Genomic DNA, 121437 nt, shown 5'->3' with positions numbered 1-121437 from the left:
GAACCTACGTCTACATCCTACTCGTCACCCACATCGTCTGGCCAGCCAGCCATGGACTCTTGCCCCCTCAAATTTGAGACCGATTTTATTCTCTCCGACGAACCCGTACTGGTTTCGCTTGAGGACGAAGACCCTCCTGAAGACGAGCTGGACCCTGAACCGGACTCCGAACTAGAACTACCACTACACATATGCGGCCAAAGAAAAATAAAAAAATGAACTAGAAAATTACCTATGGGTAATCTGACCCCGAGCTCAAGCAAACCGCACCGAACTGATCAAAGAGAACAAACCGCGCTAGCAGAGCAAAGATGAAAATAAAAGTTACGGATGGTAAAAATGAGACCCCCCCCGGCCCTCTTAACTCAAACCTGTCAGACGGCCAGCCGTGTCCGCCACCCATTGAGAGCCACGCATCAGGGTATTCAATGCAGACTCGAAAAACGAAGAGCCAAGTGCTAGGAAAGAAACGGGAATGGAGGGAAAGCCGGAAGGGGAATGAGTAAAAATCAAGTGGGGGAGATTCAAAAATGAAATGAGTGAAAATCTACTCACCTAGTGTGGAAGATCGTACAGAAATCCAGATCGTCTTCAGCCGTGGTGGATATAACGCATTCCACTAAACGACAAAAATTGAGATCTCCTGGAGCTGTGGTGGATATAACGCATTCCACTAAACGACAAAAATTGAGATCGTCTGGAGCCGTGGTGGATATAACGCAATCCACTAAACGTCAAAACTGAGATCGTCTTGAGCCGTGGTGGATATAACGCAATCCACTAAATGACAAAATTGAGGTCGTCTCAAGCCGTGGTGGATATAACTTAATCTACTAAACGACAAAACTGAGATCGTCTTTAGCCGTGGTGGATATAACGAAATCCACTAAATGACAAAATTGAGGTCGTCTCAAGCCGTGGTGGATATAACTTAATCCACTAAATGACAAAACTGAGATCGTCTTGAGCCGTGGTGGATATAACGCAATCCACTAAACGACAAAATTGAGATCGTCTCAAGCCGTGGTGGATATAACCTAATCCACTAAACGACAAAACTGAGATCGTCTTGAGCCGTGGTGGATATAACGCAATCCACTAAACGACAAAATTGAGATCGTCTCAAGCCGTGGTGGATATAACTTAATCCACTAAACGACAAAACTGAGATCGTCTTGAGCCGTGGTGGATATAACGCAATCCACTAAATGACAAAATTGAGGTCGTCTCAAGCCGTGGTGGATATAACTTAATCCACTAAACGACAAAACTGAGATCGTCTGGATCCGATCTGAAATCAAGAAGGAAGAATATTCAGATCGTCTCAAGCCGTGGTAGATATAACGCAATCCACTAAACGACAAAACTGAGATCGTCTTGATACGATCTGAAATCAAGAAGGAAGAATATCCAGATCGTCTCAAGCCGTTCTGGGTAAATTCAACCGGCCTCAGTGTTGAATAAAGATTCAGATCGTCTCTGGCCGTTCTGGGTAAATTCAACCGGCCTCAGTGTTGAATACGGAAATCAACTTTCCAGATCATCCTTAGCTGTTCTGAGTAAATTCAACCGGCCTCAGTACTGAAGACGAAAATCAACTTTCCAGATCGTCCTGAGCCGTTCTGAATAAATTCAACCGGCCTCAGTGTTGAATACAGAAATCAACTTTCCAGATCATCCGTAGCCGTTCTGAGTAAATTCAACCTGCCTCAGTACTGAATACGGAAATCAACTTTCCAGATCGTCCTGAGCCATTTTGAATAAATTCAATCGGCCTCAGTGTTGAATACGGAAATCAACTTTCCAGATCGTCCTTAGCCGTTCTGAGTAAATTCAACCGGCCTCAGTACTGAATACAGAAATCGACTTTCCAGATCATCCTGAGCCGTTCTGAGTAAATTCAACCGGCCTCAGTGTTGAATACAGAAATCAACTTTCCAGAACGTCCTGAGCCGTTCTGAGTAAATTCAACTGTGCCTCAGTGTTGAATACGGAAATCAACTTTCCAGATCGTCTGAGCCGTTCTGAGTAAATTCAACCGCGCCCACTGTGGAATACGAAAATCAACTTTCCAGATCGTCCTAAGCCGTTCTGGGTAAATTCAACCGGCCTCAGTGTTGACTACGGAAATTAACTTTCCAGATCATCCTAAGCCGTTCTGAACAAATTTAACCGCGCTGAATGTTAACTATAGAATCCATTTTCCAGTTCATCGCCCAAAGCCGGCCTGAAACAAAGACATCTAGTTTGCCTGAGCAAACTGGGAGAACACAGTTCATCGAAGACCTGGCCACCTCCAGAATGACGCCCAAAAGAGCTTCTCCAAGTCATTACAACGACTTGAAGAACTGGGGGGCAACTGATGGGGGATGCAAAACGACCCCAATCATCATACGACATGTGGCACCAGGGCAAACCCCGAAAGCCCTTGTCCCCTAAAGGGTATCCTGGTCATTGCGCCAAACCAAAATGGAATCATCTGCTCACCTCACCCAACCATGGGCCAACACCTGTCCAAGGGTAAAGAAACAGGGGCGCAATTTGGTCCAATAACAAGACGACACCTGTCCTAAAAGGATAAGCAAACTTACACTCAAAGTCTCACTATAAATAGCCCTCATAAAGACAAGGTGACAGACTCGAATCCCAATAAATCACTATTCATTACTTTGGCAGTTCAGTTTCACTGACTTGAGTGTCGAAGTGCCCGTCCGGAGCAAGGACTCAGAGTTGGCCTTCTGACCTTGTGTGCCATTGTGCAGGTCATTGCTTTTTTACCAGTGCAGCAATCAGGATTCGCCAGATCAGCTCTTACGTCACTGCCTTATCTGTTACCAATTCCGGGCATAACATACGTCAAGGTGGCAAATGGGTTGTGCCGGCCTACGGCCTGAAAAGCTACAGTGAAACGGGCCGTGCCAAGCTTGGTTGGGCAGCCAGTCGGGCCGGCACGGCACAACCCGCGAGCCCGGTTCCACCCTTTAGAAAATGTAATTTTTTTTTAAAAACCCGAAAATGGCCCCCAAAAGTTGTTTCAAACTGCTAGTTTGGGGGGTATTTTCGTCCAAAACATATGTTTTTATAAAATCCAGAAAATACCCCCCACAACTCTTTTTTTGGATATTTAAGTCATTTCAAGTCTTTTACCAAATTACCCCCCCCCCCCCCCCAAACTAGTTTTGGGGGGTAGTTTTGGATTTTCATTGTTTAAATCTTTTACCTTCCCTAAATATCGTCTCCAACAACTCTTTTTTTTATTATATTTAAGTCATTTCATGCCTTTTACCAAATTACCCCCCAACAACTAGTTTTGGAGGGTATTTTGGATTTTCATTGTTTAAATCTTTTACCTTCCCTAAATACCCTCTCCAACAACTCTTTTTTTTTTTAATATTTAAGTCATTTCATGTATTTTACCAAATTACCCCCCAACAACTAGTTTTGGGGGGTATTTTGGGAAGTCAAAAAATAACCCACCCAATCCTATAAATACAACTTTCCTCCCCCTTCATTTCTCACCAAAGCTCACTCTCTCGCTATACTCTAAACTCTCCAATCAACTTCTCTCTCCCTATCAACTTCTCCCTCTCTCAATCAACTTCTCCCTCTCTCTCTCCAATCAACTTCTCTAGTTAGTAGCACTAACTACTCATCAAGAGGGCGGCGATTGGTGATTAACACGAGGATGGCGATCGGCGATCAAGAAGAGGGCGACATTTTGCTCAAATAGGTTGAGGTTGGTACCCATTTAAATATTTAATTCTAATTCTCCTTTCACTAATTCTTTTTAAACCTCTCTTAATGGCCGATTCGGAAGAAGTTTTCTACCCTAACATTGGCCATGACATTTGAAAGGTCCATGGGGAGGCCAAATTCTAAGTGTAGTTGAGAAGTTTTCTACCCCAACATTGGCCATGACATTTGACCTTTGTGCAAGTTGATCATCAAGCTTTGGCCTTCAATGATGTTCCTTTGAATGTTCACTTGCTTGGGATGCTTGAATTTGAGCTCCACTTTGATTGTACCTTCAAGGAATGATGATCCGAGTTTGTTCTAGCTCTTTTGACAGTTGAATTGTTCATCCTCAAGCTTTTGGCCATGATGGTGTGCTTGTATGGATTGACCTGTGAATGGCTTGTCTATAGCACAACATTCCAAGGCAACCCATTAGTCCATAAAAGCTAATCAATCTGGGTTTGTTAGCATCAAAACTACAAGGCGATTAGTTGAACCCATGGGAACCCTTGGGCTAACACCATATTTTTTTATTACTTTAAATCTACGACTTGCATGGTATTCCCAAATCCAGACATGTACTTATGTTTGATATCTTGCTGGGACCTCTCCCCTTGGCAGAAAGGTAAAATATTATGAAAGCTATCTCTGCTTGCTACGATAAGGTCCCTTTGGAAGGAAAGAAACGCTATAAAGGTGTGTCAAAAAGCCCCCATTCTGTTTCCCCTTCAGTCTTCGCCCTGACTATATCTTGTGAGAACTCCCTAGCTTTAGATTTATTTCCGCTTATGAACTGGTTTGGTTGGAGGGTGGTATGTTCGAGTGGAGAAAGTAAGTAGGTTTTCTTAAAATTAACTTTGACAGTTCAAGCTTGGGTACCCCGTCCTTCAGGGATTGCAGGTCTTCTTAGAGACGAGCACGACGCCATGATCAGGGCCTTTTCGAGTCCTATAGGCATGGCAACTTCTAACGAGGTGAAGATTAGGGTGGCTCTACAGGGTATCGGATACGCCGAATCTACCAATCTTGCTAAGGTAATAGTGGAGGGGGATCCGCTCAACATCATAGGGTGGATCAAGGGAAACAAGACCTTCACTTCGAGATTCAATGCTTGGATTGATGGATTTAGGGACCGGATTGGAGGAGTGGATATGGCTTTCCATCATGTCAAACGATCTGCAAATGCCAAGGCGGACAATTCGCTAGAGATGGAGTGGCAAGGCAGGAATTGGAGCTTTTTTATTTCCTTCCCCCTTAGGTTTTTCTCCATTCGTACCATATTGTTCTGTATTGCCCCTCTTGGGTAGACTTTCTTGGTCTGCTTTGTACTTTGCTTTGTTTCTATTTCATTAATGATATTTTTACCATTAAAAAAAATGTACTTATGTTATTCTCACCCATGGACTCTTGGGGGACTGGGGAAAAAGAGTTGAAAGAAATGTTCACAAAGAAAATCGTCTGCCATTGGAATCTTCACAGCAAAATCCTTCAATAGCAAGAACACAATTGGCTTCGAAGAAGATTCCATTGTCCTCCAAGGATCGGCTGTTCTAGCTTCCACATCCCAACAATAGATGCTGGAGAAGCGGTCTTGGACTTTACCAATGACATAAAAATCAGCTCTACTTTTTCTTAAAAGAAAAGAGTACAGAGGAATGAAGACCAATAAACCACTCGAATGCCTTTGCGTTTGGCATTGGTTCCGTGTCATTAATTAAAGTATGTCACTTAGGCCCTGTTTATTTTAGATTATGACAACCGATTGTAGAGTCCCCACCCGATTATTGAACTCAAATTCCGAGCAATTTTTGGCTCAATAATCGGTTGGGGACTCTACAATCGGTTGTCATAATCTAAAACAAACAGGCCCTTAGTGGTTGGATTGTCTCTTTGTTTGACAAAATATGCATATATAGTTCATCTGAGAATCCTGAGATATGAGTAGAATAGTTCAATCAAGCTAGAATAGTCCATCCCCTATATCGAACACCATTGTGAACAAGGTTCCAGAAGGCTGATCTTAACCATGGTTTTAAATTTTGACCGAAATCCGAAATTTCGGATTTCGGTCAACACCCACATTAAGGCATGTATAGCTACTACAAACATTACAAAACAACACAAACCATGTATTCTCAACAACATGAGATCTGTATATCTAGAAATAATCATGAATTCTCAACACACAGAGCTAAAAACACAACAAAAACCATGCATCCTCAACAATATGAGTCAAACCAACATGAAAACAAGATATCAAAACTGACATCATCCAGGAGAAAACAAAGAATTTTCAAAAGAATACTATAGAACTACACACATGTCCGACCGTAGTGTCATACACAAACAAGAAAACAAGGAACCAAAGAGACCACACATATCCATCGTGTTGTCTCGCTGTGCATTTTATCCTCCTCCTACAAGCAAACAAGGAACCAAAGAGAACCTAAATACAGCAATAAAAAAAAAAGGAACTTTCATACACAAACAAAAAGAGTTCCTTGTTTGAACAAGTGTGGATAACCACACTGGAAGCATATCCAAGTATGGATAGCCCCACTGAAACATCTCCTAGTGTGGTTAACCACTCTAGTAAATTAACCTTGGATGACCACCTTGGCTTAGAAGTTTGATCCAGTCCCTCCTGTAATGAATATTTAGAAAAAGGAGAAATAGACCTGCTTGGAGTTGATCCTGTAACTGTTGATGCGTAGCCTCCAAGTCAGATATTCCCCCTGCAAGTTGTTCTGTGCACTATCCACTGAACCTACGGAGAAAGGAAACAATTCAGAGGATAAATAAAACAAGAAAGAGGATAAAAATTCATAAATAAAAAGAAGAACAAAATAAAACCTGTCTGCAGACGACGATGAACGTATTTTAGTCTGTTGACGTGTCCAGTTAACTTTCCACATACATTCCGTACACGTTCTATAGAAAAAAAAGCAATAAATTATTTATAAAGAAACAAATGCAAAGAGAATAGAGAAATGGGTATCTGCTCGCCCAATCTCATGTGCTATTCGCTGTTGTTTGTGGCTATTATTATTCCTTCATTACTTCTAAAATTTCTAAGAAAGCTTATGATCAAAATTAAGGATGGGCAGGTGTTAAAAGTCTTCTGAAACTGAGGGTTTATCACAAGACTCATGCCCAGGCGTGAGCCAGCTAGCCACATTAACTATATAAACCAGTAAGGACTGCCTTTTCTTCGGATTGCTTGATGTTGAATTTGGTGTAAATTCTCTATTCATTGCAGCCTGACTTGATTTTAGAATAAGTATTCGACTTGGGGCGAATTTTGGCCCCCAAAGTGGGTTTATCACTCAAAATAGAAGCCTCACTTCCGTGAGAGTCACCTGCATCAAAGTGCTACCAGGGATCATTTTGAAAACTCAGTTTCAGCCAACTCCAACAATCCAAGCATGCGCTGAATTGTTAGGAGGTAAGCCTGCAGCATAAGGACATTCGAGCCACCAATCTTTTAGCTGAATGTCAAAACAGTGCTAGTTGATTGGGCACTTAGTGAGAAAGAAAAAATTGACCGATGGCTCCTTCATATGTTCTCCCACTTCGACGGCTACGACTACGATGGTGATTATGAGGCCAAGAGTTACTATGGGTCGATGCCCTCACGGCATATCACACAAATTATGGCCGAAATCACCGAAAGACTTTACGGTGTCAGCTAGACAATAACATATCATGCTAAGCATGTGTGGATGTGTTGGGACAGTGAGAACCTTGCATTTGGAGAACCTCTGATCCGCAAATGACAGGAGGTGCTGGACCATTTTATGAGAGAGTTTGCCCCAAAAGTCTAAAGGCAGAAGCATGAGTCAGAGGCCCGACACCAAGAGTTTGAGACCAGACAGAGGCGCGAGGAAGAAACCCATCGTGAACGGGAAGCCAGATTTGATGCGATAGGGAAAAGGCAAGGCTTTCTCATTGATCGGTTTCCTGACGAGGAGAGCTACAGAGTTACTTATTCCCCTCCACCACATGAGGATGCTAGTAACGAGGAAGAAGTAGGAGATGAGTTTTTTACTACCATTGATGACTCTCTCGTAGAGTTACCAGAGGATGCCACCATTCATACGGAGGGTTGTCTTGAGGCCCTTACATCTATTGAGGATCAAGTAGAGCAGATAGAAGTACCTTGCCATAAGATAGGCCAAACGGAGAGTCACAGTGAGGCATAGACTACTACCGAGGCAGTGGACAGTCATGATGAGCAGGATGACTTAGTAGAAGACGGCCTAGATATTGATTTGACAGAGACTACATTAAAACTCACCTTGACATGGGTGGACCCTTTTCTTGAGCATGAAAGTTTACCATGGAAGAGAAACTTTATTCATGAGGGATACATGGCAGAGGATTTCTATGACTTTCAGTGCAGGGACAAGAAAGAGCCACTGCCTAGAATGATCTGGTGGTGGGTACCACATTTTGGACGAGATCGAGGCGACATCACTGATGTGCCTCGAGTGAAGGGCCTTGACATGGAGAGCTACACGTTTGACCGCGGCGCCGGCATCACATTTTCTTTGGCTGTTAAAAGAGGGATGACATCCTTGCTTACCAATACCTTTCCAAGAAGGAACCGAGCTGGAGGACAAGATTGTGGGTAGTATTTAGCATAGGGTAGCTATTTTCTTTACACCATTTTCATGTAATAGGGCATATGCATGTGTATGTTACAGTCCATATGAGGGGTAATATAAATAGGGAGGATTTTGTCATGTTAAGGGACTTTTTTTCTTTTACAAATTTGAGATCAACTTTTGGTTTTGGCTGAGAATTTTCGGGATCTTGCCATTGGAAGGAGCCGATTTCTCCGGCTAAGAAAAGAGAAAAAGGTATCAAGTGTATCTTTGGTTTCCTTCTTCAACTATCACCTTATCTTGTTGCACTTTAATCGTTAGATTGAAGTAGCCCTGTTCTTGAATCATTTGTGTGGTGAATGAATAGACCCTGTGTACTTTCATATTGTTATAATAGAATTTCAGTGGCCTTGGGTAGAAAAGTAAAGCAGGAGCCGGGTAGCAGAAGCTTAAATATAGGGAAAAGGAAAATTAAAGGAATTACTGGATAGGTTTTCAAGAATAAGATTTGGTGGTGTTAAGAGAGCACAAGAAAGGTCTATCAGACTATCAGTACTTGGCTACAATATGGGTTCTTGGGTATTTATTGTTGGGAAGTAGGGAATAACTAATAGGGACTGTTATGTATAAGAGTCTGGGTTAAAATTTGTTTTGGGACTGGTTTTAATGTGGCTGTAAGATGGACTGTTTCCGTTACTTCCTCCGTTTGAGTTTCTTTTCAGCAAAACATACATCCTCTCTTCTGTTCTGCCTAACAAGGGTTTGTTTTTTTTTTTGAGAGAGACACGCTTGATAATGGGACCCCTACCTATCAAAACTCCAATAATTATTTGTCTAATTAGAGCAAGTTAGTTTGTGGCCCACTGATGATGAAATTTCGGTGCATCTAGTTGATTTGAAGGCAGATGGCACAACAGCAAAGCAATCAGACAATCCCACCCATCCAACTAGGGTCTTTTAAACTAGCCCCTATAAAATCAAGCGAAGGATGTATGTTTTGCAGAACAGAAGAGAGGATGTGTGTTTTGCTGAAAAGAAATTCAAACGGAGGAAGTAACGGAGGTTAAGGCAGAGGATGTATCTTTCTCTGAAAAACTCAACGGAGGTAACTGAGGTTAGAGATTTCGCTGTGCCGAGGATGGAGTGCATGAGTAAAAGATCGGTTGTAAATCGTGGAAGAAAGGCAACGCGGTTAGAGAGAAGGAGCTGGAGCGTGGGGATGGATAGCACGAGTAAAAGAGCCGTTGTAGATGATCGTGGAAGGATGAGGAGAACAAAGGTTTGGGATTTAAATTTCAAATACTTACAGCCACCCAACTATCTAAACCCTCAATTCTCTGTTTGAAATTTTTAAAACTAACAGGCCGATCAAATTCACAAACATATCTCTGTCCCATTGCTCTCTCTCTCTCTCTCTCTCTCTCTCTCTCTCTCTCTTTAAATTTCAAATACTTAGGCATACACCGACCCAACTATCTAAACCCACAAATCTCCGTTCTAAATTTCAAGAAACTAACGGTCACAAACCTCTCTCTTTCTCTAAATTTCACACAAACCTCCCCCTCTTTCTCGCTATACCATTGCTCCCCCCTCTATTTCTCTCTCCTTGTTTCTGAAAATTCTCTCTCTCTCTTCCTCTCCTCATTCTTCCCTCTGTCATCTTTTCAAATTACCATTGCCCTCTTTCTCATTCATTGAATTTGAACCGGAGATTATGGAGAATCACGTGAGGTGTGCTGCTTGTGTAGTAAATAAAAAAAAATGCGAGCCTGGTTGTGCTCTGGCTCAGTTCTTTCCCTTCCTTGAAAAGACTGCCTTTAGACAGTGTAATTATGTCTTTGGGGGAGGAAATAATTTCATCAGAATGATCCAAAATGTGCCGAAAGAAAACCAAATGGAGGCGGAGGCGGCGGCGGCGTTATCTCTGAAATATTTGGTTAGAAAACAGACAGCAAATCCAATCGGTGGTGATCATGCGGTAATCCTAAGGCTTCGTAGTAAAAAACACGTCTACGACAGAAGAGAAACCAGCTACGTGAAGAAAAAGGTCAATTACAGGAACAAAATGCAAACCTACAAGAGGAGAATGCACACCTACAAGATCAGAATGCACACCTACAAGGGGATAATGATGTACTGACAGTAGGTATGAATCTTTTTTATATTTATTTTCCTTTTCTTTTTGGTTCTTTGTTCTTATGAATTTTTTTTTTTTTGGATTTTCTCTACAGCTGGTACTATGCACCTTATGCAGTATCAAGGTATTTCTCTCTCTTTTTTCTTTTTGTTTTTCTTCTGAATTTTTGCATGAATTTGTTTATTATGTAGTTCGATTGTTCTTCTATTCAAGTTGTTTATTATGCAGTTAGATTGTTCTTCTATTCAAGTTGTTTATTATGTAGTTAGATTGTCATACACAAACAAGATTTTGGATGGTTGTTTCGAATTGGATAAAAGGGGGTTCAGAAATCTGATTATAGAAGATGGGGATGGGGTTTTGGAGCTTCTGTTGGGTGAGGAACTGGTGGAAGACACCAAGATCCGTCAAAATGGAATGAAAGTTTCCAGTACAAACGAGTAGTATTTATAGATGTTTAAGGCAGACATGTCCTACCCAAACACAATCTTCCGTAAAATACCAGTTGAGAGAAAATCTCTACATTCCTCTATCCTTCCTCTAACAGGTAAAAAAAAGAGAGAAGATAAATAACAAGTAAAAGAGATAACTAACTAACAAAGTACTTTATCTCTAATAAATTACTTGACCGACTCAACTCAATCTTCTTGTGGTCGGTTCATGATCCTATTGTATCCTTGAATAGACGAACAATCTAACTACATAATAATCAACTTGAATAGAAGAACAATCTAACTGCATAATAAACAACTTGAATAGAAGAACAATCTAACTACATAATAATCAACTTGAATAGAAGAACAATCTAACTGCATAATAAACAACTTGAATAGAAGAACAATCTAACTACATAATAAACAACTTGAATAGAAGAACAATCTAACTACATAATAAACAAATTCATGCAAAAATTCAGAAGAAAAACAAAAAGAAAAAAGAGAGAGAAATACCTTGATACTGCATAAGGTGCATAGTACCAGCTGTAGAGAAAATCCAAAAAAAAAAAAAAAATCATAAGAACAAAGAACCGAAAAGAAAAGGAAAAAAGAAGAAGAAAAGATTCATACCTGCTGTCAGTACATCATTATCCCCTTGTAGGTGTGCATTCTGATCTTGTAGGTGTGCATTCTCCTCTTGTAGGTTTGCATTTTGTTCCTGTAATTGAACTTTTTCTTCACGTAGCTGGTTTCTCTTCTGTCGTAGACGTGTATTTTTACTACGAAGCCTTAGGATTACCGCATGAGCACCATCGATTGGATTTGCTGTCTGCTTTCTAGCCAAATATTTCAGAGATAACGCTGCCGCCGCCTCCATTTGGTTTTCTTTCGGCACATTTTGGATCATTCTGATGAAATTATTTCCTCCCCAAAGACATAATTACACTGTCTAAAGGCAGTCTTTTCAAGGAAGGGAAAGAACTGAGCCAGAGCACAACCAGGCTTGCATTTTTTATTATTTACTACACAAGCAGCACACCTCACGTGATTCTCCATAATCTCCGGTTCAAATTCAATGAATGAGAAAGAGGGCAATGGTAATTTGAAAAGATGACAGAGGGAAGAATGAGGAGAGGAAGAGAGAGAGAGAGAATTTCAGAAATAGGGAGAGAGAAATAGAGGGGGGAGCAATGGTATAGAGAGAGAGGGGGAGGTTTGTGTGAAATTTAGAGAAAGAGAGAGGTTTGTGACTGTTAGTTTCTTGAAATTTAGAACGGAGATTTGTGGGTTTAGATAGTTGGGTCGGTGTACGCCTAAGTATTTGAAATTTAAAGAGAGAGAGAGAGAGAGAGAGAGAGAGAGAGAGAGAGAGAGAGATGTTTGTGAATTTAGTCGACCTGTTAGTTTTTAAAATTTCAAACAGAGAATTGAGGGTTTAGATAGTCGGGTGGCTGTAAGTATTTGAAATTTAAATCCCAAACCTTTGTTTTCCTCCTCCTTCCACGATCATCTACAACGGCTCTTTTACTCGTGCTATCTATCCCCACGCTCCAGCTCCTTCTCTCTAACCGCGTTGCCTTTCTTCCACGATTTACAACCGATCTTTTACTCGTGCACTCCATCCTCGGCGCAGCAGAATCTCTAACCTCAGTTACCTCCGTTGAGTTTTTCAGAGAAAGATACATCCTCTGCCCACCAGATCAATTTGTCATCTGATTGGGAGAGAGACGGCTCGGAATTGATCAATGCTTGGAGGATAGAAGGAGGGAGGTGGTCACATAGCATCAGCAGGTTCCAGTGCCCAGAAGGGAGGATCAAATCCTTAATGGAGACGTTGAGATCGATGGATTCTTTGTGAAGAGCAAAGGTATGTAAAGGGGCGTTGCCAATCCAGAGGTCCGTCCAGAAAGCGATGGAACCTTGTCCAACCACCCACCTGGCATTAGCAATCCAATTTTCTCTGACGGAAAGAATTTCCCTCCACATTTTAGAGCAACCCTGGGCAGGTTTTATAAGGTTTAGGTGATGGTTGCTGCAGTAGATGGATCGCATTAAAGAGCTCCAAAGGGAGGAATTGGCGTGGAGATGGTGAAGAGCCTTGAGTCTGACTGCTGAACATAGATCTGCCATGGACTTGGTGGCTAAGCCGCCCTCAGCTTTAGGCTTAGAAATGCGGTGCCAGGAGACCCAGTGAGTTTTAGGCCCATAGTCACCACTGCCCCACCAGAAGTCTGACATAATTCTGTCGATTTTATGCTGTATAGCTTTAGGAGGAGTGATGGCAGACATGAGGAAGATAGGAGAACTGGATAGAACATGGTTGATGAGAACAAGTCTGCCAGCTTGAGAGAGTAACTTACCCTTCCATCCTTCAATTTTGGATCTAATTTTTCTAATTAGATCGTCGAAGAAGCAAGTTTTCATCCGGCCGGCATAAAGTGGGACACCAAGGTAGGTGATGGGAGGGGTTTTGTTGGAAAAACCAGTAGAATTGGCTATGATCCTCTTCTTGCTGAGAGAGGTCTTCGCTGAAACTGCAAAGCAGCTCTTTGATTTATTGATTTTTTGCCCCGAAATCAGCTCATATGATGAAAGAAAGGACATGATACACTTTAGGCTAGATTTGCTCCCGTTCGAAAATTTTTGGGCAAGGTAATTACTAATAAGGAAGCTTTTAGAAAAATTTTGGAATTTTTCCGATTAAATAATGATACGGACAGACCGCACCCTGTCTCCTTCGTACACTTGGTGGGGCCCAATAACGCACACACTATCTCTAGACCCTTGGTAGGGCCGAACAATTGAATGGTGTAAATCTTTGAAGGTGCCCATTCTATTTAAAAAAAATACATATCTAATCTATCTTATCAATCTATCTATATATAATAAAGATGAAGGGGGGTTTACTGTTCACCGCCTACGTGGCATTCCTCTCCTTCCTCCCTCAAAATTATGTGTCATTTAGAAAATTTGCATTTTCTCCTTACGTTTCACACACCAACCGTCACGCACAATGGGATCCCTTAAAATACCCCGCATATCTTTCCCAATAAAATCTCTTTACTGCTGAAAACGTTACAGATATGGGTTTTTAACAGTCGGTAGAAATCTAAAAGGACGTTAGAAATCTAAAAGGATGTTTTTCTAATATAATGACTTTTAATAGTCCTTTAGTTATGTAAAACAGAATCCTGGAAATTGTGGGTTTCCAATTTAGTTCCAAAAAATATTAAAACCAGCAAATTCCTTTCCTATTCTTCGATTTATTTCCAAAAGCATAATGTATAAAACCTTTCGAATTCTAATTTCGTTTCTAATTTTGTTTCGTATAAAACCTTCAGATTACTAAGAAGGTGCTGGAATCCACCCTAAGGCTTATAAAAGGCACCAGAAATTTCCACATAGCTGTTAAAACTTTAGCAGAAGCAACAACCATACAGTGATCGTGGTGCCCAGAAAGTTGGGCCTCAAGGACCTGCCCAAAATATTCCCCAAGGCCACCACTGTGGAGGAAGACCATGCATGAAGAGGTATATCATGAAATCTGATCCAAGATCGTGCACCATTGTTAAACGCGGGGAATCAAGACTAGAGGGAGAGGAGATGACCACCCAGCACATCCCTTCCTCTCCACAGGATTGAGGATGCCTGTGGTTCCGAGTCAAAAATGAAAGCAATCATTTTAGGGCTCTCAGAATAAAGGGTTTTTTAATTGAGGAAGGCCCCAAAATCTTTTAGCCCAAGCCGAGTCCTCTTCCGGAAGCCATGAACTATTTTTCAAACTACGCAACAAACAACTTTTGAGGGCCAACCTGCGTTCCTCCACCAGTTCCAACGATACTTCAATCTTCGTAATACTTTTAGATTCAGGTTCCTAAATAGGATTAGCCTTGCCTGCTGTGGGAGGCCCACCCCTACTAGAAACTATTTCCTGCAGTGACTTCGCGTCCTAAAATTGTTATATCCACATTCCAAGCACTTCTAGTTGCTAAACTTGGTGGGGGAGAGATGCCTCCTGATTCCTTCCAATCTTCTTCCAATGCTTTCTACTAAATCCAAGCCCAGGTCTTCTAGAAAAAAACTCTCCCTACTCAAAACTCCCAGGGGTTCTAGGGAAAGATCTAGGGGAGTTCTTCGTCATCCTCTAGTCTTCGTATGATTTAGCACAGCATCACTCCAACTTTCGTGGCGTTCACGTTTGAGAAACTTTGAAGCCGAGCGGGGAGTGAATCAAGCAGAGGCTACTAGTTGAGTAGTCACTTCAGCATAACTCCTCCATCTCTTGAATTTTAATTTGATCACCATGGTTCATCTAGTAATCTAGGGATTCTGGGTTAAAGAATGAGGGAAAAGTTTGATTTTATACATTTTTACATCCTCTTATGTTGCGCCTGGATCCTCCATTCGACTAACAAGTGATATCAGAGCATCACTAGTGCCCTAGATTAGCTGATCAACCAACCAAGGGTAGATCATGCGGTAATCTGCTGTGAGCCCAGACGCCACATATGCTGCGTGGCGGGGGCATGATTGTCACTGATGATACATTGTACCAGGAGATGGCAGATTGGTTGGTGGGGTGGCACATGGCTTCTGGATATTGTGTGGGATGGTTATTTCAAACGTAACGATAAATGCAGGTTGCTTTATTCGTCATATTGTCACGCCTGTTGGTGGAGTGAATTTATCACTCCCCTTTTTTCATCTCGCGAATCTATTATGTCAAATGCAAAATAATGGCACTTTCTGAGAGGCGCTTCCCATAGCCTATCCTCTTGTTTTGTAGTTAGGTTACTTACTCGCCCAAGTCGCTAATTACTAGAGACACTTGATTACTTCGCCGAGATTGATTTGCACTGTATTAGTCTGATGCCTCTGCTGAGGAGGTGACGAACCAAACCAAATTCCTTGGGTGGAGCGCAGCTGGAAACGTGAAGTAGGGTTCCAACTAAGGGGGTAGGTCGGGTTTTCCATAACCCTACCCAACCCCCGAAATTATCTCAGGTTTGGGTCAGGTTGAGTCTTTATGGGAAAACCCGTGATTCATAAACCCGACCTACCTGAGATAGTTTCTCGGGTCGGGTTTTTAATGTTTAGTTTACAATAGTGATTATTTTCAAAGATGGTAAAAAGCAACAAATTTTCACCAAAAATCTTGAAATTTAAGTTGTAAAGTGCATAAATTTAAGAAGGAAACTACTTTTGCACATCACAAACAGGGTCACCTCAGTGAGAAAAATCATATCAATATACTCAGGGGCGGAGGTACATATAGCATGAGGGGGGCCATGACCCCCCAAAATACTTGAAAGATCCCTTTAGAGGTGCATGTATTTACATGCATGCTTAGGCAGTTTAGTGGCCATGGCCTCCCCATTGACCAATGTAGGCAAGTATAAATTAGTCGCCCCCCACCCCCGCCAAGGGTAAAGTCCTGGCTCCGCCCCTGAATATACTTGAAAATAATTTGGCATGTTATTTAAGAAAATCATAGCACAGCTATGAGAGTCTTACCGTGTTTTGGGTTTCGGGTTTTTTTTCCTTCAAACCCGACCCAACCCAAGATTGGGTTGGGTTTCTCAACATGAAACCCGACCCAACCAGGATCCACGATTTGTAAACCCAACCAATGTTATTTCCAGATCCCGACCCAAGTTGCAACCCTGCACGTCAGATTTGTTATTTGGCATCGCTAGATGTTAAGAAACTAGGAAAGGGCCCACATTTCAAAGAAAGAAAGTAGCACGGGTTCGTTGGGGGACAATATGGAGCGTCCATCAAGTCCGGGTCTCTTTATTAAACAGGCCCTACGAAAGGGCCCACATTTATCATCTGAGCCGTTGATCAATGAACCCATTCTAAATCGATATCAACCGTCGCTTGATTTTATAGGGGCTAGTTTAAAAGACCCTAGTTGGGTGGTTGGGATTGTCTGATTGCTTTGCTGTTGGGCCATCTGCCTTCAAATCAACTAGATGCACCGAAATTTCATCATCAGTGGGCCACAAACTAACTTGCTCTAATTAGACAAATAATTATTGGAGTATTGATAGGTAGGGGTCCCATTATCAAGTGTGTCTCTCTCTAAAAAAAAAACAAACTCTTGTTAGGCAGAACAGAAGAGAGGATGCATGTTTTGCTGAAAAGAAACTCAAACGGAGGAAGTAACGGAGGTTAAGGCAGAGGATGTATCTTTCTCTGAAAAACTCAACGGAGGTAACTGAGGTTAGAGATTCCGCTGCGCCGAGGATGGAGTGCACGAGTAAAAGATCGGTTGTAAATCGTGGAAGAAAGGCAACGCGGTTAGAGAGAAGGAGCTGGAGCGTGGGGATGGATAGCACGAGTAAAAGAGCCGTTGTAGATGATCGTAGAAGGAGGAGGAGAACAAAGGTTTGGCATTTAAATTTCAAATACTTACAGCCGCCCAACTATCTAAACCCTCAATTCTCTGTTTGAAATTTTAAAAACTAACAGGCCGATCAAATTCACAAACATATCTCTGTCCCATTGCTCTCTCTCTCTCTCTCTCTCTCTTTAAATTTCAAATACTTAGGCATACACCGACCCAACTATCTAAACCCACAAATCTCCATTCTAAATTTCAAGAAACTAACGGTCACAAACCTCTCTCTTTCTCTAAATTTCACACAAACCTCCCCCTCTCTCTCTCTTCCCCCCTCTATTTCTCTCTCCCTGTTTCTGAAAATTCTCTCTCTCTTCCTCTCCTCATTCTTCCCTCTGTCATCTTTTCAAATTACCGTTGCCCTCTTTCTCATTCATTGAATTTGAACCGGAGATTATGGAGAATCACGTGAGGTGTGCTGCTTGTGTAGTAAATAAAAAAAATGCAAGCCTGGTTGTGCTCTAGCTCAGTTCTTTCCCTTCCTTGAAAAGACTGCCTTTAGACAGTGTAATTATGTCTTTGGGGGAGGAAATAATTTCATCAGAATGATCCAAAATGTGCCGAAAGAAAACCAAATGGAGGCGGCGGCGGCGTTATCCCTGAAATATTTGGTTAGAAAGCAGACAGCAAATCCAATCGGTGGTGATCATGCGGTAATCTTAAGGCTTCGTAGTAAAAAAACACGTCTACGACAGAAGAGAAACCAGCTACGTGAAGAAAAAGGTCAATTACAGGAACAAAATGCAAACCTACATGAGGAGAATGCACACCTACAAGGGGATAATGATGTACTGACAGCAGGTAATGAATCTTTTTTATTTTTATTTTCCTTTTCTTTTCGGTTCTTTGTTCTTATGATTTTTTATTTTTTTTTTTGGATTTTCTCTACAGCTGGTACTATGCACCTTATGCAGTATCAAGGTATTTCTCTCTCTTTTTTCTTTTTGTTTTTCTTCTGAATTTTTGCATGAATTTGTTTATTATGTAGTTAGATTGTTTTTCTATTCAAGTTGTTTATTATGCAGTTAGATTGTTCTTCTATTCAAGGATACAGAAGAGAGGATGTATGTTTTGCTGAAAAGAAACTCAAACGGAGGAAGTAACGGAGGTTAAGGCAGAGGATGTATCTTTCTCTGAAAAACTCAACGGAGGTAACTGAGGTTAGAGATTCCGCTGCGCCGAGGATGGAGTGCAAGAGTAAAAGATCGGTTGTAAATCGTGGAAGAAAGACAACGCGGTTAGAGAGAAGGAGCTGGAGCGTGGGGATGGATAGCACGAGTAAAAGAGCCGTTGTAGATGATCGTGGAAGGAGGAGGAGAACAAAGATTTGGGATTTAAATTTCAAATACTTACAGCCACCCAACTATCTAAACCCTCAATTCTCTGTTTGAGATTTTAAAAACTAACAGGCCGATCAAATTCACAATCATATCTCTGTCCCATTGCTCTCTCTCTCTCTCTCTCTCTCTCTTTAAATTTCAAATACTTAGGCATACACCGACCCATCTATCTAAACCCACAAATCTCCGTTCTAAATTTCAAGAAACTAACGGTCACAAACCTCTCTCTTTCTCTAAATTTCACACAAACCTCCCCCCCCCCCTCTCTCTCTATAACATTGTTCCCCCCTCTATTTCTCTCTCCCTGTTTCTGAAAATTCTCTCTCTTCCTCTCCTCATTCTTCCCTCTGTCATCTTTTCAAATTACCATTGCCCTCTTTCTCATTCATTGAATTTGAACCGGAGATTATGGAGAATCACGTGAGGTGTGCTGCTTGTGTAGTAAATAAAAAAAATGCAAGCCTGGTTGTGCTCTAGCTCAGTTCTTTCCCTTCCTCGAAAAGACTGCCTTTAGACAGTGTAATTATGTCTTTGGGGGAGGAAATAATTTCATCAGAATGATCCAAAATGTGCCGAAAGAAAACCAAATGGAGGCGGCGGCGGCGTTATCCCTGAAATATTTGGTTAGAAAGCAGACAGCAAATCCAATCGGTGGTGATCATGCGGTAATCTTAAGGCTTCGTAGTAAAAAAACACGTCTACGACAGAAGAGAAACCAGCTACGTGAAGAAAAAGGTTAATTACAGGAACAAAATGCAAACCTACATGAGGAGAATGCACACCTACAAGGGGATAATGATGTAGTGACAGCAGGTAATGAATCTTTTTTAGTTTTATTTTCCTTTTCTTTTCGGTTCTTTGTTCTTATGATTTTTTTTTTTTTTTGGATTTTCTCTACAGCTGGTACTATGCACCTTATGCAGTATCAAGGTATTTCTCTCTCTTTTTTCTTTTTGTTTTTCTTCTGAATTTTTGCATGAATTTGTTTATTATGTAGTTAGATTGTTTTTCTATTCAAGTTGTTTATTATGCAGTTAGATTGTTCTTCTATTCAAGGATACAGAAGAGAGGATGTATGTTTTGCTGAAAAGAAACTCAAACGGAGGAAGTAACGGAGGTTAAGGCAGAGGATGTATCTTTCTCTGAAAAACTCAACGGAGGTAACTGAGGTTAGAGATTCCGCTGCGCCGAGGATGGAGTGCAAGAGTAAAAGATCGGTTGTAAATCGTGGAAGAAAGACAACGCGGTTAGAGAGAAGGAGCTGGAGCGTGGGGATGGATAGCACGAGTAAAAGAGCCGTTGTAGATGATCGTGGAAGGAGGAGGAGAACAAAGGTTTGGGATTTAAATTTCAAATACTTACAGCCACCCAACTATCTAAACCCTCAATTCTCTGTTTGAGATTTTAAAAACTAACAGGCCGATCAAATTCACAATCATATCTCTGTCCCATTGCTCTCTCTCTCTCTCTCTCTTTAAATTTCAAATACTTAGGCATACACTGACCCAACTATCTAAACCCACAAATCTCCGTTCTAAATTTCAAGAAACTAACGGTCACAAACCTTTCTCTTTCTCTAAATTTCACACAAACCTCCCCCTCTCTCTCTCTCTATACCATTGCTCCCCCCTCTATTTCTCTCTCCCTGTTTCTGAAAATTCTCTCTCTCTTCCTCTCCTCATTCTTCCCTCTGTCATCTTTTCAAATTACCATTGCCCTCTTTCTCATTCATTGAATTTGAACCGGAGATTATGGAGAATCACGTGAGGTGTGCTGCTTGTGTAGTAAATAAAAAAAAATGCAAGTCTGGTTGTGCTCTGGCTAAGTTCTTTCCCTTCCTTGAAAAGACTGCTTTTAGACAGTGTAATTCTGTCTTTGGGGGAGGAAATAATTTCATCAGAATGATCCAAAATGTGCCGAAAGAAAACCAAATGGAGGCGGCGGCGATGTTATCTCTGAAATATTTGGTTAGAAAGCAGACAGCAAATCCAATCGGTGGTGATCATGCGGTAATCCTAAGGCTTCGTAGTAAAAAAACACGTCTACGACAGAAGAGAAACCAGCTAAGTGAAGAAAAAGGTCAATTACAGGAACAAAATGCAAACCTACAAGAGGAGAATGCACACCTACAAGATCAGAATGCACACCTACAAGGGGATAATGATGTACTGACAGTAGGTATGAATCTTTTTTATATTTATTTTCCTTTTCTTTTCGGTTCTTTGTTCTTATGATTTTTTTTTTTTTTGGATTTTCTCTACAGCTGGTACTATGCACCTTATGCAGTATCAAGGTATTTCTCTCTCTTTTTTCTTTTTGTTTTTCTTCTGAATTTTTGCATGAATTTGTTTATTATGTAGTTAGATTGTTCTTCTATTCAAGTTGTTTATTATGCAGTTAGATTATTCTTCTATTCAAGTTGTTTATTATGCAGTTAGATTGTTCTTCTATTCAAGTTGTTCGGATTCTGTTTCCAAGATTCTGTTTTACATAACTAAAGGACTATTAAAAGTCATTATATTAGAAAAACATCCTTTTAGATTTCTAACGTCCTTTTAGATTTCTACCGACTGTTAAAAACCCATATCTGTAACGTTTTTAGCAATAAAGAGATTTTATTGGGAAAGATATGCGGGATATTTTAAGGGATCCCATTGTGCGTGACGGTTGGTGTGTGAAACGTAAGGAGAAAATGCAAATTTTCTAAATGCCACGTAATTTTGAGGGAGGAAGGAGAGGGCTGCCACGTAGGCGGTGAACAGCAAACCCCCCTTCATCTTTATTATATATAGATAGATTGATAAGATAGATTAGATATGTATTTTTTTTAAATAGAATGGGCACCTTCAAAGATTTACACCATTCAATTGTTCGGCCCTACCAAGGGTCTAGAGATAGTGTGTGCGTTATTGGGCCCCACCAAGTGTACGAAGGAGACAGGGTGCGGTCTGTCCGTATCATTATTTAATCGGAAAAAATCCAAAATTTTTCTAAAAGCTTCCTTATTAGTTATTACCTTGCCCAAAAAGGTAGCACTGCTAGGAAAACGGGAATCCGTTTTGTGAAAAAAAAAAACAAAAGGGCATCCTCTACTATTGAGGTAGAAACCATGCACAATTTTTAGGGTTATGTTTCCCAAAGTTTGGGGTTTTCCATCTCCGTAACTCCCTCTCCCTCCTCGTCTCAGTTTTTCAAATGGGAGTTTTCCGGTTTATTTTGGATTTTGAGAACAGTGACAAACCAAATCTCGGTTTCTTCTCTCTCTCTCTCAATCTCCTCCCCCCTCTCTCAATTTTTTCTATGAATCGTGTAAAATTTTTTTTTTTTTTGACAAAAAGGGAACGTTTGCCTCCATAAAGGAAATCCCGAAATTAGCATCTGAAGTTGCTAAAAACCCAGAAAAGGTTGTTCGGGTTTTGAGTATATTTTTTTCTTTCCAGATTTTTTAGTGTTCTAATTAAAGAAGGATTCTATAGTGACCACGCCCTTAATTTCCTTTTTAAAAAAACTCTACTCTCACTTTGCTTTTATAAATCAAAAGCCTTGTGAAACAAACAGACAAAGATGGGTGGAAGAAAAAGGAGGGTTTGTGCCAAAATCAATGATTTCCCAGTCGAGATTCTTCTCCACATAATCTCTTTCTTACCCAGGAGAGATGCTGTAAGAACCAGTATCTTGTCAAGAAGATGGAGATATATTTGTCCTTGGATTCACACATTGGAATTTGATGAGTCTAAGTTCCGTAACAAAAGGTTACCATTCTTTGTCAATTTAGTGGAAAGAGTGCTTTCGCACCGTCAAAAAGCAACCATACAGTGTTTCAAGCTTCATCTCTGCTATCCCTCCAAGGCTACTCAAGAGTGTGTCAATCGATGGATAGAATTCGCAATCAGGAGTAATGTGGAAGAACTCGATCTTTTCTACGAGGGTGTAGATTTGTGTTTGCCTCAGAGTCTCTATGACTATGGATCACTCAAAGTTTTAAAGTTAACGGCTTTTAAATTCAATCCCTCTGCTGGTATTAATCGTAGCTCTCTGAAAAGTCTATCTCTATCGTATGTGTATATCTGCTGGTATTAATCGTAGCTCTCTGAAAAGTCTATCTCTATCGTATGTGTATATCACAGAAGAAATATTTGATCTTCTAATTGCTAAGTGTCTTCTCCTTGAGGAATTGACTGTTGATGAATGTCATGGAGGCGACTATGTCGATTATCCTGACTCAGTCGAAAGTTTGATGGAGATTACCTCCGAGACCGAGCTTTTACCTTCCCTACGCTATCAAATCATTTTTAAACGGAAACGGAGCGATTGAGAAGGCCTCCAGGAGTACACGTTGCCAAAGTTGAGGTAATTTCATCCCCACAGGTTCACTCCTTCAATTTCTTCATACTCTCCCTTATTTGACATAGGGGTGCAACTTGGGCCAGGCACAACCCGAACCTGATCGGTTCATAGAATTATTGGGTATCAGAAATTTATGTTGTTTTTTAAGAATTTTATATTATTCAGAGGATTATTTTACTATGCTTGAGATGAATACCAAGAATATGATGTGATCACCATACCTTGTTTTTTTTCCCCTCCTACTATTATCTCAAACATTTAAACCTTATGATTACGCATTCACCCTCAGAGACCCTTCTAAATATAGCCATTGCCAATAATGTCTGTGATACATATGTACTTTTAGCTAGAAAATACACACTAGTGGGACAACTTGTGCGATGCACGGGTTAGAACTTATTTTAGATCGAAAAGGGATCATGTGTCTAGTAAAAACTTGTGTCAGCTTTAGAGTTTACTAGTATTTTGGTCCCATGCTATCCATGGGTGTAAAATACTAGGCCCCACACCTTATGATTTGGCAATCACCCTCAGAGACCCTTCTAAGTATAGCCATTGCTGATAATGACTAAGATAAGTACCTGCTTTTAGCTAGAAAATGTATACATAGACACACACACACACACTAGTGTGATGCACGGATTAGAAGTTACTTTAGATCGAAATGGGATCCTGTGCCAAGTGAAAACTTGTCACAGCATTAGAGTTTAGAGTTATGTGCTTAAATCTCCTTGACCAAAAGACATGAACTAAAACATCCAGTCAAGAAAGCAAGTCATGTGACTTTGTAGAAAAGCACATGCACAAAGCTGATATGATTTTCTAGATGCAACGCCAACATTCAAACCTATCGCTGATATGTTAAACACTAGAAAAATGAAATAGGGGATTAGATAAATACTACTTGAAGAACCCAAACAGGTAATTACTGGCTGCAGTAAGTGATAGTCAGCTATAGGAAAGTTACGACAATATGCGACGGCACGGAGCGGCTGTGATTTTGGGCATACACGATCATCTATGTAAAAAAAATCAAAGAAATATTCTGAGTAACATAAATGATGTAACCATCACTTGTAAATAATCATAGCTCCCTTACTGTCTACAACATCCAAGCAGGCCACATGTATTATGACCACATCATAGAGCCATATAAACTCTATAAATAGAACTTAGAAGAGAATGGTAGGAAGAAAAATGCTTATTGCAAGGGGAATTTCATTAAAAAATGCAATAACAATCCAAAATCCCCAGTGGTTAGCACAGGAGATGAACCAAATCCAAGGTCCAAAGCATAAAACCCTAGATCGTGGATGACCAAGAAAAGAAGGATTGTAAAGAAATGGATCGCGAAAATGAAAAGAGAGAGAAAAATTGCCATGCTCAAAGATTCTACAAATATTTGCAAACTCTTTTCTGCTATAATTTGTAGAAATGAAAAGAAAAGGATATTAAAAAATGAAAAGGGAAAGAGAAACTGCAACTATGTTATCAATTTTGCTCAGCAAAATATAATTCTAGTGCCTTCACTAAAATTAGGAATACTTTTACATGGAATACCTATTGAAGCAAGACATAAAAGTTATCAAATAACAACGCCACTTGGTATATTGTGGAGTTACAATCTTTGCTTTTGAACCGTTAATCATACAACAAAACCACCATGATGTAGAATTTAGCATTTATATGTAGATTTTCTAGTAGGTTGGATTACTTTTGCATATCATTCAGCTATTCAACTACAGAAGCATTATCAAATTCTTTCTTTTCATTAAATTCCTTGAAGTATCTTTATAGTGGGGTCATTTGAAAGGTATAAGATGGTTTAATCATTTTTGTACGTGACTGTTACGTTCGTCACTAGGTTCCTGAAGAATGATGGGCCTTCTCTTTTGTGGGAGAACTCCAAAATTTAAACTCTGGTTGACTTTTTGGCGTAACATCAGCGCTGGGAACCATCTGTGTATACGCTAGAGGATACTTCCAATGTTGTCTACTATAAGATGGTGGCAATGCCGGTGAGATCTGAAACTCAAGATTAACATAAATACATGCATCCATTAATAAATAAGCAACTGATAGTTAAAATTTAAAAATTCAGATAGAAACCAACATTAGAGATCTGAAACCCAAGATTAACATAAATACATGCATCCATTAATAAATAAGCAACTGATAGTTAAAATTTAAAAATTCAGATAGAAACCAACTAATGTTTGAAATTTAAAAACTCTAATTTGATTTAGAAACAAATAATTGATTAAATTCATCGATAAGAAACAAAATAATAGCTGAAATCGCATAAGGCCATAGGTTTGTATGCTCCTATAAAAGAGAGTTTTGGATGAAGCGGTCCCAATCCCCATTACAAAGGATATCCCATTCTTAAGGTAAAGGACTACAAAAAATCAATAATTTAGCTCATCTCCTGGAACACTAATGAGACTTGATGAATAAACATTGGAGAGAATCAAAGTGCTGTTAACTATCCCTCCTTGGCTGATTGCCCATACAAGGGCTTGGATATTTCACTCTTCCATTCCCTATGGCTGATTGTTCTTACTATTCATGTTGATTATGAAGGAAAATCAGAACTCAGAATGTAATTTGTTATTTCTTTTTTCTTTACTTTGGTTGGGGTCTGCTTAACCCCAACTTGCCTACCAAAAAAAAAGAGTGATAGGCCAAGGGGCTTTAGGTGCATTTGTGTTAAACTCTCTTGCTTTAGATGCATTCATTTTAAACTCTCTTGCTTTAGATGTATTCATGTTAAACTCTACTTAGTTTGACCTTTGGGTTGATTTATTCCCCTTTTGTCCGGAGTATAATGAGATCTTTGGGAAAGGCGATTTATATGTCGTGTATTCATGTTGAGTTCTTTTGTTATGTTTTTTTTTTCTTTTGTTAGAAGCTTTAAAGTTTTGCTTTCTTTTTCCCCTTTGTTATAGTTGGTGCTGCTTTTGTTTGCTTAGTTGGATAAATTATTCAGCTTTTGGAGCTATGTCCAATCCAATATGGAGCCCACTATATCTAATTTAATCTGTGGAACATAGAGGATACTTCTCATGCAAAGAGTTGTTGCCTATCAGAATTAAAACCGAGAGAAGATGTAGGAAGCATAAACTGTCCTTTTTAATGATGATGACAATCCTAATAATACTTAACAAATAAAGAAACAAAGAGACTAAGCAGCTACAGATAACATATGTAGGCTAAATATTGTAGATTGAGAGAAGGCCAGACTAAAAGCAACTAATGAATGAAGCCATACTTCCATGGAGGCAACTTCTTATGCGACTTGCTATCAAAAGCCAACTAATTCTACAGAGAGACAAAAATGGAAAAGGCATCAAAATTCTCGTAGCTCAATACGAGTTTTTTTTTTTAATGAAGGAGACCATCAATGTAATGAAGCTCTGAAAATTCACTTTAAATCTCTAAATGATTCATTGTGAAGCTTTTAATTTTTACCTTATTGGTAAACTTGGTCAAGTGCATTGTAATGAACAGTTTGGATTGCCCTTAGAAATATTTCCAATAAAGTGAAATTATATTCTCCTATTTGTGGGATGCGTGCGGTTCTTGTGAGAAGCGTATGAGGACAACTGAATAGGATAACTGAATAACATTTGTTGCGTGAATACAATGTATGTTCTTATTGAGACACAACAAGAAAAAAAAATTGCAAAATAGGATATAAAATTCCCTTTTGGTGGGAACGAACCAGAGGTAGAAGGACAAAAATAAAAGAAGAGAAGGAATGTAACCCAACAAAGATGTGAAGAGAAACAATCCTTATAGAAAAGGAAAAAGAATGTACCCACCTTTCATATAACATGGTGAGGTGACATCAATTAGCAAATATAGCCTTTTTGAGATTAGGCTTGTGTTTTTATTTAAGGTGGGAAGTTGCCTGTTATTTATGAACTGTTTAATATATTGTTTTTGGTGTGTGGCTTTTTATTTGCAAGTTAGAATAACATTAGGAATCGAAATGTTCCTTTATGGGAATGAAATAGAGCACCTTGCACTTTACCATGTGAGTATCTCATTGATTTCATGGCACAAATATTGTACACTTTAATCCTGTATATATCGATAGGTAAATAGTGCACTATAGCTATCAAATCACAAATTTATTTGTATCTAACTATGACTACTGCTTCTAATTACCATCAGAATGTAAGGTTGGGATAAAGGAAATTCCGGAGTTTCCAATACAAATTCAAAAGAAACTCAAAACCAAATGGATTTTGATATAAATTAATTGCAAAACATAAAGGTGGCCTTATAAATAGAAAACAGTCAAAGAAATGAAATTTGTGAGGCAGGATAATCATGTTAGACTGATCACCTTTACCTGTTGATTGGGGTTGTGGCACTGACCATGGTTTAGTTTAATGGGTACAATTGATTGTTGTGCGATTTTGGTGTAAAAGTACATCGTGGTTCGATTTTACTGTTAAATAGTAGTTTCCCTTTCCTTGATAAAGATTCAGACATGTTTGTGATGATTTTACTAAGTTTTATGACCATACTTGATCTGCTTGTTATATTGTTTTTTGGTAACTGTTGAGCATTAGCTCACACCGTGTATATCTATATTTTACAGATTCCGAGGATTAGGTACGGATGTTCGCCACAGAATCTGGGCGAGGTGATAGTCTAGCGGAACATCACGAGATTCATTTCCTTACGATTGTGGACACAGACATTTATGTCGCTTATTTTAACTATTGGTTTGAACACTCATGAGTAGTGACTTATTTCAGAGAGTAATTGTAAGACCTATTGATGTTAATTTAAGCTGTGCATTAGTTGCTCTGCATACTTGTTATACAGGTAATTGTTGTGGATGGATAGCCTTGTGCGCCTGTGCGGGTGAGCCACGAGCATGCGATGCTGTCTTGGAACCCGGGTTGGGGGCATGATATGTTTTCAGGGATTAGTGAATAAACATTGACACAATCTAGAAGCTGGATTATTGGATTACATAATAGGTGTATTACACTGTAGGCGTCATCATTTCATTTTTCGTGAGTTTAGCACTTTCTTACGCAATTCCTATTTTGGCTATAATTTGCTTTACTTACACACTAAAGAAAGCAGGGAATCCTGCAAATGATATTATGAATCTAGCGGTCTAGCTTTGATTGTCCATCACTATTCAGCATAAGATCACAGCGCTTGAGGCTAAGGTCATGGGTTCAAACTCAGCACACCCACCAAAATACAATAGAAACATACTGATGTCATGCTTCATAAATCAAAAAAATATAGAAAATAATAAAGGGAAATGTGTGCGTACTCGGTCGAGTAGATAAGCTTATCTACTCGGTCGGGTTAAAAACAGTGGGGGCCCACATTTTTGGGGTGATCCAAACCATTCATTTGAGAGGCCCTTACCTAGATAAGGTGTCCACCAAAAATCAGCCCCATAGGATCATCCTAACCCATGCAACAGTGGAGGGGAAAATGGGAAAAAATGGACAAACACAGCTTGTCCACAAATCTGCCCATTTTTCCCTCCACTGTTGGATGGGTTAGGATGATCCTATGGGGCTGATTTTTGGTGAACACCCTATCTAGGTAAGGGCCTTTCAAATGAATGGTTTGGATCACCCCAAAAATGTGGGCCCCCACTGTTTTTAACCCGACCGAGTAGATAAGCTTATCTACTCGACCGAGTACGCACACCTTTCCCAATAATAAATGTCGAGATGCAATACCAACTTGGAGAAGGGGTTCAGATCTTCCCATTTGCTTACAGGGTGGCACTGTCCTTTTTGCCTCCATCAGCTTCAACCATTATCATATAGATAACAAGCGACTGTAAAGAGCAAGATGAGTAAATTGATGCCAAGATGAGTAAATTGATGCCTTGACAAGCCCAAGCATATTTGTATGATCCCTCTTATGAATCCCTTTATGAATTTATGCACATGAATTCATGTGTGAATGAATAGTTAGAATGCAAATGTGGCATAGTTTTCATACCCAAGAACGACATGGCCGAAGGTCACTATGGTTTCAAAAACGCAGATGCTGATCAAAACAAGGCCAAAGCAAATCCTATTCAATTCAGTGCAGCGCAATCGAGTACTTGGTTGATGTGACTGAGTACTCGGTTGATGCTGACATAAGTTAGGAGAGTCAAAGGAGTTTTAATTGACTTTGTAGGGCAAAATGTAGGACTGATGTAGCGATTCCAGTGAAGGTAATGGGAGTCGAGTCAGGTGAGGAGACTACGATGTGGGAGAGTTTCGAAACTATGTTCTACAAGACCACTGATCTTGTAGAACATCATGTGAGTGATCCACATGGTCTTGATCCCATCCTAATGGGCATCCCATGCGTAAGATAAATGACTACAAAAATTATGGTAAGGCTTTTCTTGGTATAACCATAAACGACGCCGATGGATCAAGCGCTTAAGATCATCCGATCGAAGTGTTGGTCGCCAGTAAAAATTTTATCCTATGGAGTTTTTAATCCAAACAGTGAAGTCAACGGGATTTGCTAGGTTTTTTTTTTTCTTCCTACAATTTCTAAAATTCCTGCCAAAATTTAGGGGTGTCATTACCAAATATGGGAAAGGAGGAGAGAGAGGAAAGAGAGAGAAAGAGAGATGACATCATTCCCTATGAAAGAAAAAGATGGGACAATGAGTCCATGTCACCATAGAAGCAATCATTACAAGAGATTAAAAAAAATCTAGTGCTAAAAGGCAACCAAACATAGGATGGGACGAAAAATTTACTAAAAATTTCGTTATCATTCTAGACCAATGGATCCGATCATGCAAATGAGGAAGAACTGGGTATATGTGAATGATCAATCGTGTATAGGTTTTTCACTAAAAGTAGTTAGGTTTTATCTTGCACAAGTACACCCAATTACAGTAAAACGACGGAGCCTCAGAACTTGACAACCAACATGTGACCATCATAATTTGCTAAGATCCTAGGGAGAAAAGGGGAGTTCCTGTTCGTAGTTTTTGAGCCTTTTGGTGCAGTCTTTCACTTGATAAAAACATCTCTGCACCTGCAAAATGAACAAAAAATACTCCGATCTATAGAGGTTTCCATAATATGCAGTTCCAGAGAGTTGGGAAATGATTTTTTTTGGGCCCATCAAATGGACGGTTTGGATCATCCTACAGTGTTGTCGGTACAGTACGTCTTGTAGGACCCAAAAAGTTGCCTTTTATAGTTGATCATAAAAGTGACTTTCTATCTAACCATTTTCATTTTTTAAAGGGTAAGCGATGCTATATACCTCCCAGATATCGACCTCGACATACTGTATTACGACCTTCTCAGCATACCAAATTCTGACACGTAGCAAATCTGACGGTCTACCCGCTGCCAAAAATAGCAATAATTTCTTTAAATAATAACTAGTTAAATATCTAGATTTCTGGTGGGACCACAATCAAACCGAGTTTGGATGTGTGCAATTTTATTTTTTTTGAATAAGAACTCCATTTTAGACTCTAAACACAGACTTTTACTTTCCATCTACTTTTTTTATATAACTTTTTTATGTAAAGTCACTGTATCAACTATCAAGTACTTTCATTTAAGAAGTCATATATCTTGTCGCTTTTTATTATTATTATTATTATTTTTCTCCCCCCTGTTTATGTCTGATACACGCGTTACTTACGATGAAAAATCTTATTTCGTCCCAACTTTGATCACGATGGATTTTGGATGCGAGGTTCAAATGATCGCGACCATTAAGATTTGGGACCCTGGTGAAATAAGTTTTTCTCCAATAATTCGACATTGAGGACAAGGTCGTTTGTAGGGGGGAGGAATGTTATGTGTATTTTCTTATATTGTTGTTATGAATCCGAATCGGTTCGTAACGTGATTTGATTTTCTTAGAGGAAAGATCAACCTCTTGATCCACTTCGAGAGAATGATCAATCCTCCTCTGTGCAAAAAGACACAATTTCTAATATAGATTTATTCATTGCTTTCCATTAATAGTAATATGTTCTTATATAAAGCACTTAAAGATAAATATAGAAAGATCTTATGATAAGAACAGAAATAACCAAATAAAGATTATCATATCTTAATCTAACATAAATACTAAATATATCATATCTGCTCTTATTCACTAAAATATCTAATTAATCAACTAAGTGGGACCCATCTAGGCACCTAACATTCCACCCGCCTTGAAATCAACCTTGTCCTCAAGGTTGAAGATTAAGCGCTGGTTGGTGAAAAATGAGATCTTACGTCACTTTCTTCCTCCCTTCGTCTTGTAATTAGTCATCATTACACATGTTGTTATTAAGAGTTTACACGGCTCCACTTTTAAACTATTCTCATCAGACCGTTCATCAAAGTTCCTTCGTTTCATTTTTTTTTTTGGAATGATTGGATGTTGATGCACGGATGGTTGTGGGGATCGCGCTGGTGTTGGATGGGTCGAGAGGAATGACGAATTTTCCGACGACGAACTCAACGACGCTGAAAATCAACGAAGACTTTCTTTTTTGGTTTCTTCAATTTTTCTTCTATCTTCTTTCTTTCTCCGTTCTTTTCTCCTCTTTTTCTTTTTCATCATGCAAGACTTCTCGATCACCATGTCGATTTTGTTTAAGCCTTCCACAAATTGTCGTTGCCATTCCTTCAATTCCAAAACAAGTGTTTTGATCTTCTGAAAATCTTCACGCATCGAATCCAAAATCTTTGAAGACGTAGCCATGGCGCATGATCGACCGCTCTGATACCAATTGTTATGTACCCGAATCGGTTCGTAACGTGATTTGATCTTCTTAGAGGGAAGATCTGTTAGATTTTGATTTTCAAAATCTTATGTTTTGGTCAAAAATAGTGTCTAAAAAAATATTTCTAAGCGTGTTTTGGAAAAGAAAACATTTTCTTTTGGCAAAAGTTCTTTTTTGAAGAGAGTGTAGAAGTGATGGGAAAAAGGTAGTCCCGTATCGAATGAGAAAAAAGAAAGAGTTGGGCTTATAAAGCTTTACTCTTTTCTCTTTTTTTGTTATGGTGCACAATGGGTCTTAGCCATGGGCGGAACCGCGGGACGGTGCAACGCACCGTTCGTACAAGCGCATGCACGGCATGGGCTATAGGGCGCATAGTGGTGCTTTTTTAGGCACACTTTGCACGTCGCATCGTAGCAATTGGAGCCTTTCATTTTTCCAGATTTTATCTGAGCCATTGGATCCAGATCTAGTTGGATCGGTCTTGTGGATTGACCGAAAAGGTTAGGTCGGGTTGGGCCTTGAATTCGGGCCCAGGGGCTCCAACGGATAGTGCATGAGCGGGCGCGATCCGAACCGTCGGATCGTAGCTGAGCCTCTTCATCCACTTCGAGGGAAGGATCAATCCTCCTTTGTGCAAAATGACACAATTTCTAATATAGATTTCTTCATTGTTTTCCATTTAACAGTAATATCTGCTTATATAAAGCACTTAAAGATAAACATAGAAAAATCTAGAAAGATCTTATGATAAAAACGGAAATAACCAAATAAAGATTATCATATCCTAATCTAACATAAATACTAAATATATCAGATCTGCTCTTATTCACTAAAATATCTAATTAATCTACTAAGTGGGACCCATCTAGGCACCTAACAGTTGTATGTGGGGTTAGCTAGTGCATAGTAGTGGGTATGTGTTTTAGTGTAATGGTCATTAGTTTTGGCTAATGTGTTTAGCTTGGTGGGAGCTAGTTACTTATGATGTGTCTTGTTAGTGGGTAAGTGTGCTTGTGATGTGGCATTCCATCTTACTTGTATTTATGTAGTAGCAATTCTGTGAAATTATAAGAAAATAAGAATTTTACAGCAGCAAATGAAACTTTGTTTTGGAGAGTCATGGCTCCTCTATAATCGAGCCGTTAGGAGGTCCGGTTGCCTCGAATCAACCTCTCTCCCCTCTTTTTCTATTTTCTTTTTGTTTATTTGTGTTACGGCGGATTAGGCACGTAACAGAACCATGAAAATATTTCTATGGTCCCTTGTTAGGGATGGGTGGGGGACGAGAAACTTGAGAAGTTGTGTGAGGGGGAGAATGAAAATCCCCAAAAAACAGAGACTAAAACCCAATTTTCACCTTTTTTAGAGACTTTTTCGCGCTCTCTCATTTACTGTCCAACTTCCATGCTCAATTCTCACAATCGGGCTCACAAATATTCCATGGAATAATTTTCCACCTCGGCCAAACATGTCCCAGTTCCTTATTTTTTTCAAAAAGTACTGCATAGACCACATCATAGGATGATCCAAACTGTCCATGTGATGGCACACAACGTAAATAAGTTGCTCCTAAAAAAAATATGATCCTAGCCCTCCGATCTATAGAGGTTACCATAATATGCAGTTCCTTTATAGATCGAAGGGTTCGGATAGTCCCATGGAAATGATTTTTTTTTTTGGGCAACCTAATTACGTTGTGGCCCATCACATGGACGGTTTGGATGTTACATCAATTCACCGTATGCCCCTTGTAGGACCCAAAAAGTTGACTTCTATAGTTGATCATTTTCATTTTTTAAAGGGTAAGTGACTCTTCAGTGTATTTAATTTTAAAGAGTAAGCCATGCCACGCGCGGCGACGTGCAATACTGCAATGTAACCTCCCAGGTTTCGATGTCGACATCCTGTGTACACTGTATGTTACGACCTTCTCAACATACCAGATTTTGACACGTGGCAAATTTAACGTTCTACCTAGTTTGCCAAAAATAACAACAATTTCTAGATAATGACTAGTTAAGTATCTAGATTTCTAGTGGGACCACAGGCAAAGAGAGTTCGGATGTGCTAAGATTGCCGCCATTTCTGCAATTTTTTTTTGAATGAGAACTCCATTTTGGACTCTAAAAATATGTATTTTTTATCCCCTCTTGCGCAGGAAAAAAAGGAATAAAACACCGACTTTTACTTTCCATCTACATTTTTATATGTTTTTTTTTTTTTTTTTTTTGTGTAAAGTCATTGTATGCGAGTACTTTCAATTAAGAAGGAGAAAAGAACGGAATGTGGGCTAATGTTTGGAGAAATTACGGATTGCGGCAAATCGGGTGGTCAAAAGACCCTGATACCCTTCTGACATCAACATAGTCCTCCTTTTTCATTATTACTATTAAATTGGCACGCTTCACGAGGCTTCTTTTGGTTTGTTGAATGTGTATTTGAACCGACAGAACCTTGGGTTTGTTTCTATCTTAGCCGTCGGAAATAACTAGAGACGGATCGATGCTTGACACGTGTTGGAAAACTTTTTGGAACGCTGGCGTTATCTTTTCTCACTTCTCTTTTGGCTTATAACGGTAACGTTATTGAACACGTCTCTTTTAGTCCTCATTATTTACCTCGGCTCACCCCATTATTTATGCCGGGTACCCATTTTTTCCGCCAGCGTACACCCTAGGGCTGCAACTTGGGTTGATTTTTACCCGATCTGCATCGACCCGACCCGACCCGAAAATGTTTCTTGGGTTTCAGGTCGAGCCGGGTCTACGTTCCAAAAGCCCACATGAATCTCGGGTCGAGCCGGGTTTGAAGGGGCCCGACCTGACCCGAGTTACTTAAGTTATAGTATGTATTTTTTTTTCTCTAAAACTTTGTTGCTTTAAAAGTGAAAACTTAAAACTAAAACTAAAACTCACGCACGTACACAATCACAGGGACTCTTTCCATCTTCTGTCCGTTCCCCCTATAGCTCAGGGTTTCAAGTTTTAACTAAACAGTTAATGCACTAAATAGTTTGTTGTTTATCCCATATGAGTATAATCATTTTCATTTGGTATGATGCATCAATTTATTCTTTTTGGACTAGTTATTAGTTAATGCACTAAAGAGTTTGCCATGCTTGAGTTTTTCTACTTCTATGAGTTGAGTTGCCTTGCAAACGAGAGTTTTCCTTAAAAAATTGCGTCAACGTAAAAAAACTCGACACGACCCGAGATTTATCATGGGTAGGGCCGGGTTTGGGAATCGTGGGTTTTCCGAAAAAAAAACCCGACCCGAGATATTTCTCGGCTAGGGTTGGGTTCTTCAAAACCCAACCCGTCCGACCTGAGTTGCAGCCCTAGTACATCCTACTTCCGCTGGCGTACACCCTATTTCTACTGCGTACCCCATTATTTACGCCGGCGTACACCTTATTTCCACTTACACCATGTTTCTGCAGGCGTACCCTTTAATATTCCGACGGTGTACTCTAGAATGCGGCGGCATTCTCAGCCAAAAGAGACATGAGAAATAATGAAATATTCAATAACGTCGCCGTTCTAAACCAAAAGAGAGTATTCAATAACGTTTCTAAGCCAAAAGAGAAGTGAGAAAAGATAATTATTAACTTTGGATTGTCAACGTTACAAAAAAGTTTTCCACCACGTGTCAAGCATCCATCCGCCTTTAGTTATTTCCGACAGCAAAGATTGAAACGAACCCAAAGAAGCCTCGTGAAGAGTGCCAATTTAAGAGGCAGTAATGAAAAAGGAAGACTCTGTCCGTGTCAGAAGGGAATCATGATTTTTTGACCACCCGATTATGGAGATTAGGCCGTGTTTCATTCTTGTTTTAAAAGGTGCCCACAATCCGTAATTTCTCCAAATATGAGCTCCCATTTCCTTACTTTTCTCTTTAGGAAGTCATTTATTATTATTATTATTATTATTTTCTCCCACTGTTTCTGTCTGAAACACGCGCGCACACCCGTTACTTACGTGTAAAATAAGGACAGAGCGTAAAAAATGAATTAAAAAAAAGCAATTGAAATGTCGACATTCTTTTCCATTAAAACGCTGGAAGTTACCCGTTGCTTCTAAAACCCAGCGTTTGGCACAAAAAGAAAGAATTCTCTTTCTACAACACTCCTTCCCTCCTTCTGTCTTGAATTCCTGAAAATTGCAGAACCTGAAACTAAGACATGCAACTTTACAAGGTATTTTGAGAGGCTACTCTGAACAAGAACAAAACATAGCCCTTTTATTTTTTTCTAATCAGAACTCAATTTTTACTGCAGGATCTCGACCCATTCGTCTATATCATTGCCCATGTGAGAAACAGAACCCAGATTCTCTCTGGTAAGATTTCAAATCCCCCCCCCCCCCAAAATTATTTTTTTTTATCAATTTTTCATCTCAGAATTCTGAATTTTGCACAAAACTTATCAGAAATGATTTCGGGATCAATTACCACAACAAGTTGTACCCGCGCGGCCGAAACCCTAGCCTGCCGGGACGATTCAACGGCTCTGCCGCTAAAAATGGTGGCAATCGCCGTAATTCTGATCGCCGGAGTCGCCGGAGTCTCGCTCCCGCTCGTCGGAAAAAAACACCGGTTTTTTAATACAGAAGGAAATCTCTTCTTCGTAACGAAGGCGTTCGCGGCCGGAGTTATTCTAGCCACCGGATTCGTACACATGCTACCGGATGCCACGTCAGCGCTGACCGACATCTGTCTGCCGCGGAGGCCGTGGTCTAATTTCCCCTTCGCTGAGTTCGTAGCCATGGTGGCCTCGCTAGGAACTCTGGTTATGGATTTTGTGGGGACTCAGTATTATGAGAGAAAGCATGAGATTGAAGAGGAGAGAAAGAGAAAAGAGATTGAGGGATTAATTGGGGGAGATGGAGAGCGAGTCGAATCGGTGGAATCGGTGTTTGGAATCGTTGAGGTTGAGAAGGATCGGAATGGGAAAGTATTGGGGGAAGAGGAAGGAGGAATGCACATTGTGGGGATTCATGCCCATGTGGCTTCGCACGGGCATAGCCACCCGCATGGGAACAACACGTGCGAGGGTGCTGCACGTAAGAAGGGCCAAGTGGGACATGCGCATGGTGACGTGGATGATTGTGGGGCATCATCGCACGGTCGCCACGTGGTCGTGTCTCAGGTAAGCTTTGGCTTGTTTCTAACTTACGCCTGTTTGTGTAGTGCGCACTATAGTTTTTTAAATGTTTTATTTTTTGTAGATTTTGGAGCTTGGGATTGTGTCGCATTCTGTGATAATTGGGCTTTCGCTAGGGGTGTCTCATAGCCCTTGCACGATTCGTCCTCTAATCGTTGCTTTGTCGTTTCATCAGTTCTTTGAAGGATTTGCTTTAGGGGGATGCATCTCACAGGTATGTGTATAGTTTAGGGCCCACCCAAAAGAATTCAAATCCTTTTGCAGTTTTGCTAGATTATAGTGGGTCCCACTACCTGCTCTATTTTTCTTTTTAATTATCCTTGTTTTAGTCTACTACTATAATTATAGATAATCAAAAGCTGAAATTGGATGTTTCCATCATCACCTAAAACATAGTATAGTTGTTTTTTGCGCCGATTTAATGATCCTGACTGTTCTATTCAGGGCCTGAAAATGGATGGTTGAGATAGAATAAAAAGCAGCTGTTTGACAATGCTAATCGTGCGATTGGTGGGAAGTAAATGTAGGATGTGTTTAAATCTTCTGTTTTAGTGTGTGCAATGTACAACACAAATTGGCTTGGTAGGATCATCTTGGGGCTTAATGGGTTTATCGTTTGAAGTTGTTAGGCTTTACATGTTTTGAATTAGATGTTATCAAGTTGTTAGTTATTACTAAGGTAGTTGAGACTTGAGAGTTATCAGGGGAGTCTTTAGCCACTTAGGAAAAGTCGAATAAAAGGAGGAGAGGTTTGCACATGGAGGAGTTCATCAAGAGCCTTTATGAAAGCTCGAATAAGCAATGACAGAGCTACGATAGTTGGTAACGACCATGAATCTTAAATAGGAACTGGTTACCATGGTTAGCAGGCAAACAATGACCGAATCATCCCGTTTAGGGACATGCTTCAACGTGTAACGATAAACCAAGATTGATTTTCCTCAGTTCAATGGGGATGACCCGAAGGGACAGGTGTAGGTCTACCATTAGGAGCAATTTTTTGAGTTTAACCGGATTGAAGAAAGGTACAGGAGCAATTGACCTCTCTTCACCTAGATGATAGGCCATCCAATGGTTTCAATGGTGCACGAAAACCACTGGGGAAATTAGGTGGGGTGATTTTGTTCAGGAAATTCTCACTCGTTTTGGGCAATCTGTGTATGAGGACACAGTTGGCGAATTGACCAAACTCAGACAAATAGGGCTCGTCAAGGCATACCAATAGAAGTTTGAAGAGCTAAGAAATAGAATTTAAGGCTCACATGAGTCGGTTGTTAAAATAAGCAGCCTCAAGAACCAATTTCGGTTGGGAGTTCGTATGTTCAAGCTCTCAGCTATAACTCAGGCCATTGTGTTGGCACAACTACAGGAGACTATTGAATCTGTGACACAACGACTAAAGAGCATTCTACAACCTTACGTGCAGGGTAACTCCATGTCCAACAACAATATATCTCCTACTTTGAGCAACTTGCCACCTACTAAGAGCCTGACCCAAGAAGAAGTGAGTGAGACGGAAGCAAGGCATTTTTTTTGAAATGGACTGAGCTACAGGCGCTTTTTTATAAGCTAATAATGATGTTTGAGACGGAAGCAAGGCATGTGCTATAATTTTGATGAACGCTTTACTCCAGGCCATAGTTGCAAGAAGCAAAAACTATTTTTGCTGCATGGAGATTGTGAGGAGGACCAGACGGACACACCCAAAGACAATGAAGATGGAGCAGTGGCTGATGAACCCGCGGAGGAGATGCAAATCTCAGTGCATGCTCTGGCTGGATCCATCTCATACCGAACAATTCAGGTAAAAGGGTACGTACCGATAACTTCTTTGACCCTGAAGTAGCCAAGCGAACTGGATGCAAGGTTGAACCTACCAGCCCTCTTACAGTGTGTGTAACCAATGACACAAAGATAGCTAGCGCAGCAAGATGCCAAAACTTTCAATGGGTGGTTCAAGGGACCACTTTTTAGATCGAGATGCGCCTTCTCCCATTGGGCGATTGTCATATGGTGCTTGTAGTACAATCATTGGTGACATTAGGGACAATAATGTTACGCAGCTCAAGATGGAGTTCTCCGCCAACGGAAAAAAACATGTTTTGAGAGGGGGTTGGGGGCAAGGGTTGCTCAATCAGATTAATCGATAGAACCCAAATGCATACATAACTGAAGAAACCACTCTCTTGGGACATGGCGCGGCTGTTCATGCTGCAAACCGAGCCAAGTGAGGAAGATCTTTCACCTGATATTACTGAGTTGCTGTTGGGGTTCTCTCATGTCTTTGCTGAACTACACAGACTACACCCTCGAAAAGTACATCAACACTGAGTACCACTTAAATTAGGGCACCAACAAGCTAACATTAGAGCCTATCGTTAGCCAACATCCGAACGACAAATTTGTGAGACTCGGACCACAGGCATTATACAACCAACTATGAGTCCTTTCTCTTCTATGTTGCTAGTGAAGAAAAGGATGATTCATGGTAGATATGCATAGATTATTGAGATTTAAACTTGGATACCAGGTACCATCTAAGATAAATTTCTGAGTCTAGTCATCAACGATTTGCTCGAAGATCTTCATGGTGTGAAGTTCTTCTCCAAGCTAGCCGCGTTTGGGCTATCACCAAATTCATGTGCACCCTTCAGACGTTCACGAAATGGCTTTCAGAATTCACGAGGGTCATTATGATTTCTTTGCCATGAATTATGGTTTGCCAATGCTTGATGAGTCAAGTATTCCAGCCCATAGAAGCAGGAAACGCCTAGGGTAGGTGGGAAACGCGTTTCCGAAACGGGTAGAAACGCTTTTTGGAAAATGGTGAAACGCCTGGGAAACGTATGTGAAACGCTTGTGAAATGCGTTTCTTGGAATTTTAATACTTTTAAAGGGTATATTTAAACCCCCTTTAGCTTTCTGTGAACAACCGTATCTAGTTTAAAGATAAATACACTAAAGAGGGTTGTCCTTCTCAATATATGTGTTACCATCACATTTATGTGTTTCACTGGTGTTTCCTTTAGGTTTCACGTACGTTTCACTAGCGTTTCCTTTAGGTTTCCCAAATGTTTCCCTTGCGTTTCCCAAACGTTTCCCCTGCGTTTCCCAAATGTTTCCCTTGCATTTCCCAAGACGTTTCCCAATGCGTTTCACATGCGTTTTTCTATCGTTTCCTGTTTCTCGTTTCCCCTTTGCTTTTTTCACGCGTTTCACGTTTCCGTTTCACGTACCGTTTCCCGTTTCCGTTTCCCTAATTGGCAACTATGTTCCAGCCTCATCTAAGGAAATTTATTCTCATATTTTTGACATATTTTGATGTATAGGAGGAATTGAGAAAAGCATTTGCAAGACCTGAATCTTACTTGTGACTTTTGAGCCACACACCAACTGGACATTAAGAAGGCTTAGTGCATTTTGGACGACGAGGACTAGATTCACTAGAATACCTCGGCCACATCATATTGGCCGGTGGGGTTGCTCTGCTGGCCACGACCCGGAACCTTAAGGGTCTTGCATGAATTTTGCTGTTAATCAGTTATTGGAGACAGTTCGTTCGGGATTACAACAAAATCAGCCAACCACTGACAGCCATACTCAAGAAAGATTCGTTCCACAGGTCAACAGAGTCAAAACAAGCCTTCGAGTTGGGAAAAAAGCTATGGCAACAACACCATCCTGCCATTGCCCGATTTTTCAAAGGATTTTGTGGTGGAGTGTCATGCATCTGGTATGGGAATCGGCGGTGTATTAATGCATGATGGAAGGCCTATTGACTTTAACTGACCACTTCAGCCTAAAGTACCTTCTTGATCAAAGAATCACCACCTTAGGCCAACAAAAATGGTTAACCAAGCTGTTGGGCTATGAGTTGGGACTCCACATATGAAAAAGAATGTTGGTACTGGTGTATGCGGTGAACCAAATGGTGGCAATATTTGTTAATACATCCTTTCAAGATCAAGAATGCCTACTGCAGCCTAAAGTACCTTCTTGATCAAAGAATCACTGACTTATCCTGAAGATGAGTTTCTCCTATCACCCGCAAACCGATGTGAAACTTGAGGTTGTGAATATCTGCCTTGAGAATTACCTACAATGCATGACCGCTGACAAACTCAAACAATTGGTCAACTGGTAACCTCTGGCTGAATGGTAGTATAATACCACCGAACATTCTCCTGTCAAACCTACTCCTTGTAAGGCCTTGTTATCACCAGTCTCCGCCATCAATATGTTCTGGGTGAGTCGGCAATAACATCGGTTAAGCATGAGATGTGGGGTTGGGAAGCCATGGTTTGGTTATTATGTGAACATTTGCAGCAAGCCCAACACCATATGAGACAACTAACAGATACTTATCGATCCGATAGAGTTTAAAGAGGGCGATTGGGTATATCTTCGGCTTCAACAGTGTAAACAACCTTCTTCGGCCCTAAGAAGAAATGAAATTAGCACCTCGATACTTCGGCACATTTCATGTGCTCCGACAAATTGATAAGGCGGCCTAGAACCAGCCTTCTCTCCTTGAATATATCCGGTCTTTCACGTCTTTCTCCTTAAACAAAGTAGGGTTACACACCTGTAATCTTGGACTGTAGACTAATCAAACGGAATAATTGTTCTGTTTCTCAAGTTTTTATCCAATGGTCCAACTCATTTTCGGAAGACTCCTCATGTGAGGATCGGCAACATGTTGGTGGAACATTTCCACATTCCTGACCTTGAGAGCAATGTTGTTTGAAGGGTGACTTGTTAGTGTGAGGTTGTTTGAATTATTTTGAGTTAGTTGGTATGAAGTTGCTAGTTGTTACTAAGGTTGTTGAGAGTGATAAGGATTGTCTTTAGCCACGTAGGAAGAGTCCATCGGTTGTGACGGGTGATGGCGGGCTCCACTATGGCGTCAAATCCGAAGCTCGCAAGAGAGGAGAAGAGAGAAGGTTGCGAAAGAGGGGATTTCATTATCTTTAGAAGTCGCGGATAATGGAAACTCAACTTTGACCTAAGATTTCATTATCTATGATTTTGAAGGCAATCTTGTGCATAATGGAAACTCAACTTAGACCTCGGATTTCATTATCTATGATTTTTTATTTTTTTGAAATAGAATTACATTATCCATGATTTTCAAAGGCAACATTGTTGAATTGTTACTTTTTTTCTTCTAATTCTTAGTTTTGGGTCATACAAATCTCGATAGCTCTGTTATCTGAGGATAAATTGTCCATGGCAACAGGAAATGTGAGATGAATGGGAAATTTAACAGTGTTTGATGCCAGCCTGGAATAAACTCACTCTAGTTTTCAAGGGTGGGGGACTTACTGTTAAAATATACGAATGAATTCTTTATCTGTAATACTAAATAGCCCTGGGGTTGTCACCGCGGGGATGGAAATCCTTGGATAAGCTGTTCCTGAGATTGGCTATCATGCTTGGATAAGTTTATCTTGACTACATTCACCAATTCTGTTCTGGTTATATTTTTATCCAAGAACACGACGTGAACAGTCGATGACCAGTATATCCAAGGATACAATAAACCCTGGCTTGCTACCCCATGGTGAACATCCCCAAGGGTGTGATTGCGTAGTTCCCCTGCGGTATTCCCAGGGAATTCTGATCAAGGTTTTAAATTTCGGTTTCGGGGGTAATTTTGGTCCTCACTGAAACCGAAATTTTAGCCGAAATCCCGAAATTTTGGCCCAAATTCGGTAAAGGCGCTCGAAATGTCGTTTTTTGGGCCGAAATTTCGGTAATTTCGGTTTCGGCCCTCACCGAAATCTGAATTTCAGCCGAAATTTAAAACCTTGATTCTGATCTCCATTTGCATGCTTAATGATACTGTCAAAAATCTTTTATTACGTGCAGGCTCAATTCAAGACATCCTCTGCTACATTGATGGCCTGTTTCTTCGCCATCACGACACCAGCAGGGATCGGCATTGGCACCGTAGCCTCGTCCTTTTATAACCCTGACAGCCCAAGGGCTCTAGTTATAGAGGGCATGCTCGACTCAGTCTCGGCTGGCATCCTTATCTACATGGCTTTGGTCGATTTGATTGCCACCGATTTCCTCAGCAAGAGGTTGAGTTGCAATTTCCAGCTGCAAATACTCTCCTATCTCTCACTCTTTCTCGGTGCGGGCCTGATGTCTTCACTAGCTATCTGGGTATGAATTAAATTATCATGTCATCTGTTCCCTTCATGTAATCTTTATTTTGTTAGAAAGGTTTTAAGAGTGTACTCAAATGTATCTGTTAATTCTTTTTTATAAGCTTGATGGGGAGAGAAGGTGTTGTTTCTGTTGTTCATGATCATTGTGTAAATTTAAGAGTGGGTCTAAACTCTAAAGTCCGATGGCGGACGAAGATCTCATTTGAAATGCTGAGGCACACAAAAATTAACTGCTTAAAAACATCTTAATGGATGCATTTTTCATCATGCTTGATCAAAGGTCTATAATCATCCGATGATGGTGGGACAAAGGACAATAGCCCTGACTTATGATGGCCAACGATATCCCTGGACCCTAATCTGTCACAAAACAGAGAAGTTTGCAGTTTTTGTTTTGGTAACAAATAGAGAGGTGTGTTCTTCAGCTGCGAAACAGGTCCTTTCTCTAGGTGGCTTTGCAATCGATGGTCTCTAGTGCTTAAAAACCACACACAGGAGGTGGCTTTTCATTTCCATAAAAAAAAAGTTTAGGCCATGTTTGTTTTGGATTTTGAGAACTCATTGTGAGTCTAATGCCTGATTATTGGATTCAAATGTATGTTTAGGCCATGTTTGTTTTGTTTTGGATTTTGAGAACCAAATTTATAGTTAATTTTGACGGATCTATTTTCATCAAATCGCTGGGGACAAATCCTCAGTCCACTGTTATGATGATGGGAAGGTAAAAACATTCTATTCTTCTTGTTTTTGCCTATGTTTCTTCATTAGTAGAATAAAAACACTACTTAAGGGATAACAATATGGAGCAAGTAAAAGGGCTGATTGGAGATGACCTAATAACATGTGGGAGGCAAAGCATTTCGGTTTGCATAATTCATGGAAATGCCGCAACAAATGGGTAGCAATACCAACTACTTATATAAAACCTGACTGAAGAATGTCACAGAAAAATAAATTATTTACTTCTCTTTTTTTGATATACACATGACCTATCCTCTCTGTTTTCAACTTCCATGCTGATGTTGCAGTTCTCAATGATGGACCCACTATATGAATTGTGTAGATCAATGATCAAATCAAAATCTATGCAAGTTGCACTATCAAAGGATGCAAATGAATTGCACCATATCATTCCAAGATTAGAGAAGTGGTATTATAATATATGTTTTATCCTTTTTTTTGGCAGATAGATGGAAGTGAAAATGGTGTGTGTGTGTGTTTGAGAGAGAGAGAGAGAGAGATTGTTTTTCGGCTGCCAAATGGCCCTAACAAATCACTTCTCATGCTTTCTATCTTAGTGCCTTGTCTTGACTATATAAGCCTACCAATGTTGCCCATGCCCCAGCCAAGGGTTTGGTTTGAAGAAAAGGCCTTTCCACATTGAAAAGTTTCTTTCCCCAAAAACCATACCTTTTTCATAATTTTTAAGAAAATTATTTTTACTATTTGATTTATCGGATATGAAAGGGAGAACTCTTTTTAAGGAGAATCATTTCTCTTATTTGGATGGTTGTTATGTTAACAAAGGATAAAAGATAAATAACGCCTTTCTCCAACAGCTTAAGCTTTTGGAGAAGTTGGTAAGTTAACATGGTATCAAAGCCAAAGGTCTCGAGTTCAAATCCCTCTGATAGTAAAAATCCACATGCGATAGTCAGCCGAAAGTGGGACCACCTGTACCACGTGTTTGCCAAGTGGGACACATGTGCGGGGGAGTGTTAATAAAGGATAAAAGATAAATAACGTCTTTCCGCAACAGCTTAAGCTTTTAGAGAAGTTGGTAAGTTAACATGTTCTACATAAGGAAAATGGAAAATGATCATGTTTATACTAATACGGCTAGGATGGGGGCCAATGTACACCGATCAATGCCACCCACTTATAAAGTAATGAGTTGTATACTGATGGGGCTAAAATGGAGGGCCTAATGGCAAAAAAGATAATGAGCCTACACGCTTGCTAATCAGTACTTTACTAGCAGGTCTAGGATGCAGGCTGCATCGACCAAACATTAATCGGGCACGAATGTGTAGTCCTTAGTTACTAGTTGAGCCTACATAAAGGCAAAGATTTTCCTCTCTATCAAGTACTTTCATGCCAATCAAATAGACCATACAACATGTTGGATGCCAAAACAATCCTAACCTTTCGATCAAGAAGGAGTGTTATTATCACTTCTTCATAAAAAAAAAATTGGACTGCTGATACTAGGGCTTGATCTAGCCTTTATCCGCGTGGCCGTGTGGGATCCTTCATTTCGAGATCCCCCTTGTGGTGGCCCACACGGAGCACCAAGGTACCGTGTGGCATATCAAAAAAAGGAAAGTGATATGGGCACAATTTGTTTTACTAATTGCACAAACTCACCTTGTCTTTTCTTTTTTTATAGGTTTGTGAGAGCTTTTGGATCTTTAAATGATAAAGACAATACTAGTTCGTGCAATTATTAAAAATTGGTTGTGCTATATCATTTCCCAGAAAAAGAAGAAAAAACCCACAACGTTATAAAAAAGCTTAGAGCCCTCCGATTCTCACTCCTCTCATTGTGTTTCTCATTTGCACTTTCAGATTCTTTCGTTGATAATAAAGGATTTTCGAAGTTCTCTTTCTAATCAGTGGTAATCATCTAAAAAACCCTAATTTTTCCCATTAATTGGCTGCAATGTGCCTCTTTCTTGCCTTTTATCCTCGATTCGATTCACTCTCTGGTCTTGCCCTTTCTTTGTTTGATTATAACACAAAATAATTGTTCATGCTACATGGGTTTCATGTATTATTCAAAAAAAAAAAGGGTTTCATTTATAATAAAACAATTTCATCCTTTTCCCCTTTTTGCAACGCAATTCTGAGATCTTTTTGTCTTATTACTGTCCTCATAGAAGGAAACAAAGCCCAATTTCGTAGATAGATTTTTGATTTCTAGGTTTCATTGGTTACTATGAGAAGTACAGTGTATTTTGATTATGATTTATGCTAGGCAAGAACTGTGAAAAGATTTCTCTTCTGTTTAAAATTTTCATGCTTTTTCTTTATAAGATGGGTTTTTTTGGGTGAATTGTTGGTACACGTGTGTAGAACTGAGCTGGGTCTGTGAAGAAGTTGGAGATTTTCATTGACATGAGTTGTTACTTCCATGTTTATTATTATGGCCTTATGGAATCTCTATCTGAGTAGTGGAATATTATCATGATTTTTATATAGGAAAACAATAGGAAGGTTTTTTTTTGTTCTGTTTTGTTTTTTTTAACGCGATTCTAGTATTGAGTATATTTAATGCTGAGTCAATTACCAAAAGATTTGGGCTGAGTCGTTGCGGTTTCAACGACTGATTATGAAGTGTTTCTATTGTTATCTCTAGAATCTTTATCGTAGCCTTCAGATAAGTGACTTTATCTGGATGCTTAACCACCCTAGCATTCAAAATGAAGCAATTATTCATTGTGAAAGAGGCTGGGAAGAAGATAGAGCCTTAGAAGTTTGTAACTCTTCTGTCTCTGGGCTGAGTTTTTGCTTTAGATTTCCTTTTAGGAGACTTAGCTGTGGACTGCTGGAGGATTGATAGATTATGTACGGTTTTATAAGTGGATGGAAAAATGGCGGTCAGTCTAATTAGAAGAAATATAAAAGTTGTGTGAGAATTGAGATACGTGGAAGGACGATCACCGAGGTCTTCTTTCTTAAAGTAGCTAGAAGAGCCTTACCAGCTCCAAAAACATCTTACTAATAGGGGCGCACTAGCTGCAGAAAATGGTTAAGTAATCAGAGGGCTCAATGGTGCGAAAGATCAGTTAAGTAAGGATTCCTTACTATTTTTGATATTCTCTATGGGTTCTTTATTCTGGGCTAGGTAACCAGTGGGTCATATGACACAGAACCACATAATCTAGAAGAAAAAACAGACCATATGAAAATACACAGTAGTAGCCAATAATATCTCTATCAGAGCCTTCTTGAGCCCTCGTTCTATCCTCAATTCCTTTCCCCTTTTACTATAAAGCGGTGCGGTAAAAGCAGGCTCAAAATCGGTAGATAGTGTGGGACAGGAATCTGCAGCTTTGTTGTTGTTGTAGCAGTGGCAGTGTGTTATAACGGGCACTTCTTATCTCCTCTGTGACCCTAATACCAATGTCTGAGGGGTAGGGGATTTTCACATCTGCAGACCTGTTGCATTTAGAATGATCGCACTTGTGTGTCCAAAGGCAATCTACACTCATTATTAAGTATGTTATGTACTCAAAAGCATCCATATTTCAAAGGTGCACTAGTGCTTGGTGATTCTATTTCTTTCGTTGCTCATTTTCCATCAGTAGCTCTTCTCGAACTTTATTTCCAATCTATTCCTTATTGTTCCAATAGCTCGCTCTTCTCTCTTCTCTTCTTCTTGTAGTTGGAACTTGATGTAATATCCAAGTCTTAATATTTCATTAGCAGTAGTTATCTGCACCCTAAGAGAGCATCTCATTTTTTTTTAAAATTTAGAAAAGGCTGTATTGAACTGTTTCTCATGAAATTTTTTGATCTGTGTGAACATGTTGAAGTTTAGAACTACAATGAGGCTTAATTTATGGTGAATTATATGCTATGTTGCATGGCTATGGGTACACGTGTCAGAATTTGACACAGGTACCAAGAATTAGATTCGACAAACCTCATAAAAAGGATTCGTGGAGTCAACAATTTATTTTAATCAATTCTAAAATATAATTCTTTTACATTATATTATGCGTTCAACATGTAATATATTGTGAATTTTGATAGATTAAATAAATATAATATTTTATTTCTATATGAAAAACTTACTACTAGCATGGATAAAACTCAAAAGTCAAAGCATGTGGTAGTTGTAGATTTGTGCTAGTAGTATTTAACAGAATAGATAAAGGAGACTAAATGTTTCACACTGAATCTTGAAGTACTTGGAATCTGACACATGCGACATGGGTACTTCTCCCATTTAGAAAATCCATTTAACACAGATTATACAGCTTTAGTAATAGCTACATCCTTGTAATGCAGAAGTAAAAACATGCCCTTGAAAACTAGTTGTCTCATATGTTTTGATAACTACTTATGCAGTCAAATTTCTTTTATGTTCCTCTCTCCTTGTGTTCTAATCTTATTCTTTGCACTCTTGAAAGTTTTTACTCTAGTATGTAGTGCTATTTGCCTTTTCTCTGATTTTTAACAGTCCATGTTGAGATTGGCTCCAATATAGACCACTTATTTAAGCTGTTCGAGTGGTACTGTTGTGAAATTTTTTTGTTTGTAATTCGCTATGAACCTCTCAACGTTGCAAGCACACTTTTAGCTTATTTATTTATTTTTTGTTTCTTCTGGCAGATATATCAAACAAGGATGGGCATTGTAGAGAGGATAAAAGAAATTGAAGCCGAAATGGCACGCACACAAAAAAACAAAGCCACAGGTACTTGGTTACATCCTCAGTTACTTATGAAGTTCTTAGTCTCAAGGGTCAATATTTCTCTTATATTTATAAAATATTGAAGGGCTTGGAGCTGATTAGTTGTCATTTCATGTTTAGAATAATTTGTGGATGATTTTTAGTAAGTGAATAAAATTTATTACAATAAAAAGTTCAATACAAAGAGGAAGAGCCACCAAACTAATACAAAAGTCTATACATCTAACATATGAACTGTAGTTATTACATTACTCTTACCCCATATTTAGCAAGCTATCAGCCCTCTAGTTTCTTTCTGTATGAATGTGTGATACTCTTCCAAGTTTTGGATGCAAAGCTATATTTTAAATGGGTGATTGAGGTAAGAAGGAATTTTGGGGAACAATTCTTGGAGAGGTTATTCGAAATTGAAGGTTGTTATCTAGGAGTTATCGTCATTCGGGAAGAGTTTGGGCTACGTGGAGTCTCCCATCGATGGTTTCCATCAAGCACAACTTTGATAGAAGCTCTGGTGCAACTTGAGGCTAGTCAGTACTCAGTACCACAAGAGCTTCACTAGGATCTCCTGCAATGAGCCTCTTTCTTTCATTTTACCTCCGATTTGATTTGGTCTTGGGTATTTTTTTCTTCTTTGTTTCATTATAACACAAAATAATTGTTGATGCTATAAGGGTTTCATTTATACACCTGGTTCTAAAAAAGGGAATATCCATCACAATTTCATCCTCATAAAATGAAACAAAGCCCAATTTCGCATATGGCTTTTTGGTTGCTAGGTTGTGTTGGTTAGGATGGGAATTATAGTGTATGTGGTTTATGATAGATGCCAGGCAACAGCCGTGAAAGAGGGGCTAGGAAATGTTATGCACACTACTGTATTTTGCTGAGGGCACTCCTCACTTTATTAAAAGTACGGTATGGCCCGCACCATAGGATGATCCAAACCATCCATTAGATGGGCGACAACCTAAATAGGTTGTGCCCCAAAAATCATTTCCATAGGTTGATCCTAACCCTCCGATCTATAGAAGGTTAGGATCAACCCTTTAACATTCAGATCGGACGGTTAGGATTAACGTATGGAAATGCTTTTTGGGGCACAACCTATTTAGGCTTTGGCCTATTTAATGGACTGTTTGGATCATCCTATGGTGCGGGCCATACCGTACTTTTAATAAAGTGAGGAGTGCCCTCATCAAAATATGGTAGTGCGGATAACATTTCCCTTTTTTTTTCATGATGTTGCTTTATAAGACGGAGTTTGGTGAATTGTTGGTACACGTGGGTAGAAGTGGGCTGGGTCGGTGATGATATTGGAGATTTTCATTGACAGGACTGGTTACTTCAATGATCATTATTATGGCCTTGTCGGTAATTGTTTGATAAAGGAGACCTCTATATAGGAATATAATCTGGAAGGCCTCTAAGGATCAATACCCCATGCCGATGGCCAATTTGTTGATTGATGGAATAACTAAGCATGGGATCCTCTCATTTATGTACTGTTACTCCGGCTACAACCAAATCTTCATAGTCGAAGAAGACGTTCACAAGACCGCTTGCATCGAAAAAGGAGCTCACATGCTGATTGGTGATCCATTAGTGGCTACTACACAATTGTTGGTGGTAATCAGTCACATAGAAAAGAAAGAAATATGTGGTAATTGAGGCTTAGTGTCGAGGCATAATACAAGGCAATAGCTTGTGTGATTTGTCAACTTATGTGGCTTCAAACACTCTGAGAGATGGGAGTAGAGAGTGCCATTCCTATGAAGCTCTGTTGTGACAACCAGACAACTATTTACATGACCTCTAACTTATGTTACATGAGAGAATACAAAAATACCGAGGTATACTGTTACTTTGTTAGGAAAAAGGTGGAGATCAAGATTATTACTGTTTCCTACATTAGATTAGAAGATTAGCTCATTGACATTCTCACCAAAGCTGTTCCTCGTGGTCCTTTTCAAGACATTCTTCGCATGCTGGACATATTCGACATTTGTGCAGTAGCTTTAGGGGAGGTGTTGAAAGATACATTAGGTTCATATTAGTTTTGTGCTTTATTTCTTACTTCTTAGTACATGTTTATGGCATTTAAATGTCACTTATGCTCTGTTTGGTTGGCGGGGTTTTTTTTTTCCTGGGATTTATGTGGGAGAAAAAAAATCCAAGGAGATTGGTGGGAAACAAAAGTCCTAGAAGTATCCCGGTAAAATAAAAAACCCATGTTTGGTTGACCGGACTATGGTGGGCAAAAAAAAATGCTTTGTTTGGTTGCTTGAACTGTTGGGAAGAACAAAATTCTTCTCAAGCTTATTTTTGGTTCCTAGGAGTATTTTTTCCCTTCCTCGGGTTTCGTGCGGGGTTATTTTGGTTCCTGGGATTATTTTGGGCCCACCAACCAAACGTGGGTTTCCTGAGGAAATCCCACAAAAGTCCCAAGAATAAAAAAAACCCGGCAACCAAACAGACCGATATCACTTAATAAATGAAAGAGGGATGCTCTATGATGGAAGCATGCCCAGGTCCACGACCCTTTCTGTTCCTCTTTTTCTCTTTCTTTCTTTCTTTCTTCATATTCTTGTTTTCCTCTATTTCTTTCTCTTATTCTCCATCTTCAATTTCTACAACAACCAGGTAACGACCCATATAGCAAAGCGATTCCATATTTAATGAGGCCTAAACTTATTGAAGTATATTGTCACTTTATTTGAGAAAAGGTCTCTTGTAAGCAGACATTTACTCCATATGTGAATTGTGAAGTCCAAAGATCAGTTAGTAGACATATTTACCAAATCTCTTGGTCATGTTCAGTTTGAGTGTTTGTGCCGAGTTGGGCATGGGAGACATTTTTGCTTCAACTTGAGGGTGTGTGTTGAAGTTTATTTACATTATGCTATTATGGTTATTAGTATGTCATAGGGTAGAACAACCTCTTTCTTTATTTTTCACTTACTAATGGAATTATTGTAATATTTGCAACTTATTGTTGAATAAATACAAGGAAAAAGTCGTGATGTGTAGTATGCTCCTTTCCAACCTCACGAGCTTTCTCTATTCACACTCCAACTTCTCTTTTCTTCTACTCTTTTGTTAATCTTATAGCTCTCTTGACAGGCATCAATATCGACATTTTTTGCCTAGCTCCATTGAGAAAATATAAGCAATTCTCCTCCTTTTGGTTTGCTAGATATGGGATCCTATTTAGTATGTTAATTTTTAAGAGATATTTCTTTCTTGTTTTTATGCTTGCTACAGACATGTCCTTAGAGATCATTATTTCAAATATCTTGAGGTCTCATTGTCAAGCATTTAGTTTGAGAAATGTATATGAAGTCAATGCATTTGGCAATTGAGGTGCATTTAGTTTGAGAAATGTATTTGAAGTCAATGCATTTGGCAATTGAGCTTTGCATTCTGTAATAAATTTCTCTATGATTTTTGAATTATTGATTGTTTTTTCTTTTTATCTTATTCCACCGAACCTATAGAGTACCATCTTGGACAACTCAAGGCAAAGATAGCAAAGTTAAGGACACAATTGTTGGAGCCTCCAAAGGTATGCAAATTTCTTTTTTAGCCTATGTTCATGACTTATGCTATGTACACTTCTGCATTGTGGTGTAACACTATAACGGCCATGATATTGACGGTTTCTTGCACCAGCGGTTGCATTTTTCCTTTGCAAGCCCGCCCTGTATATGTTGTTCATATATATATATTTGTTCATTCATACATTTTAGTTAGCATTAGTATGTTTCACTCTTACTTTTAAAAATCATGAATCAGGGTTCTAGTGGAGCTGGGGAGGGCTTTGAAGTTACAAAATTTGGCCATGGTCGTGTTGCACTTATAGGATTTCCAAGGTTTGTCGCCTTGTACAAATTAGCTCTATGATTCAATTAGGAAACGAGTATCTTCATGCTTATTAAATCATGAAATCTCCCAGCTTATAAAAAAATTCTAGTATTTGATTTGAAGACATAGTAAATTCTCACAAGAATTACATGGCTTGGCTCATTTCAAACAGATATCGTACATTAGCCATTGAATGGTTCCTTTGCTAGTGGCTATGCTGTCATACATGAAAAAAAAATTCTAAAAGAACTATTTCCTGTATCCCCAATGTTTTTTTTTCTAAAAATCATATGTATATGTCCCCTTTTTTCTTTTTCTAAAATTTACTGTCCTATGCTTTTTTATTACTATGGATCCGATATTTGCAAATGTTTTTTCATATAAAAATTTTGCCTTGGCTGCATCATTTTAAATATCTTTAGCCCAGAATCTTTAGTCTAGAATTTTATTTTGTCTTGCTATTGAAATATATTATGTCATTAATGCCTAGAATTTACAAGTATGTTTTTGAATATATGTTGCTGTTGATTTTTTTTTACATATATTTTCATTTAGAAGTTTCATTTTATTGATTGGAAAGCTTTTAAGAATATTTGAAAGTGCCTGCTAAGTGTTAGTCATTGGAAGTTGAAGGGTCTTGTACCATTGCTTTGGGATTAGTGGTTGAGGTGAACTCTTTTGTTATTGTTGAGGTATTGCATATTATGAGGGGTTTTATCCAGTGTGTTTCAAGATAAAGGCAATGTTTTATTAAAACATATTGACTAAGAAAGGGCAAAGGTGGGACGCACCTAAAATGTGTTATCTCCAACAGGGGCTACGCCTCATTGTGTCAATTCCTAGATGTTAGAGAACTCGGTCATAAAGTTCTTATTCTGGTCATTGCTTCATTTTGTAGTAACGTTGCTCTAAAGGATACTATTGAAATTGACCAGTCGACATAGGACCTTTGTGAGTGTTTTAATTGTTGAAGTTTGTTCAAATTGGGCATTCCGTGTCATTATGTTCATCGGTAGTAATGACTAGACAATGCGGCTACATGGACTTGATCCAATTAAAGATCTCATTCTAAACGCGCCACTCTTTTGCCCAACTCACCTCGTAGTCATTGACTCATTTCTCTCCCAAGCCATATTCAGCTTTTAATATTTCTTTTGTTAGTCTTACCCATAGTTATCTGAAGCTTCTTAGAAGGGCTGGAAGCTCATGTTGGAAGCTGAATTATTCTTGCTTCCACAATTCAGCAGAAGTGCTCTTCTGGCATGCTTCTTTTTTAATTTAGAAAATACTTCTTATTTATGGGATTATTATTTTTTAATTTCCATTTCAGAACACCAAAGGATTGTATATATTTTTTTTTGAGTGGTCGGAAATTTCATTGAAGGAAAAGAACTGAGATGGTCAGTTACAAGCAAAATAAAAGAAAACAAACAAGGAATAAATCCTGTATAACTCAATAGAAGCTAGCAGAGAGACGAAAAATCGAGACGGTAGGAAATCGAACTGTTCTACAGCCCCCAAACTAACCCTCCCCTAGTAAGCTTAGCCGCCTGCCCATTAACAGATCTTCTGATATGATGAAAGGAGATACTCGAATCGCCCACTATGTCTTTAATCTCATCAAATAGCTCGGCAAATCTCCAAGGGAATACATGGGAGCCACTCAACCAACGGATCACATGAAGGGAATTACCCTCCATCACTACTTTATCTAAATCTTCTCCCAGTAGAAGATTGATGCCTTGGTGGACCTCATGCACCTTCGTCTCACTTGAGTCAGCCACTCTAGTGGGGCCTGAGAAGGCCCACCTCACTGATCCCCCATCATCTGTTAGAACTCCTCCTATACTTGCAGGATCCGGATTTCCAAAACTAGAGCCAACGAAATTAAGCTTGAGGAAACCTTGAGTTGGAGGCTCCCACACTTGAACAATCAAAGGCCTCAATTCTGAACTTTAGCAAACCTCCCTCCACCCATTCCATAAGTCGAAAGCGGATACAAACTTAAACCTTGGAAGAGTCTTTACCCAAGCAATTGTTAGAGCCGTCACCCGGATAGATAAATAAGAAGAGCTCTTTGCATACCCTTTGAATATCCTAGCATTCCTTCTTTCCACAATACCCATATTATTGCAAGGAAGGATATGTTCCACAAAATCTTCCCTTTTTCCTCTAAGGAGTCGGTTTCCAACAATCCAATAAATCTATGAGATTTTCTTGGGAACACCCATGATATTCCAACTCTATCCAAACACAACTCCAAATCTCTCGAGCTAACTTACAGTGGATGAATAAATGATTCACTGATTCCCCATCTTCAAAGAATAGTGTGCAATGATCTATAATCAACATCTTCCGCTCCCGCAAAAAATCCACCATCTGAATCAGCTTGTGAAGAGCCGCCCATCCAAAAACACAAACCATGGGTGGATCTTGAATAGGCCAAACTCTAGCTGCTCTGGGAAATATTTGACGGAGAACTCCCCCAAAGTATTTCAAACCCATACCCTTATCTGACCCAACCCTCTTTTTGTAGCATCCCTCTAGTAACTCAAAAAAGCCTGGTTACCGATTGTAGCTCCTTGTCAAAGAAATTGCGCCTAAATGCAGGCAACCACACAATCGTATCCTCAAAGAATTCCTTAACTAAGGCCTCTTTTGAAGCAGATACCACAAACAAATTCAGGAATAGCTCCTTCAAAGGAAGGGAAGAATATTTATCATACCAAAATCTAACCCGGTCATGGACTCTGAATTTTGTTTGCATTACCTTTGGATCTCTAGTGGGGCATTGGGAGTTGGATGACTGCTTTAGACAGACCGGTACTACTGTTTGGAGAGACATTATGATGCATATGTATCACTAAAATTTGAATACATCTTTAAATCTCTCTAAAGGAGTGTATTTGAAACTTAAAACACTCATTTTAAGTTTGAAATGAAATATATAAAAGTTTCTTCAAAATCTATCCTAACTACTAAGGGCAGGTAAAACAAACGAAGTTCATGAACAAACCATAATTCGACAAAGATGATTTGACAGAAGAAGATCGTTAATTGGGATCCAAAAGTACGCTGGAGGGGAACGAAGACATCAAACTAACGGCAATACCAAGGTTTTAAATTTCGTCCAAAATCCGAAATTTCGGATTTCGGTCAAGGCCGAGGCCGAAACCCGAAATTGTCAAAACGTACCAAATCAAGAAAAATATTAATTTTTATTCATTTACCAAATTCAGCCGAAATTACCGTGGCCTAAATTTCGGCCCAAAAATTCGAAATATCGGGCTTCTGGACTGAATTTCGGCTGGGTCCGAAATTACCTCTGAAACCGAAATTTAAAACCTTGGTCAATACTAGGCCTTAGAAAGCTTCATTCATCACTAAAATTGAAAAACTCAGTTATAATAATTTATAGCAACATTTTTAGTTGGTTTTGGCAAGCCCTGTGCGATGAAAAAGTGAACCTTTTTTTACAAGACATGTAAAGCACTTTATATTTTTATTTTGGGCTACACTCATAGTTTTAAATTTCCACTGTAATTGACATTAAACAACCAAAATGTATTTGTTTCCATCCCCACCGAATCAGATACCGAAACCAAAATGCATAGTGAAACCTAAACTGTTAGTGTATTTGTAATATACTATATAGTATGTTTTACATAATTATATTTATACGAATTGCATGCAAAATGAGCTGTATGTATTATATTCGTTTCCATCCCCACCGAATCAGATACCGAAACCAAAATGCATAGTGAAACCTAAACTGTTAGTGTATTTGTAATATACTATATAGTATGTTTTACATAATTATATTTATACGGATTGCATGCAAAATGAGCTGTATGTATTATGCATAAATATTTATATGAATTCATGTGAAATATGGTATGTGATATGTACTGAATTATCACACATGCATGATAGCCCATATCACTAGGTATTCGATGTTAAACCACTATGAGTGTTTGTTTGCTTATGCGATGGTTTTTTATTGTGTGTTAGTGCTTATTCTAACACTTCCTGAAGTTCCATCTTAAATGTCCATCATTTGCATATGTTTCCATACATTTCCATAATTTTACAGGATTTTCACTGAAATTTCTATTGGAAACCGACATGTTTCCATTTTCATGATGATTGAAATGCACACCGAAATCGTAATCTTAAACCTTGGCTACATTAAGATTGAAATTAGGCTTTATTTAGGTTTCCAAGGACTGAAATTGATTCTATAAAATGGGTAGGATGAAACTAGGGGTTTGAGGTCTGTTTTTCCTTTATATATGAGTTTTTTATGTAATTTTTGCGTGGTTAATGAGTGGTGACTACTTTTCCCTTTGTGGGTTTTGGGTTTTACTCTTTGATAATGTTCAAGTAAAATCTATTGTCATTTTATCTCTCTCTACTATCAAGTTCTCCACTTTTTATTGATTCCTAGTAATTTACTTGCAAGTTTGATTCGGGAAATCATTCTAAGTTTCACAATGATACCGAAGAAAGCTATTTATCTGTATGAAAGGCTTGTTCAATTGGAGAAAATTCTCCAAAGGATGCCGCAAAGGCAAGTTTGATTCACATTGATTATGGTTTCCCTGCTTGGAGGGAAACCAAGGGAAGAAAATGATTTTGACGGGGAGTTGAATGATGGAGAGCACACCAGCATCAACTCCTCTCATTGACCTGGGGCTTTGGCTGGTGAAGTTTGAGGTTGAGACCATAATGATCGAGATAAAAAATGGAATTATGATGAGGGTCATTTTCTCGAGCACACGAATAGAATCGGCACCTAGAGAAAAGCTAAAAGTATATGAATTTTGTAATTAATTGCATGTAGAAGTTTCTCTACATGATGATCATAGATTACATGACTCTCTTCCCAAAGATCAAGGCAGATAGCATTTATTGATTAAAAAGACATTATTATCATCTCTAAAAGTCCTCAATGAAGAGGCATGACAATGGTCTAACGTTTCTCAAATAAGGTTTACCGCGGGAGAAAAACTATATAATCTTATCATTGATGGATGATCCAATGAAAACATCATGTCGATCGATACGGTAGGTAAATTACATATGAAAGTAGAAAAGCATCGTCAAATGCACACGATACATTGCTTCATGAAATGAAGTGAGGTAATTGTTAGTACTCACTGCTTAATTTCGTTTTCTATTGAATCCAAGTACAAAAAAGAAGTGAAATTTGAGATTTGATTTTTTGTTATTGACCGGCAAAGTAAAGCTTGAAGGAAAATTCAAAATTGATCACATTCTAGTTATGCTTGGTTGATGTAACCTTGAGAGATTTGCAATATCGAAGTCTGTTTTTTCAAGAGGACTTACAAAAGTTAGACTAACATATGATATTGGCATTCAAAGATGCAAACTCGAAAGCGTGTTTTCTCCAACCTAGTGGAAACCAATGCAAGCAAAGTTCATGAAAAACTACATTATTCAACAATGATAATTTGAGAGAAGAGGGTAGATCACGGTCCAAAAGTAGGCCTGAGGGAATGAATACGTCATGCTGAGGTTAGTAGCGGTCCTATAGAGCTTCATTTGTCATGAAAATTAGAAAACTTATAATTTATGATAATTTATATTGATTTTTTATTTATTAGACAAAGTTTGAGTAGGTTTGGTGGGGTCTTGTGGAAAGAAAATGTGAATAATATTTTTAGGACAACTTGTAAGACACTTTTTTTTTAATTTTTATTTTGGGCTGCTCTAGAATCAAGGGCTGAAATTGAGCATATGCCAATGGGTAGGATTCAACTATGGTTTTAAGGTGTTTTGGGCCTTTGTATATGATGCTTTGATGTACTTTTCAAGAGGTTAATTAACAACGCCGAATTTTCTCTTTTGGGGTTTTGGGTTTTACGTTCTTTTGGTCATGTTCTAATAAAATCTATTTCCATTTGGTCTCTCTCTAGTGTATTTTGTGAAGTTCTATTGGATTGTTTGTATGATTGTTCAATTCTCTACCAAGTTTTCTACTTTTGGTGGATTTCTAGTTGTTCAACTCAACTCAACTAAGCCTTTGTCCCAAACTAGTTGGTGTCGGCTAATAAATCCCCTTAGAAAATTTTCATGGAGAAGGTGAAAGAATCTACCCGGCTCAAACTGACTAAGTCTAATCCTGACACTAGTTGGGTTCGTCTACATGAATCATTTTCTTCCATTTTCTCTATCCAAGGTCATGTTCTCTGTTATGTACCTAGCCATCAAGTCTTTCCTAACTGTTTCTAACCAAGTTGTTTTCGGTCTGCCCCTCCTCTTTTTACTACATCAACTTGGCACGAGTCACTTCTTCTCACTGGAGTATCCAAAGGCTTACGTTGGATATGCCCAAACCATCTTAAGTGGTGCTCTCACTTTCTCCTCAATTGGTGCCACCCCACCTTTTTACAGATATCTACATTTTTAATTCTATCTAACCTTGTGTGACTCCACATCCATCTAAGCATTCACATCTCCGCTACACTCATCTTATGCACATGCTGCTTCTTGGTGGCCGAACATTATGAGTCGTACAATATGGCTGGCCTCAAAATTGTCTTATAAAGCTTTCCCTTCAACTTTGTAGGTATTTAACAGTCGCACAGAACTCCTGAAGCGTGCTTCCACTTGAACCAACCTGCTCTTATTCCGTGTCTATCATCCTCTTCAATCTCTCCTTATGTAGGATTGAACCAAGATAGCGAAAGATATCCCTCTTAGGTACCTCCTGTCCGATCATATTTACTACATCCTCGCCGCGCCTCCTTACATTACTAAAGTTGCACTCCATATACTCTGTCTTAGTCCTACTCAGTCTAAAACCTTTGGATTCAAAAGTAGTTCTCCATAACTCTAACTTAGCATTAAGTCCTGCTTTGGTTTCGTCAATTAATACTATGTCATCTGCAAATAATAACATACACCACGGCACCTCATTCTGGATACCCTCCGTAAGTTTGTCCATAACTAGCATAAAAAGATAAGGGCTTAGAGTTGATCCTTGGTGCAATCCTATTGTAATTGGAAACTCACTAAACGTGCCATCCGTAGTTCTGACACTAGTTACTGCTCCATTGTACATATCGTTAATCACATCAACATATTTAGTAGGCACTTTTTTCCTTTCAAGAACCCACCACATTACACTCCTTGGAACCCTATCATACGCTTTCTCAAAATCAATGAAAACCATATGAAGGTCATTTTTATTTTCTCTAAATCTCTCCATTAACTACCTAATCAAGAAGTTAGCTTAGTCTTTCATAGAAGAGTGGCAAAGTTTACGGCCGGTTGCCAACCTGACGCCAACTCTCCTCCTTTATCCTTGCTTGGGACTGGGCTGTAAAAAACACAGACGGAATTGGATTTCGAGTTGTTCACTTGCATCAAAATTTTGGGAATAGAGTTAATTCACAATGGCTAAAATATCAAAATAAAACAATAAATCCCTAAAACTTGTAATTGTAACCTACATTCACTCTCCATGCTTGAACTACTATAAGCATGTTGTTAAATTATAAAAGATAAATAACGCCTTTCTCCAACAGCTTAAGCTTTTGGAGAAGTTGGTAAGTTAACATGGTATCAGGGCCAAATGTCTCGAGTTCAAACCTCCTGGATAGCAAAAATCCACATGCTATGGTCAGCCCAAAGTGGGACCACATGTTGCACGTGTTTGCCGAGTAGGCCACACGTGCGGGGGAGTGTTAAAGTGTAAAAGATAAATAACGCCTTTCTCCAACAGCTTAAGCTTTTGGAGAAGTTGGTAAGTTAACACATGTCTTTTCCTAAATGCCTCTTGTTTGCTTCTAATGATGCCTCCACACCTCATGTTCACTTTATGTGGTGCTTTCCACATGCTTCCTCTTGGCTCTTCCTATCACTTCCTTAATGTTATCTTTTTCCCACTTTCTTTTTTTTGTCAAAGCCCTCACGCCTCGCGTTTGCTTCCCTCCTTGGCAAATTTGGTTTTACCCATAGTTATACAAAGTGTCCCTATTGGGTAAGAAGGTTGCTTTCAAGAAGTGGCGCTTCAGATGAAAATTTGTCTCACTTTTGAAATTACACAGAAGCACATTTTCCCATTATTGGACCGAGTCATGGGAATCACACTTTCTAACGGTAAAGCTCATTTCCTTTTATGCGGAACTCACTTCCCCCTACACAGAAGCTTGCTTCCCCCTACACAGAAGCTTGCTTCGTACAATCGTACCTCACTTCTTTATCTTTCCTATAGAAGGTAAAGCCTAACTATTACATTTCATTAAAATCCATCTGAAGTTAATTATCTTAAAACATATGGCTAAGAAGAATCTTGAAATTAAAAATAAAAATTTGAAAAAGCACATAAAAATACAAATTCATCTAGATAGTGGGCCGGTTACCTGCTCCTCTCTCTGTGTAAAATAAATAGTAACCGATGCATGCTTCTCTCTGGCTATCTTGAGTATCTCAACCATGACCATGGAAGGCACGATGAATGACTGGCAAAGAAGGAAAAAGAAAGGAGCTATGTTTTTCCGCACATATGACTCCATTCTACTTTTCTTTCCTCCTATTCTCTGCCCCCTCTCTCTTTAGAGTTATCCTTTTTCTTCTTTTCACCATGTTTCATCTTTTTTTCTAGAGAGAGAGAGAGAGGGAGAAATAACCAGCCTCATTTTTTGTATCCTGGAATTGAAATATTTTCTTTTCTTTGGAAATGACGTGGTATATAGTTTGGCACTATTGCTGCTAGTGATTGATTCAATTGGCCATTCTTTTCTCCGAGTTATTATTAGTGAGGAAAGGAAAAAAGAAGGGAGAAATATGACTGCTTTCTGACTTTTTATTTCTTCCGTCGTACATTTTGCTCCATTACTTCTTTTTTATTCTCTTCTAAAACCTCTAAGTAGTCAAATGTTTTTCTTTCTTCTTCCTCTTTAGTTTCTTTTTCAGTTTTTCGTCTCTCTATTCTTTTCATATTCTTAATTATATAACATAACGGTTCTAATAACATAACTTTATTTGATATAATTATGTTAGAAACCCCTATTGACAGACCAACATAGAAAGAGCAAAGATGCCAATACATGTGCATTTGGTGATGGCACCTTCTTCGTTCTTCCCCTTTTGCTTCCTACTCCCCTATTGCTTTCGCTTCCTCGCTCACACTACCTGACTTTTCTAACTCTCGAACCTGTGTTTCATTCAACTGCTTCTCGCATCGCTTTTCACGTTTGTTTTCAGTTCTGTTAACCACGTGTATTACCCTTTCCTCAACCTATGACCATTTCTCTTGCTCCCTTATTTTTCTCCTCCTTGCAATACTACAACTCAAAAGCTGGTATCAAGCACCTTTAGACCCCCCTCCAAATTCAAAGTTCCGCTGTTCATTACCATCAGTGGAAACTTCAGAAATTCCTCTATAAAACGAATAAGCTCCAATGATAGTTGTATAGATTTTTCAATCTTACAACAGGAAGTGTCAAATTTGAAATTGAGAGGGATGTCAATTTCTAGTTGCTTTGAGTTAAGAAATTTCTTAAACATTAGTTTCATGACTTGTTTTGATGGTTTCTTAAATCATTAGTTTTAGACCTCTCATGTAATAATGTGAGATTACTGTCGGATTAGCAAATTACGATATCTGTGAGATTCAAATTGATCTCTGTTGTCCACTCCTTAAAAGACTTAGACATCTCTACTATTACCTTGAACAACTCTTCTCATTTTCCAGTAATCACCGATCTTGAGTTCTTGACATTTCATTAAACAATTTCTCCAGACTGGTATGCTCTGAAAATGGGATTTTCAATGCTTCTAAGAAGAGAAGAGAAGTGGTCAATGAGGAAAACGAAATGAACATCTCAAAAACATGATCAATTACATGGAATAATAGAAAAATCAGGGTTATTCTCATTTGATTTTGATTATTGAACTGTCTTTGGCCTTGGTAATGATGTACGAGAAGCTGTTGATGATCCTTATGCTTTATATCTGATAAGTTAATATTAAAATGCTCACAATAGGCGGCTCAGATCTTCAACGGGAGTTCCAGTTGGAGCTGTGGAGAGAGCAAGATAAAGAATAAAAATGTGAAGAGAGAAAAAAGCCATATGAACAAAGAGGTAAGGGTGGGTTTGCAATGGACGTATTTCAGCCACACGTGTAAAGAGCAAACATCTATTTGAATAGAAGGGTGGGTTTGGAATAATGTCTGTAATGAGTGTGGTTTTAGAATTTGTCTAAAAAGGGTGTTTATTTAGTTTCCCTTTCTATGTTATGTGATTGTTACACATTGTTGAATAACATGTATTAGGGTAGTTTAGACATTACATGTAGTAGTTAGGGCTATTGCAGTCTTTGTACATTAGTTGCCCTTGGTGGTCCTTATATATGCATCATTTAACATGGGAGCTCCCTAGTGGAGACTCTCCATCCTTCACTCCCCTTCTTCTTCCTCTCTTTCTAACCCTAATCTCATTTCTAACATGGTATCAGAGCAAAGATCCTAGGGAAAGGAAAAGAAGAAGAGTTTTCACGCCATTTTCCATGTAATCTGTCTTTCATATCTCTCCATTATTTTTCTCCTCTTTTTTTTTTTTTTTTTGTTTCAATCTCTTGCACTCTGTTTTTCATTTTCAAAAATCTCTCCCCTAAAAAAAAAACTCTCCATATTTCTCTCCGTTCTCTCTGTGCGCATTTGTGACAAGACCATTTTGGTTTTTTCTTTTCTGTTTTTTGCCCAACCCATTTCTAAATCCCTAAAATCTCTCTCCCCTCCGCTAAAGATCCGGAAAATCTCTATCTAACTCTCGAAAATCCCTCTCTTTCCTTTTTTTTCCCGTAAAACCCATTTTTAGGGTTTCAATTTTCAGAAATCATTCTCTCTCAACTCCATATCTCTCCTGTTCTCTCTCTCCCTCTCTAATATCTCTCTTTGCCTTAAATCTCAACCACACACACACACAAAAAAAAGAAAATTAGAGAATCCCCATCAAGTTTTACCATAAAACCCTATTCTCAACACAAACCAAACCAAAAAAAAAAAAAAAAAAACAAATCCATCTCTCTCTACGCAAACCCTGCTTGGGTTTTCCGTTTTCTTTCCTCCCTTGCGCTAACTCACATCTCTCTCCCTCATCCTTCAGTTTTCTCTCTCGGCAAACCCCTCCTTCTCCGTAAACACCCAAAACACAAAAAAAAACTCTCGGTTTTATTTCCTCTTTGCTGTAAACCCATTTTTGGGTTCTCCTCCACTCACAACAAATCTCCATCCACGACACCCAAACCCCAAATCTTCTCTTTCTCTCCCTTTGAATTCATTTGGGAGAAATCTTCTCCCCAAATCCCTTTTTGGCTCTCCACTCAATACTCTCAATCTCAACTCACAATTCCAAATCCCCTTATGGACCATACTTTCTCACCACCATCCCATTTGGCTTCGCCAAATGGCTCTCAATACACCCAAACTCCCTCCAAATCTCTTTATGTTCTCTTCCTTTGAGTTGTTATTCAAGGCGCACACCAAGTGTTCAATGAAATGTCCGAGGAGGTGTAGTGCCTTGTTTGTCTTCTTTTTTGTTGACTTGAGGGGAAGTGTTGTCATTGTCTTTTCCTTCGTATTGTCTTGGGGCTGTCCTTTTCGTGGTGTGTGTTGTCTTCTCGAGGAAGTGTTGTTATTTCTCTTTATGTTGTCCTCCATGTTGTCTTCTCTTGAGGGGGAGCGTTAGTGTTGTCTTCTTGTTAATGTTGTCTTAGTATTGTCTTTTCGAGGGAGTGTTGTCTTGTTTTCATGTCTCTTCATGTTGTCCGGCTTTATGCCTTATTTCTTTGTGTTGTCTTGATTGTCCTCCTTGTCTTGTCATCTTCGGGCTCTATTAGATTCGCCCGAAGGGGGAGTGTTGTTCTGCTCCTTAGTCAGTCTTGATGTCTTCTCGGCTTTATGCCCTATCCTCTTTTTTATGGGCGATAGTGTCCCCATCGTTGGTCAGCTCATTTTCAGGCGACGATGTTCATGTCGTCGACCTTGTCTTCAGGCGATGGTTTTCCCATCGTTGGTTGGTTTTATCTTCTCCCTCATTTTCTGCGCGATGGCTTCCATATCCATTCGTTGGTCGGCTCTCTTACGTCGACGGTTTTTTCCCGTTGACCTCTCTTTTCCGGAAGAGCTCTTTTCAGGCAACGATGTTCATGCCGCTGAACTAGTTTCCAGACGATGGTTTCCCCATCGTTGGTTGGTTATCCTTTTTCTCTCTCTATCCCTTCTCACCAGGCGACGATGTCCCCGTTGACCTTGTCTCTGATAGTTTCCTCATCGGTTGTTATCCTCTTCACTTAGCATTATGCTGCTTCGCCGATGTTCACTGTGAGCACCTTTGGTGTGCCCCTTTTGCTTGTTGGATCGTAGCTGTTTCTGCCATGGTGTCTCCATTGCTCATGATATGCGGATTTGTTCGCTGTGCTCTCATTCAGAGGGCGGCCCTATTTGATCTCTCTCACTATTGTGCTACTTCATGGGAGCTGCTCTTTTTTATGGCAATTGATTTCGATGTTGTTTATTGTGGCTCCTGCTGTCCTTTTTAGTATTATGCTTTCATTATGTATTCACCACACTAGCTTGAGGAATGTTATACCAAGCTGGATTTGTGTATGGGCTTATTGTACGTTTTTGATGAATGGTCCTTTTTGTTGTATTTTTTAGCTGTTGTAGTTCTTTGTAGCAAGATGGAGTTCATAGTATATACACTCCAACTTGAGGGGGAGTGTTGAATAACATGTATTAGGGTAGTTTAGACATTATTTGTAGTAGTTAGGGGTATTGCCGTCTTTGTACATTGGTTGCCCTAGTTGGGCCTTATATATACATCATTTTACATGGGAGCTCCCTAGTAGAGACTCTCCATCCTTCACGCCTCTTCTTTCTTCCTCTCTTTCGAACCCTAATCTCATTTCCAACACATAAAGTTTAATAACATAGTGCCGACTGAAAATATCCTTTTGGGAATTGCGGTAATTGTCTTTAAAGTTTTACCATCATTCATCTTTTACATTCTCACACAGCAAGAAGAAGTCACCAGCCACAGCAAGTTACACAACTTCATTATTACCATGGGTGGTAGCTAGTTGATGAGTTGCTCCTTCTAAGATGTAAAGTTAAACTATGATACTAAATTAGTAACTATCATCTAATTTTTGATATTTTGGTTGATGCAGTTACATTAATTTGTATTTATACATGCGTATACTTTCCCTTATTGCCGTCAAGACAACTCTGGTCTAAAATGTAAAACCACAAATTCACTTGGATTTTGGAGGGCTGGCAATGAAAGTTTGGAGTACCCGTAAAATGGTTTTGTTCAGTTTTCCTTTCTTGTTACAATGATCACTACAGTCAGTTGCCTCTATCATAACTTGAATTTCATATTTTGATCTGTGGAAGACATTTCAGTGCTTTCAGCATAATGCTTTACCTTTCCAACTACTGAATGTATATGTTGTTGTTGTTAGTGTGGGGAAGTCAACACTTTTAACTCTATTAACGGGGACCCACTCAGAAGCTGCTTCCTATGAATTCACCACACTTACCTGCATTCCTGGAATTATTCATTACAATGACACTAAGATTCAACTTCTCGACCTTCCTGGAATCATTGAAGGCGCTTCTGAAGGCAAGGGACGTGGTAGGCAGGTAAACTTCCGAAGTTTCATCTCTTTCTCCTTGATGTGATGCTATTGCTACCCATTTATTGGTCATAGATGTGTGTACATATGTTTTTCTAGCTAAGGTCCTTAAGGATTACAATGTATGGGAGACACTTCTCAAAACTAATGGTTCTTTGTTATCTAGCAATTATTGTACAACTATCTATCTTGCATCTATTGTCACCAAATGCACAAGCAACTGCGGCTTGTTGCCTGTTTTCCTTTCACAGATGAAAGAAGTTAACGATCATTGAAGAGGCTCTTGGAGGTGGTGTAATTCCTCAAATTATCCAAAAATGAAATGGAACTGCCATTTTAAGCCAAAAGTTAAATAAATAATATCTGTTATGGCTATTCATATTACAAAATAAATCTTTACAGAGAACTTTTTTAGATCACATGAATTAAAGGTGGAGTTTGTAGAATCAATTAGAGTGGGAGTTTTAACATCCCTTCCCTTTCCCTCTAGAACTTACCCAAGTGAAGTTAAAATTATAAGTTCATTCCATTTCGTCCCCTTTTTTCTTGAGAATTTTATACAAAAAGAACCAAAATTGCTACAGATTTGTGTTGCATGGATTTGGATTCGTGTGTCGGGACCCGACACGGATTCGAGGTGTCGGATTTGGCAAACCCCAAAAAGTAGGATTCGTGGATTCGGTAATTTTTAAATAATATAAAATTTTAAAAATTAAAAATTAAAAATTAAAATTATATATATATATATATATATATATATATATATATATATATATATATATATATATAGAGAGAGAGAGAGAGAGAGAGAGAGAGAGAGAGAGAGAGAGAGAGAGAGAGAACGGTTCCTACACATATGTGTAGATAAGTTATCTACACACTAGCTTAAAATACAGTGGGGGCCACATTATTTGGGTGATCCAAACCATTCATTTTTAAGGCCCTCACATAGATAGGGTGTCCACAAAAAATCAGATCCATAGGATCATCCTAACCATTCGAACTGTGGAGGCAAAAAATGGACTAATTTGTGAAGGTTTAAAGACATCCATTTTACCTCCACAAATCGTAGGGTTGGGATGATCCTATGGATCTGATTTTTTGTAGACACCCTATCTATGTGAGGGCCTTTAAAATGGATGGCTTGGATCACCCAAACAATGTGGGCCCCCACTGTATTTTAAGCTAGTGTGTAGAGAACTCTCTACACATGTGTAGGAACCGTTTTCTCATATATATATATATATATATATAGGGGAAACGTTTTCTGCACGATACCTCAGATAAGTTATTTGAGCAAGAGCTCAAAAAACATATGGGCCCACATTGTTTGGATGATCCAAAGCATTCATTTGGATAGTGCAAAGATAGATAGAGTGTGCACAAAAAATCTGCTCCACAAGATTATCCTAACCCTTTGATTTGTGGAGGTTAAAGTGGATGGGTATAAACCTCCACAAATCTGTCCATTTTTAACCTCCAAAACTCGAAGGGTTAGGATGATCCTATGGAGCTGATTTTTTGGGCACACCCTATCTATGTAAGGGCCTATCAAAGGAATGCTTTGGATCATCCAAACAATGTGGGCCCATATGTTTTTTGAGCTCTTGCTCAGATAACTTATCTGAGCAAGAGCTTAAAAAATCATGGGTTGGGGAAACGTTTTCTGCGTGATACCTCAGATAAGTTATCTGAGCAAGAGCTTAAAAAATCATGTGGGCCCACATTGTTTGGATGATCGAAAGCATTCATTTGGATAGTGCAAAGATAGATAGAGTGTGCACAAAAAATCTGCTCCACAAGATTATCCTAACCCTTTGATTTGTGGAGGTTAAAGTGGATGGGTATAAACCTCCACAAATCTGTCCATTTTTAACCTCCAAAACTCGAAGGGTTAGGATGATCCTATGGAGCTGATTTTTTGGGCACACCCTATCTATGTAAGGGCCTATCAAATGAATGCTTTGGATCATCCAAACAATGTGGGCCCACATGATTTTTTAAGCTCTTGCTCAGATAACTTATCTAAGATATCGCGTAGAAAACGTTTCCCCATATATATATATATATATATATATATATGAAAAATTTGAGGATGAAGGGTTGAGGCCATAGAGTTATAATTAAGAGAGTCGAAGAAGAGGTAGGGGGGTCGATGTTCTAAAAAGTTAAGAAGGAAACATTTTAAAGGGAAAATATACATGATTCGCATTTTAAAAGAGACAATGATGAGTCGGATTCGCCCGAAAAAATAGGATTCATGTTGGAAACGGCTAAGGCAAGAATCCAGATGTCTCCCACGTGAATCCATGTCCGATTCACATGTGGAGACGTGTCAACACAGATTCGGCATAGAGGGGCAAAGAATCCAGGCAACACAGCTAGAGATATACAAGAAAATATCAAATAAATGATACCACATCATTGTGCTTAGGCAGCTTAACTAACCTATTTGATTAGGTTAGCATACGTCAGTGCTGCTGAGAGGAATTATGTGGAATAAAATATCCACCTCTTTCCACAAAGAATTTAACTATTTGAACTCATTGTATTGTGAAAGCCACAATACAATGTAATGTAAGGAGTATATGAAGTGCAACTTTAGTAATGTAAGGAGACGGAGCGAGGATGTAGTAAATATGACTGGACAGGAGGTACCTAAGAAGGTTATCTTTCGCTATCTTGGTTCAATCCTACGTAAGGAAGGAGAGATTGAAGAGGATGTTGACCACAGAATAAGAGCAGGTTGGTTGAAGTGGAGGTAGGCTTCAGGGTTCTGTGCGACCGTAAAATACCTACCATGTTGAAGGGAAAGTTTTATTAGACAACTGTGAGGCCAACCATGTTCTACGACTTAGAATGTGGGGCCACCAAGAAGCAGCATGTGCATAATATAAGTGTAGCGGAGATGCGGATGCTTAGATGGATGTGCGGCCACATAAAGTTAGATAGAATTAAAAATGAAGACATCTGTAAAAGGTTGGGGGTGGCACCAATTGAGGAGAAGATGAAAGTGCACCGCGCATATCCAACATAGGCCTTTGGATGCTTGAGTGAGAAGAAGTGACTCGTGCCAAGTTGATGGAGTAAAAGAGGTAGGGGCAGACTGAAACCAACTTCGGTAGAAACAGTGAGGAAAGACTTGATGGCTAAGAACATAACAATGGACATGACCTTGGATAAGAGAGAATGGAAGAAAATGATCCATGTAGACGAACCCAACTAGTGTCAGGATTAGACTTAGTCAATTTGAGCCGGGTAGATTCTTTCACATATTCATGAAAATTTTCTAGCCTACCCCAACAAGTTTGGGACAAAGGCTTAGTTGAGTTGAGTTGAGTTGTATTGTGAAAGCCTCCTCAATCAGTTGCTGGCAATGACATAGGGAATGTATATGCCATAAGTAGAGTCCTTTCCTTCAATGAATCAGCTCTTTTTGCACCACCAACCCTAAACAAGGTCTTGCACCTATTTAAAACACTTGAATAAAAAAATACTCACAGCCATTGGACATGATCTCTTTGCTACCACCATTTAGCTTTTGAGGGCAATTAGGATGTGACATTTGCATTTTGCGCATTAAGAAACCTATTCATCCGAAGGAAGTCTAGACAGAAATGGTTCAAGTCATTCAAACAAAAACTAACATTTCATGAAAACAATAAGATAGTCATGTTAAAGACCCCTTCCATTGGCCTACTAATAAGTACTCTAATGTTAAACTTATTTTTCTCAAGGTTTAAAATTTGATGAATTGATTAGTGACTCAATCAAGTTGACCCTTTTCAGACCAATCGGACCCAAATATGGGCATTGATGATATCTGTGCTCCAGCTTGAGGGGGGAGTGTTATGAGTTTAGTATAGGTTTATTTACATTTTATGTTGGAGTGTAATTCCTTTAGCTATTGTTATCTTTTACGTTTGTAGGACGTGGAGCATATCTATAAAAGCTAGAAATCGTGGGGTTGATTCTCAAAGTTCGTTAAATTCCCTCTTTTATTCTTCGTTTGTTTCTTCTTCTTCTTCTATGACAAAAGCCATGCAAAGAATGATCACAAGTTACAAATCATCAATTTTCATTTTTTTCCTCTGCACTTTATACTGAAACAAGGTTTTCTTAGTACTTTCAGTTTCAGAGACTTCTTTAAAATTGGTATTTGATGTTAGGCTTATTCTCTCAGGTCATTGCTGTTTCAAAGTCATCAGACATTGTGTTGATGATTCTCGATGCCTCGAAAGTAAGTTCTATGCATCTTAGGTACAAATTTTTTTTCTACTACATGATCCAAACTTTGATGATCTGCAATGTCCCATAAGCATAATCCTTTTTGCTTTAATTTTTACCTAACACTGACTATGATGACCATGATGATTTCTGTCAAGAGTGAGCTTTTTCACATAGAGGTTCAAATTCATGTAAAAAAGGTATTCTTAAATCATTAGTTGATATGCTTGCAATGTATTTTCTTTTGTTGTTTTTCTTAGGCCGTCGTAACCCATGCATTGATATGTTGCACTTTATCTTTATTCATTTTTTTCTTCCTCTGTCTTACTCAGTGTGAGAAAAAGCACAATCAATGTATTGGGCTCTTCTTAAAAGACATATTTAGTTCATTTCTGTCTTTCTGGAATCTATACTTACGCTATGCTTATTATTTCGAAGCTCCTTGTTAGAAAATAAGATACTGTACAAGATAGTTCATCTTAAAAGACAAGTATATGTTCTATATGATGTTGAATATGCTTGTTGGTCCTTCTACCCATTTGCTAATATTTGCACCGAATATTACTGTATCATACTTTTGAGTATAATTTATATTTCAAACTAAGTTCCTACCTGTCCCGGAAATGACAACAAACTACGGATTTCATGAAAAACAGTAAAATGCTTCTACTTTTTTAAATGATGAACATCTTTCATGAATTTTGAAAACCAAAGCTGTTTCTTTTCTTTTGCAAAATAAATGGTAGAAAGTATTTTAGGTGTATTGGTTCTGTAACATAGAAGCCAGGTCATCTACCTTGGGTTGTTCTCTGATTCTCGTACCGTAACAGATTGGAACTTCCATTTTGGAATGTAGGGACCCTAAACTTTGACCGATGGAGTCAGTTTTGCATTGAAAACATTTTCTAGGAACGTCCATTGTGGGATGTAGGGAGTTTCGGGCAATGAGAAGGATGGACATCCATGTAGTGCCCTGTTAGATGTGACTTGATGCAAAATCAGACTGCTTACGGAAAAAAGTTATTATGCATCAATGCTTAATTATTGAGTGTCATAGTCCTAAATCTACTTTGGTGATTCTGAATTAGATAAATGGAGAAAGAATTTTTTAAAAAATGGGGAAAGAATTGTGGCAAAGGACCGACTAAATGAGAAAACTTGTTTGCAGATTTTTGAGTCTAATTTTTGATTCATTTGTGATTTGGCCTTCTCAGAAAAATCTTTACTTGAAGATTTTATTTTATTTTTTTGTTTTTGAATTGTTGAAGATTTTATTCTATTTCATAATTTAAAGTGTAGAAAACCGAGAGATGTCTGATCTTTCAAATTAGGATCAAACATGATGTGCAGCAAGCAACAAGAAGAGATGCAAGAAACACAATCTTACAAAGCAAGAACACAAGATTTACGTGGTTCGGCATTGTGCCTATGTCCGCGGGAGAAGAGTTTCACTAGTTCGAGTTAGGGTTACAAAATCTCATTCTTTCCTTTCGGTTAAGGAAACTCACAGAACCTCACAACTCATAACCCTAAAACGTGGCTCATATGTTAATGCCACAAATGAAGAAATTGCCGAAATACTCTTCAGCACGAAACCATAAATTAAAATTTTCACAGCTCAACCAGTTTTTCAGAGTCCTGTCTTGTGGGCGAAAGCGATTTCCTCTAATACTATCTTGTGGGTGAAAACTGAAAAGTATTAGTGACGGTCCGTGGAGACTCGCTAATCTTATGGATGAAATAAATGATATGCGTGTGTTTGGTATTTTCTTTTTTTCTGTCATTCCAAGAAATTCCAATGATTTGGCTAATCGTCTAGCTAAATTAGGAGTTTCTAGAGGCATATTATATATGGGGCAATCATTACCCCTCGAAGTGCACTGCTTCTTATTTAATAAAATGTTATCTTCATCAAAAAGTTAGTCAGGGTGTTGTATCATTGCCAGGATACGAGACATGTGCACAACATAGAGCTTACACCAAAGACTGGAATTCCATATATTTAGAATCATGTAACTGAAATTATATTAGGACACTATAAATGCAAGTGGCATATCTCTCTCATATGGTCGTTCAGAGGTCAAATTTCATACATAGGTACTAAAGCTGTAATATTGGTTGCTGGTCTTTCGTCATCGATTGGACTCATGTTTTGACAATTTTCGTTTATTGATGGTTATTAGTTCTGAAAGTTTTCTTGTATATAATTTTGATGGAATCTTGTAGTAGTCTTGTAGAGCAAGAATGAGTCGTATACTGTCTCCATCCTTTCCTTTTTTTCCCCACAAAATATCCAACAGGTATCATTGATGAAAAGTGTTGGTATTCCACGTCTCTGATACTTATAAGTGACAATTTGGTCATAATTATCTTCTGTGTCATCTTCATTTGCTGGTATAATATGTTATAATGGTTTGTTTTGTATGACGTCAGTTTGAGGGGGTTCAACTTTACCGTAAAATTTGTTAGACTAAGTTCTTTATATTTGGTGTTGTAGTCTATATGACTATACACCTACTCGTTTCACATTTATATCACTGTCAAAACTTATCTTAATATATGCATCTTGCTTGATCTTTATGAGTTCCCCTCTTTTTGCAACACCTTTAGGGCACGTTTGGCTGCCTGGAATTGTTTTCTCATGATAAATCGGGCATCTCCATGTGGAGATGAGGGTGAAATCGCTAAAAATCAGGAAACACAAACCTGGAAACTAGTGTCTCCGGTGATGAGAATTTGCTAAAAATCAGGAAACATAAAACTCTACTCAATACCGGATCAACCTTTTCCTGATGTTTAGCAACTTCTCATCACCGGAGACACTATTTTCCGTGATTGTGTTTCCTGATTTTTAGCGATTTCACCCTCATCTCCACTTGGAGATGCTCGATTTATCATGAAAAAACAATTTTGGCAGCCAAACGCGCCCTTAACTTACAGCTCACCTGGAGTTTGCTTCATTTCAGTTTGTACATTTATAAGTGTTACTATCTTATTCTGCACTTTATATTTCCACCTGATCACTGTGTTCTTACAGAGTGAGGGTCATCGCCAAATATTAACGAAAGAGCTGGAAGCCGTGGGCTTGCGTTTAAACAAGAGGCCACCTCAAGTGAGATTATCTATCTTATGACATTTCTTAAATGCCAATACCCTAAACTTTTGCTGTGTTCCTTTGCTTTCATGCATGCGAATTCTGTGGTCTCAAATATCTGATGATTAAATGGAATATCTCATATCTAGTTCATCATTTCGTTCACACACCATGGGCTAAAATGGGCTTCTTATTTTATGGCAAATGCATGGAGAAGAATAGTGAAATGATTATTGTACTCCCTTGTTTTGATAATGACACCCCTCACTTTCCACCTGCACCTGCTCCACCTTCTTAAACACTATTCTAATTGGCTGTTACTAGATCTTTGGAATCTGTAACAGCCTTCAACAGCTAACTAGAAAAGCGTAAAACAAAGAGAGTAGTTCCATTATTGAAACAGGGGACTGTAGGTATCATTTCCCGAAGAATATGCATTGTTAACTAAATTGGCTTTGCTGCTCAGTGTCAGAATCATAATTCATGGCAGCTTTCAGGTACCGACTATTTTGTAAAAAAGGGTTTAATTTAGAAGTAATTTGGATATAATTCTAATTCATCAGTGATTTTCTCAATTTTAGCCAATATGTTTTTAGTAATCCACTATCAGTCAAAATGATTTATGTGTATGCTTCATCTCATTTCATCCGGTTATTAGTTTACCGAAGTCTCTCTCTCACCTTCATTGCTCATGAAAGTCTTGACTTTTGATTGTTTAAAAACAAACTAAAATGGATTGGCAAATGGGAGAATAAAACTGGAATTGTCTTTGTAATATCTACTAATTTCTGCTTATACTTCTTTGACTGGTTTGCGTCTAATATCTTTGGGACAGTTGAAGTTTGGATATTTTACCCTTGAAACTGTAAATTCTTATTCATCTATCAGTTTTTTCACTTTTTGTTTAAAATAACCTTTGGAAACCAAGAAATAGAGTGAGAAACAGGTAAAAGTAGATCCAATACATTGCAAAACTTCCACCAAAAGGAGGCTTCTCTGCGCAAGCCATAAACTGTTCATTGATTCTTCAATTGCTAGAAGGTATCAGTTCTAGAGTCTTACTTTTACACGATTACAACTTATGTCTTAACATTAACCCAAAAACATGACAACAACTACATATCTTTTGATCATGGTAATCTGCACACTAGGAGCCTTTGAAAGATCATTACACTGCAATCTTGCCTTTTAGAAAATCAAAATCTGGAATTGTATGGCCCCTCAGCATTGTCAACCTTCAATCTCTAAAATTTTGTTGGTGTGCTCAAGTGTCAGTCTATCAGGAGCATAGTTTTAAAACTCCCCTACGTCATCCTGGACTTCCCTGAGTCGACTCCCTTTTACCTTGGCCGTGTTCCATGTTTTGCCCTACAGAGTTAATAAAAATTTGACTCTTCCGAATTATGACCCCGTCAACTGAGTACCCAACCATCCCGAGTCGACTAGGATTTTCTTTGGCTGCGTTCCACGCCGCATCCACGTTTTTAAACACTGGTCAGGAGTGCTGGAATCTGCAAGCTTAGATCTTTGACCTTTTGTATACTCAAGGAACTGGTAACTTTTAAGCACTTATATTTACTTTGTTATTTATTTTTGTGTCTCTTGTAGTTCTATCACACGGTCATGGGTTCTGCGGAAGCTGATTGTGTAACTGAGACGGGTAACTGACCATCTCTGTGTCAGTAAAAAACCTGCAACCTGCAACCTGGTTGCATTATAAACTGGTGAAATGACTAAGTCACTGACCAGTGACCATGTCACTGACGCTCTCCACTACCACCACTTACCATTGCTCTTGTGCCACTCTCTCTCTCTCTCTCTCTCTCTCTCTCTCTCTCTCTCTCTCTCTCTCTCTCTCTCTCTCTCTCCTTGTTCTTCCAAACACTCACTGTCCCGCACCACCACCATTTGACCTTGCTTCTCACCACCCACCATTGCATCTTGCAATTCAGGTTTCTGATTTCTCAGAAAACCTGTGCATCTTGCCAGTGTAGACAATCAATGTATTGGGTTCGCCAATTTGGAGTGAGAAGACCGGTAGGGCAAAGTTGTGATGGTGATGAACAGTGCCCCTATTTCGGGAAACAGTGGATGCTTGTTTGTGAAACAGAGGATGCTTGCATAGAAGAAAGGCAGGGGATATTATTGTAGTTTATAATAAGAGGTTTGTCTTCTGATTTTACACTAGGTATGGAACCCAAGAAGTGGCTCTCTATTTCCCAATCTTTCTGCGTACCTTATTATAGGTTGTATTTTTTCTTGTTAGAGTTAGACCAGTTACCCTATCATTTTTCTGGAGTTATTGTTTGTTGTTTACTTCATTCTCTCCGTGTAACAATTAGCAATGCCTGGTTGACACTTCAAAAACTGTGTTTGTTTTCTTGGTTAGGCATGAACGTTCATCATCGTTTTGTAAATCACTTGTTTTTCATGGGATCAGAGCTAACGAGACAATACTTCTAAAACTTTGTCTAAAACTTTATGTTTGCCGTGCATAGGTTTCAATTTAGATTATTATGGTCTCCATGGACACCCAACTGTCATCCTTGCTAACACTGACAAGTGTGGTTGTTATGAGTTCACTCATGTCTAAAACCTGCATCAGAGATTGCCAATCCATTTGGTCTATCTGCGTGCAAGTCAAGCTTCTGTTTCCATATACATCTGGCTATATTTTTTTTTCTTTTTCTGTGGTTTCTCAATTGCAAGGATGATTTTCATTTTTGATATTTTCTTTCCTTCCTGTCATTGCTCCTATTAATTTCTTTGTCAATCATATTCTTTTACAACATCGAAGAATTTCATCATTACTTTGGAGTATGATAATAAGTCTTAGAGTTTCTCAACCTTAAGGTGTCCATATCAGCTTTCATGTTCTTTTTTAAGGGAAAATGTTCCAGCTAGAGATGATATCATCATTACTTTGGAGTATGATGTGTCTTGGAGGTTGTCAACCTAAAGGTATATGAGCTTTTATGTTCATTCTTTAAGGGAAAATATTCCAGCAATAAATATGTTACTTTCTCATCTTCGTAATTGGGGATTGGCTGGTATGGATTGGCTACTTTATATTGGCTTCTTAATAATAGAGAAGTTGGTCATAGTGGATTAGGGATTTATTAGTAAGGGATAAAGCCATGTTTCTTTGTGTCAACATTAGGTTGATGGTCTTTTTCGAGATTCACATGGACAATTATCCCCCGATCCCCTGCTCTTTTAACCGAATCAAGGACTTCATTGGCGATTAAAATTCCGTCGAGAATTTGGCGGTTGGTGACAAATGCTCCCTGATATTTGGATATGATTTCCCCCATGACCATAGAAATACGCCTTGCAAGAACCTTGGCTAAGAGTTTGTACATCCCGTTTACCAGACTAATAGGCGATAGTCCTTCAATTCTACAGCCCCCATCTTTTTTGGTATAAGGGTTATAAAAGTAGAGTTGCACCCTTCACTGAGGACACCCTGCTCATGGAATTCCGATATGAAGGCCATCACATCATTTTTTATCACATCCCAGTATTTGTGGTAGAAACCCATAGGGAATCCAGGTGATTTTTCTTTCCCCATGGATCCCAGAGCTGCTTCAATTTCTTCTAGGGAGAATTGTCTTTCAAGCGATGCCCTTCTCTCCATTGAGATTGATTTAAAGGGTAGACCTTCAATACCCGGCCTCCATCTATACTTTTGAGAGTGTAATTTCTTATAAAACTCAACAGATATATCTCTGATTTGATCCGGATCTTCAATTAGGACGCCCTCGACCATTAAGCTATTAATGTTGTTAATCCTCCGTCTTTCGTTCGCCATTCTGTGAAAAAAATTTGTGTTACCATCCCATTCTTTAAGCCATATGGCTCGGGACTTTTGGCGCCAACTAATCTCCTCTCTTCGAATATACTCTTCATATTCCATTCTGAGGTCCACCCGTTGTTGCTTTAGTTCAGAGCCCAAGCGATTTTCTTCTTCCATTCTATCCAGATTCTGCAGAGTAAGCAAAATTTCCTCCTTTCGCTGATTGTGGGCAATGCTTTCCAGTTTAACCCACTCACGAATCTTACCCTTGAGTCCTTTGATCTTCTGCTTTAAGATAAATCCCTTCCATCCCGACACATCCATTTCCCCCCACCAGCGTGCAACATTTTCATCAAACCCCTTCATTTCGCTCCACGACATATCCATTTTGAATGGTTTGGGACCACCAGAGAAATCTGATAGTTCAAGTAGCAAAGGATGGTGATCAAAGATTGGGCGGGGCAATGCTCGCTGACAGATTCGAGGATATTTTTCCTCCCATTCTCTGGAGATTAATATCCTATCCAGTCTGCGTAATATGAGATTGTCTTGGTTGTTTGTCCAAGTAAATCTACATCCCTCCAAAGGAAGATCCACAAGTTCTTCCCGAGTTATGAAGTCAGACAATCTCCTCATGCTGGTAGTGATTCTTCCTTCCACGTTCTTCTCCCCAGGAAATCTAATTGTATTGAAGTCTCCCCCAACAATCCACTGTTCCGAAAATCGATGCCGGATGTTCATCAATTCCGGCCACAGAGACCGTCTTTACCTAGCTCGCGAAGGTCCGTATACCGCCGTAAGGAGAAAAGAACAATTGGATGTAGTCAATCTGAAACAAATTGTTATAGAGTGCCTGCCAATTTCGTTTTCCTCCATAGTAAATAGATTTTCTCTCCATATTACTATGATCCCACCTGCCGATCCACTAGCCATCTTCGCCACCTACTGTCTATTGTCTCTCCCCCATAAGTTATTGATCAAAACTTCGATAATCTCATGCATCTTAGATTCATTGATGACAATGAAATCCGGTCTAAGAAGCACGGGTACTCTCCGGAGGCCCACGTACCCGTGTCGGGTGCGTATCGGGTGCGGGTGCTCTTGGGTACTCTTTGGGTGCGTACCGGGCACACACCCAGGTTTGTGTACATATCAGGTGCGCACCTGGTTCAAATTAAATCGAAAATTACAGATTTACAATAGAGGGGCTGTCCCAATTAACAAAAGGGGGGTTGAATATATCAAAATATCTATAATATATATATCCCGTAATTAAAAAACTAACAACTTAGAAGTAATATTAGATTTTGGTGAAGTAATATTAGATTTTGATGATTGTATTGTTATTTGATTGCTCTCCAATTAAATTGTTTGAATTCTCTAACAAAATATTTTATTTTTTATTTTTATAAATATATAATAAAATATAAAAATATAAAATATATTATATTCAGCGTACCCCCAACGTACCCGTATCCTGTTTTTTTTTTAAATCACGTATCCACGTACCCGTATTGTGTCGTACCCGTACCCCGTACCCGTTTCCGTGCTTCATTGTATCCGGTCTTCTACTATTACATATGTCCCTTACCGCCATGACTTTCCGTTCCGAGCCCAATCCCCTAATGTTCCAGAAAATAATCTTCATGAGTAACTGATTGTATGCCCCAGTATCTGCGGTGCTAATAGCAGCTGCTTCAACTCCCTCGATCCCCTACCTCGGCTTTTTTGCGGTGCAGACTTGGGATCATCCCTTTCCAAAATATCAGAGATCATTTGGTGGGAGAGAGGAACATTCTGTCTAATTGAATGCCCAAATCATCACCCATCTGTTCCATGGCCACAATTTCAGTGCCAATGTTGTCACCTCCAGACTCAACCTCAGAATCTGTGCATCGCAAGCACGCCTTAATGTTCTGATGGAGTTCCACTTCAAGGGTATCTTCGGATGATGTTTCGGTTCCACTACTTACACCGACCTCCGTCCCCTTCGACTCGCCTTCAGTCCCTTTTTCGATAGATTCTTCATGAAACGACAATTCGACATTTGAATCCAGACCCCCATTCCTGGCCGGAATCTCTTGCAGCAGCGGTATTTCTTTGAGGGGAGGTCAGATCCCCCATCAACCCAGTAATTTCCATGATACTTTCTCCCTCTTTAACCCCAACTTCCCCCTGTTTAATTAAAGGAGAAGACCACGAGGCCGGTTCTTGTTGCTTGACCAAAGTGGGTTCCTCACCGTTTACCTTTCGAATATGGGGTTTGGGGAAAAATGGAGAGGCCGGATCAAAACTTGTTTAACTTCCTCTGCCTTCTCAATAATGATAAACGGGACTCCGGCTGGATACTTCAAAAGTTCAAGAGGGCTCCGACAGGGAGATCGCCTGTCCCCCTATCTCTTTATCATTGTGGCTGAAGTGTTGAGCCTGATCATTCGCAAAGCTGAAGAAAAGAGATACTTATCGGGTCTACGCATCAGTCATCATCCGGAATCGATCTCTTATCTGCAATTCGCAGATGACACTCTATTATTGGTGGAGGAGGGTGTCAACAACATGCGAAGTATAAAGAGGATGTTCAGGCAAAGTCTGTGGTAGCTGGAATCAATATCAATTCGGACTAGGTATCAGAGCATGCAAAAGCTCTCAGTTGTACTCAATCAGAATTGCAGGTTAGATATTTGGGACTCCCCCTGGGATTCGGAATCCGAAGGCATCTCTATGGGACCTCGTTATTGAAAGAATTGAAAGAACATTGGCGTCTTGGAAGAAGAGGTATTTATCTTTCGGCGGAAGAATAACTCTCATCAAAGCCGCTTTATCCAATATGCCCGTGTACTTCATGTTGGTCTTTTGGATCCCGGGCTCGGTCACATCCAGAATTGAAAGAATCCGGAGGGATTTCCTATGGGAAGGCAAGGAGATATCCAAAAAATTAAAACATCTATTGAAATGGGAAGTGGTCTGCAAAGCTCGAAGAAGGGGGGTTTGGGGATTGGAAAAATACGACTATGGAATAGGGCTTTGCTTGGTAAATGGTTTTGGCGATTTGGGACGGAGAAAGAGACGCTCTGGCATAACATAATCAAATCCAAATATGAGTGTGATTGGGGGGAGTGGAACGCCTGTCGCAGGAAAGGATCCGGGGCATGGAGATCAATAGGCTCAGCTTGGAGTTCCTTTCTGCCTCACATCAGATTCAAAGCTGGGCATGGCGGATCTATTCGATTCTGGTCGGACCTCTGGATTGGGGATCAATGTCTACAAGTTAGGTTCTTGAATTTGTTTAGAGTGGCGACCAATAAAGAGGCCAGAATTGCGGATTACATATCACGAAATGTAGCTTCTGGGGGCGTAGTTTGGGACATTACACTCCGGCGAAATCTAAAGGACTCGGAGATTGCTAGTTTTAAGGCCCTTATGGAGCTCCTGGGGAACACTACATATCCCCGAGGTCTATGGATGAATGGATTTGGTGCCCTGACCCCGGCAGAATTTTTTTTGTCCTTTCTTTCTTCAAAACCTTGAATGAGGGGTCCGATCCTGATTCAGAACATGCCTGTATTTGGCGTAACGCTGCGCCTCTGCGAATCTCGGCATTCCTATGGAATGTTGCTCATGAATGTATTAATACATATGACAGGCTCAAGCGACGCGGCTTTCACCTTGCCAACAGATGCGTCTTGTGCTACAATAATGAAGAGACTATTGACCATCTATTTGTGCATTGTTCTTTCGCCCACAAAATAGGGTGCGGAATATTCAGGATCTTCGGCGTCAAATGGGTGATGGAAAATCGTTTATTTCCGGTAATCGTTCATTGGGGAGGCATTTTCAACGGTTGTCTCGGTAAAATCTTGTGGTCGGCGATGCCTTTTGCGATTTTGTGGCACATTTAGGCAGAACACAATTCTAGAATTTTCCGCGGTCAGGAAAAATCCTGGCGCTACATCCTCTTGGAAGTGAAACTTTCTATTATTGCATGGGCTTGTAGAAAGGGGGCGCTTCCTTACTCTGCCGGAATTATTCTTAGACATTGGGGAACGGTATCGCATGAGAAGAGGAGGCTAACTCAGATCACTCCGCGATGGGATCCACCGCCTGAGGGATGGTTGAAGTTGAATTTCGATGGCAGCTCTCTTGGAAACCCGGGTAGGGCGGGTATTGGTGGGATTCTTCGCAATTGTGAGGGGCATACCATGATGACTTATTCGGGTCCGGCTGGGAATTGCGATGCGAATGAGGCCGAGGCAAAATCTCTATTGGCGGGCCTACAATGGTACTCTAAAAATAGACTCGGACCGTTGATAATCGAAGGTGACTCTACCAATGTCGTTGGCTGGGCGAGGTGTGAAGGAGGTGGTCCTTGGCGAATGCATGCTATTATTGACGAAATTCGGGACCTAGTGAGAATCATCAACCCCTCCCTTCGGCATCGTAGGAGGACTGCCAACTCCGTTGCTGATGAGCTGGCAAAAGAGGGCGTCAATTTATCAGGCTTGAGAGTAGTTTTCACGCCTGAATCTGGCTGTTAGGGTGCATTCCCTTGGTTATTTTGTATTTTTGGGAACATTTTGTCCCCATTGTACTGCGTTTTTCCTTTATCAATAAAAGTTACCTTTCCAAAAAAAAACATTAGGTTGATGGTCTGACAATTCTTCTGCCATACCTGGGTGGAAAACCAAAGGGAATGAGGAAAGGCATAGAGGTAGAAGGTCAAGGTGTCAGGGTGTTACCTGGGGTGCATAATTTTCTGGTGTCTTGAAGCTTCTCAGTTCCTTCATCACACATTGAGGAGGCTCTTCTCACAGATGGAGGATTTAATCAGCCTCTATCAATTTGCATTCTTATATGCCTATCCAAATCAAGAGAGCCACTGGCACTGTCTCCCTGCAATGGATCCGCACAAAATATTCCCAAGGTCAAGTGGGAAGCATCTGGCAACACTGAATATAAATGCCTTTGGGAATGCCATAGCCCTGATAATCCATGTAAAAGATTTAATGCACATAAGAAATTGTTTTATCTGTGTACTTTCTATAGGGATCTCCTGGCAAGCCTTTCATGTGTGCTTCTGTGTTTTTTTTTTTCTTTTTTCCACAGATATATTTCAAAAAGAAAAAGACGGGTGGAATTTCCTTCAACAGCACTCTAGCTTTGACTCATGTTGATGAGAAGCTTTGCTATCAAATTCTTCATGAGTACAAAATACATAATGCAGAGGTACTATTTTTATTTTCTTTTCCTACCAAATTTGCACTTGTGATTTTCTGAGTCAACTTAGGAATGAGAATGATGAACTCAAATAAAAGAAATGCAGAATTAAAATGGTTAACAGAAAATGATCTTTTAGCACATATTTGCAAATGATCTTTTCCTGTTCACTTTGTCTGAATTCACATATTTTTCATTTTTATATGAATATTCATGGAACTCACCACTCCACTCAATGCATGAGTGGACAGCTGACCTTTTCCCCAGAGCTTTAACAGAATAATTTCTATTTCTTGTTTTGGGACAAAGGCTTAGTTGAGTTGAGTTGTTGTTTGCGTTGAATGATTTTTTTAATGGTATTTGGGTAGTGAGTAACGTACCAAAATTTGCATGGATTTTCCTATTGCATCAAGCAGATGCTGTTGCATGTGTGGCTCACTCAGAATTCCAGCACCTGCTTAGTGGAAATGATTGAGTTTTTATTGATAGCAAGAAAGACCGAGATGGTAAGTAAAAATAGCAGAAAACTACAATACAAGAAGACAATCTCTGAAAAGAAAAACCAAGAAACTCAAGGCGGAAGAGAGTAAAAAAGAGTCAAAGCTTCTTTGGACACTCTCTCGAAAGACCATCTGCCACCGTATTGGCCAAACGGCGGACATGCTCGAACACTACAGATGAAGATTTTACGCAATCAAATATCTCATCAAACAACCTATCAAATCTCCATGGCGGTTTTTGCACTCCATTAAGCCACCGAATGATGTTCATCAAGTCACCTTCTACCACCACATTATTTAGGCAATCTCTCGTCATCAACTTCAACCCCTGGTGAGCAACACACACCTCTGCTTCCGTAGCATCCGCCACCCCTATGGGACCTGCAAAGACCCATACTAACCTGTCTACCTCTACTTTCACATCTCAAGACACCCCCAATCCCGGCCGGACCCGGGGTCTCCCAAGCTGGAACCGTTGAAGTTGAGTTTTAGAAGGCCATGAGGAGGAAGGACCCATTCTTGCACCACTTTTTGCTCGATCTCCACACTACAGACTTCTCTCCACCTTTACCATAAGTCATAGGCGGATACAAATCTGAAGCTTGGAAGTGACTTAACCCAAGAGATTGTTAAGGTAATCAACTTAACAAAAAGGAAAGTAGCGCTTTTCGAAATTCCTTTAAACAGTGGCATTTTTTCCTTCCAAAGCTCCTATATGGTCCCTAGGAAAGAAACATTCCATAGAACTTTTCCTTTTTTCTTCCACGGTGCTGCCAACCATCCATGGAGGAGTTCAATGAATTTTGCAGGGAAAACCGAGCAGATACCAAATCTACTCATCAGTTTATGCCAGATCTCACTCGTAAATTTTACACCGAATGAGTAGATGGTCTACACTTTCCCCCGCCTCTAGGTAAAGAGCACAATGGTCGATAATAAGTACCTTTCTTATACTAAGAAAGCCCACTGTTTGAATTCTCTCACGAAGCGCCGCCCAACCAAAAGTGCACACCCTAGGAGGAGCCTGAAATAATTGAGTTTTTGTATGGTAAATTAGCAAGATTAGCTGTTAACTTTGCACATTCAAATATTTATCATAAAGGATTAACCTTGAAAGCCAAAGTTCCTGATAATTGGCCCTCTCATTTGTCTTGGCAGAGATAGATGTTTTCTTTCTTCGTTTCTCTTTACCATCAACTCACAACTGTTGCACCTCTCTCTCACTCTCTCAGTTTCTATATACAATGAAAGAAACAGGCTTTCCCAAATACACTATTTACCTTTCTACAGTGCTTTGTACATTTTTCATTACCTGCATTATATATATATATATATATATATATATATATATATATATATATATATATATAGAGAGAGAGAGAGAGAGAGAGAGAGAGAGAGAGAGAGAGAGAGAGAGAAGGGTTCCTGTGCTCTAGCGCAGATAAGCTTATCTGCGCTCGAGTGCAGGAACAGGTGTGGGCCACATTGGGGGGGGGGGGGGGGGGGTGTCCAAAGCATTCATTTCATGGGCCCTTTCATGGATAGAGTGTCCACCAAAAATCAGCGGGGTCCAAAGCATTCATTTCATGGGCCCTTTCATGGATAGGGTGTCCACCAAAAATCAGCTCCATTGGATAACCATAGGGTGCCCATTTGTGGCGTGAAAAATGGGCAGTTTTTTGGACAAACAGTATCTGTCCATTTTCTCCCCCACAAATGGACACCCTAAGATGGTCCAATGGAGCTGATTTTTGGTACACCCCCCATCCATGATGGGGCCTGTCAAATGAATGCTTAGGATCACCCCCCAATGTGGCCCCACCCCTGTTTCCAGCACTCGAGCGCAGATAAGCTATCTGCGCTCGAGCGCATGAACCCTTTTCTCATATATATATATATATATATATATATATATATATATATATATATATAATGCAAGGTCCCTCTTTATGCAAGGGCCGGAGAAGGGCCCTTGAATAGATCCACATCATTTTTAAAGTCGGTTAAGAAATTGAGTTCGGTTGCACTTATTGACGTGGATCTACTCGAGGGCCCTTCTTTAGCCCCTGCATAAAGAGGGCCCTTGCATCTATCATTCCTCTCTCTCTCTCTCTCTATATATATATATATATATATATATATATATATAGAGAGAGAGAGAGAGAGAGAGAGAGAGAGAGAGAGGAATGATAGATGCAAGGGCCCTCTTTATGCAGGGGCTAAAGAAGGGCCCTCGAGTAGATCCACGTCAATAAGTGCAACCGAACTCAATATATATATATATATATATATATATATATATATATATATATATATATATATATATATATATATATATATATATATATAGAGAGAGAGAGAGAGAGAGAGAGAGAGAGGAATGATAGATGCAAGGGCCCTCTTTATGCAGGGGCTAAAGAAGGGCCCTCGAATAGATCCACGTCAGTAAGTGCAACCGAACTCAATTTCTTAACCGACTTTATATATATATATATATATATATATATATATATATATATATAGAGGAAAGTGAAGCTACACCGCCGGTGTAGCTAACTTAGCTACACCGCCCGCTTAAAATACAATGGGCCTACATTGTTTTGGTGATCCAAAGAATTCATTTGATTGGCCCTCACATAGATAGGGTGTCCACCAAAAATCAGCTCCATAGGATCATCCCAACTCTTCAAACTGTGGAGGCAAAAATGGACAAATTTGTGAAGGTTTTTACACGTTCATTTTTGCCTCCACAAATCGTAGGGTTGGGATGATCCTATGGAGCTGATTTTTGGTGGACACCCTATCTATGTGAGGGCCAATCAAATGAATTCTTTGGATCACCAAAACAATGTGGGCCCATTGTATTTTAAGCGGGCGGTGTGGCTAAGTTAGCTACACCGGCGGTGTAGCTTCACTTTCCTCATATATATATATATATATATATATATATATATAGAGAGAGAGAGAGAGAGAGAAGGGTTCCTGCGCTCGAGCGCAGAAACAGGTGTGGGCCACATTGGGGGGGGGGGGGGGGGGGATGGATCCAAAGCATTCATTTGATGGACCCTTTCATGGATAGGGTGTCCACCAAAAATCAGCTCCATTGGATCACCATAGGGTGTACATTTGTGGGGTGAAAAATGGGCAGATTTGTTGACAAACAGTATTTGTCCATTTTCTCCCCCACAAATGGATACCCTAAGATGGTCCAACGGAGCTGATTTTTGGTACACCCCCCATCCATGATGGGGCCTATAAAATGAATTCTTAGGATCACCCCCCCCCCCATGGCCCCACCCCTGTTTCCAGCACTCGAGCGCAGGAACCCTTCTCTCTCTCCCTCCCTCTCTCTCTCTCTCTCTCTCTCTATATATATATATATATATATATATATATATATATAGAGAGAGAGAGAGAGAGAGAGAGAAAAGAGAAGGTACTCCCTAGAGTAGATAACTTATCTACTCCCTACCTTAAAATAACAGTTGGGGCCACATTGTTTAGGTGATCCAAAGCATTCATTTGATGCGCCCTCACATAGATAGGGTGTGCCCAAAAAATCAGCTCGATAGGATCATCCTAACCCTATGAACTATGGAGGCAAAAAATGGACAGATTTGTGCAGATTTATACACGTCCATTTTTGCCTCACACCCAAACAATGTGGCCCCAACTGTTATTTTAAGGTATATATATATATATACTCCCCGGAGTAGATAACTTATCTACTCCGTGGGCTTAAAATACAGTGGGGGCCACATTGTTTGGGTGATCCAAAGCATTCATTTGGTGGGCCCTCACATAGATAGGGTGTGCCCAAAAAATCGGCTTCATAGGATCATCTTAACCCTTTGGTTTGTGGAGGCAAAAATGGACGGATATAAACCTTCACAATTCTTCTTTTCTAAAGAAAATTCCATGTTCAACCCGTGCTGGATTGGCCACTGGGCACTGTAAGTTTTATAACATTGTTCTCGATACAAGCCATTGCCATGGATTTCATTTTTAAGATGTTTTTCTATAATTGTACTGGTAAGGGTTAATTTCAATGGATTACCTATATATTTCTAGAAATTATGACAACTGATAAACTTTCTTTGTGTTTTGGCTTTACTGTAGATTTTATTTCGTGAGGATGCCACTGTTGACGATCTTATAGATGTCATCGAGGGGAACCGCAAATACATGAAATGCATCTATGTCTATAACAAAATTGATGTAGTTGGTATTGATGATGTGGACAAACTATCCCGACAACCAAATTCTGTCGTCATCAGCTGCAATTTGAAGGTAAGTTTACTTTCTGTCATCAAAACATGGACACTATTTTTTATTTTTTTTATCGTTCTTGAATGCAATATGCATCTTGTAACTGAGATACAATTGCATGTCACATTCTAGTCAATTTGGAGATAGTTTGAACAGCCTCCTTATCTACGAGGCAAAAGCATTTAATAAAATTGTGGCTGGTATTGGAATTGTCATCATTATTAGTGAGATTTGAAGCACTGAATTAATTATTTACATGTTTTCAATATTACAGCTGAATTTAGACAGATTACTTGCAAAAATGTGGGAGGCAATGGGTCTCGTTAGAGTTTACACGAAGCCGCAGGGGCAGCAGCCTGATTTTTCAGACCCTGTTGTCCTTTCTACTGTAGGTTGCATTCTCTTCTGCCCTTAATGCATAGATGCAAAATTTATAAGTTTTCCTTCACCTCTTTTTTTCCTGGCATCTAATTTCAGGACAGAGGTGGCTGCTCAGTAGAAGACTTCTGTAATCACATACATAGAAATCTGTTGAAGGATGTGAAGTATGTGCTGGTATGGGGCACTAGTGCAAGGCACTATCCACAGCACTGTGGACTTTCTCACGTTCTTCATGATGAGGATGTGGTTCAAATAGTGAAGAAAAAGGTGCAACAATCTATTCTTCATGAACCCACTTTTTACCCTTGCTCTAATACTGGGTACTTGTATAGACCCATAGTATCTGTGTTCATATGATTTGATACAGATACATGTCCGGGATATGGCTATGTGAGAAATATGTTTTTATTTGAAAACTCACTTAATCAAATAAGACAAATGTGTGTTATTATCATTTATCTAAAATTTTAAGACCATTAAAAAATTATAACATGGTAAACATTGAAGCTTTGATATTTTGTAATGTATCTTTATATAAAAATAAACTCATTTTTATTAATATTATAAAAATATTAATATTAATAAACTTATTATCCTACCAGCATTCCCGTATCTATATATGTATCTGTATACATGTCTCTGTTTCATAGAACCCGTGACCCCAATCATGCAACGAGCAGCACTACAAAGCTTAATGCCTGATAATAGACAATCCAATTATAAACATTACATTTTTTTTTTGAATGATAATTATAAGCATTACATTACACATTAAATCTCACTTTGCGAGTAATATTTTGAGTGTGGTGCGGTGTTAAAATATAGAGGAGCTTTTTTCTTTCTAGAATCACTGATTTGTTATCTGATGATTGATTATAAAATGGTGCATGTCATTTTTTAGTTTTTAGTTTTTTTCTCTCTGCTTTTTTCAATCCAAATACTTGGAAGGAAATTTAAATCCTTGTAATGTACACCCTTCAGGAGAGGGATGATGGAGGAAGAGGTCGGTTCAAGTCACATTCAAATGCCCCAGCTCGCATATCTGACAGAGAGAAGAAGGCCCCCTTGAAACAATGATCATAGATACACAAGTCAGCGAATTGGTGATCTGATTGTTGCAGAGCTTATAAGGAGTCTAAGATCATTTATCTACAAAGCTGGGCTACTATTCCATGTGATACATGTAGGTAGAAGCAATCATCAAAGGTGAGTTGTCAATGTTTTCTCTTAAATCATATTTTTGTGAGAAAAAGAAAAGTAGACAACTCTGACAATATCCTAGCACATGACTTCTATTTAATGGTGAGAAGAAACCAAATTTGGGGGGATAAGATTTATTCACTCTTCACAGAATGTTAAAAAACTTAGCAATAATCATGCATTTTGGCTGTCAGAGGAGAGTATGTATCATGTTTTGCTAGCAATAATCATGCATTTTGGCAATCAGAGGAGAGTATGTATAATGTTATGCTTGAACTTGTTAATCATTTGCTTGCTTTTTTTAATCTCATAAATAGATCGATATTCTGATCTCTGTAGTTATTCATGTTAGATTATTGTCTGAGACACATTAGTGTAAGCCTTAGCTCTAGTAATGCACCTTCTTTCTTTATTTCTTACCTGCCTGCTTACCCAAAACCAGTTAGACCTATTGCTTAGTATAAAAAAAAACATTAGAGAGACAGCAACAAGAGATTGAAGGTTCAAACACAGGAGAAAATGGATTCAAAGACATCTTCTATCATCCATTTTGATATTTGCACCTGGCTCTCTTCATTTGTAAACATCTTTTGCTGGGTCTTCTAAGTCCCAACAAGCTGTCAACAACAGAGAAGTTTAAAATAAAGGTTTCAGGCCCCAATTTCCCTATATTCGTGGACTTCATCAGTCACGAGTCAGGACAGACATTTGTTGAAAGGGAAATGATATCAGCACAACCATGTTTTGATATTTGCACTAACTGATCTTATCTTTTATTTTCTAAAGAGATGTCAAAGGTTATTATAGTTCCCAAAAAACTCTCACATAATAATGAAAAGACAAGATGGGTTTCTGCAATTATTAAAACATAGTTGTGCTGATATCATTTCCCTTATTGAAATTTCTTGTTTTTTCTTCATTTTGTGGGAAAACGGTTTATTTAACAAGAAATTCATTGAAATTTCAGCTAAGACTTGTCATTCTTCATGAAATACCTGTCCTAAGATGACATACTTGAGGGAAATGGGTATCTTCACGTCCTTGTTTTTATATTAGCTCTCATTATTTTGAATTTCTCTGCTTGGCTGTTGACGGTTATTAATAATGGTACCAAACAGAAGATTGTAAAATCTTGTTGTTCGTACAAATGGCCCTGTATTATATTTTTAAGGGAAAAATACACATACACCCGATGAGGTTTTGTTAACGCAACGGAGTAGACGGCGAGGTGGAAATGACCAAAATGCCCTCATCTTTCCCAACTGAAAATTAGGGTTTTCAAACTTGAAAACTGAAAATTAGGGTTTGATTCAAAGCTTTGTTTATTTATCAGCATAAATCCTCGATTTAGGAGTTTTATTTGTTTTCATTCACACCATTATCATGATTTGCACATAAATCCTAATATTTTAGGCCTTTTTTTTGTTTTTATCAATGTTTTTTTTAAATGTGGGTTTGATGTAGCCATGGGGTGGGGTTTCATTGTCTGTGGTGGAGGTGACAGCAGGGGCCGGAGATGGTGACGACGGCGGTGGGAAATGGCGTAACCCTAATCCCTCTTCAAATGAGGGTATTTCTGTCCTCAAAATATCAACCATGGTTAGTTTCAGTCTTTCAGTCAGGTTAAACTGACGGACCGTTGATGGAGGGGGTGTACTTGTCACGTTTTGAAACCTCAGGGGGTGTACTTGTCATGTTTTGAAAGTCAGGGTTAGAGTTGAATGTGTCAGAAACTTGAGGGGGTGTAAATGTAAATGTAATTTTCCCTATTTTTAATTATAAATGCAGGGACATGTTATCAGCACAACCATGTTTTGATATTTCACTGAGGCATCTTGTCTTTTTGTATTTAATGCCCCCTTTTAACAGAAATCGTTTCGTTAGGATATCTTTAAGGGCTGGGGGAGCAAGCGTTAACTCTATAAGCATTAAAACTTAATGATTTCTGTTAAAAGGGGGTGTATTCTTCTTTCAAGTGGGTGAATTTATCACTACCCTTAAAGAGCTGTCAAAAGGTTATTACAGTTCCCAAAAGCTCTCACAAGACAATTAATACAGAAAAGACAAGCTGGGACTGTTCAATTAAATAAACATGGTTGTGCTGATATCATTTCCCTAAATGTATTCTTTAAGAAGCTCACAATGGGTGAAATCCCTTCCAGAATCCGGGTGATCGCTAATAATGTATTCTTTAAGAAGCTAATAATGTATTCATTTCCCTAAATGTATTCTTTAAGAAGCTAATAATGTATTCTTTTCCCTAAATGTATTTTTCTCCTCCATAACGTAGGGAAATGATATCAGCAAAACCACACCTTGATATTTCACTAAGGCATCTTGTCTTTTAGTATTTAAAGAGGTGCGGTGATAAATTCACCCATTTGAAAGAAGAATACACCCCTTTTAATAAGGGTGTCAATTTTGGCTCGGGCTCGGAAGCTCGAGCTTTTGATCTTAACGAGCCGAGCCGAGCTTTTGATCTTAACGAGCCGAGCTGAGCCTGGCCAAGCTTGGCTCGTTTACACCCCCGCATTTTAATAGAAATCGTTAAAGTTTTAATGCTTATGGAGTTAACGCATGCTCCTCCAGCCCTTAAAGATATCCTAAAGATTTTTGTTAAAAGGGGGTGTATTCTTCTTTCAAGGGTGTCAGTTTATCAGTGTCAAAAGGTTATTACAGTTCCCAAAAAGCTCTCACAAAACAGTTAATACAGAAAAGACAAGCTGACAAGCTGGGTTTGTTCAATTATTAAAACATGGTTGTGCTGATATCATTTCCCTATTATATTCTTTAAGAAGCTAATAATGAGTGATAGCTCTCGCCATATCGTTGGTGAAATCTCTTCCAAAATTTGCATTTGTATCAGCGTATTACTTATGGGAAGGATGGAAGGAAATATGTATATGACCATGGAAAGGAAGCAAAAAATTGAACAAAAATGGGAACCTCCGCCCATTGGCTAGTTTAAGCTAAATTTTGATGGTTCTAGCTTAGGTAACCCGGTTCTAGCCAGAATAGGGTGGGCGCTCATAGATGATCCGGGGAAATGTTGTTTGAACCTTCACAGGTCCTATTTGGGACAACGGATGCTTTAGAAGCGGAGGTTAGAGCTGCTCACCAGGCCATCAAGCTAATGACGTCAAAATGGGTTGATAAAGTGGCGGTAGAGAGAAGCTCCCTAAATGTTATCAAATGGCTCCGAGGATCTCCAAATTGTCGATGAGATATCAGATCGCTCTAGATCGATATCTATATCCTTTAAGCATGTCAGGCGGTCGGCAAACATAGTAGCCGATAACTTGATAAAATTGAAGGGATCGAAAGAAGCCCTAGCCCTTTTTGATGCTTTATATTGCTTTTGTCACTATTGTATCCCCTTTATCTTTGTATTTTGACCACCTCGGTCTTTTTTTAATAAAATTAGCTATCATCCAAAAAAAGAAGAAGCTAATAATGTAAAAAAAAAAAAAGGAAAATGCTAAAATAAGGTTGCTGTTAGGCTTGCTGCTAACAGAAACTCATTGGGCATAGCTTGTCTACTATTTTATTTGATCCTTTTGAGTTCCTCGTGATGTTTTACAAGATTTACGGTCTTGATTGCACATGCATGTCTTTGTGTGAGGCCTTAGAATCGGTAATCACGGTTGATCTTGACGGCAGTACTGTCTGCGCGGTCATTCTATAATATGAAATGTAGAAAATAAAGTCTTTTCTAGTCACAAATTGAAGAGAGAGAGAGAGAGAGAGAGAGAGAGAGAGCTTTGAGACCTTTGTTCGTCCTTTGATGCTCGACCTTTGTTCCTCCTTTGATCATCAGAGCATCAAAGATACTAACTCCAATCTCTACGATATTTTTCAAATAGAGTCATCAAAGTTCAACTTATTTTTTTCTCTAATTTAAGGAATGCTGGACTAAGTGGGCCGCTCTCACATGGGGTTTACAACATCAAAGTGCATTTATAATAGTACCAAAAAATGTAAAAAGTAGATCAATAATAAATGCAATTTTCCGACGTAGATTCAGTTGCCGATTTTGCAGCGGATTTTTCTGTATATTTTGTTTTGCAGGGCCACCATTCAGTTAAGCATTTCTCCTCTATCTATCTATTATATGGAGTAAAATTTGAAAGTGATGAAATATGACTATAACTACTCCTAGAAGAATGCAAACATCAAACACTCTTGATAAATCCTGCTACTTGTTTCTAACTAGACAAAATGCGAATTTTTTTCACATAGCATAATTTGGTGAAATGTGGTTGAACCTCTACCTCATGACATAAGTAAGCACCTTTCAACTTACATGTGCTTCCAAGGCCTTAAGAGATGGGTGTACTCTTCCAATTTCAAGTCAAGAAACCTAGTTTTCCAATAATTGTTTAAAGACTGAAGTCCGAGGCTGTTTCACCTCTTAGGCCCCTGTTCTCTTTGGATTTCAAGAATTGATTTTGAGTCTACAATGGCCAGCCTGTGCTTTTTAAAAGAATCCTGCACCCATGGGCATACGGCTTGCTAGACCTTCCTTTTCTGCTGAAGTTTCATGGGCATTGCCTCGTTCCCCAATAAGACATGTCTGAATGTGAGCTCTACTCCATCAGAAAACATGTTTTTTTAGTGAGATTTATCCCGGCCCTTCAAAAAAAAAAAAACAAAGCTAATTTGGCTATTAATTTTGATTCCAAAACCGATTATTGGACTCAAAATATGAAAGGCCGATTTCATGCATGCAATACATTTAGTCATGACTGAGGTCAAACAATCTCTTGAAAACGAGTATGGGGCTATGGGTGCAACACGGGCCGATTTTTTGGGAATTTGGGTTGGGTTGAGCTTTTAGCATAAAATCAGGTTGATTCAAATTCAATTTTCAGGAAAAGCTAAACCCAACTAGCCCAAATTACACCCTACTGGTGCCCACATGAAATATAGGAAAAATAGAGAAAAGGTAAAGAACCCCAACCATGTAATATCTCCCTTACATGGTTGGTTGCACAAAACCCGGCAGGATTTTGTTTGAATTTGGAATGTTATTCCTCGTTTGGTTGTCATTATACCATTGAACTCTCAGGAGACCCCTCTATGATGCCTCATGGGTAATTATTGCATGTCTGGTGAGATGAAATTTTTGTCCTCTCTTTGAGACTTTCAAGCCAAAGCCACCTGTTGGGGGTAAAAGCGGGACATTTGGTACTGACCCTCAACCACCCCCAAATCTAGGCCGCATCCAGAATGGCCCACGCCCGTTGGTCGTTGCAAGAATCTTGCCTCCACAAAAGAGGGAGAGAGATCATGGGCTCCCACCACGCCCTCTATTCCTCCATCCCAGCTTGGTCATTCCTAAGATTATGCTCCCACAATGGTAACCGCCGCCCAATCCACGACACACTAGTACCATCATTAGCATAATGGACGTAGTGGGCATCATGGGCCTCCCCTCCTATAAAAAGGAACCCCATGCTCAAAGGTAAGGATCATCTTTTTCCACCCCAAAATGCTCAATCTCTCTTTCTCTACGAATTAGTCTTGCTTAGATATTGTTGATGCCTATCTCTGACTTGAGCATCGGAGTCTCCACTCCGGAGCCCTTCTAACATTGTTTTCTGTGAGCGTAGGTATCCACAGATTGGAGCTCTACCAACCCAAACAGCCAAATTCTTCCACAACGCCCCGATTCTCAGGTACAAATTTTAGCATCATCACCACCAAAAGGTGAAATATTGCTTGAAAAATCTTAGGAATAGTGCTTTTCTTTTTCTTTTCCCTCTCTCTCCTCTCTACATATAATGACACCCCTACTTATTTCCGACTCTCCAATTCTTTCCCGTTGACTTCTTACTCCACAACTCTTCGAGTCTGTTTCCCCCCCCCTCCAAACATTTATTTCAGCTATCTCGATGTCCTGCATTATTGTTCTTCATCTTTGGTTACAGACTAATACAAATCTCACTGATCTAAATTAAAGACATGATCATAGCCCTCAAATTGCTGGCCCCATTTCATATCAAGCAGGCCCCACACATCCAATGAAAATAGTAGGTAGTCAACCTTGCCAATGTAAAAATTCAATCAATAGCAGGGGCATTTCAGTAATCCCCAAAAACAACGGACCCCACACGTAAACAGCATCAGACCCATTTCAACTCCCAACCTTCTTTTGCCTATTCTCTCACTGCCTCTCTCCCACGCAGAAAAAGGTCAAAAAACAGAGAACTAAGGAGAGAAGACAGGCAGAAAAAACTCAGAGAGAGAGAGAGAGATGGCTAAGCCATTTACAATCATCATCTACACACTCATAGCTTTCTTCTTACTCCTCCTCATCTCTCACTCCCCCAAAAAACCCTCAAATCATCACCGCCATTTAAAGCTCCGATCCTCCTTCAATCTCCCCTCATCCAACCACCAACAAATCCCATTCGACCCCATAGTTGCAGACATCGAGAGGCGCCGCGAAGACAAGGAGTGGGAGAGGCGATATTTCGAGCAAAATCACAAGGAATTCCTCTCCAGTCACTCTGCTCCGGGTCACGAATTGCAACCCGAATGGGAAGATACCATTGATGCTGAGGATTATTTGAATGATGATGAAAGGTTTAATATTACTAACAGGATTGTATTGCTATTTCCAAGGATTGATCTAGATCCTGTTGATGGGTTTGTGAGTTCTGATGAGTTGACTGAGTGGAATATGAGAACGGCGGAGAAGGAGGTTTTGCATCGGACGGTTAGGGATATGGAGGTGCACGACAAGAACCGTGATGGGTTTGTGTCTTTCCAAGAGTATGAGCCTCCTAGTTGGGTTCGGCTTTCTTCTTCTGGTGAGATTTAGGGTTTTAGGCGTTTTTGATTTTTTGATTTTTTTTCTGGGGTTTTTATGCAATTGAGTGTTTTTTTGTGTGCTTATTCTTCAAGATTACTTGTTGGTAATTAGAGTTGGAGTTCTCATAGTTAATGCCTCATAAATTTATAATCTCTTATGTCCTATATGTTGTGATACTGCCCAAATCTTGTCGTATGTACGAACGGTCCTCATTGCGTTAGGTGCCGCCTTCTGCATGGTTTTGACGGTAGGGAGAGAGATCGCCTCGACCCGAGATCTGCGCTCACAGACAAAAGCTTAAGGACCACCCGGAGCTGGAACTCTGGGAAACCCTTCGACACTCAAGTCAGATGGAGGCACTAGAATGAGAGCTGAACACTAATAGAGCCGCGGACGTGAAGTGGAGGGTTCCCTTTTATAGGTGGAGTTCTATATTCTTGGACGCAATGTGATAGTGCATGACACTGTGATGATTGCTGGAGTCGCATGCCACGCATGTACAGTTCTGAGGAGTAATGTGACAAGACATGCACTTTGTGCAGTCTCAGGTGGTGATAGTTTGACAGCTGGCAGATAAATGATCTTGTGCAATGGAGGCTGGATCTCATACAACTACTGGTAATAACAAGAGAAAAGTACGGAATGCGGGCAACTGTTGCAAACAACTACGCTATGCGGGTGCCTTTGGACTTTAGTTCAAAACACACACGAATCTTGGAAAAGTGGACGAACAAAGACCCTTTTGTCCTTCCTGACACCATCAGAGCCAAGCCTCATTCTCTCTGCAATGCCATTTTTGAATATTTTCTTATTGAGTAAAGTACGGAATTCAGGGGAAAAATACAGACAACTACACTATGCGGGTAGTTTTGGTTTTTAGTTTAAAACATGCACGAATCTTGGAAAAGTGGAGGAACAGAGACCCTTTTGCCCTTCCCGATGCCACCAGATCTATGTCAGCCTCCTCAGATTTGTTGCACGAGTACCCCTAAACGTATAGATTGTCACTGTACGAGACTGACGTTGCCGTTCATAGAGTCTGGTTAGACTACCTTAATAAACGATGATTCGATTAGTAGATATAAAGGTTCGAATGGGCAAAACGTTGGCGGCGTATTTAATAACGTTCCCGTTTCTGATTGGGGCAATAATGGTTATAACGGTTCGAGTGAGCAAAACGCTTGCGGTATATTTAATAACGTTGTCAATTCTGATTGGGTTGATTGACTACCTTAATCAATGATGGTTCGATTAGTGGATGTAACGGTTCGAGTGAGAAAAATGCTGGAGGTATATTTATTAACGTTGTTGTTTCTGTGCTATTAAAAAAACTTTGTCGTTTCTAATTGGGACGATCGACCACCTTAGTCAATGATGATTCGATTAGTGGCTATAACGGTTCGAGTGAGAAAAACGCTGGCGATATATTTAATAACGTTGTCGTTTCTGATTAGGGCAATCAATTAATCAACAATGGTTCAATCAGCGGATATAATGGTTGGTGTGGGAAAAAAAACACTGCCGGTATATTTAATTTCGTTGCCGTTTCTTATCTACCGATTGACTATCTATCTTAATAAACTCGGATCAAGTGGAAGAGACGATGCCTATATACTTAATAATGTTGCCGTTCTTAGTTCTAGGGTTTTCGTTGGTTGGCAATGACAGGTCGAGGAACGTTACCGGTATAACTAACAACGTAGCCGTTTTTAATGGTAGGGTTTCCATTGGAGGGCCAGGACTTGAAGGGAATCAATATGTATTAAATGCTAGCCGAAAGAGACAGTAAGAATTAATAAAATATTCAAAATGAGACGGCATAGAATAATTGAGGCTGGGCTCTGATGGTGTCAGGAAGGGCAAAAGGGTCTTTGTTCGTCCACTTTTTCAAGATTCATGTGTGTTTTGAGCTAAACTCCAAGACTACCCACATAGTGTAGTTGTTTGCAATCTTCCCCCGCCTTACGTACTTTTCTCTTTATTATTTCTTACTGTCACTTTCGGCTAGCATTTAATACATATCGATTCCCTTCAGGTCCTGACCCTCTAATGGAAACCCTACGATTAAGAACGGCTACGTTATTGGTCATACTGACAACGTTCGTAGACCCATCAGTGCCAACCAACGGAAACCATAGAACTAAGAACGGCAATGTTATTAAGCATACTGGTATCTTCTCTTCCACTTGGTTGATTAAGATGGATGGTCGGTCGGTAAATCAGAAACAACAACGTTATTAAATATACTGTCAGCGTTTTTCCCACTTAAACCGTTATATCCACTTGGTCGAACCATCATTGATTAAGGTGGTCGATCGTTCCAATTAGAAATGACAATGTTATTAGACATACCACCATCGTTTTTCCCACTCGAACCTTTATATCCACTAATCGAACCGACGTTTTTCCCAGCCTATGAACAACAACGTCGATCTCTTATAGAGGCGAGCTATTCGTGGAGGTGTACTCTTGTACAACAAATAAGAGGAGGCTATCTAGGCTCTGATGGTGTCAGGGAGGGCAAAAGGGTCTTTGTTCCTCCACTGTTCCAAGTTTCGGGCGTGTTTTGAACTAAAGTTCAATACTACCAGTATAGCGTAGTTGTTGGCAATCATTACCCGGAGTCCGTACTCTTCTTTAATAACAACACTGGAGTGACAAGATTGTGTTAGGCATTCGAGAGAGGGAGGTGACTTTTGGGGAATAGGGTAGAGTAGTGTGAAAAAATATAATAATATATTAAAAAGGGGGAAGAGGTGACTTTTGTTAGAAGAAGAGAAGGGTTAGCAGGAGGGTAAGGAAAAGGGGAGAGAGAATAGAGGGTGTTCATCATTTCTTTTTGTCCTTTTCTTTTATACATGGTGACTGAAATTCACACCACTCATTTTTGATAAATGACACCCGTAGCCGCATCCTATTTTATTCAAAAAATGATTTTTTGAAATCAGATAAGGAACATGATTCTGATTTTGGAACTGCTCCAAAAAAATTTCTGACTTCCAGAATGGGAAATTATGAGAATAGTTAAAGAACGCAACCTAAATTACTTCTTTGTGTAGAAAACTAGTTATCGTTAGCTTGATATCATATAGTTATGTTCCCACAAACCTATCAAGCCTACTAGTTGGAATTTCAATTAGATTAGATATTGGCCTTGGCTATATGGGATGCACTAAACATATATTGTACTCACTAGTTCTCACGTTTGAATTCTCTACTTGAATTATCGATGTAGGTGCTACATAGTTGGTTCTCATCCTTCAGAGACTACGAGTGTAATAGGAGCATCCGTCATATTTCTTTCCGTTATTTCTGAGAGAGAGAGAGAGAGAGAGAGAGAGAGAGAGAGAGAGAGAGAGAGAGAGAGAGAGAGAGAGAGAGAGAGAGAGAGAGAGAGAGAGAGAGAGGAACAAGTAGATTAAGAAGAAGATTCAGCCTTGAGGCTGGAATTCTATTTTTCATATCTGTTGATAGTTCTATATGGGTTTGATCCAAGTGATTCGATATTGGGGTGCTTACTTTGTTCATAGCTTTTCCATTTATATATTATACGTACCCTCTTGATCTGATTTATGCAAAATTTTGACTTGGTGATGAAATTCTATTTTTTGTGCCAGATAATAGTTCAAATGGTGATGGTATGGGTTGGTGGAGAAAAGATCATTTTAATTCTTCAGATGAGGATGGAGATGGCCTTCTAAATCGAATCGAGTTCAATAAGTAAGTTTTCTGCTTATATAGTTTCTTCCTAGCTGTTTTCAGCATCTACTTTATTTCATTGACTTTTTTTCTCATTTTTCTCTAGCTTCCTACACCCAGCTGATAGCAAGAACCCGAGGCTACTTCGGTGGTTGTGCAGAGAGGAAATAAGGTGCAACTTAATTTTTTTAATCATTTTTTCTGTGTGACCATTATTTTGTACAGTTGCTGATGATCCTTCTAGCCGCTGCATGTATCTTCATGTTTTTTCTTCCATTTTAGTCTAGGCAGTTAATATTTTCGCTTTACTCTTTCCTACTCTTTTCCTGAGTTTCCGATTGGAATTGGTCATTTTGGTTCTCTGCTGTATCTCAGAAATATAAGGTGTATGAATTTCCAGTGTTCAATATGTTGGGTTCTTTTATTCAGACCTACAAAATTCTATTATAAAGTTTTTGTAGTTTTATCTGGTCTTCACAAATTGTTAGAAGCATTATAGTTATAACTGAGGATGAATATCTGTAACTAGCCACTTGACTTTGGAATGAGGCTTTTTTATTTGACAATCCTGTCTATAATCTTTATAAGATGACTGCTGATACCTTATCTTTCCAAAACAAAATATGAGTACTGGTAGCAAGTCACAAATATTTGTCTCAGGAACTTCTTGAGAAGGGTGTATCTTAGGATAATTAAGTTTTTTGTTATTTTTTGGGTTTATATTGGGAAAAATTGGGAAATAAAAAAATATAAAATTTAAGAACAAAATTAGGGCAACAAATAATATTATGAATTTATCAGGATGTTTTCGCTATAAAAAATAAAATATGAAGATGTCATGGTGATTTTTTAGAATATAGGCAAAATTTCAGGATTTTGTCGTTTTATCAAAAAATTGCACAGTATCCCGATTTTTTCGAAAATATCGGACATATTTGTGACTTTTCTTGTAGCTTCCTGAAATGCAATTGAATTTGCTTTAGTATTACAAATTAGTATGGGAAAATGTTCTAATTTAAGAGATCTTGATACTCTGCTTGCTTCTATGGAATACTGATCTTCAGAGCTGTGCTTAACCAGATAACATAATAATCCGAATGTCAACATCTTCTATTTCTTTTAAAGACTCCCACCTTGAGTTGGAAGAAAATTGCATCAAGGCTTTTCTTGAGGCTTAATTTATGAGGGGCTTATACTTGGCATATTTTGAGGGGCTCATACTTGGCATATTTGAAGCTTAAGAGAGAGGGAGGGAGGCTTACGCTTCAGAATGGAGTCTAGATTGTACATTTGTATATAGGCAAACATGGCTTATACTTGGCATATTTAATGGGTGGTTTTAAATTTCCACCGAAACCAGCACGAACTGACCGAAATATTTTTGTTTACCTCATCAAAAGTAATACTGAAATCTAAAAACATACCGAAAACAAAATCGTAAGTGTATTAGTAGTATACTATTCCAGTATGTGTTACGTATTTTTATTGATATGAATTGCATATTAAATGTAATATATATATATATATATATATATATATATATATTATATTTACATGTTTATATGCATTACATGCGGAATGTGGTATGTAGGATTTATCAGACATTCATGAAAGTTCATGTCACTGGGTGTTTGATGCTGTTAAACCATTATGGATGGTTGTTTTGCTTATGTGATGGTTTCTAAGTGTGTTTTTGTGCTTATTCTATGATTTTTTTGAAGTTCCATCTTAAAATTCTATCATTTGTGCATGTTTCCCTACGTTTTCATGATTTTACATGATTTCCACCAAAATTTCTAGCAGAAAACAAAATGTTTCCCTTTCCATGGCAACCGAAACTGAAATTTAAAACCTTGATTTAATGTTATGCCTTGAGAGAGACGTTTATGCTTTAGATCACTAACTGAAGACCTTTACCTTTATCTTGGAGTTGTAAGTTATAGGCTAGGGAGTAATAAAATCTAGATTGTACATTTGTATATAGGCAAACATTTCTCAAGTACGTTTTTTCCTCGAGTGTTCTACTCATGTATTTCCCTGGTTTTTTATTCTTTAAAGTGTTTGTTATTTCTAGTAATATAAGAGAGAAAAGGAGGGTAGTTGGACTCATATATTGTAGGGCTAGTATCTTGTAACCGCATATTTCTCATCAGTAAGGCTGTCAACAGGCTGGTCTGTTCAAGCCGGCCCCCCGGAGTGGCCCAAGCGCACCCTGACTTGAGTCTATGGTAGTTTGAAATTCCACCAAGTGTTGGCAATCCTGAGGCTCCCTATTTATTTGGCTGTTTTCGTATTATTTATTTGGCCTTTTTGTGTTTTTCTATTTTCATTAGAACAAACTCATAAGGTTAGAGATAACGTTTTCTCTTTAATTTTGTAGTGGTAAAGATTTGAGGCACAAAAAAAATTCCAGCAAAATAAAATCTTAAAGTAGAAGGTCAAATGAAATAAATTCCAGCAGATTAGAACCAATTTATTAACAAAGAATCTTCCTTTTCTCAGTTTTCAGCGATTGTGTGAAATTTCCAGCACTACTACCCAATTTGTATTGATTAATTGATCAAATAGACAACAAATAATCAAGGAAACTTTCTTGATTAAGAACGGAATAGCATCACACCACTTGAAACCTTGAGAATCACGCTTCAAAGAGAAAACATCAAGTACTTCCAAATTGCAACAGCTGGGAAGAATTAAAGCCAAAAACTTTAATATCAACTCAAACCCTAAATTGATCTCCACTGTCCATCATGACTTTCAAAAGGTCCAACCCATCACAAAAGTAAGAGAACAAAAATCCCCATGTATGGAAACCCATAAAAACTCATATTTTGGTCTGTGTGGGCTTTTAATAACAAAGGGTTTTAACACTTTTAAAACCCAATTTTAATTTTTCCCTTTTTTGTATTGGTCAACATAAAGGCAGCCCTAGAAATTTTTATAAAATCCCTCAAAAAATAAATTCTAGAAGCTCATACTTCAAAAAGTTTGGTTGCATGATTGGTGATAGGGCCAATTTCTTTTCACTTATATAAATTATTCCAAGTTTACTGCTGAAGATACCATAGGTTCATGTTAGTGCGAACTTCCTTGCATTGATGAAGGTATTAAAGGTTCATGTTTTCGTCAATTGATCACACTTTTCTTTGTGATTTTTGGGCCTTGGTTGTGATGGATCTGTTCACAGATTCCTTTGTATAAGTTTTTTCGTAATGCAATTAGTTTTGCTGAATGCAATTAGTTTTTTTTTTTTTTGGTGTAATTTTGGGTGCGGTCCATCTCGGCCCCCTTCCCTTTCATAATATACTTCTGCCATTTCAAAAAAAATAAAAAAATAAAACCAATTGCTTGTCTTTTGATTTGAAGAGCCCATGGTTGGTACAAGTCAATAATAGGAAGTTATGATATATTACACATACACAAGTTCTCTCCATTTTCTTTGATGTGCACACATTTGCTTCTTGACACTTTTCATTACTACCTGCTGGTTTCACTACTTTAACAAGAATATTTTTTGTAAGACATTGTAAGAGCACCATTTTCGCATGTCATTGCTGACTAGACTCTTGGTGCATTGCTTTTTAGGGAAAGAGATACTGACAAAGATGGAAAATTGAACTTCCAAGAATTTTTTCGTGGACTTTTTGACTCAATACGGAACTATGATGAAGTCGGTAACAATTTTTCACACAGTGATAATCCAATGGAGGCATCAGCTAAAAATTTGTTTGCACAGCTTGACTCAGACAATGATGGGTATACATTGAGATAACTACTTCTATTGACCTGTGAAAGAAATGATTGAATCAATTATTGGCTGAGCTGGATTTTCCTTTTTCATGTTTCAGATATTTGTCGGAAGAGGAACTGCTACCCATAATTGATAGACTTCATCCTTCAGAGCGTTATTATGCAAAACAACAAGCAGATTATGTCATAACGCAGGTAACTTTTTTGCATAATGGAATGAAATATAGTTTTGAATAACCATCCCATTCCTCTTATGAATAAAATTACACATGGGGTTGTAAAGATACTAGCTATTGTTTTCTCTGTCGGAGATAAATTTAAGTGTGTTGTGGCATTTTTGCTTTTGTTCTTATTCTTCCTGGTGCGAGGAATTTTTTTTCAATACCATTCCAAGCATAAAATCCTCGCTCTGGGTTGTTGATGTTGTGTACCATGGCATCATCTTTTGTGTTAACTTCATCCTTTGTTGAAATTCAGAGGCGATTAGATGCCAAAATATGACCTTTAAATAAGACCTTATGGTAACCCAGGTTTTAAATTTCGACCGAAATCTGAAATTTCAGTCCGAAATTTCGGGTTTCGGTTGATAACGAAACCGAAATCAATTATACCCGAAACAGTAGTTTATTTCAGCCGAAATTTCGACATTTCGGTCGAAATTTTGTTTATCCCGAAAATAATTTCATCCGGAATTTAAGGGATTTCACCCAAAATTCTGGATTTTCGATAATTATTTAATAATATCACGAATTTTCAGCCAAAAATTTCGGTCGAAAAAAATTTGGAGAAAAAATAGCCGTTGAGTAAATTTTGTGGGATTTTGCCAAACGCATCACGAAACCGAAATTTGAAACCTTGATAGTAACTAACTTGTGTACTATAGCATGTTGTACTTTTGTAGGTAGTTGTCATGGTTTTGATATGCTTATGGTGTCCTGTGTACCAATTCTTCAATCTGAAACCTAACAAGATTGAAATCATCGCCTCCCAACTATTCAAGTATTTTATATAATGTCTAATCTTCTCCTTTGTTCAGTTCTTGTTATGTGCTTATTTTCTTTTGCTTTTTTGTTTTTCATTCTAAGCAAACTCTGTTCTACTTGCCAGCATATACTTTTTTGTCGACCAAGTGGAGTTAGAACTCTTGAAACATATGTCGGAAACCATGTCTGGGAAGAAAGTGAATAGTACAAAATAAAGCATGTGAAAAAATACTTGTTGGGATCTCTGTGAAACATTTAAAATGGAACCTAATGAAACTTTTCCTCATGTCATCTTGCAACTTATTAAGTACCATACTACTATGAGTATTTTTTTCATTGTTTTACTGTATTTTGTTGTTCATCAATAAAATATAGAAATGTTCTTTTTAAATAATCGCATCAGTTTCATAATAAGTTGCAATTACATGCAAAAAAAAGCTCTGATAATTTGCATGGACAACAAAAGCAACAGACTGTAATTTGGAAGCAGGACTATTATGGACTAAGCAGGTGCGAGGTTGAGGAGTGAATAGTGATAGTTCTTAAAAAAGTCTAGCACATTGTAGGAAGAACTTCCTATACAATGGTGGTTCCTTGGCACTTCTTCTTCTTCTTTTTTTTTGAAAGATAACGATTTTGTTTCATAAATCAGATCCTTGCAAAGCAAGGGGACAAGAAGTCCCCAAAAGATAAGACTACAGGTTTAAATACATCCAAAGTACTCAAACAGATAGAGTGTTTGAGGGAGGCCTCCCCATGGTGGATAAATCACAAAACAAGTATGTGTCTGCTCGGTGGACGCCGTCTTTCTCAAGCCTGTCCGCCGCATCGTTGGCGGATCGACGCATGTGAGATAAACGGGGATGAATGAGGCGAACCAGGTCACTGATCTTGTCGAGCATCATGGCCATCCGCCACAGGCCCACTGTCCGGTTGGAAGCCCAAGCAATAGCGTTCTATGAATCACCTTCAATAATGAGAGGGCCTATGTTGTTTTTCGAGTACCATCTCAGCCCAAAGAGTAGCGCCCTTGCCTCAGCCTCGTTTGCATCACAGATATCCATGGGCCCGAGTAATGCATGAAAGTGACACCGTCCGGCCCCCTTATAAGACCACCAATCCCCGCCGGCCCGGGATTACCAAGTGAGCTGCCATCGAAGTTCAACATGTACCATCCATCTGGCGGTGGCGTCCACTTCGGGGAAGGAGCATTGTGAGCTTTCTTCTCCGATATAACAGACAGCCAGTTGCATAAGGTATCAGAGACAGAATAAGGAATCCAACTTTAGCTCTAGACCACACGGTAATTGCGATCTTAACATCCAGCGCAATGTGATTCGAACTCCTCTCCTTCGCCATAAAGATACGGCTGTTCCTTTCCTTCCAAATATGCCAAATGATAGCATATGGGATCGAAGACCATATAGTATGTCAAAAACATCCATAATATGCACCATACCAGTGCAAGATAAGCTTGAAGATTCAGTTGATTAAGACCATGGACATACCGAAAAACCGTAACAAGCTCATCCACACAAAGTATCGAAAGAGCAAAGGAGAAATAGATGATCAAGTTTCTCCTCCCTGCGACATAGAATACACCAACTGGCGAGCATAACCTTTCGCCGCTTTAAACGGTTGCACGTGTTAATGCATCGGTGCGAGATGGTCCACGCAAAGGGCATAATGCGCGGTGGAATGAAAGGTCGCCATATAAGTGCTCGACGGGATGGTGCTCTATTTCCATCAGATAATGAATGGAAGAAAGATTTCACAAAGAACACACCCTGGGTATCCGGCATCTAGATTCATTGGTCCGGCACAAGTTGAGAGAGATAGGAAGATGGCAATAGTGAGAGGAGGGATGTAAAGGAAACCACTTCGTCATCCTTCAGGTCCCATCTTAACCTGATGTCCCAAAGGAAATTCCCAATTCCACCGCCACGTATTCTTGGTTTTCCGTCGCATCGCCTGCATTCCGCTTGTCGCTTAAAGTTGTGGTATTTGCATACATTGCAAATCCGATTACATGGTAGGAATCTTTCATTTTGTCCTTCGCCCTTTTGCCCCTCCTTGTCTGCACGACCTCACCCCGCCCGTTCCCTCACCCGCCATGGCGTCTTCTCTCTCACCACAGCGTCTTTTCTCACATCTATTAGTGTTCTGTGTCTTGGCACTTCTTTTGTTTTCATGTTAAAAAAAATAGGAAGGCATAGGAGTGTCTATATAAAATGATATATAATAATTTCAAAATGCACCTTTATTGGTTAAAATTATAGAAATCAACTCATTTGGCGATATTATTTATGGCAACTACTGAGGATGGAATAGCAGGAGAAGAGATCAACCATGGATGGAGGGGGAAGGGTGTGGAGGGGGGTGGTCCAGAACTGGGATCTATTGGGCGATATCCAGAAATTATCATACCTGGAAAAGAGGTTGAAGAATGTAGGAAGATTCTTAAAAAATGTTTAGTGGGAAGTATGAAAGGATCTTCATGGAAGCTTGAAGAGGCCTAGCATTGGGCGAGACAAGCATGGGATATCCTCCAACTTTCCAAACAATATGTTATCAACTCATCGGAGATCCTTTTTTGCTTCGAATTGTAGAAACAAGCTAGCAGGGTCCTCAGGCAAGGTAGAGACGCAATGGGAGGTTATATAGCGTCCTTACAAACCTGGAACCTAGCTCTTCTCAATGGAGCAAAAACAATCTGCCTAAGATTCTACGATATTCCCCTCCATGCGTGGACTATATCTACAGTAGAAGCTTTAGGCAATATCTATGGGGAGGTTCTTCACTTCAAGTTTAGCTGTCAAGGAATCATGATAATTGCTTAGAATTTGCCTCTGCTAAGTTTCTTTCCTTAGATTGGAAATGTGTGTTACTATTTATTAAGTTGAAGGTGGAGAATAAAAGCTATTTAATTCGTGTTAGGAGCATGCCTTTTGTAGAAGTCATTAATGGAGGACATGAGTTTGAAAATGATGAGAGTCAACAGGAGGTCGATCTGAATACAGGTGGAAGGCTATTGCCTAATACTGGCACTCCGGTACCGGAGGAGAGGGCTGCCATTGATGAGGTCAGCAAAGGTAAAAAAACCTCACCCTCTAGTGGAGGACAAAGGACCGTTGGAACCCAATTTCAAATTCGAATTAGGTTCTCACGAGGCTGAATCCTCATTGGCCGGTTTGCTAAGAGCAACGCAGCCTGTTGCAAAAGAAGGTTGACTACCTGAGATGACTCAGCAAAGGGCATTAAATGACTCTCCTCATGGCACCGCAAGAATGGATACCCAAAGTAGAGAGGAGATGAAACAAGGTAGAAAAATCGACGGTGTCCCTCTCCGGGTCCCGAGGCAAGATAAAGCTGTCAATTCCCCTGCCATTGAAAAGGATGACCATCATGTGGATATTCGAAAAGGAAGCCACAGATCTTTTGCTTCGTGCCCCACTCCTGGAAGACGTGGCAACTACATTAAGAAGTATACGAAAATGTTTCGTACTAACTTTGCCTCCAACATGCATTGCCGTTATGGAATCGAGAATATTAATTACTCAAAGCACTCAGAAGTCGGTCCATTCCCATATAAAAAGAGGGAGAGTAAGCATTATAGCAAACGCAAAATAGAATAAAAAAAGGGAATTTGTTTCTTCCCTTCTTGATCTTTTAGAAAACTTTAATATGGATGGGGATTCCACTTCCTGTACTGAACGAACAAGGCTTATGAGGGAGGAAGGATTAGGGGTGGAGGAAAATATGTCCTTTAAAAGACATGGTCAGGGCAAAAGAAGGAAGCGGCAACAATTAGCCTCAGGAGGGGAAGTCACGTAGGCTTTTTTAGAACTTGTAACGACCCGATTTCCGTCGTGTCGCTACGAGCAAAAGAAAGTAAAAATCATGGAAATATTTTTTTTTTTTATACAAGCATCAACGACGATCCCGATAGAATCTTATTACAACTTAAAAATGATACATGACGTAAGACGTCAAAATGCAAGGACTCCAGGAACGAACTCTCTGATCACACAGTCCCTTATCCCATGGTTCCTTCATTTGCAAATGCTCCGCCATCTAATGCCTCAACCCCTGTGGTGGAGGAATCAACGTCAAAGCAGGGTCATCCAAAGACCGAGCAAAGTAAAAGAGACAATAATAACAGTGCATACAATAAAATCCACATTTCAATAATGTCTAGAATAAAGATTACAATGCCCATGGCAATATAAATCAAAGGAGTGACAATAATTTCAATGTATGCTATGTATGCATGTATGCAACAATTTTATAAAATGAGACAGCACATTCCCCAGGTACATCCGGCTTTTCCCCCATTTATTTTTCTGTCAGTTCTTTTCTGACTTTTTCATTTTCTTTTATTTTTTTCTGCCGGTGTCCTTGCCGCACGGCTAACCACTACCCCTGTCTGAAGGTAGTGACGTTATGGACTTGGATTACGGTCTCGCATTTGCCGAGCCGGGGATACTATCCCTCGGGGATACTTTCCCTTTTTGGTTGGTTTGCCAACGAAAGGCAGTACACGCTTCTCGCGTTGGCCTTTGGACCTTAGGTCCCAGGATGATTCCACCACACCCTTAAGTTCCCCTTCACTTTCCCCCATGTATGCAACATGTATGCAATTACTTACCTTTTGCCTTTCTTCCTGCATTCATTTCAATTCATTTGATTCCAGCATTCATTTCAATTCATTTGATTCCAGGCAAGCGAGTATAAATTCACTAAGCAGGTATTTATCAGGCAATTTATAAGCAGAGCTACATTGCATAGACAATTATATTGAACACCATTACAAGACAAGGTCTAGCTGTCACCTGCCTTTTCTTATAGTCGCAGTAGGACGAGATGGCTCCTGTAGGCAAATAAGTGAAATAGGTCAACTTATTTTAGTCTAGGTCCTTTTAATATCACACAGACAACACTAGTCCTTTCTGTGTCCATTTATGTCCTAAAATAAGGTTCCCTGTGTTCACTATTCATGTGGGCCCCACATGCTACTATTCATGTGGGCCCCATCATGTCACTATTTATGTGGGCCCTGCATGTCACTATTTATGTGGGCCCCATCATGTCACTATTTATGTGGGCCCCATCATGTCACTATTCATTTCACCATAAGTTGATAAAGTTTACTTTACGGTTACTATGCTAGTATTTCACCGTTAAGTATATAGGTGGTAGAACCAACCATTACTTTATCCATATAGGTGGTAAAACCAACCATTACTTCAAATAAAATATAGGTAGGTGGTAGAACCAACCATGAAAGAGATCATTAAATAATTTAGGTGGTAGAACCAACCATTGAAAGAGATCATTGCTTTCAAATAATTTTAGGTGGTAGAACCAACCATGAAAGAGAGACTATTATAAAAGACTTACTTGGTAGTGGATTTTCTTTTTCCTTCTTCTCTCTCTCTCTTCCTCTTTCTCTTTCTTCTCTTCTCTTCCTCTCTCTCTCTCTCTCTTCTCTTCTCTTCTCTTCTCTTCTCCTTTTCTTCTCCTCCTCCTCCTCTATTTATAGACATTTTTTTGCATAGTACTTTTTGCATAGTAAAGACTATTTACTATTTTAAATTATTATTTCTGTCGGTCAATAGTATTTTTGCATAGTACTTTTGCATAGTAAAAACTATTTACTATTTTAAATTATTATTTTCGTCGGTTAACAGTATTTTGCATAGTTAATAATATTTTTTTATTATTAATTTTGTCGGTCAATAGTATTTTTGCATTTTTTTATTATTATTTTCGTCGGTGCGATGATATTTTCGTTTCCACTAGGGATGGGTCCCGCTGGTGGTAGGACCCGCTGGTCGTGGGGCCCGCTCGTGTGGGACCCGCTGATGTGGGACCCACTGGTGTTGGATCCGCTTATGTGGGGCCTGCTTGTATGGGGCCCGCTGATGTGGGACCCGCTTATGAATAGTACTCGGTGGGTCCTACTGTGAATAATACTTTTAAATAGTGTATCTCAATAGTGAACTTGCATAGTATTTCTGCATAGTAATCTCGCATAGTGACTATTGTGAATAGTAATTGTGAATAGTGACTATTGGAAATTTTTAACATATATATATATCTATTCCGTTTTTGTTGACATCTGGGGCGGTGGCTTAGTGGTAGGAAGCCGTTCAATCTTAGCTTAGACTTGGGTTCGAATCGTGTACGCCCCATTATGCCAGATGTCCTCATGCCCGATTAACTTGGGGAAAATGAGTAATGGCCGATGATTACCCACCTATGAGGCCATTTTTATATTTATATATATATATTTTTTTTTTACCGGTTCTTACATTCTACCCCCCTTAAAAAAAATTTCGTCCCCGAAATTCCTACGCCCATAACCTAGATATCTTGATAATCAGAATCTCGACACATGATAATTTAAGATCATCTCCTTTACTTTGTAAATCTTAATTTTGATTAGAAATCAACGTCTTGTGAAATCCATTATAATCTGCACTGCCTCTTAAATACTACTAATCTTCTATTCTAGGCAGACATTTTACTCCTATGAATTCCCTTGTTTCCCATAATCCATAATTTATAAATAAGTTTTCTGACCTTCTGTTGCCCCATCCTGTACCTCGTTGTCATCGTTGATTAGGCCCCATCCTGTACCTCGTTGATTAGGGCGAAGAAACGCTTTTCAGTTCCTGGCTGTGCGTTCTTATCTTGGGTCAGAGGGCGGTACTGATTTCTTCTTCCCTGGTTCTGCTGATTGTTTGCACCGGTTGATATTGTGGCGGAGGTGGGCGGTTTTGGATGAAGGCTGGTGCCTTAGGGCAATCCCTTCTTCTCCAGCATTGCCCAACGTGAATCCTTCCACAGTGGGGGCACAAGTTCTTTGATGGTGGACCACTATCAATTTTTATTTTTTTTTCCAGTTTACCCTTGAAATGTGACACATCATATGTCACCTATTAGCTATCTAACCCTACTTAACGACACAACCCACAAGCACCAGGGTTTCCGTAAACCCGGGCTTTGATACCACAACTGTAACGACCCGATTTCCGTCGTGTCGCTACGAGCAAAAGAAAGTAAAAATCATGGAAATATTTTTTTTTTTTATACAAGCATCAACGACGATCCCGATAGAATCTTATTACAACTTAAAAATGATACATGACGTAAGACGTCAAAATGCAAGGACTCCAGGAACGAACTCTCTGATCACACAGTCCCTTATCCCATGGTTCCTTCATTTGCAAATGCTCCGCCATCTAATGCCTCAACCCCTGTGGTGGAGGAATCAACGTCAAAGCAGGGTCATCCAAAGACCGAGCAAAGTAAAAGAGACAATAATAACAGTGCATACAATAAAATCCACATTTCAATAATGTCTAGAATAAAGATTACAATGCCCATGGCAATATAAATCAAAGGAGTGACAATAATTTCAATGTATGCTATGTATGCATGTATGCAACAATTTTATAAAATGAGACAGCACATTCCCCAGGTACATCCGGCTTTTCCCCCATTTATTTTTCTGTCAGTTCTTTTCTGACTTTTTCATTTTCTTTTATTTTTTTCTGCCGGTGTCCTTGCCGCACGGCTAACCACTACCCCTGTCTGAAGGTAGTGACGTTATGGACTTGGATTACGGTCTCGCATTTGCCGAGCCGGGGATACTATCCCTCGGGGATACTTTCCCTTTTTGGTTGGTTTGCCAACGAAAGGCAGTACACGCTTCTCGCGTTGGCCTTTGGACCTTAGGTCCCAGGATGATTCCACCACACCCTTAAGTTCCCCTTCACTTTCCCCCATGTATGCAACATGTATGCAATTACTTACCTTTTGCCTTTCTTCCTGCATTCATTTCAATTCATTTGATTCCAGCATTCATTTCAATTCATTTGATTCCAGGCAAGCGAGTATAAATTCACTAAGCAGGTATTTATCAGGCAATTTATAAGCAGAGCTACATTGCATAGACAATTATATTGAACACCATTACAAGACAAGGTCTAGCTGTCACCTGCCTTTTCTTATAGTCGCAGTAGGACGAGATGGCTCCTGTAGGCAAATAAGTGAAATAGGTCAACTTATTTTAGTCTAGGTCCTTTTAATATCACACAGACAACACTAGTCCTTTCTGTGTCCATTTATGTCCTAAAATAAGGTTCCCTGTGTTCACTATTCATGTGGGCCCCACATGCTACTATTCATGTGGGCCCCATCATGTCACTATTTATGTGGGCCCTGCATGTCACTATTTATGTGGGCCCCATCATGTCACTATTTATGTGGGCCCCATCATGTCACTATTCATTTCACCATAAGTTGATAAAGTTTACTTTACGGTTACTATGCTAGTATTTCACCGTTAAGTATATAGGTGGTAGAACCAACCATTACTTTATCCATATAGGTGGTAAAACCAACCATTACTTCAAATAAAATATAGGTAGGTGGTAGAACCAACCATGAAAGAGATCATTAAATAATTTAGGTGGTAGAACCAACCATTGAAAGAGATCATTGCTTTCAAATAATTTTAGGTGGTAGAACCAACCATGAAAGAGAGACTATTATAAAAGACTTACTTGGTAGTGGATTTTCTTTTTCCTTCTTCTCTCTCTCTCTTCCTCTTTCTCTTTCTTCTCTTCTCTTCCTCTCTCTCTCTCTCTCTTCTCTTCTCTTCTCTTCTCTTCTCCTTTTCTTCTCCTCCTCCTCCTCTATTTATAGACATTTTTTTGCATAGTACTTTTTGCATAGTAAAGACTATTTACTATTTTAAATTATTATTTCTGTCGGTCAATAGTATTTTTGCATAGTACTTTTGCATAGTAAAAACTATTTACTATTTTAAATTATTATTTTCGTCGGTTAACAGTATTTTGCATAGTTAATAATATTTTTTTATTATTAATTTTGTCGGTCAATAGTATTTTTGCATTTTTTTATTATTATTTTCGTCGGTGCGATGATATTTTCGTTTCCACTAGGGATGGGTCCCGCTGGTGGTAGGACCCGCTGGTCGTGGGGCCCGCTCGTGTGGGACCCGCTGATGTGGGACCCACTGGTGTTGGATCCGCTTATGTGGGGCCTGCTTGTATGGGGCCCGCTGATGTGGGACCCGCTTATGAATAGTACTCGGTGGGTCCTACTGTGAATAATACTTTTAAATAGTGTATCTCAATAGTGAACTTGCATAGTATTTCTGCATAGTAATCTCGCATAGTGACTATTGTGAATAGTAATTGTGAATAGTGACTATTGGAAATTTTTAACATATATATATATCTATTCCGTTTTTGTTGACATCTGGGGCGGTGGCTTAGTGGTAGGAAGCCGTTCAATCTTAGCTTAGACTTGGGTTCGAATCGTGTACGCCCCATTATGCCAGATGTCCTCATGCCCGATTAACTTGGGGAAAATGAGTAATGGCCGATGATTACCCACCTATGAGGCCATTTTTATATTTATATATATATATTTTTTTTTTACCGGTTCTTACAGAACTTCAGTGGAAGAGACTCTAAGAAGAAGCAAAAGGCAAGGAAAAGGAGCTAGAAGCCCTCTCTGGCAAGAAATCTCTAGAGGAAATCTGCATCCCTCTTTATGAGCTCCCCCACTTTAAAAAAGCTCTGGCGAAAGAGAGACTTGGATGAGGAGTCGGAATTAGAAGAGGGTTGGGAGGATGAGGCTAATGAGGCGGAAGAGAAGAAAGACTTGGACGAGGGGTCGAAATTAGAAGAGGTTTGGGAGGATTAGGCCAATGAGGGGCAATCACGAGAGACCGAGCACTCTAGAGATTCTGTAGAAGTTGATCTCAGTGGAAAGATTAAAGGGTGTCTTGAAAGGGCTGAGCAAGCGTCGGTGGGGGGAAAGGTGGAATTGTTTGAAAAGGAGAAGCAGGCATTCTCGGAGGAATTTGTTGAGATGTCAAAAATGGGTAGTGCTCTGGGAATTGGTTTTGAGGAAAATGTTGGGAAGACGAAGGAGATGCTCCTTGATACAGAGAAACGAGATGCAGTTGAAAAATGGAAGACGCTGGGCAGGGGTAGTAGGGAGCTCAAAGCTCTGAAGAAATGAGGGGGATTCCTTAAGTTGTAAATAGTTTATGGCGGGTTCTTGGGGGTTGTCTTGGTGGGGATTTTGTTTTTTGAAGGGTTTTGGAAGGAGGAAGTTGGAATGTTTTTTTTTTTTTAAAGATGACAAATTCTCATTAATACTCTAAAATTACATTGGGGTCTAGGAGGCCCTTCTGTCATTACATGAAGTTGGAATGTTTTTATCTCTTCAGTTCTCATTTTCTGGACTTTAATTGACGGATTTGGGAGGTAGTGGGATTATTTGAGTGTGCTGAGGAATCTTGGTCCTTTGTTGCTCGAGGGATTTATCCCTCTGATAATCTTTGTCGTGCCATGGAAAATGAGTCTTTGGTTTGACTCATGAATGGTTAGGTGTGGGTAATGAAGGTCCTTAGTGAAGTGTTTAGTTGTTTCAGAGAGAGATGAATGCTCAGAGCTGAAGTAGGGAATAGGGCTCTATGATTGTTTTTCCCATGTGCTTGAGAGACTTCTGTCTTTCGCGTATTGGGTCATCTTCCACCTTGGTTTCTAATTTTTGGATTGTAAAGTAAAGGGCAGCATATCATGGGGTTTTTGTGGGTAGTGGTTGGGCTTTTTGTTGGTAGTGGTTGGGATTTTGTTTTTGGCTTTCTTCTTTATGTAATGGGGCGCGACTACTGGTCCCCAATCTCTGTATGTATGTTATTATGAATAGATATGCCAACTTTAAAAAGAAGAAATAAATACTATCGAGCTAGTTTAAGGGTGGCCTTGAAGAGATCGTGGACTAGCATGACCAAGAAAAAAGAGTTTAGAGAATCTGTGTTTTATATTGGAAACAAGTTGATTTCCTTGCTTCTTTCACGATTCAATCCTCATTCTCGCTGTGCACATTTTCTCCTTCGTTTATAGACAATTTGTAGGCCGATATTCATTTTGGTGTCATGTTAATTCACAACTGACAAGAAAACTATCAATTGCCAACACATAAATTACACAATTACAAGGACTAAAATAACGTAATTAATAATGGAAGAATGAGTGAAGTTCCTGGACATAAAGAGAGTGATATCCTTGTAAGTGTGTGTTAGTTCCATTAGTAATAAGAGTCAGCTGGCACACAAGTAATTAGATCTTCTTTTTCATTTCAGTAATGACACACATAATTGCTTGTCTCCGATTTATATGACGGTCGACTCCATGACTTGTGGGAGTGACTTTTCTCTTCCTCCACAACTTTCTTTTCTTCTTTCTTTTTTCTCTTCAACATGGTATCAGAGCGTGATCACAATTCAAGCTTGACGTTGAAGATTGAGATCTAAGTTTGACGTGATCAGAGCATGATCACAATTCAAGCTTGACGTGATCACAATTCAAGCTTCCGGTTCCTCTCGCCTCTTTTAGTCATTTGAGAAGATCAGCCAATGGTGAAGCAGATGTTTTGGCCAAATCGGGAGCTATTAGATCTAGTGTGGAGTGGTTTGATTTTATGCCTCAGTTTTTTCTGTGTTTTTTGTTCTCCTTGCATTCTCTCTCTCTCTCTCTCTCTCTCTCTCTCTCTCTCTCTCTCTCTCTCTCTCTCTCTCTCTCTCTCCTTGTATTCTTTTATTAGTGGATCTTCTCGATTCCTTTTAATATATTTCCATTTCAGAAAAAAAAGATTGAGATCTAAGTCTTGCAGGTGCAATCCCCCCTTTCCCCCCTTTTCCCTTTCTTTTTTTTTCTTTTCATTTTAAGGGGGGAAACACCCCTTAGTTACTGTATGACTAATGCCCTGATGTCCGTACGATTATTTTAGCCTTCATAGATCTCCCTTCATTCTTCCCACTGAATTAATAGTAGTTTAGATATTCCACTTATGGATTCGTGAAAGGAGTTTTTGCAATATTTTACAAGAAAGTTTATAAAATCTGTGTATTTTTTTTAACAAAAAAAATCTGTGTTTTTCTTTGAGAATCAACTTTTAAACCCTTATTTTTATCAGATCCCATGTTGAATGGATCAATGAGTTAGATCTGTTCAGGAACGGTTAGTTAGTTGAGAAGAGGTTGTAAAGATGATACTATCTCATTTTTATCAGGGATCTTACATTTGTGTTGTGATTGCGGGTTGGTAAACCCATGGCTGTACCGTATGCATAGGAATGTTTCCTTGTGTCATGTGTGTGGAAATATTCCTAGTTAATCAAATTAAAAGTATTTTTATTTGATCACTTGAGAAGAGGTTGTCAGGATGATACTATCTCATGCTTATCAGGGATCTTACATTTGTATTGTGATATTGTGGGTTGGTAAACCCATGTCTGTGCCGTATTTGTATGGATGCTTCCTTGTGTCGTATGTGTGGAAGTATTCCTAGTTAATCAGATTAAAAGTATTTTTTGGTTAAATGTAGTTTTCTTTCAGCATGTCCAGTAGCCATTAGGAAATGCAACATTTGAGTTCCGATCGTATGGAAATCGAGGATTACAGATATCAACCATTCAATTGAACAATGTGATTTTTTTTGGTCTCAAGAAGGTAGAGTATTCATTGGTGGGAAATAGAAAATATTCTACGTTAATGGATCTGTAAAACTCTCATAGATGATCCCAAATGTGGAGGTCGGGAATTTAACAATTTGTTGATGATGTATTGGCTTGTAAACTCCAGGGAGCCTTAGGAGTAAAAGCTTGTATTTCTTGGCAATTGAACAATTGAACGACTTGAATTTTTATTTTATTTTATTACAATGGTCTCAAGAAGGTAGAGTATTCATTGGTGGGAAATAGAAAATATTATATGTTAATGGATCTGCAAAACTCCCATAGCTGATCCCAAATATGGAGGTCGGGAATTTAACAATTTGTTGATGATGTATTGGCTTGTAAACACCAGGGAGCCTTAGGTGAGTAAAAGCTTGTCTTTCTTGGCTCCTAAACTCCAAGGATTCGTAGTGTGGGTTATGGGAGGAGTAGACATTTTATGTAGATGTTCAGTTTCAATGTGCTCAAGCTGTTGAAAATTGAAATAAATTGTGGAAAGAAAGGAATGCAAGGGTATTCAAGGGCCTGGTGAAGTCCATCCTTTATCTATATCATACTAAGGTAATAGCCTTAACCATAGCATGGGTCAAAATCCTACGGAGTTCAGATTTGTATCAGCTTTTGACCTATGAAAGGGGTTGAGAGAGACTTGCGTCAGCAGTGACCAAGGTGGCTCTAGAATCTCCTGGATGAGAGTTGCCAGACCCGGGAAATCTGAAGTTTAATTTCGACAGATCGAGCCTAGGTAATCCTGGGCTAGCAATAGTAGGTGGAGTTTTGAGGGATGAGCAGGGATCCAGGAGGTGGGCTTTCTCTAGTCCTATTATAGTAGCTGACTCTAATGAGGCGGAGGTAAGTGCAGTACTAGGGTATGAGGATTATAGAGAGTGCCTCGCTGGATATCTGATAGTTGAGGGTGACTCCCTTAATGGTATTAGGTGACTGAAGGGGAGCCAAACCCTCCATGGAGATTTGTGCACTGGTTTGACGAGATCCATGATCGTGTGGAGGGCTCGTCCATATCCTATCGGCATGTGAGGTCGGCCAATGGCGTTGCAAAAGATTAGCCACTGGGCTGGGATTGGAAAGGAAGGACATGGGATTTTTTATTTCCTCCCCCATTGAGGCCCTCTAGGAAAATTTCAACCCACAAGGCACTGGAAATTTTTTCCATGGATTTTTTCATTAGAATTGATTCATTAGATTCAAACAGCCCCTAAACGTACTAGAATCAAGCATCAGAAACTCAATTTGAAGCACAAGTCAATGGATAAAAGCCAAATTCACAAAATTTGGGGATTTTTCTATTGTTCTTTGAATTTTTTCTTATGGATTAATTGTTCCTGTAATACATCATGTTTTTGACATTTGTTATGATATGTGGGTTTTTATTTATGTGGTTTTTGTCATTTTTTTTCGTTTTACATTTTCTCTTCTTTTTTTCTTATATGTCTTCCATTAATGTATTATTTATCTGTTTTTATGTATAGGGCTAGGTCTATCAAGTCATGCATGTCTTTCTTTTTCGTTTCTCTTTTTCCTTCTTTTTTTCATAGTATTTTACATTTTATTTAGCATGTGTTATTTTCTAATTGTTATTGAGTTAGATCAACATCTTTTGTGCATTATCTACGTATGTACGGTTCTATGTGCCCGTGCCCGAGCCCTTTTTGTTTTTGTTTTTGCATTTTTCATGATTTTTAATTTTTTTTAATAATAATCTTTCTTTTTCATTTGTTTTATTCTTTGACTTTGACCTATCTATTTCCATTTTATTTATCATATGCTATTTTCTATTTGTTATTGAGTTAGCTCTACATCCTTTAAGCATGATCCATGTATATATTGGTCTATGTGGAGATAAATTATCTTTTATTTACATTTGATATTTCATTCTCTAACATTGATCTATGTATAGTTTTTTCCTTTATTTTTTCGTAGTTCTTGTTTTTTTGTTTTTTGTGTTTTCCCCTGTTTTTATGTTCTTTTTTATTTATTTTTGTTCTCTTTTTGCATGAATTTCATAATTTCTTTTTCCCCCTGTTTTTACGTTTTTTGTTATTTTTGTTCTCATTTTGCATGAATTTCATAATTTCTAGTTAGAAATATGATTGAAAGTAATACATTATGTATTATTTTCATGTTTTTTTTTTCAGTGCCTTTACCCTTCAATTATGGTACCTTTTAGCTATTTTAATGACTAATCTATTAGCATATTGCATATTTTTATTGTCCATTTGATCATTTCTTTAGTTGATAAGACTTGTTTCTAGACTCTTAGTTCAAGTAGTTCCAAAAATTGTCAAACAAACAGATTGGCATGCAACCAATACACTCACCATTGCATTACAAAGTGAACAAAGCTCTCTAAAATCAACAAAACTTTTAGTACAAAATCTGCAAGAAAATAATTAAGAATAAAAGTGAGCTCATGGATGTGGTTGAAGCATTGCACATTGTTATGTTTGTGGCACATTTTTAGAATGTGTAATGCCCAATTCACAACATATCACTGATATAGTGATATGTATTGCCTACACATGATGGGTTTACTATCAGATATGGAAATTTCAAACCTTGGTGAGTTGCAGACTATCAAGAAACCTTAGAAATCCACAATCAATTTTCTGTCTATGATTAAAGCTCCATGATTTTGTTTAAGGAGGATTGAGTCTTTTTTTCCAATTTCTGCAGGCAGATACGGATAAGGATGGGCGTCTCAGCTTGAACGAGATGATCGAAAACCCTTATGTATTTTATAGTGCTATTTTCAATGATGAAGATGATTATGGGCAGCATGATGAGTTCCGTTAAAAAACACAGGTGCAGTCTCAATTCTGATATACTTCAATTTCAAAAAAAATTCCGGTCCCTTCGACATGATGTTTTGGATTATATGATTTTGCAGGATTATAGCAAACTCCTAGAATTCAATTCTTTTATAAGACTTTCTATAGACATATTTAGAAAGGCATGATGACAATTTTCATTCCACGTTGGTGTTGCGTTTCTGTAATCCCTTCCAAGGTGAACCCCATCTTCTGTCTTGTGTCTCTGTCTTCCATAAATTAAGTTTATCATCTCATGTTAACGTCACCACCTGATTTCTTCTTCTTTTTTCATGCTCCTTGACAGGTTATTGATTTTCAGTTAGTTCTGAAGTACATTCACATCAGGTTTGTAGTTTGTATCTGAATAATGAGGTCTACTTAATCTTTTTAGTTTCATATTTTCTATTTATTGCCCTTCCAAGGATACACACATCAAGTGTGAAATTGAATATATGTACCATAGAACAATCATTACAATAATTTCCAATGTGTGAAAAATAACTTTTCCAATGTAGGCCACTTTTGGGTTCAAAATTGGACACCTGAACAAACAACTGACTGCCATTTGTTTTCATGTTCTTAAAACTGACACTAATTTAGTTTAGCTTGGTTCTCCCCTCATTATCTATAGTCAAACCTTCCTTCTCTGCATTTTTTGTGTGCTTTGATGAATATTTCAATTAATGAGAAATTCTCGCAATACCACAGCAATATTGTGCCCCACCCACCCATTCAACTTCAATATTACATAAGAATGGTTTCCATTTCGCTCTTTTCTGATTCGGCCTTTGACAGCCTGCCTTCTTGTTCATCGGCTGATCTCTTCGTGTTAAAAAGCCTTTTTGCAAGCTGCACTACTGTATTTTGATAACTGCACAAACTCACCTTGTCTTTTCTTTTTTAATTGGATTCTTTTATCTTTATGGGAAAGGCGATGATATCCCCCCGCCCCTCCCCGAGCAAAAGAGAGTTTCAACGACAACTCTTGATTAAAAGAGACTTTAGCAGATAAAAACAAGAAATTGATTAATATAAAGAAAGAATATCAGAGCAGAAACAAACGAGAAAAAAGATACAAACAAGAAAAAATGAACAAGAAATTGATTAATATAAAGAAAGAAATCAGAGCAGAAACAAACAAGAAAAAGGATACAAACAAGAAAAAATGAACAAGAAATTGATTAATATAAAGAAAGAATATCAGAGCAGAAACAAACAAGAAAAAAAAATGAACACCCCTCTTTTTGCTTTTCCTCTCTCGTCGACGTAATCGAGTGGGAGAGTCTGTCACGGTCATATCGTCCAGCGCTGTTCCCATGGCCTATGACCGTGTCCCGTGTCCTTTTTGTTTGGCCCTGTTGCTTGTCGTGTTGGCCCCATCGTTTGCCCCCCGCTTGCCCCCTGTAGGCAGGGTTGGTAAAATTGGCCGAATCGAAACCGAACCGATAATTTGGTTTCGGTTTGGTAAAACCAAACCGATTCCAATTTTGGTTCGGTTTTGGTAGAACCAAACCGATTCAAATTTCGGTTCAGTTCGGGGGTCAAACCGAACCGTTACCCCCGATTTCCAATGAATATGAGTAAGGTGTGGTGATATTGGCCGAAACGTTCGGGTTCGGTTTGGTTAAACCAAACCGATTCAAATTTCGGTTCGGTTCGGGGGTCAAACCGAACCATTGCCACCCCTACTTGCATTGAGCATTTGCCCCACTTTTAACGTGATTTGGCGTCAAAAAGCGTTAAAGTTGCCCACTGTTGCGTACTGCAGAGGGGGTGAAAGTATCATCTCCTTTTTGGAAATTGTAATAAACCTTTGACAATTGGTTAAGTATTAAAAGACTCGGTGAGTTAGTGCAATTATCAAAACATAGTGGTGTGAATGTCACTGGCATGTATACGCGTAATTTCAGCGGCAATTTTGCAAAAAGCCATTTTGCAGCTCACGTTTTCATGAGAGAACAGCCATTTAGAAGCATATTTTGTCTTATTCATTTAATTCATCTCTCTCAAACAGAGAGAGAGCGAGAGAGAGAGAGAGAGAGGATTGCGAGGGTCAAGTAGCA

At 39.0% G+C, this 121437-nt stretch overlaps 3 protein-coding genes across 4 annotated transcripts; all 3 read left to right on the top strand.

Annotated features, from left to right (window-relative positions):
• The first annotated feature begins 35789 nt into the window (after positions 1 to 35789).
• On the top strand, positions 35790 to 43711 carry LOC143845396 (zinc transporter). The gene is made up of 6 exons (XM_077353718.1): positions 35790 to 35950; positions 36032 to 36092; positions 36183 to 36901; positions 36981 to 37130; positions 42788 to 43087; positions 43373 to 43711. The coding sequence occupies exons 1-6, from the start codon at positions 35936 to 35938 to the stop codon at positions 43565 to 43567; spliced, it is 1440 nt and encodes a 479-aa protein (XP_077209833.1). The 5' UTR covers positions 35790 to 35935; the 3' UTR covers positions 43568 to 43711.
• Positions 43712 to 45558: 1847 nt separating this feature from the next.
• Positions 45559 to 89059, top strand: LOC143893123 (developmentally-regulated G-protein 1). 2 transcript variants are annotated; one of them, XM_077398103.1, is made up of 12 exons: positions 45559 to 45710; positions 48433 to 48517; positions 52009 to 52076; positions 52307 to 52383; positions 65873 to 66053; positions 70230 to 70286; positions 73311 to 73385; positions 82267 to 82386; positions 86997 to 87167; positions 87421 to 87534; positions 87624 to 87794; positions 88509 to 89059. In XM_077398103.1, exons 2-12 carry the CDS (start codon positions 48448 to 48450, stop codon positions 88602 to 88604), a joined length of 1200 nt encoding a protein of 399 aa, XP_077254218.1. In that variant the 5' UTR covers positions 45559 to 45710; positions 48433 to 48447; the 3' UTR covers positions 88605 to 89059. The 2 variants fall into 2 exon arrangements, with proteins under 2 accessions (XP_077254218.1, XP_077254217.1); XM_077398102.1 differs by having other exon boundaries at positions 45564 to 45710; positions 48430 to 48517.
• A 5820-nt stretch (positions 89060 to 94879) lies between these two features.
• Positions 94880 to 119995, top strand: LOC143893124 (Calcium-binding EF hand family protein). Its single transcript, XM_077398104.1, has 8 exons — positions 94880 to 95542; positions 99162 to 99264; positions 99350 to 99415; positions 102829 to 102999; positions 103092 to 103188; positions 119238 to 119366; positions 119452 to 119570; positions 119679 to 119995. The coding sequence occupies exons 1-6, from the start codon at positions 94984 to 94986 to the stop codon at positions 119355 to 119357; spliced, it is 1116 nt and encodes a 371-aa protein (XP_077254219.1). The 5' UTR covers positions 94880 to 94983; the 3' UTR covers positions 119358 to 119366; positions 119452 to 119570; positions 119679 to 119995.
• The last annotated feature ends 1442 nt before the right edge of the window (positions 119996 to 121437 follow it).

The sequence above is a fragment of the Tasmannia lanceolata genome, unplaced genomic scaffold, assembly GCF_043159265.1.
Source record: "Tasmannia lanceolata isolate RefF3 unplaced genomic scaffold, GAP_Taslan_0.1 ptg000015l, whole genome shotgun sequence".
Classification (NCBI taxonomy): domain Eukaryota; kingdom Viridiplantae; phylum Streptophyta; class Magnoliopsida; order Canellales; family Winteraceae; genus Tasmannia; species Tasmannia lanceolata.
This window is presented reverse-complemented; position numbering and strand designations above follow the sequence as displayed.

Coding starts and splice junctions, on each gene's coding strand:
- LOC143893124 (XM_077398104.1), top strand. CDS start 94,984: ATGGCTAAGCCATTTACAATCATCATCTACACACTCATAGCTTTCTTC. Junction 95,543..99,161: donor GGTTCGGCTTTCTTCTTCTG/GTGAGATTTAGG, acceptor TTTTTGTGCCAG/ATAATAGTTCAAATGGTGAT. Junction 99,416..102,828: donor TTGTGCAGAGAGGAAATAAG/GTGCAACTTAAT, acceptor ATTGCTTTTTAG/GGAAAGAGATACTGACAAAG.
- LOC143893123 (XM_077398103.1), top strand. CDS start 48,448: ATGGGCATTGTAGAGAGGATAAAAGAAATTGAAGCCGAAATGGCACGC. Junction 66,054..70,229: donor GCAAGGGACGTGGTAGGCAG/GTAAACTTCCGA, acceptor TTATTCTCTCAG/GTCATTGCTGTTTCAAAGTC. Junction 82,387..86,996: donor ACAAAATACATAATGCAGAG/GTACTATTTTTA, acceptor GCTTTACTGTAG/ATTTTATTTCGTGAGGATGC.
- LOC143845396 (XM_077353718.1), top strand. Junction 37,131..42,787: donor TAGGGGGATGCATCTCACAG/GTATGTGTATAG, acceptor TATTACGTGCAG/GCTCAATTCAAGACATCCTC. Junction 43,088..43,372: donor TGTCTTCACTAGCTATCTGG/GTATGAATTAAA, acceptor GCTTGATCAAAG/GTCTATAATCATCCGATGAT.